Here is a 144,179-nt window from a genome sequence, read left to right as displayed (position 1 = left end):
TCAGGCACGTATCCAAGGGAGGCCTCGAGCCCCCCCCGAAAGTTTTCGGTTTACACCTGATAAAATGGGTCTTTTTGGTTTCTTGTGTGTGTGAAGTAAAATAATGTGACGAAAATTTAAGAAGAGAAATAATTATCGAGGCAATGTAAATTTTTCTATAACCCTGTAATTGATAATAGCACGTATCCAAGGTGGGAATACGGGGGGGGGGGTCGAGCCCACCCTCAGGAAATATTTCAGTTTACACTAGATAAAGTAGGTTTTTGGCTTCTTGAATAATGTGACGATAATTTGAGGAGAGTAATAATTATCTAGACAAGACAGAAAATGTTCTATAACCTTTTTATTAATAATAGCATGTATCCAAGATGGGAATCAGGGAGGTCGAGCCCCTCCCCAGGGAAATCTTTCAGTTTACACTTGATAAAATTAGGTTTTTAGCTTCTTGAATAATGTGACGATGGAGAGAAAAAATTATCGAGGCAAGAGGGAGAATGTTCTACGTATAACCCTGTTGTTGATAATAGCACGTATCCAAGGTGGCGATCAGGGAGGGGTGTCGACCCCCCCCCCACCGGGAAATCTTTCAATTTACAATAGATAAATTAGGTTTTTGGTTTCTTGAAAAATACGACGATAATTTAAGGAGAGAAATAATTATGGAGGCAAGATAGAGAATGTTTCATAACCATTTTATTGATAATAGCACGTATCCAAGGTGGAGATCAGGGGGTCGAGCTCCCGCAGGAAATCTATCAGTTTACACTGGATAAATTAGTTTTTTGGCTTCTTGAATAATGTGACGATAATTTAAGGAGCGTAATTATCGAGGCAAGACGGAGAATGTTCTATAACCCTTTTGTTGACAATATTGCACGTAAACTTTTATTGCGCTTTCATTGTTGTTGTCGCAGCGAGCGCGATCATTGTGTAAAGATTTGTCATCATTTAGAAGCTGCACAACAAAGCGGGCCACGAGTAGGACGATTCTTTGTATTATTTATTCTTTGGAAAGCGGAAAAGGAAACTTTCTTAAATAAGAGGTGGAGTCGAACTACTGGTAACATTAACGAAAGGTTTTATCTGCGGAACATTCTAGAATATAATGAAGACATAAATAAATACCCGGCTTCAATTTCCCGGTTGATCAGTACAACAGAATCTGTTAGTAATTCAAAAATGAAGAGACAAGGAGCCTCAGTGTAGTGCTAGTTCGAGACATGAGCCGAAGAGATCGAAGGTCTCTAAAGTGAACATTTCACGAGTACCGGATATTGGGGCGGTTTATTAAGACATAACAGTAGTATAATTGATGCTATAGCTGGGTCGATAAATGATGAGCCCCCTCAGGCAGATTTGGCTACACTTAAAACTAGGTTAAGATGTGCATATCAGCTTCTTGCTCAAGTGTGGTACCCTGTCTAATCCAAGATTTTTGTAAAAATGCCCTCGAGAATTTCCTGTGAAATGATGAGCCCCCTCAGATTGATTTGCCCACACTTACAAAAGTTGCATCAGCCAGATTGTTGTCCATAAGCTTGTTAAAAATATGCCCCTTTTGATATTGTTTTGGATACACTTAAAATTAAGCCAAAAATGCTCATAAGAGCCACATACACCCACATACACCCACACCCACACACACATACACACACACACCCACACACACACACTCACACACACACATATGTTTACTTCTGGTTTATTTCTATTGCATCATGTTGTGCAACAAATTATTATCCAATATTATGCATGTGTTGTTTTCTGATTGGTTAATTATGACATAATGTGATGATGTGTTATATTCTGATTGGTTCATTGTTTCAGAAGTTTTAATCCGTGCTTAGGGTATATAAGGAGATTTTGCGTTACATATCAGCCAGTATTGTGAGAGTGGCTGAGGAGTACAGATGTGTTGTTACAGTGCTTCTCATACTACAGGCCTGTTTGGTTTAATATAAAACATTTCTTATTATTTATATTAAATATATTTCTGGTATATTTAACAAAAGGGCTTATATTTTGTATAAAAAATCTGATATTTGTTACATCCAGCTTGTTTGTTGTAATCCACTCATATTTAGAGTCAGGCTTATATCTGTCCCAGCCTGTTATACAAAAATCAATACATAACACACAGTGTTAGGTCATTGCCTTTCTAGGACATGCATGTCTGTGCAGGCATTTGTGGAAGGTCAGTATAGATCAATATTTATTCTCTTTTTCCACTTGTAGGCTATTAGCTTTACAACCTGTCATAGTAAGCATAGAGTTTTGATTAAAACCAAAGAAATTTTATATAATAAACCGAGGATAAAAATTAATAAAAATATTAATAATAATTAATAATATTAACATTAAATATAAACAAGAAATATACAAAGCACACTGCTGAACCCAACTTATATTTTTTATTCAGTATAAAGTTTTGAATTGAAGCCCAGGAAATTTTATATAATAAACAACAACAAAAATGCCAAATCAAAAATATTGTAATCAATGCAATAAAAAATATATCCAGCCCTAATTGGGCCAGGCACCAAAAGAATTGTAATCCAGACAAATGCAGAACTCCCACTAAAATATGCCCTATATGCCATAGAAAATATAGCATGGAATATTTCACATATAAACATAAGGGTACTTGTTCTGCACAGTCAACAACATTGCCCCCACAACCATCTACATCTGGTCTGAAAAGGAAGCATGAAGCACCTGTTAATGCTAGAGCGGCAAAGCAGCCACGCTATGCACCTATCCATAGCAGTTTTAATGGCCAACTTAGGGATCACCGGTTTGTATCAGAGCCAAAATGTGACATTAAGCATTTTTTGAACAGTATAAATTCTGATTTGCAGGCAATTCTAAATGCACAAAATGGCTCTTATAAGCTGTCCCTCAAATTGTTTACACAATATAAGAAGCCAAATGGCACAAAATTTACACAGCCCCACATAACAGAAACTGTACCGGTATATTCAGATGCAAATTCAGACAAAATAATAAGCAGTTTGATAGATCAATTGAATATTAAACACTCTGAATTTGCTGGAAAAGAGTCTGGATGGAGCCTATGCGGATCTCCACACAAGCTCTATGTTAATATTTCTGAATTCAGCCCATTACAAGGTTCCACATATGTGCCTTTAGCTGCTAATATTAAAAACAAAAAAGCTGTGCTTAACATAGAAAATAATGATCAGAAATGCTTTCTGTGGTGTATTTTAGCTGCTTTGTATCCAGTTTCAGATAATCCAAAGAGAATAAGTTATTATAAACAGCATGAAAATGATTTTGATGAAGCAATGGAGGGTTTAGAATATCCAATGTCTGTTCAGAATATTGATAAATTTGAAAAAAAGGCCAGGAATATCAATGGTAAACAATTATCTATTAATGTTTTTATTTGATCTACTGGCCGTGGCAATTGCTTGATAGCACCTCTCAGAATCAGTAAATTTGATGATGATTCTGCTGTTCCGATTGATCTGCTCTTAATTGAAGGAGATGGCACATATCATTACACTTTGATACATAATCTTGAAGCTTTAGTAAGAAAACAACTAGACAAATTTAATAGAATATTTAAGTTGTGCCGAAGATGTTTAACTGTATTTGATGGTCAAAAAATGGTAAATGGGGTTCGGGAGAAAAATGCAGAAATTGCTAAAAACAAGTTAATTGAGCATCTGAAATACTGTGGCAATCATAAACCTGTTCTTATGCTTATGCCTAATCCAAGTGAAAATGCCAAATTCAAAAAATTTGAAGCCTTGTTGGAACACCCAGCATATATAGTCTGTGATTTTGAATCAAATCTCAAACCTCTTGCATTCTGTAGCCCAGATCCTGAGGAATCTTCAATTACACCATACCAGTTACATGAACCTTTTTTTTTTATTATGTTGTTGTACAGGATGGTGTTGTTAGTAAATAATATTTATACATGGGACCAGATGCCATCAAAGAATTTGCACATAGAATAGAAAACGAGCGCCATGACATAGCATCTAATGTCTTATTAAAATCAAAACCTATGATGCCTTTAACAGAGAAACAGATTGAAGATTTCAACAATGCAGAAAAATGCCCGGTATGTGATTCTGAATTTTCAGATACAAATATCAAGGTACATCACCATTCTCATACATATGGTAAATTCTTAATGGCCCTGTGTAATAGCTGTAATATTAAGATACAGAGACCAAAATTTGTCCCCATATTTTGTCATGGTGCATCCAATTATGATTTTCATCATCTGATCAGGTACGAGGGGTTTGACAAGCAGAATTTAAATATTTTAGCTGAAAATAATGAGAAATATATTGCCATTAGCAAGATAACTAAAGTTAATGGTGTTCCTATTCACTTAAGATTTCTTGATTCCTACAGAATTCTGTCTGCTAGCCTGGCTACACTGGCCACTCAATTATCTGATGATCAATTCAAAATCACATGTGCTTTGTTTCCAAATCAGGACCTGAAATTAATTAGGCGGAAGGGTGTATATCCATATGACTATGTTACAGATTTTTCTAAATTTGATGAGTGTTCTCTGCCACCACAACAAGAGTTTTACAGCAAAATCAGAGCATCTGGAATCACTGATGATGATTATCACCATGCCCAGTTGATGTGGAACAATTTAAAATGCCAGACATTTGGTGATTATCACAAGGCTTATTTAAAACTTGATGTCACTCTCTTAGCTGATATACTGCAGGCATTCAGAAAATCTTCCATGAAAAATTATAAGCTGGATCCAATGTATTTCTACAGTGCTCCGGGCCTAGCATGGTCTGCAATGTTTTTAAACACTAAAATGCAATTGGATCTGATCCAGGATCAAGACATGTATCTGTTTATGGAACAATGTATAAGAGGGGGCATGGTGCAATGTTCTCAGAGATATGCCAGAGCAAATAACAAGTATATTCCCGATTATGATCCAGCACTGCCATCAAATTATGTATGTAGATGCCAACAGCCTCTATGGTTATGCTATGATGGATAAATTGCCTTATGCAGGGCTTGAGTGGGTTGAAGATTTCAATATTGAAGATCTTAAGGATTTTGATGACAGTAACTATGGCCTGTTCTTAGAGGTTGATCTGACAATTCCTGATGATTTACACAACACATTTTCTGATCTGCCCCCAATTCCTGAGGTTGAGTGCTCACCTGGCTCTAAACAGAAGAAATTGATGATGACTCTGGAGCCAAAACAGGATTATGTCATATATTACAAAAACCTCCAGTTCCTGATGAAACATGGTGTTCAAGTGACCAAAATTAGCAAAGTTTTGAGGTTCAGGCACTCAAGATGGTTGAAACCATATATTGATACAAACACATCTGCAATGAGTCAATTTGATAAAACTTTGTTTAAATTGATGGTCAATTCTGTGTATGGCAAAACAATAGAAATTGTCAGAAAACATATTGATGTTAAAATAATTACTGACCCCAGCCGGAGCAAAAAATTGACTGCAAAGCCTAATTTCAACTACAGAAGAATTTATGATGAAAATATGGCACTTTTTAATATGAAAAAAAAAACAATTAAGTTTGATAAGCCTATTTATGTAGGGGCTGTAATATTGGAATTGGCCAAATTACACATGCTGGAGCTCTATTATAATGTGTTGAAGCCCTTTTATGGTGATTGTGTAAAACTGATGTACATGGACACAGATAGTTTTGTTCTTGATATTCAAACAGAAGATGTTTATCAAGATATAGCACAGCCTAAATTGTTTAAATATTTTGATACCACTGAACATTCAAAAATTAAACCCCACAACAAAAAGGTGCCTGGCAAGTTAAAAGATGAGACACTTGGTGATGTTATTGTGGCATTTGCTGGGTTAAGGGCCAAGATGTACAGCTTTGAAACAAGTAGTGGTGTTGTTGCAAAAAAGGCCAAGGGCATTGGCAGAGTGACTGTAGACAAAGAGCTTGAATTTGAAGATTACAAAAATTGCCTCAAATTATGTAGCACAATCAGAACATCAGAATCCAGAATTCAGAGTGTGGATCACTTGTTGACTACAAATATTGTAAGAAAAGTGGCTCTGGACCCACATGATGATAAGAGATGCATTTTATCATGTGGCATACATACTCTACCATGGGGTCATTGTGATTTGAAAAGTGGTAATCAATGCCCAATTACAGAGCATGATTTGAAATAAATAAACATGCCTATGAACTTATTTGGGTTCAAAAAACAGGCTATTATGGACCTGCCGACACCACAACCCTCTTCTGATATGATATCTAAACTAAGTGCTTTGTTAATTATTCATCTGAACAGCATACTTACAGATGTTGATGATGAAACAGGTAAAACATTGTACATATTTAACAATAATTTAAATCATTACCAATTACCTGTAGGTGGTCAATTGCAATTTATTACAACCCCTGAGGGTAATGTCAAGATTTCAATAGGGAGAAATATTTATAGAATTCAGCACTCAAACATGATTTCTGGCACTGTTTATACTGTTTCTGCTGGTGACTGCTTATATATTGAGGTCCCGGGATCCTATGACAAGCTTATACCTTTTTTTATAGAATTAAGAATCAGATATTCAATAATAAATAACCACTAAAACAAAATGCCTAATGATATATTTGGCCATACAAGACATGAAGATCACAGTGATGAGATTCTGATGCTTGATGTCAGAGTCAAGAAATTAAGAAGTGATTTACAAGCTTTACAAACCACACTCAATGCCAGTCTTCAACTAGAAATTACAAATTTACAATCACAATGCATGGACCCTCTTCTTAAAATTGATTCTGAACTCAAATTCCTGCTTCAAAAATATACTGACTTGGCCACATTGGATAATTTTCAAAGTTTAGAAGAAGCTGTAGCAGCTCTTCAAGCCAAATTTAAGACCCAGGCCACCAACTCTGAGCAATTGAAACAACAATTGGAAGAGCAGATTAATAATGTCCAGACACAGCTCCAAACAATTGTCAAAAGCATAAAATCACAAGAAGATTTTGATCTAGTGATTTCCACTCTAAAAGAACAGATTCAATCACTGGAGATTCCTAATCTGGGCCCTCTAAACAATGCCATAGCCGAGGTTAAAGAAAAAATTGAGACACTTGAAAATTTTATGAACAACTTGCCATCTTCTGATGCTTTGAGTGCAATAACTCGGAGTGTTGCCAACATTAAGCTGCAACTTGAAACATATGAAGATTTTGGAAAAATTCAAAGTACCATAACCCATCTTGAGGGTACAATAGCAGCAGTGCAAAGTGATTTGACAAATGTACAAGAATCTCTAGAATCTCCGCCTGCCTGGTATTGTAGACACACTTGTCAGTGTCCAGGAACAGATCACAAAGCTTGAAAATCTCAACACTGAATCTGAGCTATCTCATTTTCATCACTTGATCGATGATATCCAAACAAAACTTGAAATTTTACAACAATCAACACCCACTCAGGCAGATATAGCCCTGCTCCAAAATGCTATGCAAAATGTGGCTGATGCTTCTGAATTAAATAATGTGAAATTGGCACTTGAATCTTTGCAAAATACTGTAACAAATCTGCTTACATCACAGGAACTTAAAAATATTAAGAGAGCAGTGAATCGCATATTGAAATCAGAAGATATCAAGAATATCCAGACAGAGATCAAACAACTTACTAAGACAGTGGCCACTCTACCAACCAATCAACATATTAATGAACTGCATGCCCTGTTTGAGGATATCAGAAGACAGGACCATGATCTTACTGCTCAAAATTCAAAATTGGCAGTTATTGAAAATTTCCAACAAATTGTAGCTAATATCAAGCAACAGCTAGGGACCATGGAATCCAATCAAGCAAATGCTCTGTCTGTTTTTGCCACCCAGCTTCAAGAGATTGTGCAACAATACAAGAAACTTGTTGTGGACATAAAAATCAAGCCAGGCCATGATGATGTTGTTAGGACCATCAATGAGCACCTTGAATCTGTAACAAGCAGATTGCTTACAGCAGAAAAAAGAAATAACAGGCATAATCGAGAATCCTAAACATACAATAATTCTTGAATTATACAGCATCCCCAACAAAGAATATGATTCACCATTTACACCAGGTGGCAAAATATATATGCTGTCCCCTGCACAATTTTATTACCAGTTTTTTGTTGGGGGCACACTGAGACCAATCAAGATCAAATATTGGCTACAACCACAGGCACACCACTACCCCACCTTATCAATAACAAATGCTGACAACTAACCAAAAATCACCAGTGTAGAGTTAGAGGATTTTACAGATCCCAATACATTAGAAACATCTTATGCTGAAGATGATGGCTCTCTGGAATTTCATATACAAATAGGAGACAAATTATATTTAGAAAATCCTGTAGTATCAGCTGCTGAACACCCCATAGTTGCAATATTCCTGTTTACATATTATGTCTAGACAAATTATTGTTGATGAATTACACAGACAAGCCAGACATAATTATAAGAGACTGCCAGTAGTTACAAAAGGCATAGATGATTTATGGCAGAGCGACTTGATTGAGATGGCAAGTGGACAGCTGAAAAACTTAGACAAAATCAACAAGGGCTACAAGTATCTACTCACTGTAATAGACACATTTTCAAAATTTGCCTGGGCTGTGCCACTCAAATCCAAGACTGGAAAATGTGTTACAGAAGCCATCAGGACAATCATCAATCAGAGTGGAAGATCACCGCGCTATTTGCAAACAGATAATGGCAAAGAATTTTATAATTCTGTGTTCCAACAATTTATTAAAAGCCAGTCAATACATCATTATTCGAGTTACAGTGATCTCAAGGCCTCAATTGTAGAGAGATTCAACAAAATCCTAAAAAATCTTATGTATAAACAATTTACACTTCAAGGTAATTATAAATGGCTTAATATTCTTCCAGAACTTCTACATAAATATAACAACTCGGTCCATTCCACAATCAACATGAAACCCTCTGAAGTAACTTCATCTGATGAGCAAAAAGTGATCAGGACTGTTTATTATCCTAGATACCAGCCAACAACAAGAAAAGCCAAATACAAGGTGGGTGATCAAGTAAGAATCAGCAAATATAAGCACTTATTCAAAAGAAGCTTTACAAGAAACTGGAGCACTGAATTATTTACAGTGGTTCAAGTTAAACCTGGGACCCTTAACACATATATAATAAAAGATCACCAAGGAGAAATTCTCAAAGGCCGGTTCTATGAAGAAGAACTCAGCAAAACTAAACAGCCTGACACATATCTCATAGAAAAAATCATCCGCAGAAAAGGCAACAAGTTATTTGTCAAATGGCTAGGACTTCCAACTTCCAGAACACAGCTGGATCGATGCAGACAAAGTGATAATATGAGCACCTGGGATGTTATAAAAAGGCTGCCAGAACCTGAACAGCAGATTAAGAGAAATGGCAAGTTGCTTCCTGATAATATTAGATGTCTTATTGTTGGGCCATCGGCTTGTGGTAAAACTACACTAATGATTGATAACTTTTTATTGGCACCCAACTGGTTAGACTGGAAAAACAGGCACTTGTATGTCTTCTCTAAGAGCTTGGAACAATTAAAATATCAGCAGCTGATGAAGCTATATGATAGATTGGATATAGCCACTTTTGAACCAGATGTTAAGCCACTCCATGAATGTCTCGATAATTCTGTTGTTGTGTTTGATGACATTATACTGGATAATCAAAACAAGGTTAGAAATTTCTTTACACAGGGCCGACACAAAAACATTGATTGCTTCTACCTGGCACAGACTTTTTCAAAAATACCGAAGCAGCTGATCCGAGACAACAGCAATTTTATATGTGTGTTTCATCAAGATCATACCAACCTCAAACACATACATAATGAATATGTAGGTGGGGACTTGAGCTACAATGATTTTTCCAAGTTTTGCAGTAGGTGCTGGAACCAGGACAGCTATGGGTTTGTCACAATTGATATGACAAGAAAACCCAATAGTGGCAAATACAGAAATAAAATCAACAATTTTCTAGACATTGAAACATATATAAATAACCATGAAAAGGCCAATCATTGATGATCTTAAATTAAGAGATTATCTTGTAAAAAGATTTAAGGGATGGAAATCAGAGAACCGAGGAATTTATGAACAACACACACAAACAGAACAGCCTATTATTGATGCTATTAGTGAATTAGGTAAAAATATCAAAACTGTTACAGAGCAAAATCAAAATTTGATCACAGAGCTTGTACCTGTAGCTGCAAGGAACATATTAGATTATCCAATCACCCCACTTTCTAGTATTCATACACCTAGTCCTGTTGCTCCTCGAAGAATTGAAGCTACTCAGGATCCTATTGAATTGGGTCTTCTTGCTCAAAAATATTTAAGCACACCTAAAGACAACAAAGATGAGGTCTTTGGCTTATATGCTGACACAGAGCGTGATGGTAGCATCATACATAGAATTGGCAATTTCAGAGTAACATTTATGGGAGATGATCTAATTGTATATTCAGAATCTCATCTTGGAGAAAAAGGTGGTTTTGTTAAATATCCCGGCACACCTGGATTGTGGAAACTGATGACTAGGAAAAGGCCAGGCAGCTATACAGATCAAGACTATGAGCACTACAAGGAAATATTAATAAAATCAGATGCTCTATACCAGAACAATGATCCCACACAAAAAAGAGTCAAGTCTAGCAGTGGAGCAAAATACAACAACTTAATCAAGCCCATATGGTCACAGATTAAGACTGGCAGTGGAATCAAACAATACAACACCCTGCCTAAAGAATTTGTCTGGGTTGATGATGTCAGGAAACTTGTAGATAGGTTATTGGTGATAGCTGGGGAGGAAAATGCTGGCAACCACAATTTTTACAATGAAAAGGTTGGAATTATGGACATGATAAGCACCAAATTGTCTAATTTTATAGTGAATGACACTAAGGGGATTGGATATCTTATAAAAATTATTAATACTCTACCACCTAAATTTTGGAATATTTCTGAGGGCCGGGGACTGGTTAATGACATTATAAACAAGCTGCCATTTGAACTACACATTCCAGGCTATCAGTATTGTGGTCCAGGCACAAAATTGGACCATAGATTAAACAGAGGTGATCCTGGTGTTAATCCCCTAGATGCTGCTTGTAGAGACCATCATGACATAGCATACAACACACATTCTGATCTTGACAAGAGACATGTTGCAGACAAGAAATTAGAAGAGGCTGCATTTGCTAGATTTGTAAGCAAAGATGCTTCTTTAAGTGAAAAAATAGCAGCATTGGGGACCACCATAGCTATGAACACCAAACAAAAACTGGGGTGGGGGTTGTGAATATGTATATAATAAACCTAGGATGAAGGCCAAGGGTGTTATGTATCAAATACCTTATGCAGGTCTTAAATCTCTTAAAACTATTGATAGTCTTTTAACCAAAAAGCAGCGCAAGAAAAAAAATTCTTGTATTGCCAAGAGCCATGGTATGAAATTGTTGCTTAGTAACCCCCAATTAAAAAAAATACAACAATCTAGAAAAAAATCACATGTGGGTGGATTTATATTTACTATCCCGGCCATCTTAGCAGCACTTGGGGCTGTTGGGAGCTTGGCTGGGGGATCAGCTGCCATAGCAAAAACAGTAATAGATGCCAAGAAAAATAGGGCAGAATTAGATGAATTGAAGCGCCATAACCTGGCCATGGAGAAACAAGGCAAAGGTGTTAAGAGAGCCATGAATAAGTTTTAAAAAAACAAGAGCCGCTTACAAACCAAGATATTGAAGCTTTAATCAAGCCACTGGGCATCAAACATTTTAGAGGTGTGTACATGTCTGATTCTTTGCCAGAGCAACCACTCAACAAAGAGTGTGGCATTGTTAATTTGGATAAGTACAAAAATCAGGGCACTCACTGGATTTGTTATCTTAAATATTTAAACAATGAGGCATTTGTGTTTGATTCATTTGGAGGTGTTCCAACTGAAAATTTAATAAAATATCTAAAATCAACTAATCTTTATTACAATAATGCCCGTGTTCAAAACTTCAAAGATGTTAATTGTGGACATTATCTGTTCTTAGATATATGTCTCAAATAAATAAACCATCAATTGAAAATTTTCAAAAAGCCCTGTGGTATCTGAAACATCATGGGGGTATTCCATCTGACCAGCCAAAATTCAATATTGAAGCTCAGATTACATGATGATATAGTGTATCCCAAAACAATAGCTCTCAGAGCATTTTATGGCATGTACTTGATCCCTAATATTACACACCACAACAACAAAATTGCAGTAGGGGATCAAAAAATTTGTCATCACTCCAGGGCAATATAATCTGTCCACTCTAAATGCTCAATTACCCAGAGGTATAGTATTAACTCAAAATTCTGTCACTCACAGAGTAGAGATTGTATCTGCTACAGAGACAGTGGATCTGGGTACTATAGGAGAGCTGCTAGGATTTGAGAACAACACAAAACTTGAAGCAGGCATCAAACACACTGCTATTAATATACCTAAATTCTTAGCCATAGAGACTCTGAATATTCACTGTAATGTGGCCGAGGGTATGATCACCAAATCAAATGGCATACGCACTCACAAACAAACTGGAATCATTGCAACATTTAAACCTAACTCTGAATTTATGGAGCCAATCATCTACACTCCATCCCCAACATTATATTTTCCTGTGTGCCATAATAGAATAGATTACATTGAGTTGATGGTCACTAATGAAAAAGAAGAATTAGTTGATTTTGCTGGAGCCACAACAACTGCAATCATAGAGATTAATATTTAAATAAAAATACATACAAAAAAATGGAAAATATTGAGAGTTATGAGCTACAATCATTCCCCCCAAACAGGAGGACATTTGCAAATTTAAATCAACCCAACACAGAAATTGAGGTTGATCTTGATGTAGGGGATGGCTTTATACACCCCCACAGAGCAGATCTATACATCAAATTTGATGTTGTAAAGCTCGATGGAACAGATTATCCGGCAAATTCAAATATAAGATTGGTAGACAATTTTGTGCCATATCTGTTCTCTGAAATTGAGATCAGAAAACATGGTGTTGTTATAAACAGAGTAGATTACCCCGGCATTACCTCCACAGCTTTGGCCACATTAAAATTATCCAAAACCGAGGCTTCTTACTACAAAATAGGTGGATTTGAGGCTGGTGATAAGATATTATCTAAAAGCCACACAGTGCTGTTCCCTATGCGCCTGTTGCCAGGATTCTTCTCAGATTACAAAGATATTATGTGGAAGGGTGGTTTAAGAATCACATTTAGAAGAGCTGCCAATGATAATAATGCTTTGATGAGGTACAGTACATTAAACTCTACAGGGGAAGCTCTGCCTAATACCCTACCTGATGAGGGCAAGTGCCTTATTCAGACTATGGAGCTAAGAATCCCGGTTGTTGAATATGAAGCCAGTTATGCTCTTAAATACAAAGCAGATATAATAAAAAATCCACAGATTCCTTTACAATTTTATACATATCAATGTGTACAGAAGCCTGCCGCTGGTACCTATTATGAGTTTGATGCTACAAATTCATTCTCCAGTATACAATATGACATGCCAGATTTTGTGGTGGTACTGTTTCAGACTGGAAGACACAATAATCAGGAAAAAAATTCAAGTAAATTTGATAACTGCAACATCAAGAACATATATCTTAAAAATGGCAGAAATGAGGTATTCCCTAGAGAAAATTATAATTTAAACATGTCCAAGGATGATTTCCTCAAATTATATGAAGCATTTACAGCATACAAAAGGGAAACTACTGGCAATACTGACATGTATTACACACCAGATGAATTCAAAGCACAGAGACCCATGTTTGTCATCAACACTTCAAAAAGAAAACAAGTTGTGGTTAATGACAGGACAAACATTAAAATTATCTGTGAATTCCACGATACACTCCCTGATGACACCATATGTAGTGTTATTCTCATAGGTGAAAAATCATATGTTTATGGTGTAAGAAATGAGAGAGTCACAGAGCAATTCTAGAAGATTTCTGCATATTACATTGTTTTAGTACTAGATATGCAAGTTGAGCCTGGTGCCCAATTGAACTTAAACCGGAAGTAGACCGGTAGTAAATATGTGTGGGTGTGGGTGGGTGTGGGTGTATGTGGCTCTTATGACTACGCCATCGGGGAGGCTTTTATTTGAAAACCGGGAATAAAGGTAAACGAGAAGCAGAGTGATTATTTGTTCGTTTCATATTACTGAAGTACAATTTTACACAAGTTGCCTCCGCACAATGTCCAAAGTCCTGTTTCACAGTTCTTCACGAATTATACTGGTTTGTTCTGCAGCTGTCTTTCGAAGTAACAGTAACATTTTCGTTTGGTTTGGTTTGATTTGGTGTTTTAAGTCCACTTTATGCACAGTAAGGCTAATCGGGACTGGACCTACAGTTTAAAGTGGGATCCGAACCACTTGTGCCTCCACCGCGTATCGAACCCGGGATCCCTTGATTACAAGGCGATGACGCTACCACTGCGCCATGGGGGAGGCCCCAGTAACATTTTCGAGTAACAGTAACTGTAAACTACTTACTTTATGAAATTAGTACCTGAAATTCAGTTATTTTTCCACCGTAATAGTAACTTAATTGAAAGTTAGTTGTACACTCCTGTTCACATAAAGTGTCACTCTTTATAGGGTCGAACAGTTGAAGTATGTACCAATTGATCTGAACAGAAGTGTACAATTACTATTTTTTTCGCATAGAAAGGAATTTTCTTTTGTTCCATTTTTACAATTTCTTGAATCATGTCCTCGCCTGAAACAATGGATTGAAATCGTGAGACCATGAGAACAATCTTATTTATTTCCAAGAACCAGAATGTATCTCTTCTGAGCGTATTTTAATTAGAATAATTTCGACATAAGGCTATATAATCTCCAACAATCCTCATTGGTATACCACAGTTCAACAGTAATTCTGAATAATACGAGGGTCACTATTTATATTTTGAGCCTAACAATGAAAAAACAGGAATTTGGCATTGAAAACTGCTTTATTGTTTTTCGAAGTATTCTCCTTTATGGTCAATACACTTTTGCATTCGTTCGAACCATTTGTCAAAGTAGTTTTTCCAATCTTCTTGAGACACCTCCATAATATGGTTTTTGAACGAATCAACGGCGTCTTCCGCCGACGAAAATCGTTGTCCACGCAATTTATTTTTGACATTCGGGAACAAGAAGAAGTCATTGGATGCCAAATCAGGACTGTACGGCGGATGACCCATCAATTCGATTTTTTGACTGTTCATAAAGTCGGTTGTTAGACGAGATGTGTGACAGCTGGCATTGTCTTCATGAAGAATGATCCGACGGCGTTTGTTTGTTTTCCGTATTTGACCGAAGACCTCTGGCAAACAAATTGTTGTGTACCATTCAGAGTTGACTGTTCTACGTTCCTCTAAAGGCACAGTTGCCACATGACCAGTTTTCCCGAAAAAACAGGCGACCATTTGTTTCGATGTGCTTCGAGCGCGAACAACTTTTGTTGGATTGGGTTCATCTCGAAACACCCATACAGTCGACTGCTGTTTACGTTCTGGCTCATATGCATATATCCATGATTCGTCACCTGTTACAATCTTATATACGTCTTTTGAAGCACCACGATTGTATTTATTGAGCATTTGTTTGCACCAATTGACGCGAGCGTCTTTTTGAGTTTTTGTCAAATTGTGTGGGATCCAACGAGAACATACCTTTCTCACAGCTAAATGATCATGTAATATTTTATATATGCTGGTGAAACTAATGCCTATGGTTGCCTCAATCTCACAGTATGTCACGTGACGATCTTGCAGTATTAGGTTTTGCACAGCATCAATGTTTTCTTGAACAACAACTGATTTTGGACGACCTTCGCGAATCTCGTCGGTGATCGAATGGCGGCCACGATTAAATTCGTTATACCAGCGCTTCACAGTGGCAAAGGATGGGGCTTCATCGCCAAATGTGGAAGTAAGTTGATCGATGCACTCTTGTCTTGATAATCCACGTCGAAAATCGTAAAAAATCATCGCACGAAAATGTTCACGAGTTAATTCCATTTTATTGTTGTCGCGCAATCTCCAAGGCAACATAAACAACACAAATCAAGCTATTGACAAAACATTTGAAGTACGTTATGGTCAATAATGCCAGACGATTCTGTGTAAACGTCAAATCGCGCCTAACTTCAATCAGTGTTGCCAAGGCTCAAAATATAAATAGTGGCCCTCGTATATTGTTTGCTCAACAAAAATACAATAAAATATTATTTTTTCATCTTTAAGTAAAAGATGTGGATTTTATTGCCTCTGTATTTACATATAAAATATATTAACTTACTTATAATTATATGGTTGATTGATTTAGTTTATTTTACTACGCTTTTCTGCCATTTTTGTCTAATCGCAAAGATGAGAACGAGTGATAATATGATGAAACTTATGAAGTATCACATACAAAGAATATCCATGCCGGGATTCGAACCAGAGACTCCTAGCGTCGTAACTCGCTGTTCTAACCACTCCAACACGGAGACCAGTAGTTATAATTATATATGAAACTTAATGCCAAGTTGTTGGTGGTCATCTGTGATGAAATTAATAGTGCGCTTGCTTTTCATGTTCTGAACCATGTCTTAAAATATACAAGTAATCTAGAATAAAGTAATAATTATAATTATTGTAATAGTAACTAAATTAGATTCTATTTAAAGCAACAGTAATTATAACTGAATTAATTTCTCAAGTGAATAACTTTGAATTACTTTTGAAAAGTAACTTTCCATACACTGTTGATATCTTAGAATTCAGCATTACTCAGATAAGAATTGTAAGAGAAGTTTTCTAAGATACAATATGGTAATAATTACCATTAGAATAAAATTCAAATCATTCAAAAATCATTGCATGAAAGGACTACAAAAACTACGTATATATTCGGGATATACGTATAAATTAATATTAACATTTTTGTTTCAATGTAACTTCATTCTCCTTCTTGCTCATCCTGCAAAACATTATGTCGTTCTTTAATAGATACGTATGATTCTTGCTGTCTTGTAATCATCATCCCATTCAGGAAGCAATTTAAGGGCAAGTACCCTTAAAAATTGGAACTAGCAAGAATTTCAAGGAATGTGTGCTATAACTTGACAGACAAGACACACACGTTATACCATTCCCATTATTTTCAGTTTCTCTAATATAGCGTTCCCAATTGGTGACTACTTGTAACCAGATATTAAGAAGTCTTGCAACATAATTTCTTGAGTATATTTTGGATTCTTGATATCTTGTAAACTATCACCATTCAACTATGTATCTGCAAATTGTGTACAATCCACAAAGACGATTTTGATTCCATAGAAGCATATCCACAACCTTCAACGGTATTGGATTGCCATTGTTTGTCAAATCTGTTGTCCTTTTTACAATTATCAAGGTATTCTTAGAAGACACGTCCAATAGATTCTCAAATGTTCATCTGCAAAAGGAGCAAATAAAAATATTGTTAATATGGTGTATGAGACTATGAACCTAATAAAGATTTAAAAAAAACATTTTCATTACATTGTTACATCCTGAGACAAGTTGAGTTAATAATAAAATGAAAACAACTTAGAGATGTTGTGTAAGTGGATGTGAATATAATTGATCTAAACTACACCATAATTGTTAACGTAGTGGTCCTGTTATAACAGAATTATTAAAGGTTTGATTCACTATATCAGCTCAGATTCAGATAGCTATATCTTTACAGTGCATGTTAAATATGACTTTGACTTCAGTAGGTTATTGAATCAAATATTCGTAACATAATCAGGACAGATTATGATTTCTCTGAAAATCAATCAATCTTACCCACAAATAAATGATTGGCTTTGCACTTGTAAAATATGTAAACTAGTAAACTTTCCTAATCTATACTAATTTGTAAGTTATCAGTAAACACGCCAACTATTGTTTGGTAGACTGTTAGGACTTTACTCTTTTAGCTGTTAGGGTGTACTTTTACACTTTAAATACATAAAGCTTGAACTTATTGGAAATGCTGCACTACCATTACAAGGAGTTCAAAATTATGAAAGAACGAGAAAACCGAAGAGTTTTATACAGCTTACAAAACCGGTTTTCTGACCTGATTCTGTGAAAGAAGATAACAGAACGTTGTCCAGAAATTGCACAAAATTCGGGGATCTCACATTAAATCTATTCCAATCCAACCTAACTTAGCTTAACCTACTTAATGCATTTAACACTTGCGAGCTATATATAAATATAAAGGAGAAAAATCTTGTTCAAAACAGGCCAGAAACGACTCGTTCCAACCATGTACAAGAGCAAAGTGAAACTATAATGAACGACTGATTTGTAATACAAATTCCGATGTAAGTACGTACTTTTCAATAGCACCAGTGAAATACGAAAATAATCTCATCTCACAGGAACGATAGTAGAGCATTTTGTGCAATATCGATTTAATGCCAGAATATAATCTATATCAAGGTATTTCATGCACTAGTAATAATCACAAAACTGTAATATCTGCATTATGCCTAATTTAAAATAATATTTTCTTCTGATTTTACAATTGCAAAGAATTATCAACTTCGTTTGTAAGGAAAAAATGCGTGCTCCGTTGAAAATGTAGACACGTCGAAGCGATATTCTCACAGAAATTATATCGGAAGGTATTTCCTCAACATGTACGTAAATAAATCATACATTCTGCATCACTCTTGCATATTGCAAACGTTTTGCTTTTGATAAATTAAGCAACAAGCATTTAAATAGAACAATTACCTTTCAGTTTTTTCCGATGTTTCCTTCTTCCAACATTTACTGGATTCATTATTCTCTGGTAACTTGGTTTAACTTTCACAATTTCGAAGCACTCGCATTGATCATATCGTTAGAAAGCACAGAGTGAAATATCGGCAACAGTGTTGGCTAAAATCTGCATCACGGAGTATATTGCGACGAAACGCCACTTCAAAAATTTTAATGATAAGCACTACTCTCTGAAGGTACGAAATGTTTTCATTTTTTCACATAGTATTTCAGATGCTTGCGGGAAGAACATGTGATCTTTGTTTCACCACGAAATCTTCTATACTAGTCATAAAAGAAAAAAAACGCACCGATATTGACAAAACTACCACTTCAGCGCCATCTGTACGCAGAAGTTTGAACATGACGGAGACCTTTTATTTTCTGTTATTTACTTAAATATCATTAATCGTAAGAAAATTATAAGGTTCACATGTTCTAGTGAATAAAACAATCTTTTATATCGGAAAATTTCTTCCTTACCGAATCTATATTAGTTGTACGCTCATCCATTGAAATTTGGGCCTATGCTTTAACATGGCTTTAGAACCCCCTTAATATCTGGTTGTAAAATTGTACTTAAGTATTATTAAACGAAAAAACAATCACTGCTGCTCGTTTACCTTTTTTCCCAGTTTTCAAATAAAGGCCTCTCCGATGGCGTGGCGGTAACGTCGTCGCCTTGTAACTATTCAAGAGGTTCGATACATGGTGGAGGCGCATTGCACAGTGGTTCGGATCCCACTTTAAACTGTAGGTCCAGTCCTGATTAGTCTATATGTGCATAAAAAGGACTTAAACCATCAATTCAAGATTTTCAAATAAATAATTTTCTTAAAGAATAGTAATTTGAGCTTTAATTTCCATTGTAACACTGTTAAGCATTGTTGCCATGACATTAAAATGTTGACGAAGGAAAGCTTTTATAGTATAAAAAAATATACATAAAGACGTAACGTTTCCACCATCTAACAGGGTCCTCGACAGAAGAATATTCACAATTGACAATAATCAAAGATTATTTGGTCTTATCGTCATCCTGAGAAAATGGAACACTTTTTTGTATCAATTAGAATTCTGCAAGAAAAATACATTAAGAAACTGAAATTTACGGCCTTGTGGAAAAATTAACATTAATACTTTCAAGCATTTTTCAACAATGTTTGTAATTGAAAAAATTGAAAACGTGTTTTATCTTTAATTTCATTTTACTAATACAGGGTGCGGAAAATAATATCTTGCAAATGGCATTTCAACAATGAAAGCACGGTGCGTTGCGTTCTACCCAAGAATATTTTGAACGGTCGCTCCATACACAAGAAAAGAACTTCGCTGGAGCAAGCGAACGAAAACAAGTCTCTTCACGAAGCTGTTACACAATGGATGGACAATCCACTCGACGATGTGAGATTCAAACTGTGGGCTGTGAACTGGACGCACACAGTTCTCGAATAGTTCTACCTGATTCGAGCCTAAACACCACTAATGTGTCTTGTCTTCCCATGTATGCAGCTCTTATAAAAGCTGAAACCCACCAAATTGTTTATATTCAGGCCTAAGCACTCGCAAGTGTTCAAAATTGTCCGTCACAGCTTCCGCAGTCTTGTCATATATCGGCACGAAACAAAGGAAGTCTTCTCGAACACAGCTGGATCGAGAAACAATTAATGCGAAGTGAAAACCCTTCCGTTCCCAACACATCTAATGTTTCGACTTCCAATATGATAAAATGCTCACTCATTTATCTCCAGTGGCGTGATGGGGGTCATAACCCTCCTTTGGCTCAGTATTTCTAAAAAAATGAACGTCAAAGGCAGAGAAAGATGGCAAAATGAGTACTGACTACCGAAAAAAGTATACGTAACACCCCCTTTCGAAAATCCTGGGTATGCCATTAGAGCATCGGCACGACATGCCAGAGACCCTGGTTCGGGTCCTGGCAGAGCCTGAAAATTCCGCTAATATATCTACATATGCAACATCTTCCTGCTTTCTCTTCTCGACATTCATATAATTTTCGGCTGTCCCTTTGTAGTGGTTAAGTGTTTGAGTGTGGGTCGAACCCAGTTGGCTTAAATAAAAGTTATTTTTATCCAATGAAAGTCGGACTGCATACACGAAATTTGGCCTGGGCACAAATAAAATTACAGTTGATCTGTGCAACTTATTTATGTCTTAATTTACCGCCCCAATATCCGGTACTCCTGAAATATTCACTTCGATCCCTTCGGCTCATGCCCCGGACTAGCACTACACTGAGGCTCCTAGAGTTCCACAGACGTCAATATCTTCAACTTTGGACACGAACTAGAAGTAGACTTAGGTAGTATACGGGAAATTGTGTCACTAGTCCTATTCATTTTCGAATTACTAACAGATTCTGTTGTACTGATGAACCGGGAAATTGAAGCCGGGTATTTATTTATGTCTTCATTATATTCTAGAATGTTCCGCAGATAAAACGTTTCGTTAATATTACCAGTGGTTCGACTTCACCTCTTATTAAGGAACGTTTCCTTTCCCGCTTTCCAAAGAATGAATATTACAAAGAATCGTCCTACTCGTGGCACGCTTTGTTGTGCAGCTTCCAAATGATGACAAATCGTTACACAATGAACGCTCTCGCTGCGACAACAACAATGAAAGCGCAAGAAATGTTTACGTGCAATATTGTCAATAAAAGGGTTATAGAAAGAACATTCTCAGTCTTGCCTCGATAATTACTCTCCTTAAATTATCGTCACATTATTCAAGAAGCCAAAAAAACTAATTTATCCAGTGTAAACTGATAGATTTCCTGCGGGGGCTCGACTCCCTGATCTCCACCTTGGATACGTGCTATTATCATTAAAATGGTTATGGAACATTCTCTATCTTGCTCCGATAATTATTTCTCACCTTAAATTATCGTCGCATCTTTCAAGAAACCAAAAACCTAATTTATTTAGTGTAAACTGAAAGATTTCCCGGGGGAGGGAGAGCTCGACACCCCTCCCTGATCTCCACCTTGCATACGTGCTATTATTAATAATATGGTTATGGAACGTTCTCTATCTAGCCCCGATAATTATTTCTCTCCTTAAATTATCGTCGCATCTCTCAAGAAACCAAAAACCTAATTTTCTAGTATAAACTGAAAGATTTCCCTTGGAAGGGGCTCGACCCCTCCCCACTGATCCCCATCCTGGATACATGCTATTATCAATAACAGGGTTATAGAACATTTTCTGTCTTGCCTAGATAAATATTACTCTCCTTAAATTATCGTCACAATATTCAAGAAGCCAAAAACCTACTTTATCTAGTGTAAACTGAAACATTTCCTGGGGGGTTTGACCCCCTTATCCCCACCTTGGACACGTGCTAATATCAATTACAGAGTTGTAAAAATTATTACCTACCTAGAATTATTTCTCTCCTTAAATTTTCGTCACATTATTTTATTTCACACACACAAGAAACCAAAACGCCTCATTTTATCTAGTAAACCGAAAACTTTCGGGGTGCTCTAGCCCCCTGAGCGCCCCCTTGGATACGTGCCTGAGTCAACGCAGCATTTGCTTCAAACGAATCCACAAAATGTTTTCAATTATTTCAATTACTGTCCTTACTTGGTCCGTTTCGTGTTTGAATTAACTACACTTATTATTGTATTTTCTTCTCTGCGTTCTGAATACTAAAATAAATACTGAACCTAAAACAACGGATTTTATATTAATATTTAACTACACTTATTATTGCATTTTCTTCTCTGCGTTCTAAATATTAAAACAAATACTTAATATAAAACAACGGATTTTATATTAATATTTCGACTATTACTACCTTCCACTGATGATATATTGCTTATTTTTGTAAGAAGAACATATAACTAAAATCTCATGATTATCAATTTCCCTGATTTACTACTATTTTTTTAATCCACTAACCCACTTCTAACCAATATGGCGTCATCTCACATCGAGTACCCTTATCGACCAACCTGTACGTATCTACCGTGGTTATATTTACGCGGAGATCTGGCAACATGGCCCTCGGTTGCCATGGAAAACGGTGCTGCCATCTGTTATCGAAAAATTACCACAAAATTGCCTTTAGTACGGCCTTAAAGTCAAGTCTATGCTTAAAGTGGCCATTTGGTATTTCCCGACTGCTCAGGATCCAGAAAAGTCGGGAAGTCATTTCTCAAAGTTAGGATCGTGACAGGAATTTTTTTTCGCAATCATGGTCCCGACTTTTCGGGATCCCACACACCCATGCTAGTGCTCTCATTTTGAAATGTTTATTTTCTCAAAATTTCGGGGAGTGTAAAGGGTGGGTGACCCATGGCCAATATAATTTTGTGTTTTGTCGCTATATGTGCTGAGTGCCTCTTTGCAGCCTCAGTGTTTAACCGGTGAGAAACTTTTAAGATTTTAGTTACAACACGACATAACAGTTATTCTATTTTAGTTATGGTAAGGGGCTGGACTCCGTATAGTGTGACGGGTGTAAAATGGCCTTAGTGCTGACTTACCCAAAGTTTTAAAATCAAATTTAAAAAAATCAAAATTTCGGGAAGTGCTGAAGTTCGATTCAGCTCCCCTCTGCGTACGCCAGGGTTGGATTACGAGGATATTAAATGTACACTGTAAAGCGTCTAAAGTCAAATATTGGGGTATTTTCTGTCGGTTATTTCTTACTTTTTTCGCAGAGTGTTTGTCAACACTGCCCTATATTTGACGCAATCTGTGGTTTGACTAATGACGATTTTAAATGCGAAATACAGGAGGCATTGGTATTTGACATTGGATTTTGAAATTATAAGCAAAGAAGTTTTATTTGGTAATAATGCAGAATTGTAAGAAACAATACTGTTACACTTTTTGTACGTGGAACCTACAAATTTAATTTAATTGTTCTTGAAGCTGCAGTTTCAACTCGTGTAAAAATCGCAGCCTAGGAATGCAGCTGGAATGATTGTACTTGTAAGTTATAAACATTCAAGTAATGAAAAGAATAAAACAAATGTAACATATTCTTACTACACAGAAGTTACATTTACTTTCATGTGAGATTTATAAGGATCAGATCGAAAGATTTTTATTGACGTTTAGCAAATTATTTTTCTTAATTTTGATTGCACGTTTTATGAGTTGACAAATACACGAAAGTTACCTTGATATGAGGGAAACTACTACTAGTGTAAGAAAAACACGTGATACCCAAAATATTATACTTCTTATAATTAAGACTCAAGGCATTTATAAAAGTCGTAAATATGTCTCAACAAAAACCGCACAGGAAGACTTTTGGGTATGAAAGAAGAATATAGAGAATGTCTCTAATTACGTTAATATTTGGTATACTAACTAAATTTGGTCTTCTAATCACGAATCTGTTGTTGAAATGCCATGAACGCGTGCAAACATTCACGTGTAGCCCCACAAACCATTGACGGATAGCCCCACGAACAATTTCCGGCAAGGTTAGGTTAGGCAAGTGTAGTTAAAATTTTGTTCGTAAAACAACGCAAAAAAGCTTTTCTTAAAAAGAAAAATTAAAAAAATTCGGTAAATATGCGATATAGCCCGAACAGATTTCTTCAAATTTACAGAAGAAACTACTTACTGAAATCAGTTTCTGTAACATTGTCGAAGTTCTTCGATGTATTTTCTTTCGTGGAAACTGGAAACTTTACAATAGAATGCTGCAGAACAAGAAAAATAATTTTTTATGTAAGGAACTTGCATTTTCTGTAAAGAGACAACATTTGGTAACAGTTTCATGCATCGGAGACACATTTCTTCAATTTTACACAAGAAACTACTTACGGAAATGAGTTTCTCCAAGGTTTATAACCTCCGTCGATATATATTCTTCCTAAAACTTCATCCTACAATGCAGCAGAACAATAAATAATCACTTTTCATGTAATAATATTGCGCATTTTGTGAAAATCGACAACATCATGCCGTTGTTTCCAAGATGTACCTGCAGATGGCTCTAGCGTCGGAAGTCACGCGATCTCGCTAGTGGAATCAGGGTTTCCAAACGCGCGAGTTTTTTTTCTTCGAGAAACGGGCAGTTTTTGGTCGAGAAAGGAAAATGGTTTTTCGATGAATTTAGGGGTGAAATGAGTGCTAATGGAACCTAACCTAACAGGCCTAACCTAACCTCGTGTGAATGGTTCGTAGGGCTACCCGTGGATGGTTTTTGGGGCTAACATCAATGGTTTGTGGGGCTACCCGTGGATGGTTTTTGGGGCTAACATCAATGGTTTGTGGGGCTACCCGTGGATGGTTTTTGGGGCTAACGTCAATGGTTTGTGGGGCTACCCGTGGATGGTTTTTGGGGCTAACGTCAATGGTTTGTGGGGCTACCCGTGGATGGTTTTTGGGGCTACCTGTGGATGGTTTTTGGGGCTAACGAACAATGTTTCATTGAAATGTACAATTTCCAGACGTGATCCCCGGTTTTTACAACTTTCATGCACAATAGAGTTGGAAACATTGATATTCGAAAACAAAAGAAGCGTTACAATTCGCAAAGCAAGCGATATCGCACCGTGACGTGCTTTCCGTAGCATTAAGGAAAATGGTTTATTTTAGCAGAAAAAGTGTTTGTTTTCGTGCAAAAAGCATATTGGCACCTTCCACTATGTTCCGCAATACATAATTGGTAAGTACAAACCACGAGAAAGACAAAATATCCGATTTAAATGTGTCTCCGATGCATGAAACTGTTAATCAACATTTTGCCGTTGTTTCCATTATGTACCTGCAGATGGTGCGAGCGTCGAAAGTCACACGGTCTCGCCAGTGTTTTTTTTTTTTACGAGAATTTTTTGGTAACAGTTGTATAAGTCGGAGACACATTAAACTCGTTTATTTTCAAATAAAAATCATTGCTACTTACCTCATATGCATAGCAGAACATTTTTCAAGCTGGGGATAAATTTGTTCCATGAAAAAGGCGTTATTTTTAACATTATAATCATTTATTGGCCGTTGCTAATTCGGTGGACCAAATCTTGACTCGCGTAGTATATCGTCAGCTGATATGCAGTGTTCTCAGCTGATATGCATTGTTACCAAACTTATGAACTGATAAATGCCGCAGCAATTCACGGGGTTGAGGTATGCCTACGACGTTAGGTTAGGTTCCATTAGCACTAATTTCACCCCTAAATATGTGCTTCATCATCTAAAAAGTCCTCAGTACGTTCAATTACGCATATCCGGACAACATTGGTTTTTCTCGATTTACTCCTTTAGGAAATTTTTCCTCGCTTTGGGATTTACGTTGTTGAATTCCTTATGAAATAAGATTTCCAACGATATATGACACGTATTCCTTAAGAAAAGGGCGTCAACTAGAGTCTTACCTTAAATTGAAAAAAAACAACCCGCTCACACGTCATCTTGTAAAACTACCGCGTGGTTGATACACTGACACGGGGTTACATAATCGAACGCACGGAACATTTGATTCACGTAGTCGACGGTAATGGCGGCACGAGCTATCGTACAACGGAGATGCATGAATGACGAAAAATACCTTACTTACAGGCCAAATAAGTTGCACGATTCGAAAAAACAATTTCCCCGGCTTCAGAAAGTCCTCAAGAACACAATTCCGTAAGTACTTTCTCGTCTTTTCTCCTGTAAATTTGAAGAAATCCGTCTCTGACTTATACAACTGTTACCGAATTTTTTTTTTTTTTTTTAACTATGCTTACCTAAACTAACCCAACCTAACCTAACCTTGCCGGAAATGGTCCGTGGGGCTAATGTGGGTGGTTTTTGGGGCTATCGTGAATGATTTTTTGGGCTATCGTGGATGGTTTTTGGGGCTATCGTGGATGGTTTTTGGGGCTATCGTGAATGATTTTTTGGGCTATCGTGGATGGTTTTTGGGGCTATCGTGAATGATTCTTTGGGCTATCGTGGATGGTTTTTGGGGCTATCGTGAATGATTTTTTGGGCTATCGTGAATGATTTTTTGGGCTATCGTGGATGGTTTTTGGGGCTATCGTGAGTGATTTTTTGGGCTATCGTGGATGGTTTTTGGGGCTATCGTGGATGGTTTTTGGGGCTATCGTGAATGTTCTTTGGGGCTATCGTGAATGTTTTTTGGGGCTATCCGTCAATGGTTTGTGGGGCAAACGGTCAATGGTTTGTGATGACATAATGAACACGAAAGTAGGTATTTTTCTGTTAGGAAGGTTGAGACACTGCATACCCACTCCAAATCGACAAAACACAAGCACAGCGCACGATGATCCATGACTAGTGCACGCCATATTGTCTGTTACCCAAGCGGAACAAGGAAGACAAATAATGACTCGTAATATGAAAAGTTGACACTATTTTATGGAAAAAGGCATAACTTCACCTCAAAGAATCTTTCGCAATGCAGGATAGGTAAGTATCAATGATAAAATGAACGAAATAAACAAGTGAGAGGTGTTCGGGCTATATTGCATAATTACCAAAAATTCAACTTACATCAGCTTTTTTCACAATTTCCAGACGTGTCCGTGGCATTTTAACAACAGATTCAAATTTAGTTAGTATACCAAATATTAACGAAATTAGAGACTTTCTCTATATTCTACATTCGCTCCTTAAATCCCAACAAATCCATATAGCTACATGTTACTGGGGAGCAGACAATCATTTACAAATGACAAGTATAACGACATGGTCTTGAAAACATGTGGGACATGCATACCGCATAAAACAACATCTAAAAACCTAGGTTTGATGATTGATAGTTCGCTTACTTGGACAGAATACATCAATGGGCTGTGTAGAAAAGCATTCTAAATTCTCAGGAATTTAGGTCTCGAAATTATTTAACCAAAAAAGTTAAACTGAAACTCGCCGAGCTCTTATTGTGGGCACTCTTTGATTACTGTGATGTAGTTTATGGGTCTGGGGTTTCAGCCAGAGATACAAGGAAAATTCAGGTGATGCAGAATTCTTGTAGAAGATTTGCATTGAACATAAGAAAACGTGAACATATTTCTTCGTCATTTGAACACAAAGCAAATACTAACAGTGGACAGAAGAAGACATCCGCACTATATCACTTTTATAGATAAAATTCTAAAAGTAAGTAAACCAAATTATCTATTCAGGAAACTTAAAACAGGCATTCAAATACACTCATATGCCACACGAGGGCATAACATTTTTTTTTACATGTCTTTGCAGTACCGCCTCCTTCAAATCATCATTCTCGGTAAATGCAGTTTCAACCTGGAATAAATTGCCCACAACACTAACTAACCAATCAACACCGCATCCAAAGCAAAATACTTTCTTCTATGGAAACAGTTTGAATGAATCTAGGAGCACACATGAATAAAATTACATCCTTCAATGGATCAATGTTTGCCTCACTGAACTTGATATTGTTTCATGTTAAATATTCCTATGCTTATATCATTAAACATACACACACACATGCATCTGCATATGTGTGTGTGTGTGTGTGTAAATATGTACATATATATGTATATATATGCATGTGTCTGTGTGTGTAATGGTATTTAGATTTATGTTATTTTATATATATACATATACTACTCTATTGTATGTTTATAGCTTATAATTCAAATTTTATTTCTGATTGTCCATACATTGTTCTTACAATGGATACATGCATTGTTCGTAGGAAATGTGTGTCGATTATAGATTGTATTCCATCAAGGGTTAGGTAGGAGAAGAGCACATGCTGAACCTCACCCGCTAAATAAAGATATATTAATATTATTATTGCATACATATAAGGCCAGGACTATTTTCACCAGATGGCGAGAATAACACGTAGGGCTATTTTCACCAGGTGCTGAGAATAGCATATGGGACTATTTTCACCAGGTATTAAGAGTAGCAGAAAGTCCTGAAGATCACAAATCGCATGAGTATTTGCAGAAATAATTTGAATGCTAATAACCCTTAACCTGACCTGCCTAACCTAACAAGAAAGCATTTAGGAATGTAATACACATTTATACTATGTCAATGAGTGGCATATTAGCAGTAACAGTCCATGTTGAAGCATCTTGTGGCATTTTTCCACATAAAATTTCCTACACAAAAATAAGTGCAAACCGATGTAAGCTTGATACACACCAACAACGAAAGAATGCACGTATCCATGTAAGAGGCCAAGTCATAGATCATTTGCATCTGCAGTTTAAAAGCTAGCGAAAACAGTCACTCAGATATTTAAAAAATCTGGTAGCAGTGTATCTGAACATTCAAGTTGTATTATTTTAGTTAAAATCACCACAAAGAGCATGGTAAAAAGCATTTTAGCAGTTCTTCCGAGCTTTCGATTCCATCTCGGGCTGGTCGAGGGGCAACGGAAGGGATGCGGTTGAAATTTTGCTGGCGCAACTTGCTGTTTTAGTTTATTTTAGTTTACTGAATCGGAAAGTACTTAATATTTTTTCATGAAAGAATATCTCATTGCTACCTGAATATAAAGTTTGCACATTTCTGTCAACATGGAGAATTGGTAATGAATGTCTCAAATCTTTCAAATGATTGAATTAAATTAAATATATTGTTATAAAGTATTTGACATGGAGTTTGATTCAAGTTTCATGGGTGGTATAATGATTAATGCTGTAACTTTGTTATCATAGTTCCAGGGTTGAACTCCCTGAGGAGACACATTTCGGTGTATCCTACTTCATAAGCATAGTCCCAATTAGACTATCTGACCACGTCACAGAGTGGATTTTATTTCTACAACATTGCGACTACTATTATTATGGAACCTATAGAACAAGATCGTCGTCCTCCGTAGCCGAGCGGGTTAAGGCGTTCACTTGTCTTGAGATCGTTCGCTGCGGGACGGCGTAGGTTCGAATCCGGCTCTGGTCGGAATTTATTCGGCCTACGTATAGGGCCGGTGGCAACCCACCATCGTGAGGAAATTGGGGAGCTTCGAATGAGTAAGCGTAATCCGGTCCCAGAAACCTACTATAACGGCTGGGGATACGTCGGGCTTTTCCAATACTGGTTGAAGATCTCCATGTTTAGAGGTGACGAAGGAAAGTGTGGGAGGGAGTCTGGCAGTCGGTAGGTAAGCCAAGGCACTTCAGGGCTGTTGTGCAAAGGATTATTATTATTATTATAGAACAAGATCATGCACATTGTTCCTTTTCTTATTTTATGTCACTTTTCTGTAATCATACTAATGAGATGAATATTGATTTGATTAAATGCATGATGGAATACACACACATCTGTTACCCAGGATTCGAACCTAGGATGTTGTACTGAACGCAACTCCAACTGGCAGCTGACCTTGACGGCCCTTTCTGTCCTCCAATCGTCTTCCGAGGTGTGTGGCTTGATGGGCGTCAACAAACTCAGTTGCGAACATGTGGTGGGCCCAACGCTCATTTGTTTGGTCCCACGAACAACGTTCGGTACCTTGTGACTCGAAAATGCCCGATTTCAGTCGAAGAAAATTCAACTGATCGGTGATTCGCTGTTTCCAACTGCCAGTTGGAGTTGCGTTCAGTATGGGCATCATAGCACACTAAGTTAACAACTGCACCACAGACGGTGGCACAAAATATGTTAAACATTTTTGTCAGTTAAGACTTAATTTTGTCATAACCCCCCCCCACCCCCATGCAACGATAATCAAGAGGCACTTCGCCAGGAAACCTGGTATTTTTAGAAGTATATCTGTGATAAATTAAAGTGTAGTTTTTTTCCAAGATGCAACAAATCTTTAGTAACTATTTAGTAACTTTTCTTTTGTGCATTTTAATTTATGAAATAAATACAGGCCCATATCTAGAAGGAGGGCAGGGGGGGCAACTGCCCCCCTGTGAAAAATACAGAACACATTCCTACCTGGAATTCTAACAAATCCTTATAATTATATCCTGTATTACTCTAGCAACATAACAAAGACACTTACTGATTTTGTGATTTATAAAGGTGTGTGGGATTCCGTATACTGTCATATCAGGATTGGGGGGAAAAAAATTCTCTTCCAGATTCAGACTTCGGGAAATTATTATGCAATTTTCAGTATCTAGAACAGTTGTGACATTTTGAGTAGTCTTGTATTAAAGGTGCCTAATGTATTTGGATGTTTTTCTTGAATGTGTTGCTATGAAGCTTGAACTGCATAATTTTTTGGTTCCCTAGTCTACCATTTAGTAATATTGATTCATGTGATAGACAGAGGGAGTGGATATTTGACTTTTGTTACTTAGCATTGCTTTTCTGCCGCATCTAGCTAATCGTGACAATGAGTGATGACGTGAATTGCTGAAGAGAGACTCACAAACAGGGCAGGCAGGGGCATTGTCCCCCCACCAATCTTGGACGGAAGTTCAATCTAGGGGAAGCAAACATTGAAGTAAAGAAACATGACTAGCAGAATCTAAGAATAGCAGGACAAATGGATACTCAAGATGGAATTAGTTTTCAAGTGTTTCTTGCATTTTTCTTCCAGACAGCTAAGGGCATTTGCAGGGGCCACAGATGGGCAATTGCCCCCTAGATTTCAATTTTTTTACAAATAAAAGTATATTTGATAATTTTCTTCCTCCCTTTGCTCGCAGGCACAATATCTGCTATTCTTATAGTCCAAGTTCAGAGCCGAGCCATAGCTAGGGGCCAGTGGGAGTCAACCCTGGGAGCCAGAACGATGTAAATGAAAAAAATAAATGTTAAAGAGAATGCCATGGCGCCCCGTGAAATTATTTGCACCCTATTAAATCAATATTGTTTTCAGTTTGCAAATATTTGGATCTAAAGATTTTCTTGCTCGCTTCGATCCCAATAAAATTCTTTTCTGTAATGCATTCTAAATTACCCGAGAGAGAAGTAAGGCGAGATATATACTTCAGATTGTTGCTGCTTAAATGCATGAACAATTCTTTTCAGGAAAAGGAGCACGCACATTTGAGAGACAATTTGGCGGATGAATTCATCATGTATAATAATGTATTTAAATAATATATATATATATTAAAGAAACTTTGAATACGTACACAATTTAGCGTTAACATGTTGCATACCTAGGTATGTATTTTCTTATTTTACGTCGCCACATGTTGCATATGTGTAAAATATATGTTGTACATGAAAGTTATGTGTGTCATATTTACTAAAGGAATAATGTTCGTCATGCATATTCTCTCTCTCAAACCAGGTGGAGGGATATAGTGGTTTGGATCCCATTTTAAACTGTAGGTCCAGTCCCGATTAGCCTTACTATGCATAAAGTGGACTTAAAACACCAAATCAATCAACCAATCTGTCTTTCAAAAATATAGTTTGTGTGCTTGTTTTTCGTTATTAGCTAATATTGATTGATTTAGTTTATTTTACTTCACGTTTTGTACCTCTTGGCTAATTTGCGAAGATGGGGATGAGTGATGAAATTATGAAATTGATGAATGGACATTCACAAACAACCAACCCCGAGCGAGATTCAAAACTGGGCCCTTGCCATCGCAGCGCGATGTGCTAACCACTCGGCCACAGGGTCCGGCTATTAGCTAATATGAAATTGAACATGGAAAAATATTTCAAATCATTTGTTCAAACACAAATGCTTTAGCACAGACTTCTACCTCCTTTTGCATGATTTACGATGATAATAACGTCTTTTAATGCTACTATTATTACTACCACTACCACCATTATATTACTAGTATTATTATTGGCACATTTGTCCTGGTACTTGACCCTCCTCTCCAGATAAAAACTTATGGTTTTGCCTCTGCTCACAAAGAACACTCATGAACAGGCTCGAACCTGGAACCCCTGGCTTTGTAGTGTCTTATGTAACCATCCCACCATGGAAGTCTGCTAGTGAAAGATGGGTCATTCATTCCACGTCATTTCAACGAGGTCATGACACCCACGAACTCCGATTTCGATTAAATTTGGTATACACCCTTCCTTTATGGTTGAAAGAAACCCGCTAATTTTTTTTTCACTCTATCTCAAACGGTTTTCATTTTACAGCACTTTGAAATGTCATCAAATCAGTGTTGTCTGTCACTCTTGAGACCCTCGACACAAGATACCCTTGCTTACATTTTATTTCTTTTCTCATTAACCAATCATCAGATCTCTTTGAAATTTTACACAAAGTTCAATGAAATAATGAGGATTTCAGAAAAAAATACATTAGCACTCAAAAATTTTTACAAATGCCTATAAAAAGACTAATAATGGATTTGTAGCCTAATTTTTGTGGTGAGAAAACTAGGTTACGAAAATCTGAATTTTCATCATGTGGGTATGATGGAACCAAAAACTTTTGATGATGAAAATCATTGCAAAGACTTGCTCTTTTGCTACAAAAAATAAAATTTTTGGTTTTTTATTCCTTCTAACGAAAATTTTACGATTTTTGGAAATTGCCTAAAATTTCAGGGTCAATCTGTACCAAATGGTCCAGCACTGGTCGCTCGACCATTTTTAAAATTTTTCATTTGTTTGTCGTTGTAACCCCTGTACAAGGGTAGTTCAAAACAAGCATTATTTTTCTAAAACTAGACTTCGTTTGAAAATGGCGGCCATTTTTGTTTCATGACTTGCAACATTTTTGGCCTATGTGGACAGTTGCAATAATTATGATAACTCAGCTAAGAAAAATTATAGAAATCTGGGCTAAGAAACATTGTTTTCAGTACAATTCAGGCTACATTTTATGTTCCGTATCTTTTTACACCACATCTAATGCAAATGGCTGAAATTTAGGGTCAAAACTGACTGATATTCAATTTTGAAGGGAAATCAATGTATAGGATATGTTTTTTTTTTAGTAGGTAAACAATGAAATATCAGAGCTATTAATTTTTTTTTTTGGAGGAAACATTCTCATCCAAAGTTTCAGCAGAAAATATTTGACACACAGCCGTACACGCCTTTTCTTTGATAATAGATACTAACGGGCTTTCTATGCCTCAAATATTGTATATCCGCTAGGTGAAAAAATAACATCATTCTTAATATACTCCCCCATTCATATGTTGCAATTAATTAATACGTACAATAATTGTAATTGCATGATAGTTAATTAAAACTAAATAATTATAATTGTAACTAATAACGTAAATTTGTCTGCTTTTACCAAACTTCCCCCTGTTGTAACTTTAACATATAATATCAATCTCGAAATTTTTTACAGGTACCTCTTTATGCAGTAAATATCGAATTTTATTAGGTTCCCAACCAGATATTGTTTTGATTTCAGTTTTATGTCAACTTTATGCACGGAAGGCTAATCGCGACTGGACCTACAGTTTATTAAAGTGGGATCCGGACCAGTATGTGCCTCCACTGGGTATCGAACCTAGGACCCCTTTGTTACAAAACGTCAACGTAACCCCTATGCCATCGGGAAGACCTTTCGAACCACACATATATTTGGAGCCCAAATTTTGAGAAAAATGAGCGTTTTCAAAGAGCTTTAACTTAATGCGGAAACCAGTAACAGAGCTCAAATATTTTCTGCTGAAACTTTGGATATACGAGGTATGGCTAGAAAAAAAAACGGATTGGTATTGCTGTTGACAAACGGAGAGCACGTCAAGGTCAAGCGGTGCATGAGTGTATAACGTGATATCCTGCCTATTGACTGTGTGATTTCCCAGGGTGCGTGGCATTTTTTTTCGCTGTAGCTAGTCGACGAAGTGAACCGTACATCTGTGCTCCGTCGGAAAAATGTTAAGTGTGAAAGTGGAACAGCGTATCAATGTGAAGTTTCTTATGAAACTCGGAAAATCCACCACAGAAACTTATGGTTTGTTGAAGGAAGTATTCGAAGATGTGTGTTTATCACGCAAGCAAGTGTTTGAGTGGTTTCAAAGGTTTAAAGAAGGACGAGAAGTGATTGCGGACGACTCGCATCCTGGGCAACCTTGCACGTCGAAAACGGAATCAAACATTGCAAATGTCGGTGAATTGATTCGAGAGGATCGTCGCTTTAGTATTCGAGCTATTGCAAAACAACCAACATTATTACATTAAGATGCTGATGACCCTTCATGAGCGAGTAAGAAGACGTCGACCTGATTTGTGGAAAAGCAAGTCATGGATTCTTCATCAGGACAATGCTCCTGTCCATACAGCATTGTCAGTCAAGGTTTTTTTGGCCAAGCATGGGATCCCAGTGTTAGAACATCCACCCTATTTGCCGGGTATCACTCCGTGCGACTTTTTTTTTATTCCCAAAGGTCATATCAGCACTGAAAAAAAAAACACATTTACGACCGTAGAACCTGTGAAAACAAAAGCAACGGAAGTCATGAACATGGTTTCAGAAAATGATTTCCAGCACTGCTTCCAGAAATGGAAGATTCGTATGGAGCGGTGTATTGATAGTTCAGGGGAGTACTTTGAAGGAGATATGTTCGTATTGTACAAAATTACCAATAAAAGATTTTGTAGCAACAGTCCGGTTTTTTCTAGCCACACCTCATACATGTTCCCTCTAACAAAAATTATAACTCTGATATTTCATTGCTTACCTACTAAAAAAAATATATCCTATACATTGATTTCCCTTCAAAATTGAATATCAGTCAGTTTTGACCCTAAATTTCAGCCATTTGCATTACATCTGGTGAAAAAAGATACGGAACATAAAATGTAGCCTGAAATGTACTGAAAACATTGTTTCTTACCCCAGATTTCTATAATTTTTCTTAGCTGAGTTATCATAATTATCACAACTGTCCGCATAGGCCAAAAATGTTGCAAGTCATGAAACAAAAATGGCCGCCATTTTCAAACGAAGTCTAGTTTCAGAAAAATAATGCCTGTTTTGAACTACCCTTGTACAGGGGTTACAACGACAAACAAATGAAAAATTTTGTTAAAACTTTTATGTTAATTTATGTCTATTTATGTTAAACTTTATCTTTCTATTCTTTGGTAGTCCGAAAGGTCATTATGAAAATATTGTTATTTGATGTTGCTCGAACTTTTTTGTTCGTTGGAGTTTCAAGATATCATCCCTTTCCAGTTACTTATCACTTTTGGAGGAGGGGGAAAATGCCCCTCTGTACTTTGCTATATCTCCTAATGCAACACTATATTAAAAATTTGCCCCCTCTAGGATTGACTTTGCTCCCCCCCCCCCATTAAGAATTCCTGGCTATGGGCCTCAATAAATTATATTTGTGAATGCAGTGTTGGGACCATGTTGAAACAAATTCTGCTACAGCTACAAATGCATGTTTTGTCTCCTTTATTACATTTCATTATAAGCCATCACAGGCCATTAAAAAACACAAAAATCTACACAACACAAGATAGCTGGCTTTTAATACTGCTGCAATGGAGTTTGTTCGCAGTTTATCCCAGATGTATTTTTATGTTTGCTTCAAGCATAAATATATTTTCGTTGTATCGAACCATGACAAATTATATGTCCACTATAATTTATTGCTTTGACTGATTTCGTTCAAATGTAATACTCTATCCTTTCTCCAAAATATCTGGCTGGTATAAAAATTTCCAATCAAGAGATCTAATTTTAAATCTGTTCTGTTGGTCAAAACATTGGTGACTGACCTCTAGTCTGATCCCGCTATCAACTCTCAAGCTGCATGTCTTGCTTGTCATGGGCCTTTTCTATGGCCTCCATTGTGTCACCTCGGTCTTGTTCATGCATGCACGGTGAATGCTTGCTTATAGTCTGAAGGGCCTCTGTCACTTCTTGCTTTGGTCTGAATTCTCTCTAATACCTAACAACATCTGTTTGATACCTCATGGGATATTAAGATTTAATTTAGCCTGTAGAGCCCAGAGAACAAATTGCAAGTACTTTTTTGGGGAAAAGGCTGGCTTTTTGATTGATTATACAACATAACCAAAAAAGGTTCTTGCCATTTTTGACCATTAATCATGCGCACACAGAGAGGAAACAAAATGACGCACGTGCCTGCCAAGCGATCAGGAGTTAGTCTGACCATCGACTGTCAGTAATACAGGCACGTTGCGCACACACAGCAGTCATAGCTCGTCCAGTGTCGAAGAGAAATGGTGGTATCGAAGCAGCTTGTTAACGTGTGTTTGTTGTATGACTTTAAAGTGGGCCTGTCAGCTGCTGCATCAAGTCGCAGCATTTGCCAGGCATTTGGGGAGAATGCCGTGAACAAATGCACTGCCAGGCATTGGTTCCAGAGATTCCGTTCGGGGATGAACCTCGCAGTGGACGACCACATGTGTTGGATGACGAGGCCCTGAAAGCAGCCATCGAGGAGGACAGCGGTCTAACGTGTGATGAACTTGCAGAAAGGTTCCATGTTTCCGCTGAAACAGTCAGACTGCACCTGCATGGGGTAGGGAAGTCATACAAGTTAAGCAAGTGGGTACCCCACACATTGTAGGCAGCCAACAAGGAACGAGTGACAGCCTGTTTGTCCTTGCTCACTCGGTATCTGAACACACCCATATTTGATCGCTTGCTCACTGGTGACAAAAAGTGGGTCCTCTATGACACTCCCAAGCATACTAGACATTGGTTGTCACCACGTGACCCTGTTCCTCACACCTCAAGACCACCTCTGCACCCATCAAAGGTTATGCTCTCTGTATGGTGGAATTGTCGGCAAGTGGTGCATTACGAGCTCCTTCCACCTGGTCAGACCCTCACTGCTGACCTCTATTCTCAGCAGTTGCAAAGGGTGCACCGTGCATTGCGGCAGAAGGAGCCGGCATTGGTGAATCACAAGGGTGTGCTGTTCCTGCACGACAATGCCAAACCACATGTGGCAAAGAGGACCCGGGAGACCCTTCAGCAACTTGGCTGGGAGAGACTGTGCCATCCACCATATTCACTGGACCTTGCACAAACAGATTACCACCTGTTTCATTTCCTCGACAACCACCTCCGTGGAAGATCCTTCGCAAGTGAGGGAGACCTGCAGAACGCACTCACGGACTTCTTTGCATCCAAGCCCGCCGAGTTTTATCACCAGGGTATTGTGCAGCTGCAGGAACGTTGGCAAAAGGTGTTGGATGCTGATGGAGATTACTTCGAAACCTAAAGATACGTACCGTCCACTGTATTACGCTTTGTTTATCACTGCTCTAGAACGGCAGGAACTTTTTTGGTTACCTTGTAAATACGAATGCATCTTCAGAGTGGCATAAAGTAATGCTGTTGCCTTGTAATAATCAAAGGATCCAAGGTTCATTACCCAGTAGAGACACAGTGGTTCAGATTCTAATTCAAGTTATAGGTCGAGTCTCAATTAGCCTACCTCATCATAGTATGGATTTAAATTTTTTTGTTGTTGGACTTTTTTTTGGCCATTTGGAGTTAATCTTATTTGCTTCTGCCTCAGTATTAGGGCCAGTGTTTCTCAACTGCCAGGCCCCGAGAGGTAATTTACAGGCAGTGGTTGACAACTTATTTAAATCCAACTTTACATTTGTCAGCAAGTGGAGACATAATTGAACTATTACTCTTTATAATTATGCCATTTAATTATTTATTAATAATTTATATTAATCAAGCATGCGTATTAATTAATGTGTATGTATTTACGAGTAAAATTGTTGGGACAAGAGCACTGAATTTTAAGATATGAATTTATTTGCCTGCAGTCTTAGGAAGGTTGAGTACAACTGCACTAAGTAGCAAAAATACATCACAACTTGCTCCGTGACCAGGTTAAGCGGCCATTTAACCAAATTAAACATGATACACTGGAAAGCCAGAATTCAAATATATTTCATGCTCATTTGTCAAATCAAATGCTGAAAATCACATCATTCCATTAGATTCTATTTACAAAAAATATACAGATTTACGCTGGTTATGTCAATGTGTATATAATATGATATGATATGATTTATTTGCATCCAAGGACTACAATTTTGTACAAGTAGGTACATCTGTAGTATAGGACATGTCAAGTGAAGTACATGATAATAAAGTTTGGTAATTTTAACATAAGATACATGCATATATATTGGTGTATTATAACCCTTGCATATCAAGATATTATACTATACAATTTCAGTTTGATGTGCAACAGCAAGCCCTACATGTATGGTAACTAACCATGCCTTTTAACATTTATTCTGGTTACACATAGTATTATAGGACATGTCAAATAGAAATACATGATAATAAAGTTTGGTAATTTTAACATAAGATACATTGCATATAAAGATATTATACTTGAAAAATTTCAGTTTGATGTGCAACAGCAAGCTCTGCATGTATGGTAAGTAACCTAACCATACCTTTTAACATTTATTCTGGTTACAGATACACAAGACCTTCAAAAGATGACTGTTGCCTCTGTATATTCTTGTATGCTGTAAAATTAATGTTTAATTAGCATGGTTTTGATTTTATTTTTAAACTTTTCCACTTTTAGTTCGTGTCTTAACTCTCTGGGCAACTTGTTATACAGGTCAACTGCTGTTTTTAGGTCCCTTCATTCGCATTTTATCTTTATTTCTCGTGTTCAGGCTATGGATATCTTCATTGGTTTCAAAAGTACTAATATTTTGTTTAATGTATACCAGACATTCATAGATATACAAACAGGGTAACGTCAGCAAGCGGAAGTTACTGAAGAGATTTCTGCGCAAATATTTCCCATTGACCCCTGCCCCAATTTGTGCCACAAGGGCTCTTTTTTGTAATTTAAACAGTATGGAGTTATGTGCCTTGTTTCCCAGCTCATGATTCCATACCTTATTACTGATTCAAAATTTGCTACATAGAGACTTCTGACAGACCAAAAGCTGGTAATGTTTACCATTACACACAGTGCACAACATACTTTACTTAATTTTTGTTGAAGCATGTTGATGTGGTTTGAGAATTTCAAGTGTTCATCTAAAATAATACCCAGAAATGTAGATTCTTTTGCATGCATTAAGTCTGTATTTTGTTTTTTTTGGTAAGTGTTTCTTTGTTTGAGAGGCTGTAAAATTTATGTAATTTGTTTTGCTTGTATTTAGAATTAAATTATTTCCTTGAAACCAGCTATCAAGCTTTAGCAATGTGTTGTTTACTTTATTGTTTAAGGCATGCTCACAGTGATCTGTTAATATAATGTTTGTGTCATCTGCATACAATATAGCCTGTTCCTCATCCAAAAGTTTTGGCATTTCATTTATGTAGAGCAGGAATAGAAGAGGTCCAAGTATGCTGCCTTGTGGAACTCCATAATTTATTTTTTGAACTCGAGATTGATTATATATTGTATTTCCATGTGCATTTAAGTAACATATTTCTACAAATTGTTCGTTTAGGAGAATTTTGTGATTGACTGAGTCAAAGGCTTTTGTCAGGTCACAGAAAATCCCAAGTGTGTGTTTGCAGTTATTAAATGATTCACCCACTTGTTCAATGAGATCAATCAGGGCTGAATTTGTGCTTTGTTGCTTTGTGAAACCGTGTTGTGTCTTGCTTAGTACTGAATAGTTTTCACAGAATTTTTCAACTTTTATTAGCATTGCACGTTCAAAAATTTTTGAGAACCAGAAAGTTGTGATATAGGTCTGTAATTGGCTACATCTTTTGGATCATTTTTCTTGTATATTGGTTTTACAATTGCTATTTTTAGTCTGTCAGGAAAGATACCTGTTTCAAAAAAAATATTTATGATGTGTAGGAGAGGTTTACAAAGCTGTTTGTAGCAACCTTTAATCAGAAAATCTGGTATTTCATCAAATCCAAATGAGTGCTTGTTTTTTAATGACCTGAATGTTTCCCTTAATTCTAATTCAGAAACGGGTGATATGAAGATTGATTTTTCATTTTTCAGAGCTGTTAAAGCCTTTGCGCTTGTCTTGGTCATCTTTTTATTTTTATTTTGGCCAGCACATGGTACCGAGTTTATAAATAAGGTGTTGAATACATTTGCTACATCATATGGACTAGTTAATTCTTTGCCTTTTACATTTAATGTTATGTTTTTCTTGTGTTTGAGTGTGGACATGTTACACTTTGGATTATATCCCACATGGCTTTGCATTTGTTATCTGATGTTTGTATCCTTATGTCATTATGTCTGATTTTGGCCTGTTATAATACTAATTGATATGTTTTCTTATACATTTTGTAGTAGGCTATAAAATTTGGGTCATTATTTACTTTACTTTCTACATGAAGTAATTTTATATTTCTGCTAAATATTTTTATTCCATTTGTTATCCACGATTTTTCTTTATTTCTTATATTTACTTGTTTTACAGGAAAGCATTCATTGTGGAGTAGGCAAATTTTATTTAGGAGGACATTGAATTTCTTATTTATGCAGGGTAGTTGATAAATGGCATCCCACCTTTCTTCCCCTAGTTTCTGCATGAATATATCAATTGTCTCCTTTGTGTATAGTCTTTTTTTGTATTTCCTTTGTTGCTTTTGACTCGGTTATTTTTTTGTTTCTGCACTCTAGTGAAAGAAATTGTGCTTCATGATCAGAATAATGTACACTTACATTTTTACACTGGTACTTTTTTGCTTCTCTGTGGATGACCGTGTGGTTCCACGCTTAATCATTGATCTACTGGAGAAGCTAATTAATTGATAATTGTAAATTTGTGCAAATTTGATTTCATCTTTTGAGAGCCAGTGCTCCGTAATGCATAGAATGTGTACCATTTCAGTTTCTTCTTTTATGAGAAGATCCAAATTTAGCATTTTACCTGATATACCCTGAACATTTAAATGATATACATTTACACAGTTTCTATAATTTTGCCCTTTACATAGTAACTATCTCTTATTGGTGGATTTTTGTGTGTACAAGAAAGAGTAAAATTTAATATTGAAATATTTTTATATTGTACAAATTGAATATCATGTAACAAACGTTACAAAGAAGGACAGCTGTTTGTGAATACTAACAGATTTCTAACAAATTCTGTTCAATGAGCATTGCAATCCAATGAAAAAAAATACACAACTACAGAGCAATACTGTATAAACTGTTTGTTTTGTCAGATAATATACATAATAAAGGAAATAAAAAAGTGACTGTAACAAACGTTACAAGTCTGAAACAAACATTACGTGCTGAACAGCTTCCGTTTGTTCCTACACACATAAATGAACAGTTAAAGATGACCAACCCTGAGTTCTTACTCAATCACAACTGTAAAAGGTTTCTGAAAAGTGAATTTTCCTCTCACTTCCTTTGGTTTATTCAATTTGCACAAAATCAAATCTACTGATATGTCATCCAAATCATCATTTGCTGGATACACAAAATAAGTGCTCTTTCCTTCTCATAAATTGCACCTTATAAATGTTTTTTTTCTCACAACATCTATCAGGATTATGTGTCCTACATAATGCTGTCCAGTTTGTGGGTAATGGACAGCTACGTAATCTCCCACAGCCAGCTCTGCAGATTTAACATTTGTAGCAGGTGTAGAAGAGGAAAGGCTTGGGTCTTCTGTGTTAAACAAAAGTCTACACTGTTTAAAAGGTTCACTATCACCAGTATTGGAAAACAGCATAAGTGTGTGGAGTGGCCATCTTCACACATCGGGCTTGTTGGATTCCCACTGCTGGTAATGCATTGTTCCATTTTTCTTCGTATTTTTCTTCACTTTTTTCACCATAATTTTCATTTTCTTTTTTTCCTGTTTCCAGTATTTCCATGTCATAGACCATCACTAAACACACCTTTTGTTGCCTTCAAACATCAACAGTGTTGCCACTGTACCTCATAATTTTTTTAAAACACCCATTTGGACCGGTACGCCTTTACGAGGCATTTCAGGATTGGCTATACGCGAAAACGATTGGTTTTCTTCTCTGAATAATAGATGGCGAAATAGTCCACCTACCCAAGGTGGAAATTGACGTCCAAATTTCCGTACGAATGTTTGACATGCAATTTTCCATGCTTTGTGGAAAAATAAATTTACACTTTCACTTACATTTGGGAACACTGCATGAACAACACTGCACCCCGTTTGTTGTTTCTATGTTTAAAAATATCTACTTGGACAGGGCTAACATTTGGTGTATGACTTATGTATGTACAGGTTTCGGTTACAAAGTAACACGACTCTTAATTCCCAGTTGCGCCGTTCGTGGGACACCCTGTATTTTAAATTTAGAAATGAGTGTCCTTTTAGAGTGGAGAGAGAGACGAAAACCATGGAATAAGAAAAATTGTGCCAACTCATGTATTTTCATTGATTTGAAAGACTTGGGAAATGAAGGTTAAAAAAGAATCATGGGAAAAGAAGCCACTCTCTAGTGCTAATGTGCCCATACTATAAAAATCAGTCTTTGAGAGTTGTTGGTTTAATTTATTTTATTATTATTATTTTAAGATACAAATGTTTGCTCTTTTTCACTGTTCAACACTATGCATGTATGGTTGTTTTGTGATTTGATCAACTCTAAGTTTGATTAGTCTCAAGATTGAGCTTTGGTGTACTCTGCATGATCTGGATAGATAAGAGAATACAGATGTGTTTTTTGGTGGTCAGGATGGGAATTTTTTCCCCCTTAACCTGATACCATCTTTTCAGAAACCCACATTTCTAAAACATACTGAGAATCATAAATGTATGCAGCAGTGGCGTAGCGCAGTTTGCTGGGCCCCCCCTGCAAGTAAAATATTGGGGGCCCTCTTAGTGTAAAAAGATTATCGAGATGATGTCAGAGTGGGACGGACGGAAAATAGATAATTAGTCTCCCCCCCCCCCCCATCGTTGTACAATATATTAACTTTTACCGCAAATACCCTGCTTTCCCATTTTTTTTGTCATCGACTTTGATGTCAGTTTTCGAAACTAAATCAGGGTAGTCTGAATTTCTGATAAATAACTGAAAGAATTATTTTTTTTTCTCTTGCTTCAAAGCAGTGGCCCACCTAGGATTCTGTTTTGGAGGAGGGGGGAGGCTTCATGCACCAAAATATTTTGTTCGAAACATTTTTTAAAAATTATGTTACATATAATACACCCGTATTTAAAAAATTCTGTTTGGGGATATTGCTTCAAGGATAGTAAACACTCCTTTTAACTTTGAGGTGGATGCGCCCTCGCTGTGCCAGATCACGATTCCATGTAAGAGCCACTCACATTACGCTTCTAATACTCTAATAGTGCATTATATGCTCAAACAAACTTGTCATTCCAGTTATGGGGGTTGAACCGGGCATCTAGATTGTCCATCATAAGGCCAATTGAAATCCGCTACGAAGAAATAGCAGCGGACTCCAGTCTTGAGAGATAGAATAAAGCGGCGATGGAATTTTATTCACTGAAAATTTGTCACTCGATGAAATGCCGATTCCCCCCTCCACACACACACACACACACACACACACACACAAAGGTTGTTGTCGCATGGGCACGGTGTTTAATTTTGGTGTTAATGGACCTCAATATTATTATTCATAATTTTAACGATGACATTTATTTTCGAGAGATCACTAATATTTCTTAAAGACTTTTTCATGAAACAAGAACTATTTTGGTAATAGATCATCAGTGCTTGAAGAGTGTATGTGAGGGTGAGGAGAGTGTGACAGACGCAGAAGGATGCTATCCCCCAGCTAGGATAATTTGCATAAGCATCCTCCTCCACCTTCAGCATTGTCTTCACGTTCATCCATACAAGGATCCTTCCTTCTTTCCCCTAACTCGAACAAGCAAATTTGCATCTATGAATTTTAACTTCGAGCACTGTACACCCTGCGTGGCGGGATAAGAGCTACTGGACCTAAGGGCTCCACTTCCTGAGTTGTGGACTCCTTTCAAGTAAAACGTAACAGGTGTGGACAATGTTGGAAATTTATCTCAAATCTTATTTCAATTTCATATTGAGGCTGGGGCGTTACCCCTTGAAAATATTTTTTTGGAAATTTACATTTCAATTATCACGTGTAAAACCAATATATTGATACAAAAGGTAATGGATTATCAGGTTGGTTTGTTTAGGTATTGTGTAACAATTAAGGCATAGACTGGTTGAGCAACTGAATCCTTCTACTGGATTCATAACTGTACTACACTACACTACTTTTACGACAAACTACGTTACAAAGTTATGAGATGAGAGAATTTTTCTATCGATTGCCATCTGTGAGTAAGTTAATTCTGCACTTCGGAAGAGACCCATCTGTCAAGTTGCTCGGTCCCCTCTCGCTGAGACAATATGCTGCTGCTTAATATCACAGACGTCGTAATATGATATATTACTGTGAACCAGATATCTATTTCATTTTTTTTTTTAAATATGCGACACTACCTTTTGAATTTCAGAAGCACAGAGTGTGTACATTGCGGGGCCCCTACACCTTGCCCCCCCCTGCATTGCGGGGGTGGCAGCTATGCCACTGGTGTGCAGGATTTATTTAGGGAGGGAGTAAAGCATTGCTTCATTTTTAAATTATGTCTGCTCTTTCATGTATTACACCCCAGTAACTGCTTCTTGCAGGGCAAAGAGGCACTGGTGGCTGGCTCTGAGGCCAGGATAACTCTTTGTTGGATAGTGTTGTCCTCTGTCCTTATGTGTGGTGAGTGCCCCTTTACAGCCTTAGCTTTTAACAAGTAAGGAAATTTTGTCGTCGGAAACATGAAGTTTTTTTTGGGATATCAACCAGGTGATTTCAGATAGGCTTTCAAGAGCTCATTACTTAACGAGAACTAAAACTATACTGATGATGAGGTTTTCTCGGGATCGAATCCCTAAAGATGAGAGTGACGTTTGCACTCATTAGCTCGGAAGCCTATCTGGAAATCACCTGGTTAATATCCTGAAAAAAACCTCTTAATCAGTATAGTTTTAGTTCTTGTTCAGTAATGTAAGAACAATTTAAAAATCGAGCAAGGAAGTTTTATAATATATTTTATTTTCTTGTTAAGATCCTGTCCTAATTTTTTTTAAAGTTAAGGAGCGTATCCCCGTATTGTGGAATGGAGCCAAAATATAAAAATCAATTGATCAACCAGACCAGCAAGGCTTTGCATGTGCACCCACAACCTCTGGGTTTGTGTTCTGTGTTTTATACAGTAATTCATCCTCATTGTTTTTATTAGCCAAAAATGACAGAAAATAAATATAAAATTAATCAATCAAACCAAGAATTGAATTGAACATGGGTTAACTAACATATGCCAGTAAATTATTTGCATAAAACTGTTAAAAATGACATTACTATGGTGACCTTCTCTGAAGGCACTACACAATGTAGATGCTGTACATTTTACTTGAACTAATGTTTTGTGTTTTTCAGGTATGGGTCTGAATGAACATTAAAAAGAGACACGAAGTAATTGGTGATTAACACTTGGCGTCATAATTTTAAGAACAAAATACAAGCTGTTGGAGCGATAAACATCAAGTGTCTCCTGCAATGTGCTGATCATTGCCGTAAGTGCCATGACTTCCAAAAGTGCAATATTATTGGACACTTATGGTATAGTTATGCAAATGCCAACGAAAACATCAGCTGGAATTATCGAATCGTTTATCAATAACTCATTAGTGAAAGTGACCTTTGGTTTGGACCAGGTGTATATTAACTGCAAAATAATTAGAGATACTAGTTACAAACTTGCGATAGGCTCACGCGTTTATTTTGATGCACGTCCAGATTTTTCAAGTAATACCTATATAGCAATATTAATTTGGGTTGGAACTAAACCTGCTTTAACTGAAAACAAAATTTGGCCCAAAAGTGTAAGACAAGGTGAAATCTTCTGTGTTGTTGTTGACGGATATGTTCCTAGACTTCAAGGTTTTACGGCTCTTATTTATGAAGATCCGCTTACGTCTGTTCTTATCCCTGTGACCAGCATCGTTAACATTACGAACGGATATTTTTATGAAGACTTAGACAATTTTGGGAAGGGTGATAAGGTTCATATAATGGTGGACCGTGCAGCTGGCATCGGTGTGTTTGAATGGATCGCAGTTCTAGCATGGAAAGATAGTGTAGGCGAACAGGTATGGACGTTAAAAAAGAAGAATGGTGTCTGCAAATATATAAATGAACATGACCTTACTGGAGGGAGGGGTTTGGTTGATAATGCCTTTCCGCTTAGGGAGGCCGGTGAGTACTCACTAAAGAACACAGTTGGTAACGTTGCACTAATCGTCACGCCTTCAGTCGGAGTGATATCATTTATTTTACTAAGGAATACGGAAAAGGCTTTATTTACAATCAACAATCTTTGTATTGACGGTGTGAAGATCCCACAAAATGTAGTGCTGACAGATGTGATTGAAGTAGGAACGAAAGTAACTTTTAACGCCATTTATATTAATTCGCTCACCTGTTATATTGCCGAGCTGGTTTGGATAAGACAGAAACCTTTAGTTGATGGACATGGTGCAAACAAGGTGGTCTCTGTTGAAAAGGAGCCTGCATTTTTCTCATCTCCAGATATCCGTCCGTCATTCGTTAAAGGACTGTTTGGAGTATTGGAGGAAATTATTTCTACATCAAGTGGACTAATAAAAAGCTACATACAAGATAGTGTTGCACTGGTTCTTTTGGACAAGTGCAATCTTTATATCGAAGATGGTGCATGTCCCAGTAAACCACTTCAGGAGTATGTTTCGGTAGGTACGTTTATTAACTTCAATGCAAAGATTTTAACTCGAAGAATAAGTAAAGCTTCTTATCGTGCAACTTTGGCATGGCTGGGGACCGAACCACCAGTGTTTTCAGAATCTGAGTGTAGACCTTCAAATGTATTATCACATAAACAAGAACACAATGATGCTGAAATAAAAACATCGGATGTAGCAAATGATGATCTTGCAGTAAAGGATGCTAATGGTTTTATTTTGAAAGTGCACAAGCAGCATGGCAAGAACAAAAGGGCCCAGTTTGAAAAGCATGATGTGTGTTTTAAAGATGACCAAATTAAAAGTCTGGGTTCATTGGATGGTATTTTCCATGATGGACAAATTGTAGAAATAGATGTTGCAACATGCATAGGGCCATCTGAGAAGTTGTTAGTAGCTAAAAAGTCTAATTCTTTAAGAGGAGAATTAGCTTGCAAGGAAGGCAAAAGCTCAGAAGATGAACTGGCTGAAGACACGTTAGGTAAATGTAAATTGACAAAGGATTCCAGTAATAAATTTTCATCGGAGAGTTGCATGAAGGAAGAGGCTGAGAGTCAAAAGAAGAAGAAATCATCAAAAGAGAAGCAACTTTGTGACGACAGAGCTGATAAAAACATACCAACGAGTGAAGCATGCGATGCTCATAATAAAACAACAGATAACACTTTGACAGAAAAGCCCCAAGTTGAAATAACAAAAGGTGCTAAATCTGGAGTTTTAGTGAGAATGGCTTGTAACTTCTTTGGAATCGATTATGACAAGAAGTTACGGGAAGGGAAATTATTAATCTTGAAAAGCCAAAATGGAAAGATAATTGACAGGGCCCTTAAAGGAAGTACAGGACATATTGAGTTCTACTACGAGAGCCATAAAATGTCTCTCCCATTTCACAAGAGACACCTGTTTGTTGACCAAAAGAAATGTTCACAGGCAGACTGGAGGAAGCGAGTGTGTGCAGGAGAGGCACTGCATTTTGATTTGTTCAGTTTTAGTACAAAATCTGGGTGTGATTCTTATGTTTCTCTTGCTTGGATTGGAAAAAAGCCAAAACTATCTGCTCAAAATAGCATATGTTTATCTAGCAAACTGATTCAGTCCTCTACAGGTGGATCCACTGGTACGCCAGGTGATAAAGGAAAATCTAGAGAAGGCCAGTCTGCTGCAAGTGATCCAAATGAATCATCTTCGTCTCTCAAACTGAATCAGTCCCCTAATGATGTATCCACTGGTACTGCAAGCAAGAAAAGAAAATCTAGAAATGGCCAATCTATCGATGCTGCAAGTGATCAAAACGCATCATCTTCATCTCTCGAACAAAATCAGTCCCCTAATGATGGATCCACTGGTACTGCAAGCAACAAAATAAAATCTCGAAAAGGCAAATTTGTTGAAAATGCATCTCCCAAAGCTGCAAGTGACCATAATGCATCATCTTCATTTCTCAAATTGAATCAATCTCCTAGGTATGGATCCACAGGTACTGTGAGCCAAAGAAGAAAATCTAGAAAAGGCCAATTTGCTGATGCTGCAAGTGACCAAAATGCATCATCTCTAAAATTGAATCAGTCCACTAATGGATTCACTGCTACTGCAAGCAAGAAAATAAAATCTAAGAAAGGTCAATCTGCGGAAGATGCCTCTACCCATGCTGCAAGTGACCAAAATGCATCATCTTCATCTCTGAAACTGGATCAGTCTTCTAAAGATGAAATGTCAAGCACTACAAGCGAAGGATCTCAGAGTAGCCATAAAAGCAACTCAAGTGCTTCTGTTGTGGAGAGTAACGGAACCAAGATAAAAGATCGTTCATGTGCTCCTGAGGCCAAGGGCTTATTTAGCACATTGTTTGACTCTATCTGCAGCGTATTCACAGGTTCAAACAAGAAAGATTCCACTGCCACCAATACAGAGAACGTTCACAGCATATGTGATGGTACAGAACTTGCTCCTCCTGAAACAGCTATTACTGTGAAGAACATTGAAGCTGATTATGTTGATGCAAACAAAGGAAACAGTGAGAAGACCCACTCCTATCAGACGAATAGCTGGCCAACAGCTAATGATGAGAGTTGCCATGCAGTGAACAATCCTAGTAGAGAGGCATTGTCTTCAGGTGTGGATAAATGCGACCATTCACTTGCGAAGGAGCATGTTGGTGATGAGGGTCCTACAGCCGATTCTATAAATACTCCAAAGGGTAAGGAAGTACATGAATGCAGTAAATTAGACCCTTCTAAGGACAGGATCTGTTCTGATTACGAAGCAAGAAGTGAAAAGGATAGTAAAGTTGATATTAAATCTGAAGCAAGAAGTGAAAATGATATTAAAGTTGATATTAAATCTGAAGCAAAACGTGAAAAGGAGAGTAAATCTGAAACAAGAATTGAAAAGGATAGTAAAGTTGATATTAAATCTGAAGCAAGACGTGAAAAGGATAGTAAAGTTGATATTAAATCTGAAGCAAGAAGTGAAAAGGATAGTAAAGTTGATATTAAATCTGAAGCAAGAAGTGAAAAGGATAGTAAAGTTGATATTAAATCTGAAGCAAGAAGTGAAAATGATATTAAAGTTGATATTAAATCTGAAGCAAAACGTGAAAAGGAGAGTAAATCTGAAACAAGAATTGAAAAGGATAGTAAAGTTGATATTAAATCTGAAGCAAGACGTGAAAAGGATAGTAAAGTTGATATTAAATCTGAAGCAAGAAGTGAAAAGGATAGTAAAGTTGATATTAAATCTGAAGCAAGAAGTGAAAATGATATTAAAGTTGATATTAAATCTGAAGCAAAACGTGAAAAGGAGAGTAAATCTGAAACAAGAATTGAAAAGGATAGTAAAGTTGATATTAAATCTGAAGCAAGAAGTGAAAATGATAGTAAAGTTGATATTAAATCTGAAGCAAGAAGTGAAAAGGATAGTAAAGTTGATATTCAATCTCATGACAATGAAACTACACGGAGTATGCCTGACAACAAAGCTGACTCTAAGAACCTTGACACCAGTGCATCCACAAAAAGTGCAAACCTTGTTACCAAACAAGCATCTGAACATAAACCGGAGATCGATGCATCACAGAAACTACAATCCCCGAAAGACAATCTGAGATCTGGGAAAGTATACAAGGCTATTGTGACTGCGATTGAACCTCCGTACGCTTTCATTGCCTCGGTTGACGATGGTCCGAGATCTGTTTCTGTGCTATGTCTGATCCAGAATTTTAGGTTGAATGGGGAGAGAGGGGCTAAACCCCCATTTGGTGCAAACATTACTAACTATGTTGCATTGGCCGAAACAGTTAAAGTCCAAATTGGTAAGAAGATATCAGAAATGCTGGGTTGCAGCAGGGTTGCAAGTTCTGCATGGAAATTCAACAAATCAAAGGACGAAGGTGATTCTTCCGGGGGAAGCTCCTGTTCGTGCGAAAGTTGCACGCGTGAATGGAGTCGTTCTGCGGAACTTGCTGAAAACAAAATACCTGAAGATTTTCAAGACTATCTCCTGACTAAACCGGAGAAGATATCTGCTGGTTCTGGCTACGTGGCACGCTTTTTATCAGACACGGAAGGGGTTGTAGTATTAAAAACATCATCCGGGGGAAAAGTCGAAGTCATGTTCCTCCAAAATGTACTCTACATGAATGGCTATTTGTGCAACATGTGGCCATTACATCGTTACATCTACGTGGATGCTAAGGTAACCGTGGATGCAGATAAACTGAAACATCCTCACAGCTGTGGTGCTGAATATAGGGCATCAAAAGTTTGGGTTGGTTTGAAACCAAGCGATTGGGTTTCCTTCGACTGTTCTTATTGTCTGGCTGCAATGGCTGGAAAGGTACGTGCAAATCGTGCACATGGTACGGCAACTGGTACAGTGGTGCATATTTTAGGTGTAGATGAAGCCCTTATTGATGGAACTTTGAACGGAAAATCGGTTAAAATCCTGTGTCGAAAAAGTGCTCTTTCTGCCTGTTCAAAACATTTCTGTGTGCATTCTCATATAAGCGATTTCTTGAAAGTTGGGATGAACGTGCAGTTTGATTATATAAAATTGTCCAAAAAGCACAAGAGTGGTGCCGAGTACCTGTGCTTGTTGATATGGGTAGGAAAGGATCCACGAATATCTTCGAAAGATACCAAAACAGATCTGGAAACAACAGAAGTGTCTAACAATGCAGAAGGAAGTTCAGTATTCCCCAGTGTGTTATGCGCCACATGTATGAAGAAGGAGCTCGTATCAGGAAGAATCTACAAAGGCAAAGTTACTGGTTATAAATGGCCACTGGACTATTTTATCGATATTGAAGGTGAAAATGGCGGTGAAGTTAAAATTAGTGCGAAGCTTGGGAAATTTACGTTGGAGAACTTGGGTGAGAAGATTGGTAACTTGGAGAAGCCTACAGAGGAGATTTCTTTAGGTGACACTGTATGTGTGAAAGTTCGAAAATACAGACCATCTAACAAAACTGGAAAGGCTGAGTGGGTGGCATCTCACATTTGGAAATTTGGTTCCAGTGAAGAATCATCCACAGCCAAAGATGAAGAGAAGAATGCAAAAGTGAAAGTTGTTACTACTGTGGAGGAGCTGCACAGTTGCAGTGAAGATCCAGTGGAATATGTAAGAATACAGCAAACAATCTCCACGAAAGTGACAGTCGATGACAAGATCAAGGAAAAGGCACCTAAAGGTAAGATAGAAACTTCGTTAGTTATAATTAAGGACCTTCATTGCTCTTACTTTTTCCCAAAATTGGTGATATTTTCTTTGTTTTTATTGTAGCACACTTTTCTGCCAGATATATCTAAAATACGTTTGTTGTTCTTTTAAACTAAACACACAGCCATGAAATTATGCAGGTGGCAGAACTTCACGCTGTTGCCATGTCGGACCAAACCCCGTACGCTTGGAGGTTTAAGAGAATGAAAGATCTTGTTTAGAGTCGGTCTTTGTAATCCTGTGATACAAACTGACAGTATTTGCTCAGAAGGTCAGGGATGGGTGCCCCAGAGAGATGTCGGTCTGACGCTTGAACTAGGCAATGCAGCCCAGTTGGCATTGCTGCACATTGCGGGGGAAACAGCAACTTTTATCCTGCTGTTGCTTTGCTTTTCCCATATGTGGCACCAGCACAATTCTGCCAAGGTGCTAATTTTCATGGCCATGCATTTAATATTTTAATTTGTGGGTTATGCCTGTTCACAATTCATACATCGGAAACTATTTTTGAGAAAGTTATATTCCATTTCTTTTCTGACAAATGCCGATGTTATGGCTACCTTGATGGTAGTTGCACTCTTGATCTCTGCCAAAACCATGCCACATTGTTCGGCAATGCGACGTAGGCACGTCGCTGCTTTGCAAAATATTCCGAAAAATGGAAGAATCCTGAGAAACATGCTTTTACACGTGGTTTCTCCATTAGCCAAAAGTGACAGAAAAGCAAATAAAAATAAATTAATCAATCAAGATTTCAAAATATAAGTTTCTTATTACTATTATTATTTTCGTTATTTAATTTGCTTTTCTACCTCTTGTGCAATTTGTAGTGATGATGAATGGATGAAATAAATGGAGGATTCATAATAATGCATCATCCATGGAGCAGAATTTGTGGCCTATGGCCACCAAAGATTCCAGGTTCAAATCTTAGGCTGGCCATGAATGTCCATCAACTTCATCTGCCCAGCATTCATTCTCATCGCCACAATTAACCACATACGATATAAATATAACAATGCATATTTTATCAAGGACTTACGGTCCTTTTATTTGTAGTGCATTGCACTAACCACTGCAACACAGAGCCGGACTAAAAGACATTCATAAAACACTGGTTAATTTACTGGGAATTAACATCTCCTCACCCTCCCCCCCTTTTCTGTAAGACTTCCTCAAAAAGCAAGGAACTTCTTCAGTGTGTAACTTCTGACAATGTTTTTGTGTCTATCATGAGTAAGGCCCACTTTAGACATATGTCACAGCTTCTGAAATGTCATAAAATGTTTCACTTTACATGGTAGCATTTTGGTCATGCCATAAATGTTAAGAAAAATGCTAAAGCGAGCCTAAGTCTGACAATGCTGCTCCCTTGTCTCTGCCTCCCTTGTGATGCTACTGTAACTTGGCTAGCACAGAGTTCCATATGTCGATATGAGAATGCTCTTTTGCAACTAAGACTGGTTTGCCCAGGCCTGACTAGTACCAATATCTACAACTGAACCTGCATAAATTTTAAATTATTCAGAACAGTTATTTAGTTACAATACATGTATTACATTAACACTTCAATTGCCAGGTTGAATTTTGCATTTTCTTTTGGGAGGCTGGAGCTATTTTGATGGTGTGTTTAATTATTATGTACAGGACATGTGTAATGCACTTTTTAAAATTTCTTCTTCCCCAGGCTGTGTGTATAATAATTATACTAGGGTTGCTATACATCCCAGATTTTCCGGGACAGTGCTAGAATAGTATTATTTCTCGTGACATGCCAAAAGTGTTTTCGGAATGCATTAATGTGACACTGCTCAATGCACTTGCTGACAACAGTTAGTAATGATACTACTCATTGACATGCGGTGACGTCGACACTTGGGGTAGCAATCAGTGGTGTGCTGAAGGGGAGGGGGAGTTGGTGTGGGTCCTACCCCTCCCCCATTTAGGATCCAGTATTCTCAAAAAAATTATAATGTCAAAGACAGGAAAATATTGCAAAATGATGAATGAGTACTTAAAAAAAAGTACACATAACCCCCACCGCCATTCGAAAATAAAAAAACTATTTTATTTGACTACTAAGCCAGAGATCCTGGGTTCGAACCTCGGCTAGGCCATGGGTATTCTTTATGTGTCCCCCTTCATCAATTTTATCGTATCATCTTCGCGATTAGCCAAAACTGGTGGAAAAGCAAAGTAAAATAAACCAAATCAAGCAATCAATCAATGATTTGATTTCATTTTAGTTACTTAGCGTCGCTTTTTTGTCACATTTGGTTAATTGTGAAGATGATACGATAAAAGTAATGAAGGGACAAACACAAAGAACACCAATGCCCAGGTCTGGGTTCGAACTCAGAACTCCTGGTGTCGTAGCGCGCTGTGATAACCACTCCCTCACGGTTGGTTGATTTGGTGTTTTAAGTCCACAGAAACAAAACAGGTAACAAAACACACTTTTTGTAGTTTCTTCAATAATATCCAATTGCCCTTTTGGGTTCTGAGATACATTTTCATTCCAAATTATTTCATTATTCACTGCAGAGTACAACACATAGGAACAAGAATGGGCGTTCATCACAGGTTCGAATCCTGGCCTGGATTGGTCATATGAGGTCCCTTCATCAATTTCATCATATCATCACTCATCCTCATTTTCGCGATAACCAAATGTGGCAGAAAAGCGAAGTAAAATAAACCAAACCAACCAATATGAACGCACGTTCTCTTGCCCAAATAAATACATCCGTATTTATGACTGTTAGAGGCCAATAGATTAGTATAAAAAATAAAACACTACTAACCGAGAGTGAGAGAGAGCCCGAACACATATTTGTAATTTAATCATTATATATTCCCTATTTCAAAAAAGAAAAGAAAAGAAAGAAAGCATATTGTCTACACATAACAATTTCCCATTTCATAAATAATAAAACTACATCCCATATTATACATACATATTGTACAACGTGTAAAAAGTTGTGATGTAAGTGTAGAGAACGTAAGTACTGCAGAAAATTTTCCCCTGAGTTCTTTAGAGGATTTACAAAGGAATCGAAGGGAAACAAATCCCCTATCTGTCCTATAGGAGATAGACTGGTGGACCTGAAAGTGTGGGCTTTCAACCATTGCAGCGGGGTGCGAGGGGGCAAGGGAGGTAGAGGCAGAATTCTTCCCTTTTTCTTCAGGCGGCCGTTTCTACCTGAAACTGATGAGGCGGAGGAAGAGCAAGCTAGGCCAACTTTGCCCGTGGATCGCACCAAGGGACGAGAAGCGCGTAAAGAATAAAAAGTGTTGCATATGAACTGTGGCTTTAACAAGACAATAAATATTGTGATTTGAAAATAGTGAAAGATGCGAGATTGATTGATCTATCTGTGCTAGACTAGCTACTCCTCAGTGCACTTCACTGATACTACTTTTATTTCCTGTTTGAGGTGTTGAGTTTCATTTAAGATTCTCTTCCATTGTTACATCAAAATGCAGGCCAATCAAAATTCTATTAAGTTACTTTCATTGCTATGCATGGAATATAACTATGCAGGAAAACATGATGATGTAGCCGATAAAATCCATCTGTCTTTTGAACCCAAGTTTTCTTTATTTATTAATAACATTCCTGTACATGAACCTATTACGTGAGGTACAAAATAGTTTTCTAAAAATTATTTTTAAGTCTTTAATTTTTGCGACTTTAAAGTTAAGCTACAACTCGGTTTTCTAATTTTCCTGCGAATCCTTCAAAATCGTTTCTGAAATACCTTACCATCCCTAGAACCCCACAGCAGTTTCGGTGTATATAATTAATTTGTGTACTTACATACCACTTTGTTGGGTCAAGCCCACAACGGACTTCCAATCAGTGGCATCCCAGATTTTCACTTATGGTATGTTGCAACCCTAAATTATACATACTGTGTAGTAACAAAGTACATGATACACACATTTGTTTTTTGTTTTCAAATGAGCTATAAGAACTATATATGCTGCCTGCAAGTTCTACGATAGGAGACCCCGTGTGTATCAATTTGACACACATGGCACTTAGTGTTAAATATCCAATGTACAAAATATTTTGTTGAATTTACTAAGTCACTATTCAGTCCAATAAGATTGGAGACCTTATGAAGTACAGTTGTGGACACTACTGGGTTGTAACAAAAGCATTGAAAGCATAGTGGTAACGTCGTTGCCTTGTAAACAAGGGGCCCCAGGTTCGATACCTGGTGGAGTCACATAGTGGTTCGAATCCCACTTTAAACTGTAGGTCCAGTCCCGATTAGCCTTACTGTACATAAAGTGGACTTAAAACACCAAATCAATCAATCAATCCAATGTACAGAATATTTTGTTGAATTTACTAAGTCACTATTCAGTCCAATAAGATTGGAGACCATATGAAGTACAGTTGTAGACATTACTGGGTTGTAACAAAAGTATTGATGGCATAGTGGTAATGTCGTCACCTTGTAATCAAGAGGTGCCGGGTTCAATACCCGGTAGAGTCACATAGTGGTTTGGATTCCACTTTAAACCTTAGGTCCAGTCCTAATTAGCCTTACTGTGCATAAAGTGGACTTAAAACACCAAATCAATCAAAAGCATTGACTTTCAGTGGGTTCCTTACAACCCAGAAGTGCCCATGACTGCACATAGACTTAAAATAACTATATATTTTATTGGTATTTTGCAGTAATGCAGACATTTCTGAATAATTTTGACCAAGATTTGAACTTTAAATCTTGCCATTGTCTGTTGGTGCTGCAATATTTTGTGTGGTTCCAGAGTATATTATTGGTGAGAATACTGGGGTACAAGGTTCAAACCTTGGCTAAACTGCTTGTTCAGTGAATTTTAGAAAGAGCTGTTTTGTGTTGCGACTCAAATTTAATCCTAGGCAGATGTGGTAAATACAGGATAATTCAAAATGAAAGTTTTATTCCCACTTAGCGGGCTTATTCTGCTTAGTCGATGCTCCACCAGGATCGCCAGTGTCACAAAATGGGTAATGACCAGTAGAAGGTGTGTTGTTTGTTGGAGCTATCGTGAACTGATTCAATCACAATGGTGCAAAGACATTTCTGCATGATTTTCGGTAGTAATCCATATGTTTCATCCTTCCTAAAGATTTGCCAAAGTTACAACTGCGAATTGTTAGTGACTTCGAAACCGTTGACAGCGACTTGCTGTCTCATGCATAGCAAGTACTTGATTATCGTTTGGACCTTTTCCACGTTACACATGTTTCCCATGTTGAATCTTTATAATGTGAGTCATGTGAGTAAAACTTCCAGAGTTCTTTATATTGATGCCTTGTCTGATTTTCTATCATAAATAGTAACGTCATAATAACTGTAAAGTTATATCATTCATTTTGAATTACCCTGTATTACAATACATAGCTGCTGTCTGTCATAGATATTTGCACAATAGATTTTACGGAAACCAGTAATGTAGTGTAATAGTAGTTATCACATCTGCCTGATATGCAGAAAACATGGATTCTAGTATTAGGTAGACGAAACCAATATTAATTCAGGAGTCAACTAATACAGGCTAAGAAAGCCACACAACTAAGATAAAGCTACACATTTTGAAATATGATCTTAAAACATTTAATTTATTAATTAATATAAGATTGGATTAAAGGTAATTATTTTTTGTGCCAGAGTGGCCTTTAGGCTCAACCAGTATAACAGTATGAATAACTATGTAATAAATTCTAATATATGGACAACTCTTCCATATTGCTGCAGATGTTAAAATTCAGCTAGCAACAGTGCAAAAATTTATAATTGTGGTTTAATGACACACATGATACAGAAAACTCACAAACATTAAAAACATTAAAAGAAAATGCATGTTCTGATAATTTTTTTTTAAAATAAAGTAAATAAAGTGGTGAAAATTTCCATAAGCAATTTCGAATTATTGAAAAAAAAAACATTTTTAGAACTGAATTTGAAAATTCAGGCACCAGGTGAAATTTTTCAGGTGCACTGTATTTGTCTACCCCTGGGAATGATAGTATTTTGTATGGTCATAATTTTTATTTGCTTTTGTAGATGCATAATAGGTTACCATTCACAAATTCTTCATTTTAAGATTCAATCTTAATTTTCAGAAAATCCTGTTACAAAGCCCAAACCTGTGAAAGAGATAACCAAGTTCCAGAGGAAAGGAAAAACGACAGCCCCCTCAAAGAATAAGAAGACTGGATGCCCAGCTAGTGTTACCAGATACTGCAGTTACGTGACTCGGTTTGTGTCAGATTCTGAAGGAATCCTGCTGTTATATGTTTCCCCCAGTCATCAGTGTGATGTTGTTTTTGACAACAGTGTTCTGTACATAAATAATATTCTTTGCAACAAGGTGTCTGTGATGAAAGTAATTAACGTGGGTGAGGTGTTGTGTTTCAATGCAGTGAGGATGGATGGCCCCCACAAGTGCGGAGCTGAATACAAGGCGACCTTGGTTTGGAGTGGATCAGATCCGATCGTGCATAGTTTGGATTCGCCTTCATCCACTGAAGATCACGATCCCTCAGTTGATGACGTGAAAGTTGTGTATTACGGAAAGCAAGGTAAAGTGACTGATGTGATCGGCAACGACGATGCAATTATTGATACCATGATGAAAAGCAACTTGGTGAAAGTACTTTGCAACAAAGAAGCCTTGTATGTGAATTCAAAGAGTTTTCCTGTAAATAAACCCATTTCTTCTTCGTTACACATTGGTTCACGTGTGAACTTTGACTACGTTAAGCTAGATGAAACGCATCAAAGCGGTGCAGAATACAAGTGTGTCCTTGCTTGGGTTGGAAAGAAACCAAATCTACAACCAGTAAAACAAGCACTTAATGCAAGACCAGTGAACGAAGATGCTTTAAAAACTGCAACATTCCACAACATCACTTACAAAGAAAACGAGCTTATTTCTGGGAAAATCTACGAAGGTCTCGTGACGGAACTATGTCTGCCACGGTCCTTTATCGTCACCGTGAAGCTACAGGCAGACTTTACCAATATCTTCGTCCAGAGTAGCAAATTTATTATAGAAAAGCCAGGTGAAGAAAAGTTACCATGCACTTACAAACCAGATGAGTACTTGGCCGTGTTCGATGCCGTGCTCGTTAAGGTCCAACAAACCGAGAAGTGTGGAGATGTTATGGAGGTGAATGACTGGGTGGCAACTCGCATCTGGAAGCTGCCAAAGAAGGAAAGCACAGTCTTGAATGGAGAGATAGTTGAGCTGTCTAAAGATCAAGGCATTATCAAGACCTCAGCTGGGGATACGGTGGAGTTCCAGAAGGACAAAATGCAACTGTTTGGTGTGCCGGTGAATGATTTCAGTCTAATGGATATAATGAGCAAATGTGAGTAATATAATTCATTTATATTTTTATCTTTTCATAATTTATCCATGTACTTATGATTATCAATATTTTAATCTGACATACTAACATGCACACTCATTTTCAAGGCATGTGCGACTTACTCACCTTATGTATATTAAAAGTATATATAAAAATATATCATAAAATACTTACGTTTCGTGAGTATCTGTTTTACGAAAGAACAACGTTTCAGGATCCAACTGTTCCCTTCTTCAGGTTCTGATTCTAGGCCAGTATGATCACTACAAAGCCACGTCAATTAAGACAAGGATAGAGGAAATAGGTAGAACTGGATCAACTCGCTGAATACGTCGTGAGGGCAAGCATGGCATTGTGAAGGGGTTTTAACATGTTTAGTGTGTGAAAGTTTTTTACGGACCTTTTTTATTAGTTGGAGTTTTTATGGAAAGGAATAGATCATGAAGTTTTATGTGTATGGAGCCAGTTGGTATGAAATCAACTTTTCATTCATTTTTATCGAGTTTTGCCTATTTTCTCTATCCTTGTCTTAATTGACGTGGCTTTGCAGTGATCATACTGGCCTAGAATGAGAACCTGAAGAAGGGAACAGTGGGATCCCGAAACGTCGTTCTTTCGTAAAACAGATACTCACGAAACGTAAGTATTTTATGATATATTTTTATATATACTTTTAATATAATTATGGATAAAAGCAAGGAGGGCCAAAAGGGCTAAGTAAAAATCAAAGAAGGTAAAAGGAAACACTCACCGGACAGTAGAAAAAATCAAAATTTTCGCTAGCTTAGTAGCATCATCGGTGTGAGACAAATGAGACGGAACCGGAACATGCACATAAAGCAAAATCTTTTGATACATCTTTTAAAAATGTAGTATCAAATTCCTTTACCTTTGTGTTCAGCAAAAAATATTTCTATTCTGGCTTTTAAGTGCATTATGTATACTTTTATTTAAGGGCCACTAGGGTATTTATACCATCTATTACAGTGGTTCTCAACCTTAGTGAAATTACCACCTGGTAAATTCATTTCTTCAAATGTCAATGCCCCCAATCCCTACAATTTTACTCGTAAATACCTATAGGATTTTTCTAATTTTTGCACATTAATATGCACCGTTGAAATTAGATATCAGTAAATAAAGTATGGCTTAGTTATAAAAGTAATAGATCAATTATGTCTAGTAGGGGTAGAAAAATACAGAGTGCATGGTCATCATGGTGCCTGAAACCTTTCACCTGGCATCTGAATTTTCAAATTCAGCTCAATTTTGTTTAATATTTTGAGTTTGCGATGGAAATTTCCATTACTTTTTTATTTTTTTAAAGTAATGAGTACAGCATGTGTTTGTTAATGGTTCTGTTTTTTCTCTATCACGTGTATCATTAAATCATAAATACTATTTCTAAGCCTTCTCAAAAAAGTTAGGAATATTATTACGTTAGACAATAGGTAATAAACACGACAACACATGGTATATGTCTGGTGGACATTCTCGTCTTTTCGCCGACATATTCCACCATGCCTATCACCTATTGCCTAACATAACAATATTCCTAACTTTTTTGAGGAGGCTATACTTAGAAATAGTATTTATGATTTAATGATACACGTGATAGAGAAAACACAGAACCATTAAGAAACACATGCTGTACATGTATAGTTTAATTTAGTTACCTCTCCTTTTAATAAAAATTAACATAAACTTGCCATTGTAAATTTTTGCACTGTTGCTAACTGAATTTTAAAATCTGCAGTGATATGGTAGAGTCAGTCATGTATTAGAATGTATTGCATAGTTATTTATGTTACCAGTAGAGCCTTTTTTAGGAATAACACTCTGAGTACAAAAATTAATTACCTTTAACCCAACCTTGTAGTAAGTAATAAATGAAATGTATAACACAATGGTGGCTCCTGAAAAAAAAAAAACGGGGGGCTCACACCTGAATTATTTTAAGTTTTGTCTACCCCTGATGTCCAGACTTGCTGATAAATATAAAATTAGATTTGAATTATTTGTCGACCACTGGCTCTAACTTACCTATTGAGGCTTTACAGTTGAGAAACACTGGCCTAGTGCATGATGGTCCTCAAACTGAGGCAGAAAGAAATAAGATTGGCCACATCTGGCTTCTTAAGCAAGACATAAACCCATGTTATGTTTAGATAGACTAATTGGGACTGGGTGTACAATTTAAATAGGATCTGAAGAAATACAGGGTGCGCAGTTGCCATGTCACTTGAAAAAAAAGTGACTTCCCTTAAGGTAATTTCAATTAATTTTTAATAAATTATAAGCACGGTATATGTTTTTGTCGTTTGTGTGTTTTCTGCACCACGTGAATCATTAAATCATGCCATTATAAATGTTTTCACTGTTGCTAGCTGAATTTTGAAATATGTAGCAATATGGAATAATTGACCATATATTAGAATGCATAACACTGTTAAGCCTTGTTTCCATGTTAATAAAACATTAAAATGCTGACCAAGGCAAACTTTTATAGCATAAAAATATACATAAAAACGTAATGTTTCCACCCTATAACAGGGTCTTCTTCAGAAGAATGCAGGGGTAGACAAAGCTAACAAGGCCATGGATCTAACTAAGAAAAAGCTACACATTTTGAAAAGTGACCTTAAAACATCTAATGTAATAATTAACAAGATTGGATGTAAAGTAATTAATTCTTGCTCCGGAGTGGCCTTCATGAAGAAGGCTCTTATCGGTAACACCATAAATAACTATGCAATTCATTCTAATACCACATTGATGCAGATTTTAAAATTCTGCTAGCAACAGTGCAAAAATTTATAACTCATGCTTTATTATTTTGATTTAATGATACACGTGATACGAAATATATACTGTAATTGTTATTTCAAAAAAAGGTAATAGAAATTTCCATAAGTGAACTTAAATTTTTGAAAAAGAAAATCTTTTATACTGGACACCCTGTATTGCATAGTTATTCATGCTGTTATCAGTAGAGCCATGTATGTAGAATACTTTAAGAAGGCCACTCCAGTGTGCAAGGATTAATTACTTTTAATCCAGTCTTGTAGTAATTTATAATTTAGATCTTTTAAGGTCACATTTCAAAATGTGTAGTTTTATCTTAGTTGAATTTATACGAGGGTCACTATTTATATTTTGAGCCTTGGCAACACTGACTGAAGTTAGGCGCGATTTGACGTTTGCACGGCATCGTCTGGCATTATTGACCATAACGTACTTCAAATGTTTTGTCAATAGCTTCATTTGCGTTGTTTATGTTGCCTTGGAGATTGCGCGACAACAATAAAATGGAATTAACTCGTGAACATTTTCGTGCATTGATTTTTTACGATTTTCGACGTGGATTATCAAGACAAGAGTGCATCGATCAACTTACTTCCACATTTGGCGATGAAGCCCCTTCCTTTGCCACTGTGAAACGCTGGTATAACGAATTTAATCGTGGCCGCCATTCGCTCACCGACGAGATTCGCGAAGTTGTTGTTCAAGAAAACATTGATGCTGTGCAAAACCTAATATTGCAAGATCGTCATGTGACATACTGTGAGATTGAGGCAACCATAGGCATTAGTTCCACCAGCATATATAAAATATTACATGATCATTTAGCTGTGAGAAAGGTATGTTCTCGTTGGATCCCACACAATTTGACAAAAACTCAAAAAGATGCTCGCATCAATTGGTGCAAACAAATGCTCAATAAATACAATCGTGGTGCTTATATGAGCCGGAACGTAAACAGCAGTCGACTGTATGGGTGTTTCAAGATGAACCCAATCCAACAAAAGTTGTTCGTGCTCGAAGCACATCGAAACAAATGGTCACCTGTTTTTTCGGGAAACTGGTCATGTGGCAACTGTGCCTTTAGAGGAACGTAGAACGGTCAACTCTGAATGGTACACAACAATTTGTTTGCCAGAGGTCTTCGGTCAAATACGGAAAACAAACAAACGCCGTCGGATCATTCTTCATCAAGACAATGCCAGCTGTCACACATCTCGTCTAACAACCGACTTTATGAACAGTCAAAAAATCGAATTGATGGGTCATCCGCCGTACAGTCCTGATTTGGCACCCAATGACTTCTTCTTGTTCCCGAATGTCAAGAATAAATTGCGTGGACAACGATTTTCGTCGGCGGAAGATGCCGTTGATGCATTCAAAAACCATATTATGGAGGTGTCTCAAGAAGATTGGAAAAACTGCTTTGACAAAGGGTTCGAACGAATGTAAAAGTGTATTGACCATAAAGGAGAATACTTCGAAAAACAATAAAGCAGTTTTCAATGCCAAATTCCTGTTTTTTCATTGTTAGGCTCAAAATATAAATAGTGACCCTCGTAGTTGTCTTAGCTTTTATTAAAAAAAATGCTGGTTCCAGAGTTATTTTTGTCTACCCCTTAAATCAGGTGTCCAAATCATGGTAAAGTCCGGTAATTTTGTTTTACGAGATAGTAGACATCCTGCTTAATTATATCTTAATCTCTCTTGTAGCAAACAGATCTTGTTATGTATTAAACAGAGTATGTATGCATTCACATACTAGGTGTACTTCCGCATTCATGCTGTGAAAAGTAAAAGGTTTTTAATTGTTCTGAAATATCTAATAGTTTCATATTAATTATTTGTTTTATATTTTATGACATCAACATTTAAATAGAAGCACAAACATGTGTTTTAAGTTCATTTCATGATCAAATTTAAGTGGTGTAAATGATGACCCTTTCTCAGAACACCCAATTGTCAACGTCACTTCTACATAGTACACCCCACATTGCATTTAATGGGGCTCTGGCATCTGGACGCATGGCCAATCCTCTATGGGACTTGTGTCGTGTGCTGTCCTTATGTGTTTAGGCTATGTTTGTTATGTTTTTCATATTCATCAATTTCATCATATCCTCACTAATTCTCATCATCGCGATTAGCCAAAAGTTACAAAAATGTGAAGTTAGAAACTTATTTACTGTTGCAAACACAGGGAACGTTATCATTTTAGGTGAAACGTTATGGGAAATAGCAGGAGAATTATCAAGTTATCAAAGGATGCTGAAGATGTTATTATGAAGATGAGGATAATGAAGAAGGATTAAGCTGGCCGAGAGAGTGTAAAAAAATTGACGATCAAGAATCACTAGATGAACTGGGTATATTGGTAGAATTTTTATCGCGAAGAAAGCAAATTTACAAAGAAAAGATTTACAAAGCAGAGGCAATAAAGGTCGCAAATAATCTGCTTATGCTGGACGTTTCTGTTGATGCTATTTCTAAAAATAACAGATTTATCTATTGAGGAGCTTGAAAATTATGCTTCCAAAACTGAACCTGAATTAAAAATTGCAATAGTTTATATATTCAAAAAATATGTCACGATATCAGCATTTTACGTGAAGTAAAATATCCTAATTCAATCAATTATGCTCAAATTTGCTAATAAGTAATGAACTTAAAGTTTTAGAATAGAATTTTAACCATTATGCAAAATGTCTTCACCCGGGATTGAATCCACTACCTCTTGATTACAAGACAACGGCATTCCATTTGGTACACACACACACACGTTAAAGTAACGAGAAGCTAAGGTCTTAGCTGCTACACCATGTAAAATTATTTAGCTTGCAAATTCTGAATTTATAAACCTCTAAACTCAACAACAGAAGGTGCAAATTAAATAGCAAAAAAGCCAAAATTTCCCTTTTTTATTTTTTGTTTGTTCAAAAAAGCTGTTTGAAGAAACAAATCATTCATTAAACATCTAATCTGTTGAACTCTCATTACAGAAAAAAATATTATTGTAATGATATATATTCATACTTTCAGCCCAAAAGATCAGCTTCATCGTGAAAACAGTAAATGCCAACATGTCAGTAAACGAAGCGGCTACTGTTGTGTGTTTTGGAGAGAAGGTAAAGGATTCTAGTGATCAGTCTACCAAGCTTTGTAAATATTGCAAAACCAATAAACTGAAGAAGAAAGTGGTGCGCCACTTGGTAAGTCCTAGTTTCAATGTAGTAATGTTAGTAAAGTTATTTTTCTCCAATTTGTGTCTGCATGTGCATCACCCCAGAAATTTTCATATGGTGGGTCAGGCCATGATGAAACTTGAAGAATAGAAATAATAATAATTATTATTATAATTCATGATGGATGCAGTAAACGCGATTTAAGTAGGGATGTGCCGAAGCCGATTACAGATGTATGAAAATCGGCAGAAAGTGATCTATCGGCATCGGCAAAAGTCCGATATTTAATCTGGTACTGATAATTCTAGAGTTTTACCTTCTAATAAGTTTTATATTTTATTTGTGTAAGATTCATTGAAAATTAGGTTAATGGATCTTCATCACTGGAATTTTTTAAGATAAAATTATTGTAAAAACTCATTCAGAAGATCAACCTACCTCAACATTGCTGAACCAACTATTCCATGTGATCAGGATCCGCTGTTGTATTGGAAATTCAAAAATGAGTATCCAAACCTGAAGCAAGTGGCAAGTAAATACTTGGGATAACTGCTGCATCAGTATTCTGTGAACGAGTGATCAGTATTGCTGGACAGTTTTGCGATAAGAGAAGAAGTAGGTTACTTCCAGAAGTGCTTCCAAAACTCGTGTTTCTCAAGTTGAATCTACCAGCATTGATTTTTTATTTTATATGCAACGTTTCGTCCTGGTTTCCCAGAACTTCCTCAAGCTTACACCAAGTGTAGAGGGACTAGCCATGTGAGGTTGTGTGTTGTATGTGTATCTTGGTGCAAGCTTGAGAAAGTTCTGGGGAACCAGGATGAAATGTCGCAGATAAAATAAAAAAAATAAAAAAAAACAATAAAAATAACTGTTTTCTTGTACATTTGCATCTCTTGAGAATATATGTGTGTATATACATATGATATGCAATAGCAATGTACATAGCAAATTTATTTTTGTCATGCTGAAAATAACATTCCATTTCTGTTGAATAATCTTATGTATCAGAATCGGTATCGGTTCCAAAAAATATCAGTGAGTACATCGGCATCGGTAAATTTTGAGCTTCGTCATATCCCTAGATTTAAGTATTACGTACATGAGGATTTGTGTTTCCGCATTGCACAATTGGATAGTTTTTTTGTTTTTTTTTTATTAATTTTGGAAGCTCACTGCCTTCATTGACTGAGGGTACGGTGTCTAGAGCGGAGATGGTAGTGTGTCACTTCTACGCTTATGCCTGAGCGGCAGTAGTTGCTTTTTCTCCCATTTAGCAGTGCTGGTGTGTTTCTCCTGGCTTGTGTCGTCATCTGTGCTTTCTGCTTTCCATCATCAGGTGGTGTTACCAAGTGGTGATTGGGGGGTTCGGCTGTCTGCTGCGTTGTGTTGCTCGGTGTTGTGTAGTTCCTGTGCTTTGCGTGGGTGAAGGGAGGTCAAGCGTGGGGCTGCATTTTTCATTTTGTGGTGTGGGAATTTTTTGAAACTATTCAATTCTGCAACATGAAAACATGAATCTTCACGTACGTAATAATTATTGTTATGTTTATGATTGTTAGTATACAATAATATGTAATCACTATAAACTAATTTTATGCCAAATTTATTATTACTATTATTATATCCTTGGGGAGACTTGGAGTGTAATGGGGTAATGATGTTTGTTGAAGACTCTAAATGTCAGCCTCACCTCACTCCCATGTAGTATACCTCCTGTAACTGCAACATTACAGGCCAATGAGGCTCTGGCATCTGGATCATCTGTAGAGTTGCATGATTTGTTCTTATACAGGGTGACAATTAATTAATGACCACATTTATTTTGAGTATAATTTTATGTGTGTTAAACTTGCAGCTACAAAAGTAAAGGAGTAAGTAGTATGATATATGAAATTACAGGACAATAACAAACACTGCTTATTTTTTGAAAATAACAGACTTGAGGTACCCTCCATTTAATCGTATGCATTCTTGAATACCAACAAACACATGATCCATAACTTGTGAAAGTGTTTCATTTGATATCAAGTCAATTTCATTTCTTATGGCTCTTTTCAAGTCCAGTAAGTTGTTTGGTTTCGTGGCATAGACTTTAGACTTTTTGTACTCCCATAAAAAAAATCTGGAGCAGTTAAGTCTGGGGAACGAGGAGGTCATTCAAAGTCACCAAACCTCGAAATCACATCATTGGGAAATTTATGTTGCAATAATTGCATTGTTTCACTACTAGTGTGGCTTGTTGCACCGTCTTGTTGAAAAAACATGTCCTCAAAATTGGGGTTTCAACGCTGTAACTCAGGGAAAAAAATGCTCTTAACATTTGTCTGTAACGGTCACCGTTAACAGTTACAGTAACACCATTTGCGTTTTCAAAAAAATATGGACCTATGATCCATGATCTCGATAATGCACACCATATAGTAACTTTTGCACTATGTGTAGGGCATTCTTGGATTTCATGAGGGTTTTTTCCAGTCCATATTCTCACATTCTGCTTATTCACTAACCGGATAAGTGAAAATGAGCTTCATCAGTCATTATGAGCCTCTCTCCAAAATTCGGATTAGTGTTAAATCCAATCATTGTTTTGCAAAGCGCTAAACGTTTTTGAAAATCAGTCTGTTTCAACTGATGGGATACCTGAAGTTTGTACGGAAACAAGTGCAAATCGTTTCTCAGGATTTTGCGCACTGTTTCTCTATTGGCACCAACTTCTTGCAGATTTCTTTGGGTTGTTTGTGATTGCAACTCTCACCCTTTCAATTGTTTCTTCATTGCGCACAAATCTCCGCCTACCAATACGTTTAGCATCAGTTACACTGCCTCTGTTTCTATGGGATGCAACATATTGCAGAAATGATTTTCTCGAAGGACACGCACTCCCGCCAAACCTTGCATGGGACCACCTTTGAGCAGTGATCACCGAATAATTTGCTAGCGAAATAAAATTCCACTATTGCTGCTCGCTGTTGTGCACTCCACCTTTCCATGTTACACCACTAAATTTTGCAAAGGTCGATCTTTATATTCACCTGAAATGAAAAAGAAAAACCAAATTAGTACCACAATACTTACAATATAAATGTGGTCATTAATTAATTGTCACCCTGTATGTGCCGAGTGCCCCTTTACAGCTTCAACTTTTAATCTTGATAAGGAGATTTTAATCCTCAGAGATGCATGTTGATTTTATTTATGGTAAGAGTCTGGTCCACATCTAATGTGACAGTTACAAATAGCCTAAGTGCTGATGTGCCCAAACATTTTATTTCAATCAGTAAAAGCTTTGGGGAGGCTGTTCATGCAAACCACAAGATGAGTGAATATCGATCAAAACTGTGCTTCATTATTTTTTATTTTATGGTTATTCACAGTGCTGCTGGCATTAAGGTATTAAAATTTGGAATCGTATTCCTCTCATACTGTAATATTTGTGTGTCAGATCAATTTTTATTTGGAGTCAGAATTTTTGTATTTTTTTAATTCGCACTGAACACGCTTTGTTGCCATACTCAAACTTTCTCCACTGGAATCTCTCGCAGCATTGTTACAATCATGGTCGTTTCCACTATTTTCCTAGGGTTTTTAATTTTAGACTTACATGGTCTTAATTTATGACTTTTTTGCTTCTCATGAAATAAAACTGTGTATTTATACATGCTCCTGCTCCTGCAGCGAACATCAAATGAATGAAACTTAAAAGTAACTCTTCTAAGAATCCAACGCTTCTTTAACTGCTCACTCCCATGTAAAATGCCTGTAATGTATTCCTTGTACTCAATTGGCCAACTTAATAATTTTCAACATATAAGTGCCAAACTCACCAATTAAAATCCCAAAGCCTAGATCACTTTCATATGCATTCCTTTTCTACTGACAGTGTGACCTACCCCGAGTAAACTCCCAGCAAGAAGGCTAGTAACTGCCAATGTGAAGCATATTTTTCCAGCAGAATTTGAATTTCTTCTGTAGACCCTTGGTTAAAAGGGCTGTCTGTGCTTTGCAATAAAGACATGGCAACAGCTAAAAATGGTTGATAATGCAATTTGGGTCTTACTTTTTGCAGTCAGTCATGCCCCTTTCGTACTAAAATAAGAATGCTCGTAATATATAGTTCTGAAACCATGGTAGAAATTGGACATCACATGATGTCCAGCAAGTGCTTTTTGTGCATCACAGGTTGAAATTTGGGCGTAAATTATGCACACTAATGCGAGCCCGATTCACTTTTTTTTTATTAATTTTTACAACCTTCATTCAAGAAGAAGCTTTAAAAGTTAGGAGCAAATTTTAGTCAATGACTCAAATTTTGAAAAATGAGTATAACTTTATTCATCTTATTAACAATACAAATAACAAGTTGTTTTTTTAAAAAAACAACAACTTGAAATGAATTATGTCAAATTCCAGGGATGATGGACGAACCAGCTCCTGAAGCTCGTGTGTCGGTACATGTGTGTGCACGTGCACTTGTTTAGTCCATCTGCTAATGTGCACACCAACCTAACACCAACATAGAGCAGAAAGGTCACAATTTCAGGATTGCCATTGTCTTCAAAAACTTGGAAGGAGAGAGGGAATTTTGAAAATAAATAAATAAAAATTGAAAAAAAAAAAATTAGAATGAAAATAAATTCCACCTCTTTCTTTAACCAATTCCTGTAGGCAGACACTGGATGTTTTTTACAGTTCAATTGTTAATTTATTTTGAACCATGTTTGAGAAACTTTATTATCTTGAATAGCAAGTCCAGTTTATCACGTAAAACTAGTTTATTAGCATGTTAAACAAGCACTGAAATGTATTTTTAAAATGCCCTGGAAAACATGGAGAAATAAAAAGAATTTCTTTTGTCAAAACTCTCTGATTCTCTAGGGTAAATATTCCAGTTTGCAGTTGCTACAAGCATTTTAACTAGGGCTGAGCCGATACAGAAAGCGATGCTCATGTATTGGTATCGGAAAGTATCGACTGGTTAGCTGATATTTTTCTGGCATTTTGATCGTTCACATTGTCCAGAAAAATGCAGTATACAATCAACATGTGGCATCATAATATCACTGGTGACAGTGTATTTCTCAAGTTGCTAAAGCTGTCACTAGCACCTTGTTCTTTTTTTAATATTACGTGAATATTATGATGTTGGCACATGACGTGATCCAAGCTTTCAAAATTGTCTAGAAATGAGCGAAAACATGAGTAAATAATACTTGTGCATGAAATCCAAAATATGTGTGTCCCTAATGGTAAGTATTTCACAGTTAAGTGCACTTAATTATAATTTGTAACCTGTTACTATGAACTTAACTATGCCTTGTTTAGTAACCATTGAGCAGTACAGATGTTCATTTAAGTCATCTGATGACATGTTCTGCTGCAGTACAGGCATACATATACGTTTTGAACTCTGCACAAAGCAGTACTAACGTAATGTGACATTCAGCTTGAAGTAGTGTTCTGGCATCTGTCGTCCATACATCGTAATTTCATACTCCATTTAATTTTGCTTTGAACATGTGCTATTGTTTCTTTTATCTAAGCTGCTTCTGTGGGTGACGAAGCTCTGTGTACACACCCCTGTTTGAGGAGTGCCACACTCTGAAGGCTTACTGAAGGCACATTGGCTGACATAAACGATGAACAATAGCGCTGAAGTACTGCATTCTACTTTATTTTTATTGTGTAATACACATAGTTACAAAATTTCATTACATAATTGTACACTCCTTAAAATTAATGGGAGAATTAAAAATCAGATGGTAAAATATAGCATTTATTATTCATAAATACGGAGAAACTAGTACTCACTTTTATCCGCGAAGCTGTTTTTTCTTTTTCGATTAATTTCAGTGGCCACTGCCACCATCCTCTTTGGAACTTGCTGTACTGTTGCTTGGCGTGCATCTTTTATTTGTAGTTCTCTGGCTGCCGCTAGGTGCACTGTTGTTAACTGTGCGTCTGGGTCTGTGTTGTCTGCTATTTCTGGCGATAACTGTTGTAGTAGGGGAATCCAAGTGTGGTGCGCTTGCCCGCTATCGACGTTTAGCTCATGCGGGAAGTGCATTATGGCGTGCGTTTCCTTGATTTTGGTGTCTACGAGCGTGTGGGCAGTTATCGCCCGGAAATAGCAGATGACACAGACCCAAATGCACAGTTAACAAATAGCGCACCTAGCAGCAACCAGAGAACTACAAACAAAAGACGCACGCGAAGCAACAGTACAGCAAGTTCCAACAAGGATGGTGGCAGTGGCCACTGAAATTAATCGAAAAAGAAAAAAACAGCTTTACGGATGAAAGTGAGTACTAGTTTCTCCGTATTTATATACTACTGCGTCTCTCTTTTCCCAATTATGAATTATTATTCATGGTAATAATAATAGTTGCGGAAAAGTAAAATGCTTATAATCTTTTTTTTTTTTCCTTTTTATTCCTGTGGCGTAACAGCCTGTTGAGTCAGTGCCTACCTACTGCCTGCCAGGCTCATTCTCACCAGAGGTGGGAGATCATCCAACCACTTTTATGGGGTGACGTGTGGTCAGCACGATGAACACCCAGTCGTCGTCGTAGGCTTTCTATGACTGGGTTATGCTACTCACGATGTTGGGAGGCCATCAGTCCCATACACAGGCAAAAATCTCAGGAGAAAAGTTGTTACGCATCTCCCCAGGAGACTCGAGGTCACACTGTCAACAGCAAAAAGTGCCAACATTTCTCATAAGCTACCAACAGTTTGATTCTCATGCTAACTGCGAGACTTCGGGGTCAGTTTCCAAGATAGCGTCACTGCAGGAGAAGGCTTTCTGTGTGCTCCATTTTGAGATGTCCAGATCTGTGATTACGGTGCATGCAGCATGAGTTTAGTGCATGGTTTAGAAAAAATGCACCACACGAGAATAACATAACCAGGTGGCTGGCACAGTTTGTGGAAACTGGATGCTTCCATAAAGGCAAGAGTCCTGGCTGACCTCATGTGCCTGATGGCAACATTTAAAGAGTGTGTGAGGCACGTTTCGGTGAAGTCCCTCCCAGACAGTGGCTAGAGGGACCATGCAGGGTGTCTCGACTGAATAACAATTATGACGATTACATTCTAAAACTGGACGAATTCCCCCCCCCCCCAATTTTTACAAGAATGTATAAGTGCTACTCAATGGTCTTCTTCCACAGCTCTGGATCAGACGTACAGCAAAAACCTTCAACCCTGTCCACCCCGTTCACCGGATCTTACACCATGTGATTACATTGTTTGGGGGCTTGTTTAAGGTAGTGTTTATGTATCACAATTGCCTGTCCATGTCCATCGATGAACTTCATGATAGGATGGTGCATGCACTTCAGGCCATTACAGTGGACATGCTACAAAGAATCTGGGATGAGTTTGTTTACCGTGTGGATGTGTGTCGTTTTACCCAGGGTGCACACATTGAAGGATTGTAATTAACACACAAGAAACATGGACAGTTTCCGCTGATGACAGTGTATGTTGTGCCCGTGTAACATGAGAAATAACTTTTTTTATTAACTTTTGAAACCGCACCATTTTTTTGCGTATGCAGTGTATGAATACAGTTTGAATTGAATTGATACAAGTTACATAATACGAATTTACGCTTGTCCCTCTTTTCCAGATGAAACTTCTTGACCACCAGCCAGAGGATGGCTCTCCGCAAGATGGCAAAGCTGCAGTATCATCTGATAAAACTAAACAAACAGTTGGAAGCAGGTTGGTCATAGTACCAGTTATTACAAAATAGGGTCTTTCCATATGAAATCAACAACAACAAAAATAAATTAAGAATCGATGATAATTACAGGCAAAATAAACAAGTATTAAAAACGTGAACATGTGACGTGCACACCCCTCCTTTCCCCAGACCTCAGGCTCCAATACTTCAGAACTTCACACTGTGCCACTGCACGTTCGGCACATTCACATTTTTATACATGTTCACATTACCTGTAATTATCGTCAACAATTCTTAATTTAGCTTGTACTGTATGGTATTGCGATGCCGCAGTATTCCGGGCCAAGCATGTGGCATTTTTGGCTACCAATGAGGCTCGTACCAATGTACAGCCTGAATGGTGCATGCTACATTCAAAATTTATGCACTTTAGATTGAAACTCACCTATTTCGAACAACATTCCCCTCTTTCAATTTCTCGCTATGTGCACTAATAGCCTGTGGGACCAAACTTTTGAATCACCCTGTATTTCTAATAACTGGGAATTTAAACATCAGATTTATGTACGTTAATTGAAGCAATATTGTGTTTGACTTTGACTTTTGAATATTAGGAATTTGTCTATCAAAACATGTTATCATGCATTACCTAAACTACTGTACCCTACCCTAACCTAATCTATATACAGTACAACATAAATTTGGATCCCGTTGGCATCTCATTTTAAAATTTTGTACAATTATTGAGTTGTAGTGTATGCATATATATATATATATATATATATATAACACAGGAATAGGATCAGAAAAGGTGCCAGTATGGCGGATGAACACTAATGATGAAGGAGACAGTAAACACTTACCACACGAAGAGAAATTATTCTATATTTCGCGATCTATGTCGCATTTTCAAGTTGAAGAAGAAAGATCGGCGTTACGAAGAGAAGAGGCACAGAATCCTGACCATAGCGTCTCTACGATCAGTGTTGCCAGAAACAGTTGATAGATGACGAGAAGTACTTTCACCAGTGTTTACTGTAAGGTGGGTGGGTAATTTTGGGGAGGAGAGGAAAGGGTTACTGGTTGGCTAGGTTGAGTCCGGGGGGTATAGTGGCGTGCGTACCTGTTATGTAGGCCCTTTCCCAGCGCCTGCGGAAAGATGTGTCAGAGCGGGGGGGTAAAAGATGGATGATGGCAACACGGAAGCAGTTATTGAAGGTGGTGTTATGGCTGTTGGTGTGGATGGCAACAGTGAAATCGGAGTTTTGGGTGGAGGAATGGTGATTATTAATCCTTAGGTTCAAGGGGGTGGAGGTTTCGCCTATGTAGAAGTTGCCGCAGATTTGGCAGATGAGGGTGTAAATTAGGTTGGATGAGTCGCAGGTGCCCTTAGGGTGAAGGGTGAACTTGCCTGCCGCTGTGGGGATCAGGAGGGTGGGGGAGGTGATGAGTATGGGGCAGGTCTTGCATCTGGGTTTGTTGCACCTGTGAGCTGGGGGGAGTGGTGTGGATGGGGTGGGAGTGTTTCGGACCAAGATGTTTTGGAGGTTGGGGGGGCGACAGAAGACGACCCTGGGTTTATCCCGAAAGATGTCCCTAGTATCAGGATCACTGTGCAGGATGGGGAGGAGGGAGTGGAGGGTATGTCTGATTTTCGTAATATGGGGGTGGTATTGGGTGATCAGGGTTGGAGGGTTTGTTTTAGGTTGTTTGGTGCAGTTGTGGGAGTTGGCTCTGGTGATTTGTTTGTTGATGAGGGTGGAGGGATAGCCACGGTTGGTTAGGGCTTGGTGCAGGCGTAGGTTGTAGTTTTGGCGGGATGAGGGGGATGAGTTGAGGCGCTGGCCTCTGAGGGCAAGGGAGGATGGGATGGCTTTTTTATGGTTTGGTGGGGTTGTGAGCTGGAGTAGTGGAGATACTGGAAGTGGTTGGTCGATTTAATATGTATGGAAGTTTCCAAGTGGTCTCCCGCAATGTGGATGTCCACATCTAGGAAGGTCACTTGGTCTTTTGAATGGAACCAGGTGAATTTGAGGGTGGTGAAGTCATTAAGTTGTTTTAGGAATGTAGTGAGGGAGGGTTCGCCATGTGTCCAGAGGAGAAAAATGTCATCTATGAATCTGAGCCAGAGGAGTGGTTTCAGTTGCTGGGAGTCAAGGAATTCCTGTTCCAGCCTGCCCATGAACAGATTGGCATAAGAGGGGGGGGGGGGGGCATGCGGGTACCCATGGCTGTGCCACGTATCTGCAGGTAATGTTGATCACCGAAGCAGAAGTTGTTGCAGGTAAGCACAAGGTTGGCTAGTTGTATCAGGAAGTGAGTGCTGGGATTGTGGGGTTTAGGTCGGCAGTTAAGGAATGATTCTGTGGCATGGAGGCCATGGGCATGGGGAATATTAGTGTAGAGGGATGTGACGTCAACAGTTGTGAGGATGGTGTTAGGTGGTAGGGGTGGTAAGTTTTGGATGATGTTAAGGAAGTGGTTGGTGTCACAGAGGTAGGAGGGCAGGGCTTGGACGAGGGGTTGCAGGTGAGAGTCTAGAAAGGCTGAAATGCATTCTCGTCATCTATCAACTGTTTCTGGCAACACTGATCGTAGAGACGCTACGGTCAGGATTCTGTGCCTCTTCTCTTCGTAACGCCGATCTTTCTTCTTCAACTTGAAAATGCGACATAGATCGCGAAATATAGAATAATTTCTCTTCGTGTGGTAAGTGTTTACTGTCTCCTTCATCATTAGTGTGTGTGTATATATATATATATATATATATATATATATATATATATATATATACACACACACACACCTAGTCTTACCATATATACTGTCCCAACGTTTGAGGGTGGCTGTACTTCCACCCGTACAAGCGAGAGACGTCAAGAGCAGTAGCATGAAGCATGAGTCATTGCTTGTTGAGCTGGTCAAGTGGAAAGGTGTCTGTTGTAAGTGTTGAAGATGGAATGGGGTGAGTACGAAAATCGTGTGGCCGTGGTAGCGTTGCACAAGGTAGGCAAATCACCAGGGGAGATTTTCAAAACCCTCCAGAAGCTGAAAATCTCCAAGAAATTTGTGTTCCGCACTATCCAGCGCTTTGTTGAGACTGGTACTGTTAAAGATCGCCCACGGCAAGGAAGACCACGCACAGTATGAACACCAGAACTTGTGAAAGCAGTGTCGGCACGAGTGCGACGAAGTCCTGTACGGAAATAGTCAGTGATGGCTCGTGAGCTAAAGATTTCAAAAATGTCGATGTCTCGTACGTTACGCAGTGACCTGGGACTCCATGCCTACAAACGACGCAAAGGACATCTCTTGACAAGTGAACTGAAGCTCCAGAGGCTCCGGAAATCAAAGCGGTTACTTCAGCGTTACGCGGCAAATGGGCACCGTCGAATCCTTTTCACTGATGAAAAAATTTTCAGTGTTGAGGAGACTTTCAATGCCCAAAATGACAGGGTGTATGCCACATCCTCTTGGGAAGCTGCTGACAAGGACCCCAGGATCCAGAGGGGTCACCATCCTGCATCAGTCATGGTGTGGTGGGGTGTGAGCTACGAGGGCACAACGGATCTCCATTTTTGTGAAAAGGGGGTCAAAACTTCAGCCAAAGTGTACCAGCAGACAGTGCTTGAGAAACTATGCAAGAATCGTATCGACACCATCTTCCATGGAGAGAACTGGAGCTTCCAGCAGGACTCAGCCCAGCACGCAATGCACGCACCATCCAGCAGTGGTTGGAGGCAAATGTTCCTGACTTCATTTCCACGTCAGATTGGCCCTCTGCCAGTCCAGACTTAAACCCTTTGGACTACAAATTGTGGTCCAGCTTCAGGAGATGGCTTGCAAGAAGAGACATCCCAATATTGACAGTTTAAAGCGGTCTCTTCAGAAGGCAGCTGCGGAGTTTCCACTTGAGGTGTTGCACAATTCCATTGATGATTGGCCACGAAGACTTCAGAAGTGTGTCAGTGCTAAAGGTGGCCATTTCGAATAATTATTTGTGATATTGGTTCATAATGCATCCATGCACCTCATGTTATTCTGATATTAAAATATCTCTCACCATTTTGTGTCTATTTACTTACAACTTTGGGACAGTATTTATGGTAAGACTAGGTGTGTGTGTGTATATATATATATATATATATATATATATATATATATATATATATATATATATATATATACAGGAAAAGCTCGTTAATACGAAGTTCAAGGGACCAAAAAATGTCAACTTCGTATTAAACGACTTCGAGTTATCCAAACTTTTCAAGATGGCGCCTGTTTTCTGGTGTAAATAAAGTAGAGTATAAATTACCCCCATAAAGGATGTTTTATACTTGGTGGTAGCTCAGAAAATAAGCTTTATATGTACTATATAATAATATTGTACGTTTTAAAGAAAGTGTAAAAAATGTTACACAAAATGAGAACACGGAGCTTAACACGGACACAAAGATTCCAAGGAGACTGTTAACACCATTTATCCTGCCTAGTTATACAACTGGTTATGCACGGGATGCATGTCGTGGCAAAAAGTCTTATAAGAAACGGTATTTTCTTTTAATTGTGTAAAGTCGTTGCTCTTCCACGAAATTCTTACTTTTAGTTCATAAGAAACCAATTTGCATGGAGACCTAAGGAAAGGAAAACAATCTCGTTTATTGCAAGAAGTGAAACTCGGAAGAATCTTGACAGTAGTCACACTGGCGCGAGCAAGAGATGGGTGATAATCAGACAGAATGAATATTGGATTTTATGTGCATTCACTAGAACATTGTCGGTTACTGAATTAACTGGTAAGAGAAGATTCTCTTGGGAGAGAACACAACCTTTCCCTGGCACAAAACAAAACAAAAAAATCGGGGCTGTAAATTTCGTTCTGGTTCGCCTGTCTAAAACACATCGTAAAAAAAGTCACATATTCTTTGCTTCAGTTAACTTCATATTCGCCCCCCCCCCCCCTCCCCCTTTGCAGGGATCAGTTCAAACTCTTCCTCAACTTGCATTGTAATCCACTCTGAAAAAGTAAACGCACAACTTGCGATCTGTTTGCACAGAATGTGTATCCTAGGACACATTAAACAGTGCCGCACTCGATAGTGACTCTGGTTTGGATCCCACTTTAAACTCTATATTTAGTCCTGCTTAGCTCATCAGCATAAAATGAACTAAAAAGAAGCTTTACGAAACTTGCGTATTTTCAGATTAATCGACAATTTATTGTTATTGTAGGTTTCAGGAGTATTCTGGAGGTCAAACACTCGCTCCGCCAATGCTAGACTAAACACTGGCGCCAGCTGCAGCGTAAACACAATGAGACCGGCTGGAAGTTAGAGCAGCAGGTGGTAGAAGGGAAATCATCCGCATTTTAAAGATAATGCAGTTGTATTAGACCAAACTTTTATCAGCAGTGTGAAAAAGAAAAATGATCCTTGCATTACCTTTTACCATGCAACAGACAATAATACGGGCAATATTTCATATCCAGACAGCTGCATTCAAACAAGAAAGAGGGACCTGAATTCTGCAATTATCACATTACCATGCACACCAGTGGCGGATAATGAGCTGTTGTAGGAGAAGGAAGGGGGTCACTTTTCTTTTACTTATCATGCGGTTTTTGTTCGTTTTCAAGAAGGTATTCAGAACTGTTCGATTTTTTTTAGACGCCAAAGGAGAAAGAAAATAGCAACGGACCCCCCCCCCCCCCCCCGTTTGTTGATAGATAAAGGGGAGAAGTCACTCAGACAACAAAACACTGTTTTGGCAAATTTTATGACCGGCACAGTTAGGAAACGTATGAAGCGGGAAACTGGAGTTGCAACATACGTAAGATCGACGTCAACTTTTGCGGGAAACCTAGATGACAACGCATTAAGCATATTGACGATCTTTAGTTGGCCTATGCGGCTTTGATTATCTGTAACAGTTTCCATTTTTTTTATGAAGTTCTACAGGGCACAAAGAACACGCTTTTAATTAAAGTGGTTACCGGAAGTTATCGGCTACCAGGCCAAACGTTGCTCGCTCACGGGAAATTGCTGTATCTCGAGCTCAGAGCCAGACAGATTGGTGAGACTTCCAGGCGCCACGCGTCTTGTATTTTGGAACATTCGTGTGATCTTATCTCGCATTTTTCATTTGGCACTGGTGAATATTTCCAAGGTGGTGCATTCAGCGGGGGAAGAGCTTGACCTCCCATGCACATTGACAAAGAATGTCAATGTCCAGAGGGCATTTCGGGCTGCTTCCCTCGAGTTGTCAGCAGCTCTTAGGACAAGGAAACATGTCAAGGTCAAGTTAAAATAACGTCCAAGCTCTTTCCACATTTGATCTTCTCTTGCCGACTTACGCAGGTGTCTACTACAAATTAAGCGAAACCAGTTTTGCGGAAGGGTCTTGTAAACAACTTCGTATTAAAAATTATCCATATTTCGATTTATCCATACTGAAATACATTATAAATCCTATCTTATCGGCTGGGGAATGGGAAGAACATCGGATTAAAGGGTACTTCGTATTAACCAATATCGTATTAACGAGGTTTTCCTGTATATATATATATATTATATATTTAAAAAAATTGAAAAACCCATTTTTGAGAAAATGGCTACCAAAATGTTCTTTACACCACCTTCAATTGTTTTATACTGACATAGGCATGCTATTCCTCCTGTCAAAGAATCCTTCAGAACCTTTCTAACGCCATCGGAATCAGTTCTATAGGTGCCCAGATAGCCGAAATAATGCAATTAAAAGTTAACAAGATGTTGGAAAAAGTTGTCAACAGTTTGCAACACTGTAATTTCGGAAATACAAAATATATGGATCTGCAACTTCGCATATTATCCTACCTCAGGTAGCCCTCTCAGTGTGCCAAATTTCAAATGAATCAAAATATGTGAGTTTCAGAAGTACATCTTCCTTGGTTGATTTCACATGGAATGGCCCAATTAATACAATTGAGACTTAAAAATTTTTCTAGAAGTGATGTTTTATCCCAGAAAAGGATGGGGGAGCACAATTTTTAGTACAGGCTAGATATGTGAATGCTAGTACTTGACACCTGTTTCAAAATAAAACATTAGAAGTAAAACTTGCTCATGCACTTCCAGGTGCTGCCAGTTGCAGATTGCAGAACCTTATCTTATCAGTTCCTTTTGGTTACCCAGTACCTAATGTCCACAATGCGCTCCCAAAACCACAAGCAAAAAAGTCTGACTTTGCAAGTTTTCACATGATCTCTAAATAACAGACCAAAGATGAGAAACAAGATAAATCTGCATTTGATTATAAAAAAATTCTGAGAATTAGCAATTCAGTACTTTCAGCATCTTATTTGATTACTTTAATTTTCCACCTTATTGTTTCTATTCAATTCCGTAGTGTAAATAAGGCCCCCCACAGCCCCTATGTCATTTTGGGGGAGGGGTATAATGTTTCAGGAGGCCCTGACTGACACCAGGGCAAGCTTTGGGATGCTAAACACAGTGGAGGGAGAGGGGGAGGTGGCATGGGTTGGAGACTCATTGTATACACAAGATGATATTCTCTCTTCACCCACGTAGCAATAGGTACGGTGTTATTTGCTCTTGAACCTGATTTATACTGCGCATTATATTCGAGATATAATTGTTCGTTGCTTTTCCCCATCAAAAACCAAGGTGCTCATTACACACGCACGCACACCATACATGCGTAAATACAGTATTATGAGTGTACTGGGAATTTATCTAAAAGTACCTGGAAAAACATGGAATTATCTGGGATTTTGATTTTGGAAAATGGATGGGAATGATGATGTATTTTAGTCACATTTCAGTAGATTGACATGGTAAAATTTTAACATGATAATGATTAGTAATTTGAAATTGACAGAATGTTAAAATATTGGTACGTGGTAGGACGTGTATCAGCATTGGTTGCAGTTCAAAATGCTATAGTTCAATTGCAGTGTAAATATTATATGTATTAAATATCGGTATTTGTTTCAAAGCAATTTGTGGAATTATTAAAGTTGAATCAATACCACTTTGAACCAGTTCCAATAGTCTTACTGGTTCCCACCGATACCAATGGCTGGAAATTGCAATAATTAGAAGTTGTTTAAAATGTTCATTAATATTAGTTTCTAAGTATTCTGCTCCAATTATGTGCATAAATTTAGCAAGAGTTATTATGCTTTAAAATCTACAAGAACTACATCAGAATATTAAAATACATGCTACCAAGAAACTTTGAATTTTGCATAATTTCCAAGATAATTAGTCTCCGTGAAAGTTTTGTGTGGCATTTGTGCAGACCCCATGAAAGAGCAAAATGACAGAAAAGTAACGTAATGAAAAAGGTAAAGTTCCCCATGCATATAGCATCGTGCCATAAGGCACATTTAGGAAATGTGGGGATAGGGCCCCACACATTCTCCTCGATCTCTGCCATTTTGGATGTGATGTGATCAGCACCACACTCCGGCCACCTTTATTCCCCAGGGTTGCCCCCAGGTACCCATTGATTTGAGGTCACTTTATGCAGGGACAAGGCTGAAATTTTTGCAGCCTTAGATCACTGATCCCCAGGAATCAAACCCGGGTCTCTCGTGTGGAAGTCAGATGCCCTACCCACTAGACCACCGTGGTCAGAAAAGTATCAGTAAATGAAGTCCAACCGATAAAGTATCGGTAAATAAAGTCCAACAGATACTTGCCAATACCGATATATCTGCCGAGCTTTAGTAAATATTGTTTTCAATCCTAGTTGCATATATTTATGTTATTTGCATTACTTCTGCAGTTCCTGTAAAGAAAAGCTTGCAGAAGATAAACATGTGGCAGATGAAACAACAAGGAATGGAATTCCTGCAGAAACAAGTGAAGTTGAGATGAGGGAAAGCAGTGACGGTCCAAGTAAGGAGGTTGCTTTAGATCGTGAAGACACCTTGGCCGAAGTTGGAGACCCTGACAGTGTGGTGAATGGTCCTGCATTTGCCAAGCTTCCAGTTGAAGACTGCAAGAACAACCATAGACAAGCAGATGTTGACAGAATGGAAGAAATGGAAACTGACTCCATTGATATTTTGCTGATGGATGCATCGCAGGCTGTAGAAGAGGAATATTTGTTTGAAGAGATGCTTCAGGAAGATAGTGAAATATTTCAGGTAGGTCTGTAGTGGTCAGTCGTTATAATGTTGAGAAAACAAATTGATTTACAAGGTAAAGAGTAGAGTAAAGTGTTCCCCTGTGCTTTGCACCATGCCATGAAAACGTACAGGGAGAGTGGAGTTCTAAGGTCTCCTTTTTCTTCTTTTTTTAATAATAGAATCAGGTTTAAATGTGAAAGTTGTTTGAGAAGAACACGCTGTTCTTCAAGGTTGATAAAGCCAGATGACAGCACAGTCCAGCTCATAGGAAGCTACTGGTGCTCTCTAGCGACGGACATGTTTTTAATACTGGAAATGTCGTCCTTTACATTGAAAGAACAGCATGTTAATATCCATATTCTTTACTTGCCTGGAGTAACACCCATCCATGTTGATCGTCAATTGAATGTGACATGCTGTGGTGGTGTCATGGACATGAAAAATGTGCGTGTGTGGGTACGACAGTTCAAGGAATGCTGAACTGTGTTAACCAGCAGCCAGTTACATCTATTGGGACAGTGAAGGCATTATATCCTAAGGATACCAAAATGATGGGTACAATCTATGAAGCTTTTTTGAGGACCAAGTTGCGAGAGAAGTGGCCGGGGAAGGCTGCATCTTTGTTCTTTGATCAGGACAACACACCTCCTCATCAGGTGGTCATTGTTCACACATTGGTTATGTAAAACAAATTTGAAGTAATTCCACATACTCCGTCCATACTCACCTGATCTCACACCTAGCAGTGTTTGACTCTTTCCAATGCTCGTCTCCATGATCACATATCTTCAAGGCATTCTGCTCTTGCATCAGCGATTTTTCCTTTCCCAAAACAGACTCCTAAAGTAGAGTTTGCCGAGGCCATGCTATCGTGGCATCAGCATTGTAAAAAATATGTACAGGAAAACCTGGTTAATACGAAGTTCAAGGGACCAAAAAATGTCAACTTCGTATTAAACGACTTCGAGTTATCCAAACTTTTCAAGATGGCGCCTGTTTTCAGGTGCAAATAAAGTAGAGTATAAATTAGCCCCACAAAGGATATTTTATACTTGGTGGTAGCTCAGAAAATAAGCTTTATATGTACTATATAATAATATTGTATGTTTTAAAGGAAGTGTAAAAAATGTTACACAAAATGAGAACACGGAGCTTAACGCGGACACAAAGATTACAAGGAGTCGGTTAACACCATTTATCCTGCCTAGTTATACAACCGGTTATGCACGGGATGCATGTTGTGGCAAAAAGTCTTATAAAAAACGGTATTTTCTTTTAATTGTGCAAAGTTGTTGCTCTTCCACGAAATTCTTACAATTTTAGTTCAAAAGAAACCCGTTTGCACAGAGACCTACGGAAAAGAAAACAATCTCGTTTATTGCAAGAAGTGAATCTTGACAGTAGTCACACGCGAGCAAGAGACTGAAGATAATCGAACAGAATGAATATTGGATTTTATGTACTAGAACATCGTCCGTTACAGGATTAACTGGTAAGAGAAGATTCTCTTGGGAGAGAACACAACCTTTCCCTGGCACAAAACAAAACAAAAAAATCGGGGCCTGTAAATTTCATTCTGGTTCGGCTGTCTAAAACACATCGTAAAAAAAGTCACGTATTCTTTGCTTCAGTTAACTTCATATTTGACCCCCTCCCCTTTTTCAGGGAGCAGTCCAAACTCTTCCTCAACTTGCATTGTAATCAACTCTGAAAAAGTAAACACACAACTTGCGATGTTTGCACCCAATGTGTATCCTAGGACACATTAAACAGTGCCGCACTCGATAATCACTCTGGTTTGGATCCCACTTTAAACTGTATATTTAGTCCCGCTTAGTTCAGCAGTATAAAATGAACTAAACACAAGTTTTACGAAACTTGCGTATTTTTAGATTAATCGACAATTTATTGTAGGTTTCAGGAGTATTCTGGACGTCAAACACTCGCTCTGCCAAAACTTTTTCTCTGGTATTCCTACATTGAGCATTGCGGTTTTTTTTTTTATTTAACAGCAGCACGCTAATGGTTCTGAAGAAAAGCGGGGATTATATGGCTTTGCGAGATTCAAAACAATGAAGCTTATTCCTTCGCATTGGATGAGTCATTGCAGTTATCGGCAAGCGAGAGCTTTCCAGACGCTAGACTAAACACTGGCGCCAGCTGCAGCGTAAACACAATGAGACCGGCTGGAAGTTAGAGCAGCAGGTGGCAGAAGGGAAATCATCGGCATTTTAAAGATAACGCAGAAGACCGAACTTTTATCAGCAGTGTGAAAAATCACATTACCATGCACACCAGTGGCAGATAATGAGCTGTTGTAGGAGAAGGAAGGGGGTTATCATGCGGTTTTTGTTCGTTTTAAAGAAGGTTTTCAGAACTGTTTGCTTTTTTTTAGATGCCAAAGGAGCCGGTGTGCGCACACGAGCAAGAATATCGTGGCCGAAACAATTAGCAACGGACCCCCCCCCCCTCCCCGTTTGCTGATAGATAAAGGGGAGAAGTCACTCAGACAACAAAACACCGTTTTGGCAAATTTTATGACCGGCACAGTTGGGAAACGTATGAAGCGGGAAACATACGTAAGATCGATGTCAACTTTTGTGGGAAACCTAGATGACAACGCATTAAGCGGGTTGACGATCTTTAGTTGGCCTATGCGGCTTTGATTATCTGTAACAGTTTCCCTTTTTTATGAAGTTCTACAGGGCACAAAGAACACGCTTTTACCGGAAGTTGTCTGCTATCAGGCCAAAAGTTGCTCGCTCACGGGAAATTGCTGTATCTCGAGCTCAGAGCCAGACAGATTGGTGAGACTTCCAGGCGCCACGCGTCTTGTATTTTGGAACATTCGTGCGATCTTATCTCGCATTTTTCATTTGGCACTGGTGAACATTTCCAAGGTGGCGCATTCAGCGGGGAAAGAGCTTGACCTCCCATGCACATTGACAAAGAATGTCAATGTCCAGAGGGCATTTCGGGCTGCTTCCCTTGAGTTGTCAGCAGCTCTTAGGACAAGGAAACATGTCAAGGTCAAGTTAAAATAACGTCCAAGCTCTTTCCACATTCGATCTTCTCTTGCCGACTTACGCAGGTGTCTACTACGAATTAAGGGAAACCAGTTTTGCGGAAGGGTCTTGTAAACAACTTCGTATTAAAAATTATCCGTATTTCGATTTATCCGTACTGAAATACATTATAAATCCTATCTTATCGGCTGGGGAATGGGAAGAACTTCGGATTAAAGGGTACTTCGTATTAACCAATATCGTATTAACGAGGTTTTCCTGTATATCTAGAGGGTGATTCAGGCCCGTAGCTACAATTGATTTTTAGGGGGGCTCAGGGTTTATCAGGGGGGCTCACGGTTTATCAGGTGACTTTTTAAAAAAAACGTTTCACATTAAATAAAGGTAAGCTATTTTGTGTGTGTTCAGGGGGTCATTAAGTTAATATAAAGCATTAAAGAAATAGAAATATAATACAAATAATACCCTCTTCTTCAATATCTTCTAAAACACGGTCATCTCTCGAAGTGTTAATTGAATGCTACTGACCTCATTCCTTACTAAACACTTCATACACTTTTGATTACACAAATATTTGTATCCCATATGAAAAAAGCATGTTACTTCTCTCTTCATAAACTTTTGTCTTCTCGTTTAATATCTAAGAAACTAAAAGTTAAAATATACAAAACAGTAATTTTGCCTGTAGTATTATATGGATGTGAAACTTGGTCCCTTACATTGAAAGAGGAACATAAATTGAGAGTATTTGAAAATAAGATCCTTAGGAAAATCTTTGGACCTAAATGGGATGAGGAGACAGGTGAGTGGAGAAGGTTACATAATTTAGAACTACATAATTTGTATTCATGTCCAGATATTATTAGAATAATTAAATCAAGAAGACTTAGGTGGGCAGGCCATGTGGCACGAATGGGAGAGGAAAGAGGAGTTTACAGGATTCTTGTTGGGAAACCTGATGGTAAGAGACCTGTAGGAAGGCCAAGACGAAGATGGAGGGACAACGTTGAGATAGATTTAAAGGAAATCGGTAGGGATGGAAAAGAGTATATACTGTAGAACTTGCTCAAGATATGGAGGGCCTGTGTTGCTGCAGCCATGAACCTTCGGGTTTAAGAAGGCTAGAGAGTTAGTTAGTTAGTTAGTTAGCATATGAAAAATGCACAATATTCAATAATAGTGACTACAGTACATACCTCTGCCTTAAAAAAGTTGGAGTCGGCGATTCTTCATGTTGTTGAACCTGTGAAGCAGTCTCGACATATCTATGTTCGATGCTCGTTTCTTCTCAAATGCCAGAAAAACAAGATTTGCCAGGCGCTTGCTACACATTGACAGTCTCTGAGGGCTATTGATGCGGGTTAACACAGAGAAAGTGGATTCACACAATGCTGTACTGCATGCAAAAGTTCTTATGCCAGCAAGTAGAGCATAAGTGTCTTCGTAGGCCATTCTAGTTTTGTACAGTTCTTTAAAAGTATCAGGGGAATCCAGTTTCTTGAGATATGCATTGGCAACAGTTAGTTCCTCTTTTGACGGAATGGTGATTCCAAAGGCTGATAAATATTCAATGTTGCTAAATTGAAGGGACTCAGCCGATGATATAGCCTCCAATAAGTCGTCGTTATTGGTAAAACGTCTATTTATTTCTGTTAGCACAATATCTAAACATTCGTAGAATATTTGTGTGAGAGATGTGAGCTTTTCCTCTCCTAGGACGTCAGTGATAACGAAGTCTTGCAACTGTGTATTTCGTTTTCTCTTTCTTGTGGGGTGCTCAACAATCTCGTCATGAATTCCATCCTCTTCTAGCAGTACATTACTTTCTTGCAGAATGCCTTCGTACACATCTTCCTGACGCATGCCCCTTAATGTTTCTGTGGCAGCTTCAATCATCTTTCTACCAGCATCCAAATGAACATTACGTGCTTGAAGCATTTTATCAACTGGGCTTAATATTTCAAGGATCTTTTTCATGAACACTAAGCAAAACCGAAACTGAGGTTTGCTAATGACTACAAGCAAACCAACACTTGCTGCTACGTCATCCCCGTTAAAATTTCCATTTTTCACCAACTGCAAAACATGAATTATATCTCTGTAGTTTTCAAATATTGTTCTCGTCATTTTTAAATGTCCTGACCAACGTTGTTCTAAAAGTCGCGAAAGACTTCTCCCCTCGTATAACATGGCAACTTTTCCCTTTTTTAGAAAATTGTGTAACATGGAACTCTGTTCGAAAAAGTGTTTAATTGGAGAAATTTCATCCACACATTTAACAATTACCAGATGTAACCAATGGTTAAAACAATGAACGTAAGGAATTAGACGCCCAAGCCGTTGCTGGATTAAAGCTTGCACACCCCCTTTCTTCCCACTCATAACTGAAGCCCCGTCAAAACACTGGCTGAGCAATTTCGCACTATCCAAACCATATTTCTGAAAAATATTTAGTGTTAGATCTGCAAAAGACTCTGCATCAAAAGCTGACAGTGTTTCTATGCACAGAATTGATTCCATGACTGTCCCATTCTTTACATAGCGGATTCCTATGGCTACGTTTTCTGTGTTGTTTTTATCTCGTGTACCGTCTTCAAGCAAAGTATACAAAGGAACATCTGCACTGTTAATGTCACTAACAATGTTTTCACGTACGATGTCAGCCATTATTTCAATAATGTCATTTTGAATTTCAGGGGACAAGTAAGATGCGTTTTTAGGCACCTGCTTAAAACAGTCTGCCAGTTTCTCATCTTTTCGAAGCGTGAACTCGAAAAGATTTCGAAACAGGCTTTGTTCCTCATGTTCTTCTAAGTGGTACGTTCCCCTAAGAGGCAATTCGTTTATTGCAAGGAACTGAATAACTTCAGAAATGCTCTTGATATAATATTGATTCTTTTCAAGAACATTCTGATTGACTAGTGTAGAAATAGATTTTCCCACCAACGAACGGTTTTGCTTTTCTGCCCACCTTGACATTGCTTCTGTGTGTGTAAGTGTCGCATCATGTTTCACTAGCCCTGCTTTGGTTTTATCGAGAGCTGCCTTCCAGTTCTTAAAACCTTTAGATGTAAAGGCCACTTCTTTGCATCCGAAAGGCCGATATTGTCTACAAGCATAGCAGAATGCTGCATCTAGAAATTGTGAATACTCTAACCATTTGAACCTTTTAAACCAGTCACTTTGAAAACACCGTCCATCAGCATTTCGGGGGTAATGAGTTTTAGCTGTTTAATTTCCTCACCTGGTTTGGAAATGTCCTTTACTTCTGTAGGCAAGAAATCCTCTTCTTGATTGGAGGCAGCCGTAGATGGGGAAAGAGTAGGTACGGTGGTCGCCGTGGTCAAAGATTCAGATGTTTTTTTACGAATTATAAATTTATCCATGGTGCTGGGGAATCGTTAAAATATCACAACACTACACACCAAGGACAAAACATGGTTATATTATTCGTCACTAAAAACACTCACTATCACATGAATCAGTTTTACGAAGATACGAAACACAATAACACCCGCGCAAACGCGAAACCTTCTTTAGACGAATGAAGAACTCTACAAAGTGTCTTTGTCAATGTTTTTCCCCGACAGGGCATGGGCAAGCCCTTATATTCCACCCCCGACCGGGCAATAAAACTTCCCTTCGCAAAACTTGGGAGCCGATGACCTTTGATGCAGATGGAAAGGACCTGCTACAAGGGAAAGCCGAAAGAGGGGGAGCGAAGGTGCATAGATCCCCTGTGGAAGAAATTTGGAGAACCTTCTAAATACTTCCCGTTACTTAAACTTCGGTTTATAAACAAGATGAACAAATGTGATAGCTGCTCTTCATGTACTGTGAATTTATCATTCTATCAAGTTATGAGCAAATAATATCCACACTCTACATTTTCACTTGTCACGGCAAACAAATTATGCAATAGTTTTACCTAATACCAGGGGGCTGACGACAATGCCAGGGGGGGCTGACGACAATGCCAGGGGGGGCTGACGACAATGCCAGGGGGGGCTCAGCCCCCCCTGACCCCTGCCTAGCTACGGGCCTGGGGTGATTATGGTGAGAAGTACGGTAGTTTCAGATTTCTGACATGAGTAAATTTTCAATGTAAATTAGGAGACTTTAGAACTTGAATGCACCTTTTATTTTGCAAACTTTCATTTAGTAATAACCAAGGTTAAGCCGATAGCACTTTGAACCTATACCCTTACTAATTTCCACCAAAGCATGCTTCAAGATTGTAGTAAGTAAAAGTTGTTGAAAATATTAGTTAATGTTTACCAAGAGTTTTGATGTAAAATATTCAATAATCGAGAATAGTAAAGTACATATTATGTATTCAGAAAATCCATTTAGATTTGGCTCACACAGGAGATGTTCTATGTAGAAATTTCAGAAACAAATGCAGTCTCGACTAGGACTCAAACCTGGGTCCCTGGCGTACCGTGCTATTGCTCTACCACTGAGCTACCGAGCTGGCCTGACTTTGCCTAATTTTCCGCTGCCACTGTTTTACCTATGTGGAATCGTTCCTCCTAGCAGTGACACATCAGGTAGCTCCGTGCCAGAGCTGTGGCATGGTATGCCAGAGACCTGGGTTCGAGTGCTGGTCAAGATTGCATTTTTTGCTTAACTTTCAGAAAATCCAGTTTTTTTGCACACATTAGATTTTTCATAATTTCCATACTTAGACTCCATAATTAGGATCTGCAAAAACGTTAGCGGCATTTTTGCGGACCCTGTAAAAGACCAAAATGCCAGTAAAGTATTGGCTGGTATCGGTAAATAAATTCCAACTCATACTTTCAGATACCGATATAACTGGTATCAGCCGATACTGATAAATCTGTGTGAGTAGCAGCTTAACGTTAGTAATAACTCTTTTATATTCTCAACTGTTCTGTGCGACAAACATGCATCTTTTTCAGGAGACACAATGAAATATATTTGACAATGTAAACAAAATTAGTAAAATAACATGAAGAATTCATGTTTTGGGCATAAAAGATGTGGTAGTTAATAAATACACAGAAACAAATTACTAATTTTAACCACGAGACTTACTTTTAATGGTTCGATTAATTTTGGTGGCCACTACCACCATCCACTTGGGAGCAAATAAACAATGTTAACTTTTTAAAATTATTTACCAAACAAAAATAATTTAAAATTATTATATTGCTATGTTTGATTATGTATTTCATTTTATATTTTTCTGTCTTTTTTTTTTACTTTCACTGTCTGTTTTTTCTGCTCTCATCTGCAGATTTTATGTATCATGAGCAGTGAGAGATGTATTTAACTTTTCATTGTTCCTAGATTTTAACCTTTAACAAACAGAGCTTCATGCACATTTCTAGCCTATGCTGACTGGACCTTTTTGGAGCACTTGCTTTTCTAACTTACCGCAATGTGCAAAAACAATCATAGCTTGATAATTAATTGTTGTTGAGAAATGAAATCAGTTTTGTTTTCTTTCTTAAAGACAGAGTTTTAATTGGAGTGAAAGTGTGAAGAAGAAAATCGAATTTTTTCACACAAAAAGTGGAAAGATGGTAAGCAAATAAACATTACAATCCTATGTTCATTATTTTATTGGGTGTTCCTAAGTTTACAATCTTCATGATTATACGAAACAAAGGAGTGTTAAAGCTATGAAGTCTGCCCTACACACCTGCAGCAAAAATGTTGTCTTTTGGGTATTCTCCACATTTCTATTCCAATCTGACCACGTACCAAGTCATTAATGTACCCCTGGGGGTACGCGTACCTGAGAATCACTGGTATGCAGGATATAATCCAATAGTTACAGTTTAAAGTGGGATCCAAACCACTGTCTACCAGGTATCAAACCCAGGACCTATTGATTACAAGGCAATGGCATTACCACTGTGCCATAAGGGAGGCCACAATGGTAAAGCATAAATATAAGGTGAAAGAGTAAGAATTGTAAAATTGGAATGAAAAACATCATCATCAATAAACATGATCTTGTGAAGACATCAGGTGATAAACTATGATCCTAAAGAAAGAATATTGAAAAAAAACAAAAACAACATGTGAAACTAGATACAAAATAGAAAGAAGCAAAACATATATAGATTAATTGACTTAGGTTATTTTACATTGCTTTTCTGGCACATGCAAAATATGTCACTCCAAACCTGTAAACTCATAACAATAACTTCAAGTGAAATAGGTTAGCTTTAATTGGCATGCAAACATGAGAACTCTGGCATCGTAGCAAACTGTGCAAATCACTGCCTCAGAGGTCAGCTAAGTACATAGAAATTACAGAAATATCAGAAACGAGTAGTTAAACTTTTACCTTGCATATGGTATATTTTTTCTCTTTCTTCCTTTTTCTCTTTAAAAATATGTCTGAAGAGCAGGGTGCATCTTACATTATGGTAAGATGTCTTACATCTGGGGGTACATTAGATGTTTAGTTACGACTGAAGGGTTTGAGAACCGCTGCTGTATACCCCTGCCACTTCAAGAGTCTCTCTTCCTTCTTGTCTATGTCTCTTAGTTTGCAAAGGGCACTTTTCAAAATTTTAGTAACTTATATATGCTGGGATTGTATCATATGTTCTCATAATTTTCCATCTGGCCTAAGGACATGGCCCCCATGAAACATTTATCAAGTCCAAAATTGAATTAGCACAATACGTACTTCACTAAAGACCACTCCACTACAAAAACCAAAGACTATTTCACACAAATTTCAGACACTTTCAGATGGGTGTTTTGAGAAAATAATTTCTATAGAAAAGGTAAGAATGTCATTTTTAATTCTTTTACAAAGAATTATCTACATAACATTAGAAATTAGGGCAGATGTGACGTTACTAATAGTCCAGCTTCCAAGCACTATTATCCAAGAAAAATCATATTCTGTGGTTTTTCACTTTAAAAGAAATGGAGTTTTTAAAAGAATCAAAATATTTATTTTTAACTTTACCCTTGAAGAGGGTTTCATAAACAGGTTTTGGAAGCTTTAAACAAGCTTTCAAATAAAGGAAACCATAAGTTTCTACCATTTTCGGTTTTTGATTTATAGTGATTTGAAAATTGCGTTACTTTCCTCGTATACATATTTTTTAATTTTTTTTACCAAATACTTTGTTTATTTCAGGGGTCTACCAGTGAAGAAAGTCAAGAAATTATGCTTGTGGTCAAGAATTTTTGCACTTTTTTTTACAGTATAGTGAATTTACATTGTACCTGTACTGGGATTTGATAATAATTGAATATTGGAAAATCTAAAATTGCATTGAGTTGCGATTAATATTTGTTCACTTTGTTTCTTAAGAATTACAGAGCAATTCCAGATGTAACGGACTGACACTTTAGAAGATTTTCTTCAGCTTTTTAATTTTTTAATTAGGCAGATATGCAATATTACATTTCCAAAACATCACCATGTTAGATAACAAAAAGAGTCCTTTTTAACCCAGTAACAAACTTTCCACAATTTTGTCTGACTATGGAGAAAATAATAAAAAACTGCATGGTAACGGACTGACACATGTGTCAACCCACGGTTTCAAATTACTGAATGTTTTGATAAAATTCTCTGAAAGTTGGACACTTTAGTACTTCTCTTTTTCAATGATTAATAGTGGAAGGTGGTACAGTAAGACAGCAAAATCTGAATGCTTCAGTTTTATTCAGTGGTTCAGAAAAAAATAAAATAAGCCTGGTAACGGACTGACATGTATGGTAATGGACTGACACCTTCTGAAATATATTCATAAACTTAACAGACTTAGATATTCTTACTAAGAAAAATATTTTCCTTTACTATATAACTGAAATTAGTTAAAGTAACACTAAAAACTACTAACAATAAGTCACACAAACACTATTTAAACACTGTACAAAGGAAATAAGCTGTATATAAACTGTGCTAATACTGTATGACAATGTTACACTGTTTGCTTCTTAAAATCTTTAAATTGTTTTTCTATTTCTCTTAAATGTGGAATTTCAAAAGGACCAGCACCCTGCAATTCAACTGGACCATAAAATAAAGACTTCTTCTTTACAGTTTCTATATCATTAGGTCGTGGCCAGAAAAAGCTGTTAACTGAACGATGTAAAAATTTAAGTGTAATTTCATCATTGTCCATGGTTAATATTCTGCCAATATAAAATGTCTGATCATAAAATACTGCATAATATTTCTCGACTTCCAAAGAATTGTTTTGTAATACTTCGTAACTTCCAGAACACTGATTTTTCAAGAAGGAATGAACAAATTTCTCAGTCGATCCTGTATAGTTGGAGCATTCAATGACATTTTGAGAGATGACTCTGAAATGGTGAATATTGTGTGTGTTTGGAATTTGTTGAATATTAACCCAGCGTTCATCTAGTGTTGCTTTTACGTCTTCTATGGTGGAAATTTGGATTTACAATTTTTGTCTTCTTTTCTTGAAGAAATGTGACAAATTCATGTGCACAGTGAATCGAAGTCTTCCCAGCCATTACAGCTTCCCTCGCCATCCTCTTTACTTCTCCCCCAATTGCATCTACAGCCCCTTTACCGTGGGAAGTTGCAAAAAAAACTCCACTCAATGTTGTTTATTCCTGCTGTAAAAAAATATGTGATGTTACATAAAGTGTACCTTTGCTTAAACTGTGAAGCTGCGCCATCTGAGAAAATATGAAGACTGGAAATTGATAATCCAAGTTCGTTTTGGAGATAATCTAAAATATACTGTAAATATACATGTACACTGTATTTATCATGATTAAGGCAGTCAGATATAATAGCAAAAGACTTCTTTTGTGATGTAGTTCCATCGTGAAACCAAGTTACAGCTGTAAAAACGGTAATTTGTTTATTGCTCCAATGGGCAGATTTGATTTCATCCTGTTCCTTGCATGTGAAGTTCTCAGAAAAGTCAATTTGTAAGACAGCTTCTTTTTCATGTAAGTTTTGAATCCTTCCCCGGAAAGTCATCTGCTGTTTACGTTTTATGAAAGTATGATGCAGAAAGTGTGGAATTTTTTCTGACAAAGACTCAAAACAATCTTGGACAGTTCCAGTCTTTCAGTTTTCTCAACACTGTTAGTAGTATTTCCCCACTCATACCACTTACAGAACTCTGAAAGATCTGTTTCACTTTCATCACTGTCTGTTACGGAATTTAAGTCTGGACATATTTCGCATTTGCCAGTCATACAACGTTCATTATCTTGACTACATACTATCTGGTCTATAAATGGCCGAAATTCTGTAGAAACATGTATACCTGAAGAATGGAGGGCGATTAATAACAGTTTAATGTTTTCATGTGTCATTCAAACACAATTTCCTTTAGGTCCATCTCAACGTTGTCCCTCCATCTTCGTCTTGGCCTTCCTACAGGTCTCTTACCATCTGGTTTCCCAACAAGAATCCTGTAAACTCCTCTTTCTTCTCCCATTCGTGCCACATGGCCTGCCCACCTAAGTCTTCTTGATTTAATTATTCTAATAATATCTGGACATGAGTACAAATTATGTAGTTCTAAATTATGTAACCTTCTCCACTCACCTGTCTCCTCATCCCTTTTAGGTCCAAATATTTTCCTAAGGATCTTATTTTCAAATACTCTCAATTTATGTTCCTCTTTCAATGTAAGGGACCAAGTTTCACACCCATATAATACTACAGGCAAAATTACGGTTTTGTATATTTTAACTTTTAGTTTCTTAGATATTAAATGAGAAGAGAGAAGTAACATGCATTTCCTGAATTAAGCCTACTTTTTATTTCCTCTTTAATATAATTTTCATTTGTTAATATTACTCCTAAGTATTTGAATTTGGAAACTGGTTCAAACGAGTTGTTATCAATAATTAGATTTTGATTATTACCTAATACTTGGTTTCGGCCTGTAAGCATATATTTAGTTTTCTCTTTGTTAACTTCCAAACCTATCTCTTTAGCAGTTTTGAAAAATATTTTAGCATTATTCTTAATTGTATTCACATCATCCCCCAGTAAGTCTACATCATCTGCATATGCTAACAACTGAGTCACAGTCATCAGTCACAGATGGAAGGCCTGTGTTGCTGCAGCCATGAACCTTCGGGTTTAAGAAGGCTAGAGAGTTAGTTAGTTAGTTTTCATGCAAACACAAACATTTTGAGGTATATTTCGTAAAAGAAACACAAACTTGGGCCTGCAATCAGGAAAAGTGGAAAAACTTATTTTTATCTGAGCATGCTTCAAGCAAAATATTGCATATGCTTCGTGAAGGGTTGTAAGTAAGTACCGTTTCTGATATTTTCTTTTCACTCCACCTTCACGCACAGTTACACAGTCTCTTGCTCCAGGAGCTTGCCAAGAGATTTCATCCGTGGAGTAAAATTCTTTTATAAAATTTCTAGTTTCTGATTCTGTTTGGGCACTTGAGGCAGCTGTAGAGGTATTACCAATCTTTGGTCCTTCGTTCCTTGCAAAATCAACTATAAGAGCTCGTCTGTTTCTGGGAGAAACAGGTAAGGCAGATGATGCACGTTTTTTTGCTTTCCCAAATGATTGACGTGATGAATACACTTTTGTCCGTGTTTCAATGACAGATGTTGTTGGTGTTTCAGGAGGAACAGTGGCACTAGCATTATTCTGACTACCAGTAGTTTCTCTTTTCCTCTGTCTTTCTTTCCTTTTGTATTCACGGTTTTTCTTCTTAAGCTGCCGTTTACCTCTCTCACTAAGTGCACTTCTTTTTATTTTCTGTCTTTCAGTCTCTCTTCTCTTTACTTCTTCATAACAAGCCTTTGTTTTCATTATATTGTTTATATTTAAGTATGATTTTTACAATAAAAATTATTTTATAATATACAGGAAAACCTCGTTAATACGATATTGGTTAATACGAAGTACTCTTTAATCCGAAGTTCTTCCCATTCCCCAGCCGATAAGATAGGATTTATAATGTATTTCAGTATGGATAAATCGAAATACGGATAATTTTTAATACGAAGTTGTTTACAAGACCCTTCCGCAAAACTGGTTTTGCTTAATTCGTAGTAGACACCTGCGTAAGTCGACAAGAGAAGATCGAAAGTGGAGAGAGCTTGGACGTTATTTTAACTTGACCTTGACATGTTTCCTTGTCCTAAGAGCAGCTGACAACTCGAGTGAAGCAGCCCGAAATGCCCGCTGGACATTGACATTCTTTGTCAATGTGCATGGCAGGTCAAGCTCTTTCCCCGCTGAATGCGCCACCTTGGAAATATTCACCAGTGTTAGATGAGAAATTCGAGATAAGATCGCATGAATGTTCCAAAATACAACTGGAAGTCTCACCCATCTGTCTAGCTCTGAGCTCGAGATACAGCAATTTCCCGTGAGCGAGCAACTTTTGGCCTTGAAGCCGACAATTTCGGGTAACCACTTTCATTAAAAGCATGTTCTTTGTGCCCGGTAGAACTTCATAAAAAAAGGAAAACTGTTTCAGATAATCAAAGCCGCATAGACCAACTAAAGATCGTCAACCCGCTTAATGCGTTGTCATCTAGGTTTCCCGCAAAAGTTGACGTCGATCTTACATATGTTGCAACTCCAGTTTCCCGCTTCATACGTTTCCCAGCCGGTCATAAAATTTGCCAAAACAGTGTTTTGTTGTCTGAGTGACTTCTCCCCGTTTTCTATCAGCAAACAAGGGGGGGGGAGGGGTCCGTTGCTAATTGTTTCGGCGTCTAAAAAAAAAGCAAACAGTTCTGAATACCTTCTTCAAAACGAACAAAAATCGCATGATAAGTAAAAGAAAAGTGACCCCCTTCCTTCTCCTACAACAGCTCATTATCCGCCACTGGTGTGCATGGTAATGTGATAATTGCAGAATTCAGGTCCCTCTTTCTTGTTTGAATGCAGCTGTCTGGATATGAAATATTGCCCGTATTATTGTCTGTTGCATGGTAAAAGGTAATGCAAGGATCATTTTTCTTTTTCACACTGCTGATAAAAGTTTGGTCTAATACAACTGCATTATCTTTAAAATGCGGATGATTTCCCTTCTACCACCTGCTGCTCTAACTTCCAGCCGGTCTCATTGTGTTTACGCTGCAGCTGGCGCCAGTGTTTAGTCTAGCGTCTGGAAAGCTCTCGCTTGCCGATAACTGCAATGACTCATCCAGTGCTAAGCATCATTGTTTTGAATCTCGCAAAGCCATATAATCCCCACTTTTCTTCAGAACCATTAGCGTGCTGCTGTTAAAAAAACAAAAAAAACAAGAAAAACGCAATGCTCAATGTAGGAATATGGGAGGAAAAGTTTTGGCGGAATGAGTGTTTGACCTCCAGAATACTCCTGAAACCTACAATAAATTGTCGATTAATCTGAAAATACGCAAGTTTCGTAAAGCTTGTTTTTAGTTCATTTTATGCTGATGAGCTAAGCGGGACTAAATATAGAGTTTAAAGTGGGTTCCAAACGAGAGTGATTATCGAGTGCGGCACTGTTTAATGTGTCCTAGGATACACATTCGGTGCAAAAAGATCGCAAGTTGTGTGTTTACTTTTTCAGAGTGGATTACAATGCAAGTTGAGGAAGAGTTTGAACTGATCCCTGCAAAGGGGGAGGGGGGGGGGCGAATATGAATTTAACTGAAGCAAAGAATACGTGACTTTTTTTACGATGTGTTTTAGACAGCCGAACCAGAACCACATTTACAGCACCGATTTTTTTGTTCTGTTTTGTTTTGTGCCAGGGAAAGGTTGTGTTCTCTCCCAAGAGAGTCTTCTCTTACCAGTTAATCCTGTAACGGACAATGTTCTAGTGAACGCAGATAAAATCCAATATTCATTCTGTCCGATTATCTCCCGTCTCTTGCTCGCGCCAGTGGCCAGTGTGGCTACTGTCAAGATTCTTCCGAGTTTCACTTCTTGCAATAAACGAGATTGTTTTCCTTTCCGTAGGTCTCCGTGCAAACGGGTTTCTTATGAACTAAAATTGTAAGAATTTCGTGGAAGAGCAACGACTTTGCACAATTAAAAGAAAACACAGTTTTTTTTAAAATACTTTTTGCCACAACATGCATCTCGTGCATAACCGGTTGTATAACTAGGCAGGATAAATGGTGTTAACCGTCTCCTTGGAATCTTTGTGTCCGCGTAAGCTCCGTGTTCTCATTTTGTGTAACATTTTTTACACTTTCTTTAAAACGTGAACTAAAATTGTAAGAATTTCGTGGAAGAGCAACGACTTTGCACAATTAAAAGAAAATACAGTTTTTTTTTAAATACTTTTTGCCACAACATGCATCTCGTGCATAACCGGTTGTATAACTAGGCAGGATAAATGGTGTTAACCGTCTCCTTGGAATCTTTGTGTCCGCGTAAGCTCCGTGTTCTCATTTTGTGTTACATTTTTTACACTTTCTTTAAAACGTACAATATTATTATATAGTACATATAAAGCTTATTTTCTGAGCTACCACCAAGTATAAAACATCCTTTGTGGGGGTAATTTATACTCTACTTTATTTACACCTGAAAACAGGCGCCATCTTGAAAAGTTTGGATAACTCGAAGTCGTTTAATACGAAGTTGACATTTTTTGGTCCCTTAAACTTCGTATTAACGAGGTTTTCCTGTAACTAACATTATTTTATAACTTTATAAAAATAATTTGAGTAATAAATGTTAAAGCAGGACTGTCAAGTAGCATGTATGAAAGTTTTTTAATATTTTATATAACTTTTCCTTATAATGTCAGTCTGTTACCAAAGTCAGTCCGTTACCAGTGTCAGTCCATTACCTACCCATAATACCCTAATGCCTTAAGATATAACTGTGAATTTTTTTGTCTGAGTAGTCTGGGTAAACCTAACACAGGATATAAAGTTTTATGAAATTGTCACTTTGGATTTTCGGATTTTCTTATAAAAAAACTTTTTCAAATATTTTGGTAAGGGAATGACACTACCGCTTAACGAAGTTTAGCATGCATTACTTCTTCATACATGATATTTTTAGTATACAGTTTCTGTGCAAAATAATGTTATTTTTATGCACATTCTAGTAATATAATTAACTTTCAGGTAGATAGTTTCTGAATGATTTTATAGGTGTTGAAGTAAAACCATTATTTATACAATGCGAGCTCTGACTAGCAGTACCATCATATTTTATTATACTGCAGCCGCAAAAATGAGTTACATTAGGAGATAATTATACTACATTATTCTACATGAAGTTTTCTTTCCAACAAGGTACGATACATGCTACTTGGTTACACTTTGATTTTCACACTCCAGGTTGACAATTTTCTGGAATTGCTGTACATTCTTGTATGCGTGAAGTTTTGTAAAAATATTAATAAAGTAATGTGGCCATTCCCCCACCCAGGATGAAGTCTGAAGCATTAATTTTTACATGGATTAATAATTATCTTAATTAATTATATGTAATTAATTATATATTATAATAATTATCAACTTTCTTAATTTCCAGCTATATCTAAGTAGACTAAATAAATGTTAAGTTAAAGGGAAAAAGGTCTAGAATTTTGGATTTCTTATTTTGGTAGCTTGTATTTGTAAGCTTGTAACATTGTAACAAAACAACAGAAAAAAAATTGAATGTGTGTTATGTGGTCCCTTAACATATACAGGGTGTACAAAAAGTCCAGTAACACTTTCAAAAAATTATTGTAAAGAAACTATTAGCATTATCACATGACACAGCACATTAGTTGAATGACTAAATTCATAACTTTTTTTCTCTATTACAGTTCGATTTCTCGCCGTGAGAGCCTGGCAATTCAAGATGGCGCTATCTGGAGCTGAAAAAAAATTGTGTGCTACATTTTGATAAAACAAAAAGTACTAGGGAAATGTCCAAGGAAAATTTAGAAGCAAATTAAGAAAAAGAAGCAGGAAGGCAATCTACGATTGGCATCGGAAATTTGTTACAACCGGGTTCTTGTGTGCTAAGGAAAGAAGTGCTCGGCCAGGGATGAGGGAAGCATTCACAAGGAGCCTTAGGAAATCTACATGTAGAGCTTCAATTGAGCTATGTATGCCACCAATGACTGTGTGGAGTGTTTTGTGTAAAAAATTGTGCATGAAACCATACCAACTGCACTTGCAAAAGTTATATCCCCAAGACAAATGAAGGCAGTAACGGTGTGGCTCTGAATTGCAGCAGAGAGAAGATGAATTTATAGATTTGTTATTTTTCTGTGATGAAGCAACATTAGATTGCCTTCCTGCTTGGTGCTTGTTATCTGTATTTGCTCCTTAATTTCCGTTGGGCATCTGTAGCACTCTTTCTTTTATCAAAATGCATCACAAAAAAAAAATCAGCTCCAGAAAGCACCATCTAGCAGCAAGAAATAGAACTACAAGGAACATCGCAATTTTTGAAAGTGTTACTGGACTTTATGTACACTGTAATTTTTTTTTTCAACAAAATCAATGATGATGAACTGACATTACCTGTATGATCTGAGACGAATTGATCCACAGTTAAGGATTAAATTGTGCTTATATGGCTTTTCATTGTAAATGCTTGCAAAAATATATGCACACTACTACTAATAGTAATACACATAAAAATAATGATCAGTTCAACCTAACAACCTTTTTGGTATTCAATCCATTTTCATGTTCTTTACATTAATTTCTTTTTAGTAGGATGTCTGTTTTTATAGAAATAAATTGAACTAAACTAGATATAAGCTAGCCAATGAATACATGCTCTTGTATCTCTATTCTTAGATCACCTTTTCCCCTGTTTCATGTAGCAATAACAATAATAATCATTATTGATTGACTCATTTTAATAATATTATTAAGACACACTGGAGAGCTGTGGTGATTGATCTAGTCAGTAGAGCATCTGACTGCCACATGGGAGATCCGGGTTAGTTTCCCAGGGTGGGTGATCTAGGTTCGCAATTTTTCTGACCTTGTCCCTGCATAAAGGGATTTCGGGGCACACCCTGCCTCAAATCAGTGGGTACTTTGGGGGAGGGGGTAAAGGCAGCCAGAACATGGTACTGATCACATCACCTCCAAAGTGGCCAAGATCAAGAATGTGTGAGGCTCTACCCCACATCCCTAAATTCACCTTCATGGCACAGTGATGTGTGCATGGGGAACTTTACCTTACCTATTAAGACATGCTAATCTTATTAACTAATTATTATTATTACATGTGAGACACTTGGTTCTGGCACCTCCCAAAATATAGTTCTAAATATGTTCCTGATTTGTACACTGATTTTCTCCATACGTCTTCTCTTGCAGCTTCCATTGTAGAGGCAACCTGTTTTCGGAACAGCTCTGAGTTCTGTCACTTCGCTAGTCAGCGAGCCTAAAATGGTTTTCCTCCTTGTGACGGCGTAGCAGGTTGCGCAGAACGACATTCTCAGAAATCATTCGTGAAAGTGATACCAAGGTGCAAGGATCTGGTGCTAGGCTTGAGCTTGCTGCTGAGTGTATAGAAGTGTGATTTTGTAGTGTGTTCCTTACATAAAATATGCCTCCTGTTCATTCCATACCGTAGAACGCTTAGGGGACAAACACATGAAGTTGTCGCAAACGTCTTGCAATTCATGCAAGAAGAGGCTGACAAAAATGATTTAAAGTTGTCTCTTAAAAAAGTTATTGACCGTGTTTGTGCTGCGACAGGTGTATCTTGAAGTACAGTAAAAATCAATTAAGAAGGAAAGTTCGGCGGTTTGTGCTGGATCATCGTCATCATACAGCATGCCCCGTAGAAATAAAAATCGTCCGCGGTCGTGTACAGATAACAATTAATGAATTTTACACTGCCAACAGTACACCCAACAGTAAAATCTGCTTGCAAAATTAAGGAAAACCATCGGATATAAAGGGCAGGCAATCAGTTTATTGAAGATCTTCAAAAAAAACTTGGGTTAAGGTGGACGAAAGTGGAAACTAATAGACGTGTGCTTATTGAGAGGAATGACATTCGGAATGCAAGGATTGCTTATTTACAGGCCATCAGTAGATATCGTCCGGAAGGCCGTCCTATTATATATTCTGAAGAAACTTACATCCATAGTTCCCACAAAAACATGATGCGACGATAGTCTTGGGGGCCTGAAATCTCCAATATCCAAAGGGCAATGTCTCATTATTGTCCATGTAGGCAGCGACAAGGGGTTCAACCCTAACACCCTTCTGATATTTAAATCAAATCAGAAAACTGGAGACTACCAAACAGAGATGAATTTCAACAATTACATGCGGTGGATAAGAGGAATGGTCATTCCAAATTTACCACCAAATTCCGTCTTCATAATCGACAACACATCCTACCATAATATTCAGAAAGAAAGATGCCCTTCGTCTAACACCAGGAAAAAGGAAAAATAAGAGTGGCTATTAAAAAAACAATATACCATTTACAGACAATATGTTCAAGCCTGAACTTTACAGCCTTATAAAACTGCACAAACCGAAGATGAAATCCTTCATTTCAGATGAACTGATGAATGAACATGGCCACACTGTCCTTCGCTTGCCTGCATATCATTCCGATTTAAATGCTATAAGAGAAAATTTGGGGCATTTCTAAACAATGGGTTTCAAATTGCAATGTGACTTTCAAATTAAATGATGTGTGGGAACTGTGTAAGGAAGAGTTTTCCCGTCATTGGCGAGGACGAATGGGAGTCATGTTGCAGCAATGTTAGAAAAACTGTGGAACAATACATTAGGATGGAGGGTTTGCTGGAACTAGAAATAGAGCATCTTACTTTCAGTGTTGGTGACAGTAGCAGCAGTGCAGACGATTCATTCTCAAGTGCAGAATATTCTTGTTGCGAAATGTCTGATTCAGATTCCGAACTGGACCGCATCGAAGACCTGGAATAAATCATTGGTTTCTTCATTTGATCGTATTTGCAGTATTTACAACACATAAGGTAAGCTTATTGTATTGTTTTTGCTAGTGAGCTTTTGTTGTTGTACAATTCTGCATTGGGTCATTGTTACCCACCGTTTCTTTGTTCACTTGCAACGCTGCTCAAGAATTGTAAACAAGCGCCAACAGTCACGTGTTGCAACTCTCTCCCCAGCTGCTTCGGTTTCTGTGCAAATCGCTTTCAACTTGCGCATAAGAATACCTCAGAGATGTTCCGAAAACACATTGCCTCTACAACCTCTTTGGACAACTTGGGCTGCCTTTATATTATAAGCTTACTTCCAAAACCTGAGAACTCCACAGTTTGTCAAAATTTAGATATTTCGGATGAAGAAAGACAACAACATGATCTATTGTCACATAAAATCTGATTTCTCCTATCTGATTTTTATTCGGAGTTAATAACATTTAAAGAAATAACCAAAGTCCATTTTACAGCTTTCCAGTTAAAAGTTCATTTCCTTATGCAACAGGCAGCATGTTGTCGGAAACGGCATTATTGTTGCCTTTGCTCTAAAAGTAATTGCGGCTGAACTTGTTATTGAATGTTCTTTGCATTGTGTACTGTTTTAAAAGACACAGTCTTTCCTTGAAGTTTCTGTTGCATTCGTTTAAGTGTTATTTCAATTTGTGCATAGTTTGAGAAGTATATCTTCCAACAACGTTTTTGCTACTTTTGAATTATTTTTACTTACATTACAATTATTTCAATTACTTCAATACAAATGTCAGTTAAAACATGAATCTTTAACAACGAAAGTGTACACAATTAATGTACAAAAAATATATAAATTGTAAAAGGTAAAGGTTCCTGTGCATATAGTACAGTGCCATGAAGGCACATTTAGGGGATATGGGGATAGGGCACTACACATTCTCAATCTTGGCCATTTTGGAGGTGATGTGATCAGCACCACATTCCGACCACCTTTACCTGCCTCCCCCCGATACCAATTGATTTGAGGCTGGGTGAGCGGCAGAGCTGCTTTATGTGGAGACAAGGCCGTAAAAATTCCAACCTTAGATCCCACACACTGGGAATCAAACCCGAATCCCCCATGTGGCAGTCAGATGTCCTACCGCCGACTAGACCACCATTGTACAATGCTTAAGTTGATAGATCTTAACAATAAAAGTAAATTGATTGATTTATTGATTGAGTTGGTGTTTTAAGTCCACTTTATGCACAGTAAGGCTAATTGGGACCGGACCTACAGTTTAAAGTGGGATCCGAACCACTATGTGCCTCCACCAGGTATCGAACCTGGAACCCCTTCATTACAAGGTGGTGACGCTACCACTGCACCATAGGGGAGGCCCCTAATAAAAGTAATACATACATCATTGTCTGTCGATATGGCCCTTTTACCATGCTTGAATTTCATAATGATTACAGCCAACTCCATTTTTACTGCAGAAACTTCATAAATATTTTATTACTCACACAATGAACATCATTTTGGGTATTTGTTACATCATTTCAATTTTAAAAAACAGTAAGGTTTGATATTAACAAACAGATTTTTATAAATAATAGTTACTGATTTTATGCTAAGTTTCAAACTTTAAAAATCTGTTTTCTTAGAACTTACATTTTGTGACTTATCGGGTTTTGGAAGTAAGTTGACGACATGTACGAATCATTCCTGTACCACAAAACTGTGATTTCCAGTTTTCAGTTGAGAACATGATGTTTATGTATGTCATGTTAAATTTTTTAACATGTATTGAGAAAAACATACGTGAGCTTCTAATACTAATACTATTTCATGTATTTTCAGGATTGTTCCTTTGTGGAATTTGAGGAAGTTGATGAATGGTTGGGATTTCAACATCACGAAGGATGCAGAGATCAAGATGAGAGAAATGAAAGAACTTCCTGCCAATCAGTGATGTTAACCAGGTATGCTTCATAATTCTTTCCCACAAGATACAGGGTGATGTTTGCTTATTTTCAGGATGTTTAGTGCACATAATGATCTGTTTTCATAAGTATATTAGCAACCTGATGTGAGGAAGTATTGTTTTGGCAAATATTAAGCAGGGCAATATTAACTCAAATGTGGCAAAAGTTACAATAAATACCTTCCATGTGCAGTGCTAACAAAAATTGTTGCATAATTTGATGTTATTTTCCTGTAGTTTACGGTTATTACAAGCATAAGAAAACAGTTTTTCGTTGTGACGTTTCAGGAGAACACACGCTCCCTTCATCACAGCGAAAAACTGTTTTCTTATGCTTGTAATAACCGTAAACTACAGGAAAATAATTCTACAATGCAAGCAATGTGTGCATACAAGAAAAACTATAATTTGATGTTTACAGAATGGAATGTGATGTACTATTGAACTAAAAATTATGGAGACTCGAGTATATACTCCAATTGAAAATTAACCAGTGGACCTATATAAATATGAGTTAGATCAAAATTTAACTTATTCAATTCTGCATTAAGCTATGGTAACATTTTTTTTTCAAGTATGCCTTCGATTTTTTATCATCATGAGAACAAAAAAAGTACTTTTTTTTCCAAATGATTGCTCTCTTTGAAATTCTATAAATACAAAATGGGTGTCCGATCATGAAATTTTAATAAGGTGCAGGCAGAAAGGCTTTAAACACAATTCTTAATTTTCAGACTTTTAAAATTTGTCAAAAAACATTCTTATTAATTTTGCGAAACAACTTTTTCTTGGTATTGGGTAGTCCTATAAATGCAATATTGGTCTTCTTTTGAAAGTCTTGCATCTGTTTTTAAAATCCATTATCATTGTCAATTCACATTGCGAAACCCATTTTATATGGATTTTTATTCAACGGAGTAAAGATGTGCATGCAACGTGGCAACACCACAAGCAGTGAGAGCCTGTAGTTTCCACAGTTCAACGGACATCCGGTGACCATCTTCACTTCTTTGGAAGTACTCACCAGTACTAGATTTTCATTTTATTGTTTACTCATCAATGGTTTATTGAAATGCATGTAAATATTTCATTTCCCACAATAGCCTGCCTCGTCTTTACCCAAAAGACAGACTTCAGTTCCTCTTGGCTAACATTTTTTTTTCATCACTGCACTTTTTAAAACTTTTTTTTTCCTGAGTTTTTGTTTAAGTTCACTTTGTGCACAGAAGGCTAATTGGGATGACCTACAGTTTAAGTGGGATCCGAACCACTATGTGCCTCCAGGGATCGAACCTGGGACACCTTGACCAGTACAGTAATTGGAAAAATCACTTGTGTTACTTATTAATACGTATTCTCAAAAATATTTAAAAATACAAGACTTCTTGTACTTACGTTTAGGTGAGTATCCATTTTTTCCGAACGACGTTTCGGGAAACTACTGTTCCCTTCCTCAGGTTCTTTTTTAGGCTATCTGAAATACTCCATAGCCACGTCAAATCTCTTCAAAAGCCAGGAAAAAGGATACGGTGTGACTTTGGTGAAGGATGAATTTGGAAAACTATTAAAACTCCCATCTCGCATGACTGTTTAAAACCACAACGATAAAAACCTTTCTCAGTCTAAAAGAACCATTTCAAATTAAAAAGATAAAAATCCGCACGCCATTTCACTTACCCGTATTGACTTCAGGATGACTCCTCGCTGAAAGCAGGAAGTTGTCCTCGTGCCGTTTCCCCCTCACACACTTCCCCTACATTTCCCCTTCCCAATTACGTCACATTGAATTTAATGTCGTGTATTTCTTGAGCCTCGCGAATTATGTCTGGGGTAACATGGAAACCTATTTTCTTGTATTTGTGCTTTTCCCATTTTTTAAACATCCCTATCCAAATCTCATCCACATCAGCTGGTGAAAGCGAGTGGACGTGTTTTTGTTTGTCTCCAGCGGCAAGTCAAGTGGAACGAGATGGGGATCTCAGTAGCGGTAAGCGATCGGCCTCTTCTGAGCTGCTTGGCATTCAGGCTCCCAAGGCAAGGTAGGATGTGATTTTGGAAGAAATGCGTGCTACGTCTCATATGGATTGGTGGTGTTTACGTTATTGCTTATAGGCTGAATTGAGCAGAACCCAGGCCCACGTAATAATGTTGATGTTCAGAGCGAACTTTCCGAACTGAAGCAGGTTATGCTCCAGGAAAAAAGCTTGAATGAAGCTATTCCCATACAGCACAACATGGTTTCAGATACGTTAGCAACACATAAGTCGTGAAACATTGTAACATTGCGGCAATGTTGCAGAACATTACAGAAATGTTTCGGGTAAGTTTCAGTAATGTGGAAATGTCCGCGAACATAACACAACATTGATAATGTTACAGAAACATGTAAATGTAACATTACCGACATTACAGACACATTTCCATAAGGTTGCATAAGATTTCAGTTACATTACTGCAATGGTATTTTACATTGTGGTTATATTGCATATATTCATGGATGGCATATTTGAGGGGGGGGGGGTTATTGGGGTTAAGCCCCTTCAAAAATCATTACAATATTCGCTTGTAATTCATTTCCTGAAAATAGAATTCACAGGATTCTACTTAGAAAACTAGGTTTAGGCAAGATATTTAAATGTATTTATTTTACCTCTCATGAATTGACCACATATCTTAATTAATATAAGGGGAGAAAAACTGCATAAAAGTACTGGATATTAATTCATTAATATCAGATAACAGGTAGAGCTAAAAAAAAAAAAAGAAACTCAAGTGAAAATGAAATATTGACAACTAAATCACTAAATTCTAAAATAACATCAAATTTGTATAAAAGAGGTGTTTTACATGCTATAATAAAGCTCTCCCTGGTTTGTAACACCATGTCATGAAGAAGATGGGATTTGAGTGATGTTATCAGCATCATGCTCCAGTCGCTATCCATCCCCTTTACCAATTGATGAGAGGCTGGCAGGATGTAAAACATTTTGCACAATCATGGTCATCTGAAAATTCGATTCTGTCTGCATTTCTCAGGGATAACATATATGTTCATTTTACATGGTTTTTCAACCTACACAGTGGTCAAACTATCAGTATTACACAGGAATATTCCAAATTAGATTTCAAATGTTACAAATTGAGCATGTGGTTTTAAAGTATATAACTTCCATATACTAAAATTTACCATGTGTAAATTCTGGTATAATCTGGTGTAACATATTGTTCTGTTTTGTAATATTCCTGTTCATTACAAAAGAATCAAGAGGTGACTTCAGCCTTTCATCTCAAATAAAATAATTAAATAGCACACTTGCATGTTTATCAAAATCTTGTACATACCTACTTGAAATTCTTGACAAGTCTGCATTCTAATAATATTATGAATTTTTCTGTAAACTTGAAATACCTCTGGAGATCATGCAAAGAGTCCTAAAGTAACCTGAATTGGTAGACAATGTCTCATATACTTACATAACTGGAGAATGTAGACACACATTGACCATGAAAGAGTTTCAGTTAATGAACCAGTAAAAAAATTTAAAAAACTGGGAAAAACTACCAGTTCACAAGAGACAAATGCAAAATGGATACAAGCTAAACTTCAGGAATTTTTATGCAGTAACATTACAAACATGAGAACACGCCAGACAATTGTTATGATGGTTTGGCCGGTTTGAGCCTACACTGTAAGAAATATAAATGAGAGCCTTGCAATCAAGGGGTGTCTAGTTCGATACACAGTGGAGGTACATATCTGTGTATAAAATGTGTTTGAAGCAACAACCAAACGAATATAAATAAACATACTTTGACACAGTTATGATGCCAGTGAGTGCTCAGGCACAATTCATGTCCAAGGGCCTCCCCGATGGCACAGTGGTAGCGTCATTGCCTTGTAATCCAGGATCCCAAGTTCGATACCTGGTGGAGGCACATAATGGTTCAGATTCCACTTTAAACTGTAGGTCAAGTCCCGATTAGACTTACTGTGCATAAAGTGAACTTAAAACACCAAATCAAGCAACCTACCAAGCAATTCATGTCAGCATTGAAGTTCAAAAATTACACATACTTTTCATGGTTATGGTTATTATGAAAAGAACACTTTTTCATAAAATATATCCTTTATTTATTTTTTTGTTGTTTAAATACACTTTTTTCTGTAGTTCAGAAGAATTCCATTGCAGGTTCTGCAATATACCCTCATGTTGGAGTGGAATAACATTCAGTTCCTTCCTGTAAAGGAAATACGGTCATGTGTAACATCAATTCAGAATTAACATTCTACTCAGAACTTTCATTTAAAGAAAAATATTTTGAATCAGTAAAATAACAACAACCCAGATTTTTTAACTTCTGGTTCCCATATACCAAATATTCTTAACTTCAATTTTATTTCTAAAATATATTGTGTATGATAAGATAATATCTGCAAAATAATACCTATGCCACACTAAGGCTTCTAAACAAAGATGACTTTCATAAACAAAAAAGACCAACTTTCATCACAGAAATAATACTCCAGCTGCCTCCATGATGGAGTGAGTAGTTATCACAACATGCTATGATGCCAAGGTTCCCAGACCGAAGCCTGGCATAGGTATTTGTGAGTGTCCATTCATCAATTTCAGCATCCCCATCTTTGCGATTAGTCAAAAGTGGCAGAAATACAAAGTAAAATAAGCCAATTCAATCAATCAACAATCAGGAATATTGCACAAATTTGCAAGACATTTAATTTGAAAATAAAAACGTTTCAACAATGTGAAAAATGATCAATAAGTTATCGGAAAAATTGTGATTTGACCAATGTTTGAAGATGAAATATTGGCTTTCTGGGCTATGCAACAACCTACTGCATAACATGCCAAGCTTTTTTGCGAGATTATAGGTTTATTTTGGTCTTTTTTTTTTTTCGATAAAAAGCAGGCTTTTAAAAAAAACAACAGAAATTTGGGCTTTTTACCAATTGCAGCTAACCTATTTCACTTGAAGTTATTGTTATGAGTTTACAGGTTTGTAGTCACATATTTTACAACTAGCTACAAAAATTTACATGATGCAGCAGCCAAGAGACATATATTGGCCAATCTCAGTGGGCACATATTGCATAGTGGTTCAGCTACAATTTTAATGCTTACCGAGGAAGAGGAGGGGGGGGGGGAGCATGCAGTCCAACCACCTCATTTTTTAGATTTTTCAATAAATTACATGGTTCCCTGGAATGTTCCCAATATTTCTGTATTACTTCTGCTCATAAAACCATAAATGTAATGTAATTAGGAGACAAAATGCACTTGCTGGACATATCTTGCGCCATCTTTGAATGCGTCTCATTCGAGATACTCATGCCAGTGACAGTGTACAATTAGTTGGTAATGATGGTAATTATTGTAATAATTATATTTAATAAACAACTGCACTTCTACAAACAAAAAATCATTAATAAAAATGTCATGGAGTTTGTAAGTTTTAGTGAATGATAAAATATATGTGACACACTCATGCAATAATTGGTTATTATTTTTTTATTAATGATAATAATTTCTGTAATTATTATAATTAATAAATAACTATCCATAGGATATATAATCAGCCAAGGAAGCAGTGATTCAATAATAAAATAGTTTCTTGAATTTTAGTGATGTAAAAAGTGTGGGCCTGAGAGCCTTCTCCTGGTATGTATGTTTGTTGTACGGCACGAGTAATCTAGGGTTAAAACTAAACATGTAGTGCTGATGAGCACATCTGACCAACGAGCTAAACATGTCAATTGCATGTTGCTCAGACTATACTGTTTTCTCAATGGCATGCATCGTGCCGCTTCGATCTGTTGTTCTTGCATTCACGATAAATGTTTTGCTTTATAGAGGGAGACTATGTTGCTTGTCATCTGCGACTTCAGTCTGAAAGCTCCTTGAATAGCATGCATGATGTCGCCTCTGTCTTGTTTGTGCATGCGTGGTGGATGCTGGCACTGAAGGGGCACTTGTAACTTCAATGTGACACCTCCACTGCTATGCGTTGCTTCAGTCTGAATGTTCTTTCTCTATACTTAACAAGATTATTAGCTACTTCATCCGAGATTAAGATTTAGTTTAGCCTGCAAATCAGAGAGAACAAATTGCAAGTACTGTGGTTGGAAAAAGGCCGGCTTTTTATATAAGGTACCTTTCATAATCATAAATGTACCTCTGCAGTGGAATAAAGTACATGCTCTTGCCTTGTAATAGGAAGGGGTCTGAGGTTCAATCCTCAATGGTGGCAGAGTGCTTCAGATCTAATTTCAAACTGTAGGTCCAGTCCCGATCTCTTAAATATTTTTTTGCCATTTGCGGTCAGTCTTATTTGCTTCTGCTTCAGGTTTAATACCAGTGCATTTCAACAAAAGGTCCGTTGCACCCAGGGGTTGACAACTAATTTAAATCTAATTTCATATTTGACAGCAAGCCTATACATAATTGAACTATTTATTACTCTTTATGATTATGCCATAGTTGATATATTAATATTGAATATTCATTGAGGGTGCATGTTAATTTACACAAACTTTAAAGATCAGAAATGTATTTATGAATGAAATTCTTGGGATCAGGGCATCGACTTATAATAAATACATTTAGTGGGCTGTGATCTCAAAGGTGAGAACCACTGCAACAAGTAGCAAAATTACATCACTAGTTGCTCCGTGTCCAGGTTTAGCCGCCATTTAACCAAATTATACATTATATACTATAAATTGTATTTTATACTTAGAAATGAGTGCCTATTTTACAGTAGGGAGATATACGAAAACCATAGAACAGGAAAACTACTGCCAACTACTATATTTTCATTGATTTGAGACACGTTTCTGAAAAAGCTCAACCAAAAAAGCCACGGAGGAAAGAAAAACTCCTTTTTTCCCCAGAAACCCATTTTTTCCGACCACTTCCAACTCTATGAGATTATAAAGCAAACATGGAATGACAGTTATTCTATACATTTATATCAAAACTTTTACAGCAATTCCTTCAATCAAACATCTCGAACTCAATCTGCCACATCTAAGGGGGGATAGATGTACCAAAATGAGACTTATTTTTCTAATGTCTGTGCTTTAAGAATACAATAGGCAGAATTTTGGAAAGGGAGAAAAGAAATTAATTATGAGCTCTGTATGTTTGTACAATTTCTCAAAGAACCAAAACCATTGTTTGAAAAAATTCTGCATCTCACATAAAAAATGATAACACAAACTACTTTATTGCCTCCCTGATGGCATAGTGGTAACATCGTTGCTTTGTAATTAAGAGGTCCCAGGTTCAATTTCCGGTGGAGGCTTCTAACAGTTCGGTTCCCACTTCAAACTGTAGGTCTAGACCCAATTAGCTTATCTGTGCATAAAGTGAACTTAAACAAAAAACACTTCAAACTGCAACGAACACTTTCTTATGCTGTGCAAAAGGCGCACAAAAGCACAAACAGGAATAATCACAGGTGAATATACTGTATGTCTGCTATGTAATTTAACCAACATTTTCAAGGCTGCTTTGGAAAAGAAATTTGCATTTCATTGTCTCTGGATTCTGAGTTTGAAGTATAAAATGTTAGCTGGGGGATGTTTGATAGAGCCTTGGGGTTAGTTGGGAGGATGCTCATGTAGTTTAACATGGTGACAATGAGACAACTAGGGCAGAGGGGTGCTTGCGAAAATGTTGCTACCCCACCCCCTTCCTTTGACCACCCGCAGATAGCCAAAAGAAAAACTAAACTACTGGATTTCTATGCTTGCCATATTGAGGGAAAAAGTTTCACCAAGTTTTCTTGCTATATATGCCTTTAGCAAGCTGTCTGGTGAGAGGGACAATGGCTGATGGGAGCAATGGCAGATATCTATATCTTGCTGATGCCAATGTTCTCACTGTAAATCAAGGAGAATGTGATGGTAGATTACACTTTAAAACTAGCACAACCACAAGCCCGGCAAATATCTAATTCGTGGTTAGGTTTCTGTAATTGCAGTGTAAATATGTTAATCTGAATCAGTGTATTGCTTTTCATAACTTTTCTGACTAAAAAAATGCAAATTATCCCAGTTTCCATTACATCATTATAACTTACTTGTTTTGTTTGTTGTTTCTGAGTTTGACCCGCACACGCCACTTCTGCCATATTAGACACCTCTTGCTCTAGCATTTGGCCAGTGTTGGTGAACAGTTCCTAAAAGAAGAAATTTTATGAATTAAATCAGTAGTAATTAATTTCTATTTAAATTGGATTCCTGATGTGGATGAGTAGTCAAATAAATTACTTATGAATTAACAAGTGAAATGCTCGGTAGTGCATCGAAGACAAATTGCAGAAACAATAATGCAACCTTGGACATTGGGTATATTCTACCTCAGCCCGAACACAACCATTACATGTAACAGTCAACAGTCAATAATGAACTGACAGGATTATTTTGATGGGTGACTGATAGTGGAATTAATGTAGAGTATAAAAAGGGTAGTAGTGGAACCTACCCCACATCCAAGGTTGGAGTTAATGTTTCATTTCCCCCATAACATTGCAATTGAACATTCATTCCCCCCCCCCCCTGCCAACCCTGGGACCATTATTACCATTACATCAAATTACTTTCCCCCCACAATTTTATAATGCAAAATTATTCATCCTTGTAGCATTTTAAAATAATAGGATTCAATTGTCTTAAATGGCACAGCAGCATTTATCAATCGTAGCACCCTTTTGATGGACTTTCAATTCATCCAGCACTAAAATTGTTGCTTGAGAATGAGAACTATATTAGGTGTTTTTTAAATTATTTTTTTATAAGAGGCATGTTCCTGACTATGATGTTTATATAACTACATATTAACCATTCAGTACCACGAAGGTCCACCTAACTAGCAGACTCACATTTTCATTTGGTTGACAACCTCCAACCCCTCGCATAGAAAAATTCCTGGGTGCACCTATGCTTGCACGTACGTTTAAAACAAATAAAACTTGATTGAATTTTTTCATATTTTCCTCTCCTCGATTGCTGACCTTCCTTGGAACAATTTGGTTTCATTTTAACCACATGCCTATGTATGCAGGGCATCTCAAGCCTCACCAGAAAATAAGTCGGACCTCCAGCCTCAATAGACTGGAGATTAAGACAAAAAATTAGTCAAGAACATACTTTTTTTTAAACAGTTGTTGTTTGGCTCTCAAAATGTATATCACAACATTTAAAAACGGGTACTGCCAGATACAATGAAAGGAAAACATGCATTCTCTGCTTACAAGTGATAAGCCTAACTAAGTAATTTAACGACTGGTGCAAGGGAACAACTGAAGATGACCGGACCCCTCTCAGATTTTCTTCATATTTGGCATACTCACTAATTGAGGCCTCCTAATCACGAATCTGAAGTTAAAAGTTGTCGGAAATGTCTAGAAATTGCAAAATAAGCTAAGATAAGGCGTTAGTTTTCGGAATGGAAACCGTCGATTTAAAAAATTTTGTTTCACAAGCAAATATATATATTCCTGATACTACCACGACACGAAATATTAACTATTTTTGCCTAATCGTGGGGCTAGCGTCAATGGTTTGCAATTATTTTGCAATTTCTAGATCCTGATACTACCACGACACAAAATTTTAACTATGTTTGCCTAACCTAACCACACGTCAATGGTTTGTGGGGCTAGTGTCAATGTTTTGCAATTATTGTGCAATTTCTAGATGTTTCCGACAAATTTTAACTTCAGATTCATCATTAGCAGGCCTCAATTAGTAAGTATGCCAAATATGAAGAAAATCGGAGAGGGGTCCGGTCATCTTCAGGCATACCCTGTAATAATATACATGTAACCAGTCACAGCACCGTGACAGTACTGCAAGTCATGGCATGCTGTATCTTTCAGAGGGCTATGGTAGCCAGTACCATGTCTGTTTTGTCTATAATTGTATACTTAAATGTAAACAGAATTTTGATTAAGAGTGTCATGTACATTTTGTGTTATCAACGGCCAATTTTATTATTGTCACCAAAGGATAGCTGAAGTAACAAGAATCGAGATTCAAAAATAATTTACAATTTTACTTCGTTCATGTTGTAGATCCCATCCATATTTAAAACAAAGTCTGATTGCATAAGTTTGCAAGAATGTGAATTATTTTTTTGCAAGCAATGTAATCAAAAATAGAGTTGGGGAAAACAGCTTGGAGACATGTGTGAACATGTAACAAAAAAATATTTTTGTATAAACCTGACCTGCCTAACCTACTGACGTATGCATCTAATAGCAGAAATAACCTAAACTTGACTTACCTATAATATTCACATATCTATTTCTGCTATAGATAGGATGCACACTAGAGTAGGTTAGGCAGCTCAGGTTTATGCATACAAAAGGGCAAAAAAGGTTTTTTGTTACATGTCAGCACATATCTCGAAGCTGGCATAGCTGTTGCTAAAAACTGCATGACAATGGTGCTGCCCTCAATTTACACATTGTAACAATATCGCAGAATGAATTAGTTGAAACGTGAATATTTTTAGATAGAGGCTGGAAACGTAACCACGTACAAGGTATTCTACACCTCTTCACTATACACAGGAGAGAGAGAATATTTTCTTTTTCAAAGAAGAGGGTAAGTTTTGTGCAAAATTTAGGGGGGGGTGGGTGGTTATACTGTAAATGCAAAAGGTGTATATTTAGGCCACAGCTACTTCACCAGGTGGTGAGTAGCATATGGAATTACTATCACAACAGCCCTAATGTAATACCCCTTCATATCAACATCACGGGCATTGAAAAGTATATACAGAAGGAATTTTAATGGTAACAGCCCTAAATTTGAGCTGCCTAACCTAACAATGAAAGCATTTAAGTCTCTAATAATTATTCATACCAACGTCAAGTGACATTAGCAGCAGTCCACAACATTTTGCAGTATTCTTCCACGTTATTTTATGTGTGTGCGCTGGAAATGTTCACTGCAATAGTGGTACCCTTGGCCCTCTGTACACCCAAAAGAAAGTGAAATATCTTGCATTGTTTATGAACGTTTTCAGTTGATTTTAGCTCTCGGAAATGTGTTATTGTGAAGTAAAGTACGTTTGTTACCTTAGCATGTTACTTTACTGTGAAGCAGAACAGCCCGAAGGCTTCACGCAAGTGAATATAGCACCCAAAACGACTTTCCACAAAAGCAGCTATAATTTTACGTAGTTAGGTTAGGATTGTTAGGTTTGGTACTGATAGTCATTTTCGGCATGTTCTTTCGCTATTTTACTGTACATACAATCAATTTTTACCAACAAAAGGCGGCGAAAATACTTAGAAATTGAAGGTTTTAACTTACCTGTGCCATTTTTTGCTATCAAATATATCCGTTATTTGTGCTTTCCTAACGCTGGAACCACTTTTACATTACATAAAACATTGAAATCTGTCGATTAAAAAAATGTCGACGTAATTCTCGAGGGGTACAGTCGGTAAACGGTCTCGCAATAGTCAGCCACGTTCGGCAGAACGCTACATGCTTGATTACGTTGCACGTAGAAATAGGAAATAAATTACACGGTAAGTGAGTAGTTCTGTTGTGTGTGTATGTGTGTGTGTGTGTATATATATATACAGAGTGATTCTAAAGGTATAGTACAAACGAAAACCACAGATACCTCCCATGAAATAGAGACGAAAGTTCCCCTTCCACTTTGTCGAGAGATGCCTCCGTGAGGAGCTAGACAACGCCGAAAACGTGTGAAAATGAACTTCACACCTCTGTACAGCCAGTACCAGTGAAGATAGAAAGGCAGAACAAACGAAGTCAAAAGGAACACCAAAGTCGCCCATCCGAAAAACACTAGGCGGCACCTGCGCAACGCATGCGCATGGGGTTCCACAAAGGAAATAGGAGTGTCCCGCAAGACAAGTGAAGGGAAAGGTAGGGACAAAAGAAGCAATGAAGCATGAAGTAACAATTGCACAGCGGGAAACAAACACATGCAGCACATGGGGAGTCCCCAAACACAGTGGGGAGACACCGCAGCAAGAACAAAGCACGGTTCAACAAAAGAGAAAGAGGACCGGACGGGGAATGGTACCTGTCAAGGAGACAACAAATGCGGGACGAGGGATTCCCCGTAGCAGCACCGAGGGGATGTCACACAGAGGTCATGCGCCAGCAGGACAAACACAGCAACTACGGGCACAGGAGGTTTATTGCCACGCAAAGGTGCACTTACAGATAGGAATAGTACGTAGTACGTAGTCGTACCCCGGACTGACGTTGTTACAAAAGTTGCTCAAATTGACGACCACCACATTCGATGCAGGCATTGCAGCGTCGCAGGAAATTCTGGCGAACCTTATCAAAAATCCCTGGCATGGTACACACCTCGGCCGATGCTGCAAGTATCCGCGCTACCAATGTTTCCTTGTCAGGCACCGGGGTCTCGTAGACGAGTGTTTTCACATGGCCCCACAAGAAGAAATCCATTGGTGTGAGGTCAGGCGAACGGGCGGGCCAGGGGACGGGACCCTCTCTGCCGATCCAGCGCTGTGGGTAGGTACGGTGCAAAAGGGTTCGCACTGTGCCATCAAAATGTGCAGGCGCTCCATCCAATTGAAACCACATACGATGTCGCACATTGAGGGGTACATCTTCTAGCAGCTCTGGAAGGACTGATGCAAGAAAGGTGTGATTGAGGCGGCCATTTAAACATGGTGGCAGCAGGTATGGACCGATAATCTGTTCATCGATGATACCTGCCCAGATATTCACTGCAAACTGGGTCTGATGGTGCACCTCGACTGCTGTATGTGGATTTTCATAATCCCACACATGGCTGTTTCGGCAATTGAAGATGCCCTCACGGGTGAATGTTGCTTCGTCCGTGAAAAGCACATGGCGCAAAAAACGGGGATCGTCGGTACAAAACTGCAACAGTCGTTGACAGAATTCCACACGTCGTGGGAAATCCCCAGCCTGCAATGCGTGGACTCGCTGTGGATGATAGGGATACAGCAGATCATCATGAAGGACACGCCACACTGTCGACTGTGATACTCCCACTGCACGTGCAATGCTACGGGTGCTAGTGGACGGTGTGTCGTCCACGCGAGCAAGTACGTCCTCCTCGACAGCCGCGGTGCGCACATGTCTTGGGTGACCGACATGATGGCCTGCACGTAACATACCCGATTCACCAAGGGTACGGTGCACGTTTGAAAACAACCTGCTGTCGGGTTGTCGCCTCTCCGGATACCATCCGCGATAAAGGCGTGCAGCTGCTCGGCCATTGCCATCTGCAAGGCCGTAGACAAAATGCATGTCCCTCAGTTCTACAAATGTGTAGCGTTCCATGGTACGGTGAGGATAGTGCCAATTATGGAATACTGTACTGCAGTGCACAGGTGGCACACACACACACACTGGTCACAACGGCTTCGAAACAACGTACTCAATTGTCGTACGTCAAGCACACCACCACCGCACCGGCTCTTTCACTGACACGCTCCCTGACGCTGCACTTCCAATCAGCCCACACGTCCGCACGGCGCTGTGGTACAATCAGCTGACGTACCTGAGCCACCCGTGCCTGTGCTCTTCACTACCTGACCACTGCCGTCAGGTGGGGCCATGTACTCTGGGGCCTTGTCATCGTGGAACACATGTAGCATCCTTCATTCTTGCCCCATTCACCCACAACACGTACTTCGTCCGTCTTGCTCGAGCCGACGGGGAGCACTACGTACGATCGTGTGGTGTTTGTGTACACCAATGTGGGGTAACCCAGCAGTTGAACAGACGTGCATACCCCCACGTAGCTTCATTACACGATTGTCCCACGCAGTTTATGTGTCCAGCCTTGCTCGGCCCGGTCTCACACCCACGCGGCAGTGTGCAGCTGCGGTGGTGTGAGGCCACGCTTGGTTTCGGAGCGGAAGGCTGCGGCCGAGGAGGGACTCGAGTTGTTCGGCTGGGGTTGCGCTCGGAAGCAAGCAGCCGCGTCAGGTCTGGGAACGGTGGACCTGGTGATCGGGATGGAAACATTCCGACCTCGTCGATTAGTGTCGTCCACCGTACGGAGTGGTGGGGCCCGTACGACACTCCAGCAGCCTTTAGCCCGCCCCCACCCAGCGATGTGCCTCCGGCTTCATTTCTAAGAGGCTGATTGGGCCCCATCACGACGTTTGTTACAACGTCAGTACGGGGTACGTGGTCCTATCTGTACGTGCACCTTTCATTAGCAATAACCTCCTGTGCCCGTAGTTGCAGTGTTTGTCCTGCTGGCGCACGACCCCTGTGTGACATCCCCTCGGTGCTGCTACGGGGAATCCCTCGTCCCGCATTTGTTGTCTCCTTGGCAGGTACCATTCCCCGTCCAGTCCTCTTTCTCTTTTGTTGCACCGTACTTTGTTCTTCCTGCTGTGTCTCCCCACTGTGTTTTGGGGACTCCCCTTGCGCTGCACCGCCAGTGCCGCCATTTCTGCCCCGAACCATGTACGCGTCTGTTGCCTGTCGAGTGTCACGGACCACTTTGCTTGCATTCTCGGTGTGTTTTTACATCCTACGTCATCCTCCCATGGTTCTGCAACCCCGCACTACTTTTCTCGACTGCACTGCTTCAGTCATGGTGTTTGTTTCCCGCTGTGCAATTGTTACTTCATGCTTCATAGCTTCTTTTGTCCCTACCGTTGTCGATCGCTACCCTTTCCCTTCACTTGTCTTGTGGGACACTCCTATTTCCTTTGTGGAACCCCATGCGCATGCGTTGCGCAGCTGCCGCCTAGTGTTTTTCGGATGGGCGACTTTGGTGTTCCTTTTGACTTTGTTTGTTCCGCCTTTCTATCTTCAGTGGTACTGGCTGTACAGAGGTGTGAAGTTCATTTTCACACGTTTTCTCTAGCTCCTCACGGAGGCATCTCTCGGCAAAGTGGAAGGGGAACTTTCGTCTCTATTTCATGGGAGGTATCTGTGGTTTTCGTTTGTACTATACCTTTAGAATCACCCTGTATATATATATATATATATATATATATATATATATATATATATATATATATATATATATATATATATATATTTTTAATATATGTATGTGCACACACACCACTTTCATTTCACAAAAAAAGTAACATACTTTTCGCACTAATCTGAAACTGACTGTTTCCAATCGTGGAGGAAACAGAATTCATTATAGTATATTTAATGTTCGGAATTCTGTATTTTCGTCGTCAAAAAGACTACTGTTAAAAAAGTAAATATTAATACACTTACCTCTGCCTTTACAAACACGATGACGATGGTCTTTCCATTTGAAACGAAGCTCAAACCACGCTACACATTGGCTTCGTCGGTGTGCAGTGTCGTTCAACTTCTTTAGCGCGGTGGATGATGGGAAATGCGAACCAACCAACGAGGCAGATATCGCACGTAACTAGGCTGAAACATCCCTGAGCAAGAAGTAAGCAGCGGCAGAAATGAAAGCACCACGCAACGTTAAAGCAACCACGACAGGGAAACTTTGAAGTATGTTATGTAAATGAGACTTCGTAACCTTTCAGAAACATGATTCTGACTTCGTGTGCTGTATGGGTTATGTGCGAAGTGAAGCAACTATCAGTCACTGTGAGCAGACTGGTAGGAAGAATGGAAAAAATCGAGGCTGAAACAGACCAACTCAAGTTAGATGTAAGTGAAGTGCAGTCCTATGTTCGATCTCTCGAGGATCACATAGACGACATTGAGAACAGGTCACGGTGGCAGAACCTTGTTTTCCATGGGGTTCAGGAAATAGTACGCGAAACGTGGGACGAATCAGCAAACGCAGTGCGAGATTTAATAACAAACAGACTCCATCTCTCCTTACCGTCGGAGTCCATCCAAAGGGCCCATCGTACAGGGAGCATGCACTCATAAAAATCCAGGCCCATCGTGTGTAAGTTTCTTCGGGATACAACAAAGGAGGAAGTTCTAAAACATAGCAACAGACTCAAAGGCACCAACATTTATGTCGAACAGTACTATTCCTTTGCTGTTCGTCAACAGAAGCAGCGACTGAAGTAGCATCTCTTCGAAGCCAGGCAACAAGGATGCAAAGCCCATCTCACGTACAAGTACCTCAATGTGAACGGTAAAAAGTATACCATATGGGACCTGGAAGACAGCCAGAGCAACTATGTAGGAGTTCATGAGACACAAGATTCTTCAGCCACTTTGTATACCAAGATCAAGGCTCCCCCCCCCCCTCAACATTGGAAATCTGGCAACATCGAAGGAAGCAAGAGTAACAGCTTCCACATTTTCATCTGCAAACCAGCCCAAGCCCAGGCTCCCCACTCCACTAATCACCCACGTGTGACAAGAAAGGAAGAAGACAATAGTAATTTTCCACTAATAAGTCAAGATTCACACCCCTACTCTAGCTCAATGGTACCCCAAGGCAACAACTGTAGAGAATTTGAAGCGAGGAACGTGGACTCGAGAAATGTAAACAAGCAAGTGCACGTGTCAGTTTGGATCAGATAGGATGTTTTGACGTAGTGTATCAATATGTTAGGGGGCTGCACACGAAAATGCAGTTATTTCTTAATAATATATTGTATAACGAATATAATGTCGTGGCTATTACTGAAACATGGCTCAGCGACAAACACGCCAATGCTGAAATATTTGATGATCGTTACAATGTGTTTAGAAGCGATAGAAGTGCTTGTAACTCTGGGAAAAATTTGGGTGGGGGCATGCTCTTGGCTGTTCACAAGCAATACATGGCAACACTTATATGCAAGTACATTGAAAATTCTAATATTGATTCTGTGATCGTGAAAATTAAAATTCAGGGACTGCCATCGCTATACGTCTGTGTAGTTTATATCACTCCATGCTGCAATAGTAATTCGTACGATTTATTCTATGCTTTTATTTAAAGACATTGTGGAAACGCGCATAACATTCTTCTTATAGGTAATTTTAACATTCCATGCATAACAAACAATAATTACAATCTTATTGAGTCAATTCCCGTTTGTCACGACCTGTATAATTTTATGTTTCCATCAATTATGTAGTATAAACAATATACAAAATAGCAACAACAGAACCCTGGATCTCGTACTTACAAACGTTCCCAACCTACTACTAACATGAGAGATGGACCCCCTGGTACCCGAGGACAAACACGAACCGTGTCTCATTTTAGAAGCTAAACATGTAAAGCAAACACGTTGTAAACACTCACAGGGCAATTTTTCTTATAACTTTAAAAAGGCTGATTTTCACAAACTGTATCATAAATTATCTGCTGTTAACTGGGAGATCTTAAAGCTTTCCAATGATGTAAATAGAATTCTTGACATGTTTTATGATTTAATATACAAATGTCTTGATGAATGTGTCCCTTTAAGACACATTAAGGTGCCAAAATATCCTAGTAGGTTTACAACTAGTATAATTAAGAAAATTAAATCAAAGGCGTACCACCACAAAAATTGGAAACAAAGTGTAGGCGACCCAACTTATCATGCTAATAAATTTAGAGAAATCAGATCACTAGTAAAAAAAAAACATCAGCAGCGTATGATAACTATGTATTAAATGATGAAAATAATATGCAGGATGACCCTTCTCTCCTTTGGACGTATATAAATAGTAAAAATCGCGACAAACCAAAACCCCTGTTTCTGAGGATGGTGAGGCCCTACAAACGTAAACGCGGTTGCAGAAGAATTTGCGAAACACTTTCAGTCTGTGTACACAGGCAAAGGGTCCACATATAATCTCGAAATTATGACAGAGCATTCACAAAGCAGAGTGCTAGATATACTGAATATTCAAGAAATCAATATAAATGAAATCGAAAGAAGTCCGCTGGACCTGATAAAATCCCACCATACATTTTCAAAGGTTGCGCTGATGTTTTAAAGGTTCTTCTGTCTATTATCTTCAACTCTGTCCTATCCTCTATGCAGTTTCCTGATAGATGGAAAATCACTGCTATATGTCCAATTCAAAAGTCGGGTGATAACAATACGATACAAAACTACCGTCCTATTTTTATTTTATCCACTCCTTCGAAAATACTAGAACAAATACTATACATGCATATTTTTAACCATGTGAAAAATGCCATATCCAGATTTCAACATGCATTCCTACCTAACAGCTCGATTGAAACGAATCTTGGAGAAAAATTGCATTATACAAGTACAGTATTAGACGAAGGGGGGCAAGTAGATGTGATATATACTGATTTCTCAAAAGCTTTGGACACAGTAGACCATGACGCACTACTGAGTAAACTAGGTACTTTTAATTTGTCACACTCCCTAAGAAAACTCATGGCATCGTACCTAATGAACAGGCGACCATATGTCACCTACAAAGGTTCCTCAACCGATAAATTTTTGGTGAGCTCGGGTATCCCTCAGGGATCCAATATAGGGCCTCTTCTATTTTTGTTATTAATTAATGATTTACCCGAACATCTCATTGATTCTCGCAAACTCTTGTTTGCAGACGATTTAAAGTTCTATAAAAGAATAACAATTCCATATGGACAGACTTGACCACAGAAGGACGGCCCGAGACCTTATGCTACTTTGGAAAATCTTTAACGCCAAACTTCGATCTCCTCCTCTGTGGCTTTCACAATTCAAAATACGTATTCCGAACATTAAAACACAACTCAAGCATGAAACCTTCTATGTGAGCAAAGCGCGTACAAATATAATGAAAAGGTCACCTATTTGGAGAATGAGTACGGTCTACAATGCTATAGAGAAAGAAAATAAAAGCATGGATTTTTTCACAATGTCATATTCCCAATTCAAGAAAAAGTTACGAATACTTTAGCTAGAAAAACAGAACATACTGTTTCGTGATTCTAAAGGGGTAAGAGCACTATTAAAATTATGTAGCACTTTTCTCACTTTTAACCTCAACTTTACTATCGCCTATTCTTATGATGAATGGAAATATGCTATGAAACTCTACAGTATTATTATTCTGTGTATTGTATAAGCAATTGTACTATTATAATATGGACTCTGTAAATTGGTGTAAACCTGTTGAGTTCAATAATAAATAAATAAATAAATCTCTGTTCAATTTATTATCGCTACCCTTGCAAATGTAGAAAGCCTCATACACGTTCCTCCTAATTGGTTTATTTTCCTCCCGAACCACCTCTCGTTTTTTGATTTCATGACCCTCCTCAATTGTATGCGGACTTCCTCCCTTGTATCCTTGTCGTGCTCCTTCCAACTTGTATCCATACTCCTACCCGTTTGACCAATATATTCCTTGTTACACTCACATTTAATACTGTAAATCCCTTTCTTCCCCCTCTTTTTCTTTACCTTTTCCATCTTTCTTGTAGTCAGTGAAGTGTTTTTCCAAGGTTCTCGGAGCTTTCATTCCACACTTAATTCCATATCCCCTTATCACCCTCTCCGATACCCCCTTTGAAATATGGGATTCCTATATATCTGAACTTCCCCTCTTCTTCCTTCTCTTTCTCTCCCCCCCCTTTTCAGGTCTTTATCCTTCCCCATGTATTCAAACTCCTTTTCGCAAATTTTCCGTGCTCTATTTAAGTTCACCCTCAAATCAGCTTCTTTGTATCCGTTCCTTTTCCCCACCCTTGTTATCCAATCTACCTCTTTTTCCAAATCTTCCCTATGGTTACACAACCTTACTGCTCAAATAAAGAAATTTAGAAAAACCTTACTTTTAGTTCTTTTTGCATGGGCGGATTCACTGTTAATGTACAATTCCCCGGATAAGGCTTTATGAAAAACCCCAGTCCATACAGTGGCCACGGTGGCTCAGTCGGTAACGTGTCTGACTATCATTCTGAAGGTCCCGGGTTTGATCCCTGGCCGGTTCAAATCCGGGAACTTTTCTAACATTGGAAGTGGCCCCGGGCGTCCACCCAGCGTCGAATGACATGGGTACCTGGGGGAAACCCTGAGGGGTAAAGGCGGTCACGGGCGTGATGCTGATCACATCACCCCCCACTCACGACCGGATCAAGAAAGTGTGGGGCATTACCCCCGCACCCCCTATACGCCTTCATGGCGTGGTGCTAAGCACAGGGGAACACTTTACCTTTACCTTTTTACCAGTCTTTATACTCTTGCCTTCTCTATGAATCAAGACATCCGAAAAGCTTATCTTGTCTTCCTTCATTTCCTCCCTAGTGAATTTAATCCGCTCTTCCTGCTCTCCCATTATACTAAACATTCTCTCTAAGCCTTTCTCCTCCCCAATGATCAAAATGTCATCAACATACCTTCCATAAAATTTTACCTCACTCTTAATTTGGTTCATTGCTGCACTCTCTATATAATGTAGAAAAATACTAGATATTATTCCGGAAACTGGATTCCCCATTGCTAATCCCTCTTTTTGAATGTAAATCTTTCCATTACAACTAAAATAATTATACCTAGTGCATGGGTGGAACCACCTTACGTATTCCCATGCTACAACAACACTACCTTTGCAGGCAGTCTGCAGCTTTGTCTCTGGGAACACTTGGATATAGGTTGACGACATCAAAGCTCATGATCTTATCTGTGCTTGTAATCTCGAGTTTTCTGTTTCATTCTTTACATCCCAGGAGTTCTTGACACTGAACTCGGTGTTTTCCCCAACCCCCTTGATTTTTTAAACGAGAGTCTTAGCTAATTTCTATCCCAGGTGTATGTACATAGGAATGATTGGTCTTAACGGGGTTCCCTCTTTGTGGCCTTTTGGTATCCCGAATGCTATTGGGATATCCCCTTTCTTACATTTTTCAATTAACCCCTTTTTCTCTACCCTTGCCAACGTAATGCTTGTTTCTATCCCCTTCCTTATTTCCCTTCTTTTATTAATTGGATTCTGCCCTACCTTCTTAAAATCATCACTGCAAAAACACTCCTCCATTTTACTATTGTACTCTTCTTTATCCATAATGACCATTTTATTCTCTTTATCTGAACGAATTAAAAATACATTATTGTCTCTAACCCAGAAAGGGAACAATAGTTTCCCGAAACGTACTCACCTAAACGTAAGTACAAGAAGTTTTGTATTTTTGAGAATTTGTATTAATCTGAAAAAGTGAGTAATTCGCACAACCATCAGTTACGAATTGTGTTACTTATTCATAGACATGTTTGCACAAGGTGTAGGCTGTGCAGAAATTTGCCTTTATTCACAAGCTATTTGGAGAAAACTTGGATCAGTAAAGTTATTGGAAATTTTACTAATAAGTAGAGGCATTCGAAATTAATAGGATTTAACTATTAAATTGTGCAATGCGGAAATACGAAATATCTAAATTTCACATAAGTAATGCATATTTTATTTTTGACGTAAACACGAAATGTGAAATAACACACTGTAATGTTCATTTTGGATGTTTTTGAAAGGTGTGAGGTGCATTTTCCTACCATGTTTTGTCACGAAATGAACTGCAAAATGCAAAATAAACTCAAAAATGAAATTTAGCATTTATTTACTGACGCGACACTTTCTGAAGTCGGAATTATTCTGAGTTGTGAAAATCACGGAAAATTGATTAACTCTGCTGTAAATATTTGAGAAGTGAAAATGGATTCCTTTACACAGAAAAAACTTATTACTCTGATAGCCACATAAATGTTCTATTAGAAGGGAAATGTATCTTTTGTGCAATAAGTGTAGTTATTAAATCAAAGTTAGGGTTTCATTTACCATTTTAACACCGATATCCTACTTTTATATCACTTTTGATACTGAAATGTACTGTTTTTTTCCACCGAAATATTGATGTTTTATTCACCATAAATTGGCTACACCAATAAGTTTTAACTCTGATATGCTTTTATCAACCAGTACCAATAGAGTACAGATTAATTTGGTCTCATTTCTCTTTTAAGATCGTTAACTGTTAGCTGTTATCTCCTTGGAATGGGATTTGTTTTTCAAACTTGCCATGATGTACAAAGAATCGTTGCTAGATAAATAATTTTCACAGAGAGATGAAATAGTTTATTTTTAAAGTTTTGCACCTCTACCACAGGTGAAATTTTATACATTTCACGAACAATGAAAGTTTAAAAAAACAAGAATATGAAATTTTACACAAATATTCACATTTGATACTTGTCTATGGCCGGAGCCAAAGTGGTTTAGTCAGTATGGTGTTTGACTGCCCCAGGTTCGGTTCCTCAGGTAAATGATCTTAGGTCAGAAATTTTCTGTCCTTGTCCCTGCATGAAGCAGTTCTGGAGTTTACTCAGCCTCAAATAAATGAGTGCCTGGATCTGCCCTGGGGTTAAATGTGACCAGGTGTGGTGCTGATCACATCACCTCCAAGAATGGCAGAGATAGAGAATGTATGGAGCCATACTTCCACCCTCCCCCCACATGTTCCTTCATGGCATAGTGCATTTGATGTTTTTCTTCCACGTTTATCTTTACCCACCTATGGCCACCAGGATAAACCAAAGTAAATGAAAAAATGTTCTTCCTACAACCATGCTAAGTTACATTGAAAATAATTTGATAATTGTTGGGGAAATAAATAAATATGTACGAAAGCAGTGTAGCCATATTATAAAGTAGATTTCTGGAAAATTGATTCAAGCGTTGGCCCTAAGGATGCTGTATGTACAAAATTTGCAGGAAAGCTTCATAAAAGACAACTCTTTGTGGCCATGTAAGCCCTGTCCCCCAAAAGTCATAATTTTTGGGTAATTTTGAAAATTTGTCTCCTGCTGGAACTTAAATTATCGCACATTGTGAACATTTTTCGTTGTTGTCATTTTGTCATAATGCATGTAAAAGTAAAACAGAGATGCAAGAAATGGTGGTTGAAAGGTATTACCTCTCTCTTATGTTACATTTTAAATAACATTGCATAAGTGTTATTTCATATTAAGAGACAGAAACGACATGTCATCTGTAGTTTTCGAGAAATAACATGTTAATTGCTGGTTTCGTCCTAAAAAGGTTAACTTTGGTTGTTGAGAAAAACTTAGTCATTCAGATTGATGATTTCTGAACAACTTTGTTCACCATTATTATATCTCTAGAAACTAAAGCAGAAATTACACACAAAAAACTTATTCGTACTACATTAGGAAACATTATATGTAGGAAATATCCTTGTTGTTGCATTTGGTTGCTTAATGTCGCTCTTCAACCACGACATTAATTTTAATGATTAGTGATGAATAGGTGAAATAGCAAACACAATGCAACACCCTGTCCTGGGACTTCAACCCTGAATATTCAAAGATCAGTTAGACAAGTAAAGAATAATGTAGTCAACCAGTCTGGAAAAGCTGGAAATGTCAGGGAAATTTACTGGGTTTTTTTCTGGAAAAATCAACATTTTTGTAGTAGCATACTAAAATGTAGGTTTTTGAACAAGGAAAAATAGGACAAGCAAGAAATTTTAAATTTGTTGTGGACAAACTATGCTTTAGTTTCATGTGCTGGATATTACTGGTAGTTACAGTAGAAATTGTATATTTAATACTCTAAGAAAAGGGGTCATGTTTTGAACTATTTTCATGTAGAAATATACTACGGCAAATGGTTCTTGGAATTTATCACTTTCTTGGTGCAAGATTTGGCTTGTGTTTGGTAGATATTAAAATTAATACACATAGTACTAAATTTTATGAGATAATGTATTATTTATGCTATAATTGTCAGTTTTTTTACATAAAAAATAATTCTTTCTTAACCATTAGTCAGTACGTGGCAGCTCACCCCAACAGTCAACTTCTGTTCAGTTTCTTGTTATATATTCTTGGTTTAGTGGGATTCTGTCAATTTCTACAACTATGCTAAGTTACATTGAAAATAATTAGATAATTATTGGGGAAATATAGTGATAGTGACTTTCTTACACATGTTTAAATACACGATTTGCCTTAATGGCATGGTCTGGAAAATTTTGGTTCATCTTTCAAGAAACTGTAGACACCCTGAAAGATGTTATTGGAAAATAACAAAAAATTACGTGTGCTATTTGTGTCCTAATAACAGTAATAAGTAAGGATAAATCTTTATATATGCCGATGTATTAGTAACAACAGATGGTATTGGAAACTTTCAGCTGGATTTTTTTTGCCAATACCAGCCGATACTTTTCCGACATTTTGATTGTTTGCAGGGCCTGCAAAAATGCCACATGACTCTTTCACGGAGTTTAATTGTCCTGGAAATTATGCAAAATATTGTGTGAAAAAAATGTATTTTATGATTACATAACAGATATTTATTTTTATATTAATTGGTCCAGTTTTCAAGCATCTGTATTGATATTGGTGGAAATCAGTAAGGAAAAATTCCCACTGAAGTGAACGTAGGCTTGTGCAGCCTGTCTGGTTGCTGTGGTGTGAAACTTTGATGCTGATTGACTCGTTCCAGTCGCTTCGGTCTGAAACCTCCCTTAGAGTATCGGTATCAATGTAGGTATTGGTTCAAAGTGGTATCAGCCCTAGTAATAAGTTGTTTTTCCAGCACAAATTTCATGGATGGCTAGGTTACATTTAACTGTTCCTAAATGATTTTGTGTTAATTCTAATAACTTACCTCATCTTTTGCTCCTGAACAGATTGCAGATTGGTAAATATCCACCGATCAATGTTTCCATTCATATGAAGAAGCAGCAGAAAAACGGAATGAAGAAAGTCGTACTGAAGTGGTAGCCAAGCAGATCCCTTTTAGACTAAAAAGTGGATGGTGTGCGGAAAATGTTTTCAACAATTTGAGTTCGTTAGATATCAAAGTAAAATCATCAATTTTTGGTTATTGATTTTCTTCTTCTATGGATCCAATTGGATAAATTTAATTGTGTTTATTTTACTGCAGTTTTTTGTGAGTTTTTTGGTATTGCCAGTGGTGGCTACATGGAGATTCATATATTTTCAAGATGGTAGCTACATTTTGTCAAGAAAACTAGTTGTTTGTTTAGTGGCTGTGAATTTTGTTTCAGTACAAGATACTGATGACAAAATTGTGAGAAAAATTTACTACTATAACATCCCATGTGTAGACATTTTTGCACTCATTGTTGCCGAAGTTGTGAGAAAGTTTGTGTTGGTCTACAAGAATTGCAAAAAAGAAATTCCAGTGTTACTTTTCAGCAGTTTGTGTCACTTTAATAATAGATCTGAGCTCTGGAGTTATTTGAAAAATGTAAAATGCATTAGTTTATTGAGAACGGTGTGTTCTAAAACAGTGTATGGTATTTACAATACCATTACCAACAATGTAGTAGAGCTGTGAACATAACTTTTTATGTTGTAGTTATATCAGATATTTTGCACTAACAACAGTAGTTTCTGTTGCAGCTGGATGTTGTAAGCTTTAGCCCTTGTTTGTTAAAAGTTTGTCAGAACTATAGCTCTCCCATGTGATTTAATGGGCACAAATTGCTAGAAAAGTAACATGGCCTGTGGTTGTAATTTCAAATGTTAAACAATGTTTGTAACTCTTTATTGTTTTTTTTTTTTTACCCTAACTACTTTGTTATGTACACAGATTGTAGTACATCAGCAGCATTTGTTGATTTAAATAAATAATAAAATATTCAAAAAAATAAATGTAACAAATAAATATGCAAAAAAGGTATATCATGAATAAATATGCAAGAAAGGATATATCACAAATAGGTATGCAAAAAATATATATACATATATATCACTGTTTGTGTACTGACCAGGAAGTCAGGTAAATTGGTTGATTTTTGTACCTGCTAGGATTTGAGAAAGAATATACATGGTGTTCCAATAAAGTCAGTGTTTATTAAGATACAGGTCATTTTAAAAAATTACCAGAATCTACAGCCATGATTAATTTTCCTTGTCTGTTTTCAAACTGATGACAGTTCTGTTCCAGTCACTGCTGGAAACTCGAATCAATGGAATTGCTAATACAAAACATTGTCATTTTGTTCCGTGTTTGGGCACATTCTTGTTTAATGGCTGCCTTCAATTCACTGACTCTTGCCAGTTTTGTACTTTATCTTTTATGCATCCCGATACAAAAAGTCTAGTGGTGTGAGGTCTGGTGAACACTGAGGGTATTCTTCTGTACCCTTTAGTACAATCTATCTTCTTAGCACATTTTTCCAGGTATCAGTCACAAAGCTGCACGCTGGTCTGGATCATCAGTATTGAGAGCATGGATTCTTCTTCAAATGTAACTCTTCCAATGGCAGTGCTTCAAAATCCAATGGACACTTGATTTTGAAATACTTGTTATAGTGTATGTACATTTTCTTTGGGACATCCTGTATATTTCTATCTTTTTTTCTAGAAAATATCCTATATAAAATGTTTTTCTACTTGATTTTGAACAATGTTGTTTGTCTTGAATAGCAAATGCAGCTTGATACTTAAAACTTGGCTATTCTTATGTTGAAGCACAATATAAGAATCTGGAAATGTATTCTAGAATTACCTGGAAAAGTTGGGGAATGTAATTTATTTTGCTGAAATTTGTAGCTCCCCAATTTCCTCACTATGGTGAGTTACCACCTGTCCCATACTAACTAACTAACTCTCTAGCCTTCTTAAACCCGAAGGTTCATGGCTGCAGCAACACAGGCCTTCCATCTGTCCTTATCCTGAGAAAGATCTATATACTCTTTTCCATCCCTACCAATTTCCTTAGGACCATCTCAAAGTTGTCCCTCCATCTTCGTCTTGGCCTTCCTACAGGTCTCTTACCATCAGGTTTCCCAACAAGAATCCTGTGAACTCCTCTTTCCTCTCCCATTCATGCCACATGGCCTGCTCACCTAAGTCTTCTTGATTTAATCATTCTAATAATATCTGGACATGAATACAAATTATGTAACCTTCTCCACTCACCTGTCTCCTCATCCCTTTTAGGTTCAAATATTTTCCTGAGGATGTTATTTCCAAATACTCTCAATTTATGTTCCTCTTTCAATTTAAGGGACCAAGTTTCGCATCCATATAATAATACAGGCAAAATTACTGTTTTGTATATTTTAACTTTTAGTTTCTTAGATATTAAACGAGAAGACAAAAGTTTATGAAGAGAAAAGTAACATGTATTTCCTGAATTAAGCCTACTTTTTATTTTCTCTTTAATATAATTTTCATTTGTTAGTACAAGGATGTATCAAAAAGTTTCTAGACTAATTCTGTAACACGCCAACAGATGGCAGCGCAAGGCTGCATGCACAGGTACAGGGAGCACCAACCTTCATAAGTCAGTGTGCCAAGAGACATCGTCCTGTGAACACCGCGAGCTGTGCATCTGGTGCTCTTCTGACCACGTGCGTTACCGCGTCTGCGATTTCATCATGGACAGCAAGTTAGAACAGAGAAAACGTGAAATTCTGTGTGAAACTGGGCAAATCTGCCACAGAGACATGCGCGCTTCAAGAGTGGAAGAACATCACTTGAAGACGGCATGCTGACAGAGTTATTGGCAGACTTGGACGCGGTGTTCCTTCTGCTCCTGGGTCTGCAGCCTGGGGACGAACTTGGCATCAACACGGCGCATGTTCAAATTACACGTGAGGATTGCCTGCACTGTTCCGTATGACACACCGGCAATGGCAGCAATGTTGTGGATTGTTCTCCGATGATCCTCATGCACAAGTTGCCGAATGGTTTCGACATTTTCGGGTGTTGTGCTCATCCAGATCTCTCGTCATCTTCCAGTGATGGTCCACGACTCATTGCAGCATCGCCGTACACTTGCCGAATCATGTCAAGCGTCTCTGTGGCAGATTTGCCCAGTTTCACACAGAATTTCACGTTTACTCGTTGTTCTAACTTGCTGTCCATGATGAAATCGCAGACGTGGTAATGCATGTGGTCAGAAGAGCACCAGCTGCACAGCTGACGATGTACACAGGACGATGTCTCTTGGCACACTGACTTACGAAGGTTGGTGCTCCCTGTGCCTGTGCATGCAGCCTTGCGCTGCCATCTGTTGGTGTGTTACAGAAATAGTCTCGAAACTTTTTGATACGTTCTCGTATTACTCCTAAGTACTTATAATATGGAAACTGGTTCAAACGAGTTATCAATAATTAGATTTTGATTATTACCTAACACTTGGTTTCGGGTTGTAAGCATATATTTAGTTTTCTCTAGCTAACTTCCAAACCTATCTCTTTAGCTGCTTTGAAAAATATTTTAGAATTATTCTTAATTGTATTTATATCATCCCCTAATAAGTCTACATCATCTGCATATGGTAACAACCTGTCCCATACACGGACCAAAATCTCAGGAGAAAAGTTGTTACGTGTTCCCTAGGAGACTCGAATCTGAGCATGTCTCATAGCTGGAGCCCAAAGCTTGCACCTTCCCCAATGCAGGACCATATTTTTATAGGAAAACATATTTTTATCCAGACTTTGTCCAATCTATCCAACAGCTTACCATCTTGAAATGGAAAAGATAAGCAGGTAGGCTATCTACTGTACTGCCACAGTTCGGACTGCCTCTATGTTTGAACTTTGTAGTTAGAGACCTTGATTCTTTTCACACAGAACACACACACACACACGCATTCTAATTAAGTATCTCAAGAAAGTATGTGTGGAAATATCCATTAAAATCATGTTTTTTTAATAAATGTGAATGTAAGTTGAATGTGGCGTATGATGCAGTTTTTTAGGTTGGTATGCTTTAACCATTAGACTCCCGAGCAAGTTTACGAAAAATACCATTCTCGGCCGGGCTTCTCGGCGGGAATTTTAAATTCGAACACTCTTTGGAGGAAAACTGTTATAACTTTGGCACTATGGGAGCAATCTACTTCGGATAACTTTTGTTTTGCAGCTAAAACATCAGCGCATGCAACCGTGTACAATTCAGAACGTCGAACCGAGGAAGGGTAGCTTGGGGGGCACGACCCTCGAATTTCAATGGAAAAAACAAAAATCTGGAGTTTGCCCCCTCTACTCCCGTTATTTTGGGGACAAGGCGCGAACTTTAGTATTCTTTTGAAAGAATGGACATTTCTCAAGAGAATGAAACATGTTTCATGTTCTTGGGTGCCATACAAGTTTAATAATAAGCCAAAATGTGATTTTTTTTTTTTTTACAAAAAATAGGTAATTTGCATTTTTTGGAGGAAAACTGTTATAACTCTGGCACTATGGGAGCAATCTACACTAGTGTCCAAAACCTAAGCATAATGCTAAAATTTGCATTTAAAAGCCGAGGAGAGTGTTGCAGGCACGAAAAATGCGGCAGACGACAGACACATATTGTTGATGAGGTGCATTGAACCAAGCGTCGCCAGCGTTATCCTGGCCCTCTGTGGGAGGAAAGCGAACGCTAGTGCTTGGAACCGAAATGCGTGCAATCTGTGTACGTCTGTTGTAGTGAGCGGAAGGTACTGCCGAGGTGAATGTGGCAGAAAGACATCATTTGGACACGTTTTGCAAGGGTCGGATCATCGGGCGCCTGGAACGAGGTGACACCCAGACAGCAGTAGCACAAGCCCTCAATGTGCCACAAAGTGCTGCGTCCAGGTTGTGGAAACAGTTTCTCGACACGGGAGACGTCAGCCGTAGACCCGGTGGAGGTCGTCCACGTGCGACAACTCCACAGCAGGACCAATATCTGACCATGACTGCACGTCGCAACCGGACCATGCCTGCATGGCAACTGTCAGCGCAGCTTGCAGTCGCCTCAGGGGTGAGAGTTTCACGCCAAACTGTATACCGGAGACTGGGTGCCAGTGGTTTGTATGCCCGACGATAGTAACATGTGTTCCACTGACTGCAGCGCACAAGGGCCCATTTACTGTGGTGTAGAGAACATCGCCATTGTACCCGCAATGAATGGAGTTGCATACTGATCAAGGATGAATCCCGATACAGTGCCCAGAACGATTCCCATCGCACACTGATCTGGCATGAACAGGGAACCCGCTTTCATCCCATTAACATTGTGGAAAGGGATCGGTATAGAGATAGTGGGGTACTGGTCTGGGCAGGCATTATGGTGAATGGTCGTACGGACCTGCATGTGTTCGATGCTGGATCCGTCACTGGCCAGCGCTACCGGGACAAGGTTCTTCATAAGCATGTTCGACTTTTTAGGGGTGCAGTCGGCCCACAGTTTCTGTTCATGGATGACAATGCCCGTCCTCATCGAGCCAAACTGGTGGACGACTATCTAGCGACTGAAGACATTCAACAAATGGAGTGGCCAGTGCGATCTCCAGACCTTAACCCTATTGAACATGCCTGGGACATATTGGGGAGACCTGTGGGAGCCCGCCAGCCACCCCTCAGGACGAAGCCGGAGCTCTGCACTGCTCTTCGGGAGGAGTGGAATCAGCTTCCCCAAGAGCTCCTCAACAACCTGATCTTCAGCATGGAGCGTCGGTGCCAGTCATGTGTGGCTGTTCGGGGTGACCATATCCCATATTAACCTGTTTTCTGTGCCTCCACTGCAATTCACAGTGTTTTTGTGGTATGTGTTTTGGTCCATTTTTTGCATTTGTGGTGTGTGACGTCTGCTACCATGGTTTCTTGCATATGTGGCCTGTTCCATGTGGTGTATGTTGGTATGGTGGCTCCCTTTGGTGTGGTTTCTTTGCATTTTTCGGGCCCTCTATCCTCGAACGGTCATTATGCTTAAGTTTTGGACACTAGTGTACTTCGGATAAGTTTTATTTTGCAGCTAAAACATCAGCGCATGCAACCGTGTACAATTCAGAATACCAGACCGAGGAAGGGGGAGCTTGGGGGGGCATGACCCCGAATTTCAATGGAAAAAAACATAAAAATCTGGAGTTGGAATAATATGTTTAATTAAAGATGTTACAATTTTTATTGAGTGAAGTACGAGGCGCGTCCAGAAAGTAAGTTTCCCTATTTTTTTCCCGTGAAAGTAAACATAATGAGCCGTGTAAATTGCGCATGCGCAGCAGAGGTAAGACGTATCAATCATATGCCAGGCGGACAGATCCCGCCCGGCGCCAGTAGCGAAGCAGCAGTAGTCCGAAATGGAAGCTCGTATTCCTTCTCCCGCTGCATGCGAGGTTTGGTCGGTGATAAAGTTCCTGAATGCACAAAGCATTGCGTCAATTGACATTCATCGTCAGCTCTGTGAGGTCTATGGGCCGAACATTATGAGTAAGCAGATGGTGCGTCGCTGGTGTCGGCAGTTTTCGGAAGGTCGTCAAAGTGTCCATGATGAAGAGCGCAGTGGGCGTCCGTCCCTCATCACTGATGATCTGGTTGAGCTGGTGCAGCAGCGCATCGTAGAGAACCGTCGCTTCACGATTACGGAGTTGAGTAGCCTTTTTCCGCAGATATCGCGATCCGTGTTGCATGAGATTGTCACGCAGCGCCTGCTGTTCAAAAAATTGTGTGCCAGGTGGGTGCCGAAAAACCTGACACCCGAACACAAAATGAAACGTTCAGGAGCAGCACTGACATTCCTGCAACGGTACCATGATGACGGCGATGATTTCCTCGACAGGATCGTCATGGGCGATGAGACGTGGATTTCGCACTTTACCCCGGAAACCAAGCAGCAGTCAATGCATTGGCGGCATAGTGGATCTCCGGTCAAGAAGAAATTCAAACAGACGCTGTCGGTACAGAAAGTGATGTGCACCGTGTTTTGGGACAGGAAGGGCATTTTGCTCATTGACTTCCTCCCCAGAGGAAGTATTTTGCATTTTTGGAGGAAAATTGTTATAACTCGGGCACTATGGGAGCAATCTACTTCGGATAAGTTTTGTTTTGCAGGTAAAACTTCAGAGCATGCAACCGTGTACAATTCAGAACGCCGAACCGAAGAAGGGGGGTGCCATACAAGTTGAATAATGAGCCAAAATGTGAAACTTTGTTCGGAAATGTGGCATGGATATGTTGCGGAGGGGGTGGGGGGTGGGGGGTGGGGGGTAGATTGGTCACCAATGTAAATTTCCCAGGCTTGCTCCAGACCTGTGTCAGAGTTTCCACCCAAACATAAGAGTATGAAGGTCCAAAAAGCACATTCATTTCGTAATCAGCACCATGATGCCATATGGTATCATCGGGGCAGTACGACCTTATTCTGATGATACCATATGGTATCATCGGGAGAGTAAAGGTTAAAAAACAGAACATACCTAGAAATCACACATTTGCAATGCTAATGTTCAAATGACGTGTCACTCTAAAATACAAAGGATGTTTGTTATTTTTATATATTGCAATGTTCTTTTGTTTAAAAGAATGTTAGAATTACCAACAAACTTACAGCAAAGTTGTTCATAGAATCATCATATATGACCATCTGACTGAAAACATTGCCATAGTTGCAGTTGGGCTAGAACTAACTGTGTTTTTAAAATTATGCATTTAGTTGGAAAGGTTGAGAAACTAATAAGAATGCATTTTTTTCTGTATTCATCACACAGTTTTGCCAAAGTAAAATGATGACTTCCCGTAACAATTATACAAAAATAAGAAAATTAAACTATTTTTCTTAACAACAAAATCAAGGTCTCGAATTATATCAAAAATAACCTTTGTAGGTTAGGTAGGTGGCAGCATATGAAGCAATACAATGTGAAGTTTTTGAAATTAAAATTAAGTTTCAAGGATTTTTTTTGTAAAATTCTTACATAAGAGTATATTGTTTAATGCATCATTTTTTGAGATTTCCTCATTCATTCATTCAGCATGAAGTAAACATTGACAGCAGTCAATCACATCACATTTGGCTCCCTCTACTACAGCAACTGAAACCAAGTACATGCAGCTAACACAGTAGATGAACTGGCTACAACAGTGCTCCTAGCGGCATGCAGGGAAATGACAGGAATTGGAAGCCAGCCCAGCAATGAAACAACAAGTTCCCAAGTATATGGTGGCAGGGGGGCACTGAAATTAATCGTGTTTGACCTTACACTGCAGTGGTGAATCTTCTGCTGCTAAATTAAGTTGAAGATTTCAAATACCAGATAAGGGGCATGTGTCTGTTTCCTCATTTGTATCATCAATTCAACACTATTCCTGCTGCTATTAATCTCTGAAGGTAGAAAAGTAACAAAATAACAATTTTCTTCATCATGAATGTTTTATGTTTAGGGGCATGCATAGTTTGATTTTGATGAAAACCCGAAATATGAAATAACACATTGTAATGTTAATTGTTCATAGTTTCTGAAAGGTGTGAGGTGCATTTTCCTGCCCTGTTTTGTCACGAAATGAACGGCTAAATGCGAAATAGACCATGCTGGCTACTCATCGGGCCATGCTGGCTACTCATCGGGAATTCCTTGAATTCCAGGAATTATGCATGAATTATTGGCTCCAGGAATTATGTGTGAATTCTATGTGAATTTAGCTACGTAAACGTGAAAAATTGCAACTTTCATTAATCCACATCCCATTGAATTCATACATATTTATTAATGCCCTGAGGCCATTTTTTCACAGTTTAGCTTTTATTTTTATCGAGGAAGGAGAAGAAAAGTGCATGGAAAATATACAAGAATTCTCTCAATCCATTTACTTTGTTAGTGACCTTTGCAGTATGGTGTATCGGACAGACAGAAGATTATTACAAGATAAGATATCTTGAAGCTGATTAGTTAAACTTGAGTTTGACATTCTTATACAATTAACAATTGTTTTGTAGATTTATATATCCCGTAACATTTGTGACTTGTGTTTATAGATGTATTTCGGGTCTGAGTATGTGAAATGGCAAATGTTAACTCCACACCTTAAATTAAATATTATGAATATATAGGCCTATATATTGTTAATATATTTGTGGGGGGGAGTGGGTGAGAGGGCGTAATATGTAAGGTTGAAATAGAGTAATATCTGCTTGTACCCTTGAATTTTTGGAAAGTTCACCTTGAAAACTGGGAATTATATATGAATTTTAATCAAGGTCCTAGAGTGGCCGCCCTGATAGATTCTTAAACACGAAATTTAAAGATTATATACCGATGCGACACTTTCTGAAGTCTGAAGTATTCTGGGAGTTATTGAATTCACGGAAAATTGATTAATTCTGCTGTAAATATCTGAGAAGGAAGAATGGACCCCTTTATATAGGAATAAACTTAATACTCTGGTAACTACTTAAATGTGCTATGAGAAGAGAGATGTTTATTTTTTAATAAGTGCAGTTTTTAAATCAAATTTAGGATCATGTTCTCAATTTTAAAACCAAAATGTCATTTTGTATACTGCTTTTGATCTGATTTTTCACTCCTATAACACTGAAATTTTATTTTATTTACCAAAAATACATGCCTCTATTTATGTTAAATGTGCACATTGAAACTGATTTTTTGTAGGTAGGCTTGCCAACTTTAAAGAATAAAGTTCCAGGAGATTTCTTTACAATCTTCAATTTCTGTCTGGCCAATGACTGATTAATTTAACATGAGTGCCAATTATTAACATTCCAGCAAAGACAGTCTGTTATCATTGACCAACACACACAAGCTTGAAGCAGCTTGGTTTGCAGAGTTCCTTCAGATTTTCTAAGGCTCCGTTGGAAAGCCTCTCTAACATGGTCGACCTGTGCTTCTGGTTTCTCCATTATGTCTTTGTGTATCAAAAAGACCAACAATTTGATATGATGTTTGGGTCAGAATATTGATCTCAGAAGCAGGCCATAGTCCTAAGTTTGATAATGTTATACAGGTTTATTCAAAATGATTGTCAGGTTTTCAATATTTTTTTTCTGAATAGGTCATGAAACATTTATCATTTATAACCACATCAATTATGGAGACACACTCAAAGTTTTTGGGCCTCCCCCATGGCGCAGTGGTAGCGTCTTTGCCTTGTAATCAAGGGGTCCCGGGTTCGATACCCGGTGGAGGCACAAGTGGTTCGGATCCCACTTTAAACTGTAGGTCCAGTCCCGATTAGCCTTACTGTGCATAAAGTGGACTTAAAACAGCAACTCAAACCAAACCAAACACTCAAAGTTTTCTTTCATAATAGGAAGTGTCAAGTAGTTCCACACTTGACTACTAGGTGGCAGGTTTTACATAGGGTAACCAGACACACACATTGAAAAAAGAGGACAGAGCATGGTGAAAAAGGACAACAAAGTCATAAAAAACAGGACACTGCAAAAAAATGGCAACACATTTTCCATTATTAATAATTTAATCAATATAAAAAAATCTTATCAACACTTTGCTTATAGATACTTCTCAAATGATCTTTTTCAAAAATTTCCTCTTACCTTTAAGCAAGAAAGCAATCTCCTAATCTATTATTTAATACATGACAATCATAACTAATTTGAAGCACATAATTTATCCTTTTCCTATTATTGGATAGTTAGAATGAAATATTCGCACAAGTGAATGCAAATGTAACAAGCTTTGCTGGATTTATTAAAAAAAAAAAAAAAAAAAGAGCATTAAAATTTTAGGTAGTTTAGATTGGGACCAGAAATATGATTTAAATGCCGCTAACATTAGCATTCGTTCAACAGCAGGGAAAAGCGACAGACACCTTTTAGCTCATATTCGTTTCTTACAGCCTTTAAAAGCTGGAAATTTTCTTGCGAGATCATGGTTGAATTTAAACTTTCGTTTCGAAGTAAATATTACTTAATAATCAAAATTCTCACTGCACATTTCTGTATTCCATATACATGACTCGAAAAGGAACTGGCCGACCTCCGTGACAGAGTGGGTATTGCAGCATACTACGACACCAGGGACTCTGGGTTCGAATACCAGCCTGAGCATGGGTGTTCTTTGCGAGTATCTTTTCATCAAAATCATTATATTATCGCTCATCTTTATCTTCGCGATTAGCCAAAATTGGCAGGAAAGCTAAATAAACAGAACACATGCGTTCCATCAGTCTTGAATGTGCTCAGAGGGTGAAGCAACAAGTTAGAATAATACTAATGACAGTCAGGCAAAGTAATTGGGTTCAGCTTTCAGATGCTAGGTGAGCATTGCTCTAATACTTAACATTACCCAAGCAAAATGCCTTAAATGATGATAGCAAATGTGCTTCATAGAGAACACATAACAATGGTCGATGCTATACTCCTTCCAAAAAAAGGGAAGATATTTACCGATTTCTAAAAAATCCACCCAAACGCTGGAGAGACACCTAAATAGGAGGACAAGTCTGGATAAAATACTATGTCTGGTCACCCTAGTTTTACAAGATGGCGGGTCACGGCTCTGATAAGGTGTTGCCATTGTCCATCAACACATTCCATTCACTGGTGATATGTACAGTCAAGATTGTTAGCTACCAGTCCTCTGTAGATCAGTTGGTAGCTGTTGACCTCCGTGAGAGTCATTAGCCTAGTGTGCTTATCTCACCAGGGGTTCTGGTTTCAAATCCCAGGTAAGACATGGACGTTTGTATTTGCCCTGAATGTGAAAATTGAGAATATGTAAAAATGACATATGAGAGAATTGAAAGATATTGACAGGAGCAACCACTGCTTAGGGGTTTCCTTTTATTTAAGAAGAAAAGTTGGTAAGAACGCTGCATCAAGATTTGAAGGTTGTGGGTTCAAATCTCCTCCAGGAAAGTTGGATCTTTTTCAGGGCATGAATGTGTATGTTGGATATAAATATAAGTTTCGAAAAAGGATTGAGTGAATATCCTTGTTGGCTTAGTCAGTAAGGGTGTTACTCCAAGTTCTCAAAGTTGGGGGTTTGAATCATCCAGGAGCATTGTTTTTTTTTAAAATTCCTGTGTTGTTCTCTCCTATCCATTTTACCAATCTCCCAATTTCCTTTCAGCCTCTCTTCTTCACCTGGGCCAAGCTGGTCCCTATTTCTGGCTCTACGGAGCCGACACCACCCTTCAGGGCAGCAGGGGGGTTTCCATGACAGGCCTGCATCACGGGAATTTTTTTTGGGGGGGGACAAAATTTTGTATCAATTCTATGTATTTTCACACAAAAATGGGGGGATCCTATCATTTGATTGACTTGTTATGGAATTTTAGTTTTGGTTATTATGTATAGTTTTTCTACCTACCTGTGGGTGATCGCGGCGATAGGGTTGAAATGAAACACCCCCTCTTATGCCTTTAGAATCGGTTTGGATGGAGGGGGGGCTGTGGTATTCGCATTAATACAAGGTTAGTCGAGTAGACAAACTGTGCAGAATAAGGTTGACTAACAATGGCAGTGAGCCTAAAGTATCTAAAGTAAACATATATTGCTTAAACATGTCTGTATTATACAGTGATGCAACCACAGGCGGGAGCAGGGGGGTCATTTCCCCCACCTTCGACGGAAGTCAATTCTAGGGGGGCAAGTGGGGACAAACATTGACGGCCAAGGGCACCTGCAGGGGGGGCACAGAGGAGCAATTACCCTTTCGATTTCAAATTTTATGCAAATAAAAATTCATTTTGTAAAATTTTCTTCCTTGCTTTGCTCGCATTATCTGCTTTTCTCCTTTTCGTCAAGTTCAGAGCTGTAGCTAGGGGCGGCGGGAGTCCGCCATGGGTGCCAAATGATCTAAAAAAAAAGTTGTAAAAGCGAGAATGCCATAGCATCCAGTGAAATTATTTGCGCCCTATTAAATCAATATTGTTTTCAATTGCAAAAATTGGATCGAAAAATTTTCTTGCTCGCTTCACTAGCAATCTACTTGTTTTCTGTAATGTCATGTATTTAAATAATATGTGTTGCATATTTGTACTGAATAAGCTTTGAGTACATACACAATTTAGTGTTAGCTTGTTGAATATGTATTTTCTTATTTTATGTCGCTCCATGTGGAATATGTGTAAAACTGTACATGAAAGTTACACATGTATCTTCGGAATGCATTCATCATTCATTTTTTTTCCATTCGAAAATACAGTTTGTGTCCTTGTTTTCCATTATTAGCTAATGTGAAATTGACTGTGTTGAAAAACTATTTCAAATAGTTTGTTCCAAACAAATGCTTTAGCACAGACTTCTACCCCCTTTTTTGCGTAATTTATGAGGACAATAACGTCATTGATACTACTACTACTACTATTGGTGGTAGTACCTAGTCTTACCATCAATACTGTCACGAAGTTTTAAGTAAATTGACACAAAACGTTGAGAGATATTTTAATATCCTAATAACATTACTGAAATGGATGCATGAAAAATCAAAATCACAAATCATTATTGAAAATGGCCACCCTTGGCACGCGCACAGTCCTCAAGTCTTTGTGGCCACTCATCAAATGAATTACTCAACACATCGACTGGAAAATCAGCAACTGCATTCAGAAGATACCGCTTTAAACTTTCAATATTGGGATGTCTCTTCTTGCAAGCAATCTCCTGAAGTTTGGACCACAATTTGTAGTCCAAAGGGTATAGGTCCAGACTTGCAGAAGGCCAATCTGAAGTGGAAATGAAGTCTGGAACATTTGCCTCCAGCCACTGCTGTGTTGTTCGGGCCTTATGTGCTGGGGCTGAATCCTGCTGGAAGCTCCAGTTCTGACCATGGAAGAGAGTTTTGTTGACATTCTTGACTAGTCTCTCAAGCACTGTCTTCTGGTACACTTTGGCTGATGTTTTGACCCCTTTTTTCACAGAAATGGAGCTCCATTGTGCCCTCATAGCTGACACCCCACCACACCTCTGGACCCTTTTCACCAGCTTCTCTAGCAGATTTGGCATATACCCTGTCATTTTGGACACTGAAAGTCTACTCAACACTGAAAATCTTTTCATCTGTGAAAAGGATGCGACGATGCCCATTTGCCACGTAATGCTGCAAATTTTTTTTATTTTAGGAGCCTCTGGAGCTTCAATTCACTTGTCAGGAGGTGTCCTTTGCATCGTTTGTAAGCATGGAGTCCCAGGTCACTGCTTAACGTGCGAGACATAGACATTTTTTATATGTTTAGCTCTCGAGTCATCAGTGACTGCTTCCTTACTGGATTTCTGGCCACTGCTTTTACCAATTCTGGAGTCCGTACTGTGCGCAGTCTGCCTTTCCTAGGGCGATCTTTCA

The 144,179-nt window shown here is 38.0% G+C and overlaps 1 protein-coding gene across 5 annotated transcripts; it reads left to right on the top strand.

Annotated features, from left to right (window-relative positions):
* Positions 1-23,664: 23,664 nt before the first annotated feature.
* LOC145996577 (uncharacterized) lies at positions 23,665-130,192 on the top strand. 5 transcript variants are annotated; one of them, XM_083133085.1, is made up of 9 exons: positions 23,671-23,887; positions 45,351-45,429; positions 46,150-52,176; positions 58,330-59,580; positions 65,422-65,591; positions 73,195-73,289; positions 82,045-82,408; positions 105,094-105,215; positions 129,817-130,192. In XM_083133085.1, the coding sequence occupies exons 3-9, from the start codon at positions 46,296-46,298 to the stop codon at positions 129,908-129,910; spliced, it is 7,977 nt and encodes a 2,658-aa protein (XP_082989211.1). In that variant the 5' UTR covers positions 23,671-23,887; positions 45,351-45,429; positions 46,150-46,295; the 3' UTR covers positions 129,911-130,192. The 5 variants fall into 5 exon arrangements, with proteins under 5 accessions (XP_082989212.1, XP_082989211.1, XP_082989213.1 ...); XM_083133088.1 differs by lacking the exon at positions 23,671-23,887 and adding an exon at positions 44,634-44,685; XM_083133086.1 differs by lacking the exon at positions 45,351-45,429 and having other exon boundaries at positions 23,665-23,744.
* Positions 130,193-144,179: the final 13,987 nt, after the last annotated feature.

This window comes from Lepisma saccharinum, chromosome 12, assembly GCF_977018435.1.
Source record: "Lepisma saccharinum chromosome 12, izLepSacc3.1, whole genome shotgun sequence".
Lineage (NCBI taxonomy): Eukaryota > Metazoa > Arthropoda > Insecta > Zygentoma > Lepismatidae > Lepisma > Lepisma saccharinum.
The sequence above is the reverse complement of the archived record's forward strand: the minus strand, read 5'-3'. Positions and strand labels throughout refer to the sequence as shown.

What these genes read in the sequence shown, in the direction of transcription:
- LOC145996577 (XM_083133086.1), top strand. Translation starts at nt 46,296, where the DNA reads ATGACTTCCAAAAGTGCAATATTATTGGACACTTATGGTATAGTTATG. An exon ending in AATGGATATAATGAGCAAAT is followed by an intron (nt 59,581 to 65,421) that starts GTGAGTAATATA and finishes TCATACTTTCAG; the next exon opens with CCCAAAAGATCAGCTTCATC. An exon ending in CAATCAGTGATGTTAACCAG is followed by an intron (nt 105,216 to 129,816) that starts GTATGCTTCATA and finishes GCTCCTGAACAG; the next exon opens with ATTGCAGATTGGTAAATATC.